Here is a 144179-nt window from a genome sequence, read left to right as displayed (position 1 = left end):
AGATGCCATGATCTTAGTTTCCTGAATGTTGAGCTTTAAGCCAACTTTTTCACTCTCCTTTTTCACTTTCATCAAGAGGCTCTTTAGTTCTTCTTCACTTTCTGCCGTAAGGGTGGTGTCATCTGCATATTTGAAGTTATTGATATTTCTCCCAGCAATCTTGATTCCAGCTTGTGCTTGTTCCAGCTCAGCATTTCTCATTATATACTCTGCATATAAGTTAAATAAGCAGGGTGACAATATACAGCCTTAATGTACTCCTTTCCCAATTTGGAACCAGTCTGTTGTTCCACATTAGTTCTAACTGTTGCTTCCTGACCTGCATACAGGTTTCTCAGGAGGTAAGTCTGGTGGTCTGGTATTCCCATCTCTTTCAGAATTTTCACAGTTTGTTGTGATCCACAGAGTCAAAGGCTTTGGCATAGTCAATAAAGCAGAAGTGGGTGCTTTTCTGGAGCTCTCTTGCTTTTCAATGATGCAGCGGGTGCTGCCAGTCTGATCTCTGGCTCCTCCGCCTTTTCTAAAACCAGCTTGAACATGTATCAGGCCCAAGTTTGCACGTCCTTCAAGGCACCACCAATCCGCTTCAACAAGCTGGACACAATAGAAGGATTTAGAATCTATTTTCAGTCTTGTCTTCTGGAGTGAGGAATGTGCTAGGAGAGAGTATACTTAACTCAGTGAAGTGAAGAGATGCCATCTTGTCACACAAAGTAAAATATGTAATAGGTAAGACACAGACAAAAAGTAATGGACCTATACTAAAAGATAAAGCTAATGTCATGCCATCCAGAACCAGCTGGATCATCCAGAATGCAGTCACAAAATCAAGAGCCCCGTACAGAAACCTGAGATTGAGAAGCCAGGTTTCAACTCCTGGGTGAAATAAAAAGTAGATTAAAGCAATTATTATCCATATCCTAAGAGAATTGTCTTATCATTGCTTGGACTTCACTCTACAGAGTCTGGGCAAAAGCAGTAGTTTTGAAGTTGTAGTTACAAGGTTAATTGCAGGGCTGGTAGGTGTGGGGGCCCGGGTTAAGGCTAGATTTCTCATATCCCTCTATTTAAGGTCAGGATAAGTTTTAGAGACCAACAGAATTAAATTTGCATCAAGTGGTCCCATGGCTCCAGCTATGATGAGAAGACTTACTAAGCATAGATAAGAAGGAATTTTTAAAGAGAGATAAACAGCATAATCCTCATTGCCTGTGACTATCAAAGTTCCAGGCCAACTTCAAGCTACATATATTATAAATCTGCTCCCAGTCAGTTCTGAAAAGTCGTTGTTTACTCACTAAGTTATGTCTGACTCTTTTGCAACCCCATGGACTGTAGCCTGCCAGGTTCCTCTGTCCATGGGGTTTCCCAGGCAAAAGTACTGGGGTGGGTTGCTACTGCCTTCTCCAGGGGATCTTTCCAACCCAGGGAGCAAACCCATATCTCTTGCATTGGAAGGTGGATTCTCTACCACTGAGCTGCCAGAGAAATCCCTTTGAATAGTTACATGCTGCTGTTGCTAAGTCGCTTCAGTCGTGTTGGACTCTGTGTGATCCCGTGGACAGCAGCCTACCAGGCTCCCCCATCCCTGAGATTCTGCAGGCAAGAACACTGGAGTGAGTTGCCATCTCTTTCTCTAATGCATGAAAGTGAAAAGTGAAAGTGAAGCCCCTCAGTTGTGTCCAACTCTTAGCGACCCCATGGACTGCAGGCTACCAGGCTCCTCCGTCCCTGGGATTTTCCAGGCAAGAGTACTGGAGTGGGGTGCCATCACCTTCTCTGATAGTTGAAGTGAAGTGAAGTGAAGTCGCTCAGTTGTGTCTGACTCTTTGCAACCCCATGGACTGTAGCCTACCGGGCTCCTCTGTCCATGGGATTTTCCAGGCAAGAATACTGGAGTGGGGTGCCATTTCCTTCTCCAGGGTAACTTCCCAACCCAGGGCTCAAACCCAGGTCTCCCGCATTGTAGGCAGACGCTTTACTGTCTGAGCCACAAGTTGTGTGTGTTAGTTGCTCAGTCATGTCCCAGTCTTTGCGACCCCATGGACTGTAGCCCACCAGGCTCCTTTGTCCATGGGATTCTCCAGGCAAGAATACTGGAATGGGTTGCCATTTCCTTCTCCAAGTTACATGAAGCCACAAGTTACATGAAGTCAAATAAAACACAACAAAACAACCCCAAAAAGTCATTTTAGGTTAAACTGGATTTATAAATAAATGATTCAGCACTTTTTAAGAACAAAGGAACACTCTCTAAAGTTAGAGTCTATTTAGAAAACTCAAGAAGGATTCCAACTAGTTCCCACTGAGCAAAGCAGACAAAGAGTCTTACCAAAAGTAACTAACGGAAGGGCAATGTCATATGTGCAGAAAACTTTTTGATGAGCAGTTATATTAAAACCCAATTATCTCTGACCTGATGGGTCTGTGAGATGAGCATCTTGGACTCAAGGAGACAGCAACCAAGAAACTGCTCATCCTGGGACTGAACACAATCGTGTAACAGCATCAGACCAGTTTCACTGAGAACTTCTTGGTTCTGAGTCTCCCTGGAATCAGTCTTTTCTTAGTAAGAATGCACCCACTTTGCAACTCAAAGTATCAAAATAATATATTCAAATTAATTCACAGGGAGACAAAGGCGTGTGATAGTATAAGTAGTTAAAATGCTGGAGGCGATGGAAACAGGAGCACACTTCACTTCAACAAACATCTCTTAAACCACTAGAGTGTGCCAGGACTACCCAGAGCTCCAGCCTCTTGCCAAGTCCCAAATCCCTCTCAGTTTCTCTCATCATCTCCATTTCCACCACAGCTTTCTTAAGGTCATCGGCTTCTCACTGGAATAACTGCCACCCCAGTTGGTAGGCTCTCTACCACAAAGTTCAAGCTAAACAAATCCCTCCCCTGTGAGAAACCCTTCACACTTCCTCCTTGTTTGGGGCTAAGTTCTAAATCACCCTGCAACCTCTGTGAGGTGCCCCACCTGTCTCTCCTGCTTCACTCCCGCCACTCCCCTCCGGCCCCCTAGGCCCCAGCCATATAGGCTTTTTGCCAGCTCCCCGCAGGCCACACAGCCAACCTCAGTGCCTCTACACCTGCTGCCAGCAACATGCCCCGTGCTGCCTGTTTCCTTCAGGAGCCACACAGATATCTCCCTCATCCAAAACATGCCTTGGTCCCAGAGGTAATAGTCACACAGCATCATCTCTAAACCCAAGCTAGAAGGACCCTGGGCTGGGCCCTGCCCTTTGGAGGCCGATAGACATCATAAGAGCTTCCCTGGTGCCTCAGACTATAAAGAGACCAGGGTCTTCTGATTCCTGGGTCGGGAAGATCTCCTGGAGAAGGGCATGGCAACCCACTCCAGTATTCTTGCCTGGAGAATTTCATGGACAGAGGAGCCTGGTGGGCTACAGTCCATGGGGTTGCAAAGAGTCGGGCATGACTGAACGACTAACACACTTCAGACATCACAAATAAAAATAAATTTATGAAAGATCGTGTGGACACCTCTGTCCCCTGGGGTCTGCTGCTCAGCACTGACACAGCAATATCCACAGCCCTAGGTGTCTGCTCTCCTGGCTAACACGATTCAGGCCCCTAGGAGATCTCCACAGCTCTATCTCTGCTTCCTTGAAACAAAAGACAAGAGTGTCTGAATGTCCCTGAGGTTGTAGGCTCTCGCACTGCTGCAGTGTGGGAAGGATTTGAGCAGCAACCACCGTTAGACAAGAGAAGGGCCACATAATCGCTTTTTCCAGATAGTATCCGTCCCTGCAAAACAAACTGCTGTTCCCAGCAGAGCCAAGGACCCATTTTCTTGTTTGTCTGTGGCCTCAAATTTATGCCTCCAGAGCTACTCAAAAATTAGTGAGTATTCACAGCAGTTGCACATGGCAGCTGGGAAAATTTTCAATTCATATTACTCTTAAATTTGTATATAAATAAGTCTAGATGTAATATGTGTGACCCATCGATTCAATTAACAACTACATGACTGTTGATTGTTAGAATGGGGATTCCTTTGATTTTTATAGATAAAAATGTTTAATACAATTTCATTACATTTTCAAAAAGTGAATAAGAAATGTCAGCTGTAGTTAAAGAAAAACTTTAATGCTTTTATTTTCTATTTTATTTTTAATAGATAACTTTGAATACATGGAAAATAATTTTTTGAAAAAATATGAAAGGAAATAATTTAAATTTAAATTTTGTACACTTTTAAACATATAATTTGATGAAAATATGCTCAAATTTTTGACTCTTTGTGACCCCATGGACATACAGCCTGCTAGGCTCCTCTGTCCCTGGGGATTCTCCAGGCAAGAATACCAAAGTGGGTTGCCATGTCCCCCTCCAGGGGATCTTCCCAACCCAGGGATCAAATCTAAGTCTCCCACATTGTAGGCAAATTCTTTACCATCTAAGCCATCAGGAAAGCCCAATAATACTGGAGTGGGTTGCCTATCCCTTCTCCAGGGGATCTTCCTGATGGACCCTGGAATCGAACCAGGGTCTCCTGCATTGCAGGTGGATTTTTTACCAGCTGAGCTACCAGAGAAACCCTAAACATACAATTTGGTGAAAATATGTTCAAATTTTATGCAATTTAAAGACAGTGTATATTGAGACATTTAAGTCATCAACAGTATACAAAGTATGTGAAAATCTCAATCATCAAATTATTATTAGTTATTTTGCTAAAGTTAAGTCCAAAAATACATTCGTGGACTATATACTTTTTACTCCAGGAAAGGGAAGACTGGCATGTTGCAGTCCATTGGGTTGCAGAGTCAGACATGATTGAGCAACTGAACTGAACCAGTATGCATTTTATTTACTAATTGTGCTTATTTTTATTTTATTACTCATCCAAATATTGCCAGCTCTTCTGCAGAATACACAGACATGCCCACTAATATTTAATTCAGTTGATTTTGATATTGTGCCAGCTTCTAATAATAAAAAATGCATAGATTTAAACATTTTTCAATTTTTTTCATCACAAAAGCAGCATTGTGAAACTTGGTTTTCAATGTTTAAATATTTTGGCATAAGGAGTGTGTTTCTCCATTTGTCCTTGTTCCCAGCCCCTCAGATGTTCCAAGTGGGCCTGGGTTAAGCTTTTTTTCTGCTGTGCTTCTTTAAAGGCTGCCCATTTGTTTTTACGAATGTGCAGCGTTGTATTACAATTTTTTTCACAAACCTCTTTTTAGCTCTAACTGTGGTAGTCTCAGGGCAGAGACTTCATTTTTGTAACCCAGTTGTTGCGACCCAGGACATAGAAGTTAAATAAATAGGTTGAATTAATACATAAGCAAAACAAGGCAGCATGGTCTAAGAACACGAATTATTGAGCCTAACTGCCCAGGTTGCAACCCCAACTCTGATATTGTCTCTTAATCAAGAGTAGTAACCTCTTAACCCCTCAGCTCCTTGAGTTCCTCACCTGCAAAATAGAAATAACAAGAGTGCCTACTTCATAAGGTTGGAGTATTAAATGCAGTGATAAGTGAGTTCATATTTACAAAAACTAAAATTGTGCCTGCACATTAGGTAGTCAGTATTTGCAAAATCAATCCCTAAATAAAATCAAGTACATTTGTTTAGGTTTAACTAGACATAATATCTCATTTCATCACAGCAGTCCTACGAATTATGTACAGTTATTATCCTTATTTACAGATGAGGAAACTGAAGCTTAACAGGCTTTAGAGGCTTGTTAAAACCAAAACCTAGGAAAACTAGGATTGGAATTGCAATTTTGTGGCAGCAGAGCTTGAACCTTTAACTACCAAATGAATTTTCTTTCCAGATATGATCACTTAGAAATACATGTACATCAAACCAGTCAATTCTAAAGGGAACCAGTCCTGAATATTCATTGGAAGGACTGATGCTGGAGCTGAAGCTCCAATACTTTGGCCACCTGATTTGGACTGACTCATTGGAAAAGACCCTGATGCTGGGAAAGATTGAGGGCAGGAGGAGAAGGAGATGACAGAGGATGAGAAGGTTGGATGGCATCACTGACTCAATGGACATGAGTTTGAGTAAACTCCATGAGTTGGTGATGGACAGGGAAGCCTGGCATGCTGCAGTCCATGGGGTCGCAAAGAGTCAGACATGACTGAGCAACTGAACTGAACTGAATATATATATATACATACATATATAATGAAAATTCTTAAATTTTAAATTTTAAAACTGCTTTCTTGAAACCAAATTTTACTTAATTTTTTAATTGTCATAATGTTCTAAAAAGATTTCAAAGGGAAAGGTTTTTAAAATTCTAACAGCAAATCAATAAAAGTTTAGTAGGCAGCAAGTCAAAAAAGGTAATATATTTTATTGTTAAATGTGAATAAAAGAAATGAGCGTAAATATCTATGACATTAGTCCTTAGAAATGCAGTATGCTCCACCTAAAAGACCTTGGATATTGAAGGATTTTATTAGCGTTGTCATGCTTATCTTGTGGTACAGGAAGTATATAAGAATTATGGATAGTTTCCTGGTGAAAAAAAAAAAGTGAAAGGCAATGACTTCTGTCTGGTCATCTTTGGAGCTTAGACAATGAACTGAATTTGAATGAATAGCTTTGAATTATATATAATTGCTCTAACACCATAGGTCTGTATTACTAAGCGACTTCATGAGATTTGAGGGTGTTGTCACTGTGTTTTATGCTCTCAAGCTTATAAACATGATATGAGGTATTCTCTACTGTTAATGACTTCATAATGTAATAGGAAAGCAAAATAGCCAGGCAGAGGTTTTATTAAAAAGCAAACAAGCAGTACAAACACAAAATATACTGGTAACATGGCCAGAAATGGGGAAAATTTAAACTTATAAACATAGGGATGTTGGATTACTCTGTGTTTACCCTGGCAGGATGAACTAAACAACATTGTCAGAAAAACATACTAAGAAATAGGCCAAATGGCAACAAAGGAATCCTAATGAAGGAACAGGACAAGCCGCTTGCTCTATTGAAGCAAGAACAGTACAGGTGAAGGAGATGTGGTGAAGATGGTGATGCCATAGCAGGAACACCCAGTACCACCACTGTAGAAATAAAATGTACTCTTCCTGCCTTGGGCTGTTACTCTCCCATTCTCTGAGTCACTCTATAATGGTTATAAGCTCATTATATGTTCTTTAAGAAGTCATTTGCTGCACAAAGGAGTGTAGAACCTAGACCACAGATGCATAAGACGCAACATTAATTCTTAAGGGGAGCCATTAAAGGAGGAGAAAGAGAAAAGGCGATAGAGGGTCCCACATCGCCGTCCTTCCCAGCGCTCATCCCACACACGAGTACACACTGAGGTTTGACATTCCCGCGAGGTCAGGGCCCTTGTTTGTCATTTCACTGACACATTCCAACTGCCTGACACACAGTAGTTACTCCACAAATATTTGTTCATTGATGTAGACAATTTGTTTGCCAGTAGGTAAATTTGTTTTGTTTTTGTCCTGAATGAAATTGTATTGTTCTTGGAGGAGGAAAAAAAAAGCATATTTATGAAATTATACAGGAAAAGACTGCCAGAATTCTAATATGGTGATAGCAAGGCTTCCATAGAGAACATACTGGTTTTCTTTATTAACTTCCAAACTCTTCCATTTCCTAAATTTCACATATGGAACAAGTCCAGTTAAAGAATCATGACCAGCAAGAAAAGGATGGATTGGAGTTGGGCAAAACAGGCTTCCCTGGTGGCTCAGTGGTAAAGAATCCACCTGCCAATGCAGGAGACACAGGTTCAATTCTTGAGTCGCAAAAATTCCCTGGAGGAGGGAACAACAACCCACGTCAGTATTCTCACCTGGGAAATCCCATGGACAGAGGAGCCTCACTGGCTACAGTCCATGTGGCTGCAAGAGTTGGACACGAGTTAGTGACTAAAGCAACAACAAAGACAACAGGAAGGAAAACCATTTCATGGACTCTGCGCCTCATTCGCTCAACTGCAAACTGGTGATAATTTTTTGAGACTATTCTGAGACAACAGTGATTTTTAAAGAGTATACTAAAAGAATACATTATAGATTATAATTAGACCTGTGTGTATATATATATCCAGGTATAAAAGAAACGGATGCATAGTCCACATTCAATAAATCTCATTGAATCTAATGAGTACAAATATTGTCCTTTAGAAGAGATATTTCCAGGAGGAAGAGAGAAAGTTGTCTGAAGTTTAAATGAGAACTAGGATATAGAAAACTTCAAGATGACCTTTTTCAAGTGCTTGCTAAGAGGCTTCCCAGATCACTCTCCCTGAGGAAAGTTCTCCAGTCCTTTTCCAGTTTACTGGAATAAAGATGCTTCCTCACACACTCAATCTGCCTGAGTTAAGAACCTCGCTCTTATCTGTGTAGCGTCGTTTTCAAACATCTTTCTCAACCTGTGACCTGATGGTCTGAGATTTGTCATGGTTCCCTTCAGGAGCTTGTTAATAAATAAAAGTGTTAGTTGCTCAGTCATGTTCAACTCATTGCAACCCCATAGACTACAGCCCACCAGGATCCTCTGTCCATGGAATTCTCCAGGCAAGAATACTGGAGTGGGCAGCCATTCCCTTCTCCAGGGGATCTTCCAGACCCAGGGATCAAACCTTGGTCTCCTGCCTTGCAGGCAGATTCTTACCATCTGAGCCACCAGGGAAGCCCTTTTAATGGGAACCTCTGGAAAAACAGGTTTTGAGACTAAATACTGGCTCAATGCAGCCTCTTTCAAGGGGCATTTCACCAGTGATTTCAAAATTAATTTTTAAAACTCTATGCATTCCAGTCTGTGGTGTAACATTTTAAAAATTGAGTTGTGATATTTTATTTAGATCTTAAAAATAAGTATCAGGTGAACTAAGGGATATTGAGCTAATTTCTACTGCTGCTCTTTACTGGTAGCGTAAACGGTAGTTAGGTCAGTAGGTCCTGTGTGTCTCCTTGACACCCACAGACTTTGAGAGCTGAGTATGTAATGTGTCAGTGTGGAAAAGACAATCTGAACCTTTTAGTAGCAAAGCAACTGAAAGATTATACTATGCTGAAATTGACCCTGAACAAATGCCTTTGAGGTGCGTTAAAGTCACCATAATACTGTTTGCTTACTTCCTGAACAAACATTGTGCTTAAGAACAGAGTCTGTTGGCAAGAGTTAGGTCCTTAACTAGCAAAGTTTTTAAAAGCTGATAGTAATCACAGTGAGCTCTGAATTTGGGTGGGCATGCCGTGTTGAATGCTCTGGCGTGGGAACCTTACTTTGATAATCCTTGAGCTAAAAACACCATGCAGAACACAAAAGGAATCCTGACTACGGGGACTGGCAATGCTCCCCTTCTCTGTAACCAAGCCAGTATGATTCGTAATTGCTGAACCATCTTCACTTCTGCTCTCCCCATCAGCATTTGCTGCCTTGTATCATTGTAGCTTGCTGGTCTTCTCTAAGAAGAACTTAGAACTCTTTTAAAGGAGACCCAGAATATCATGCTAGTCTTCTGAATATATGGAAACTAGGAAATGTGATGCTATATACATGCAGGAGGAGCATTCTCTTTCTTCAACAGAACTGTGAAGTTGCCACCCTCTGTCATTTTCCAGGATGTGCAGAAAGTAGGATCGTAATACAGGTTCACTTTGTAAAATGCAAATCATCCTAATGAAGGAATAAAACTTATCCATAATCTTCGAACTGGTTCAAAATTGAAAAAGGAGTATGTTAAGTCTGTGTATTATCACTCTGCTTATTTAATTTATATGCAGAGTACATCATGCAAAATGCCAGGCTGGATGAATCACAAGCTGGAATCAAGAGTGCCAGGAGAAATATCAATAACCTTAGATATGCAGATGATACCACTTTAATGGCAGAAGGTGAAGAGGAACTAAAGAGCCTGTTGTTGAAGGTGAAAAAGGAGAGTAAAAAAGCTGGCTTAAAACTCAACATTCAAAAAACTAAGGTCATGGCATCTGGTCCCATCACTTCATGGTAAACAGATAGGGAAAATGTGGAAACAGTGTCATGTTTCATTTTCTTGGGCTTCAAAATCACTGCAGATGGTGATTGCAGCCACAAAATTAAAAGACACTTGCTCCTTGGAAGAATAGCCATGACCCAGCTAGACAGCATATTAAAAACCAGCAGCATCACTTTGCCAGCAATGGTCCATAGAGTCAAAGCTATGGTTTTTCCAGTAGTCATGTATGGATGTGAGAGCTGGATCATAAAGAAAGCTAAGCACCAAAGAATAGATGCTTTGGAAATGTAGTGCTGGAGAAGACTCTTGGACAGCAAGGAGGTCAAACCAGTCCATCCTAAAGGAAATCAATCCTGACATTCATCGGTGCTCAAGCTGAAGCTTTAATACTTTGGCCACCTGCTGCAAAGAGCTGACCCATTGGAAAAGACCCTAATGCTGGGAAAGATTGAAGGCAGGAGGAGAAGGGGACAACAGAGGATGAGATGGTTGGATGGCATCACCGACTCAATGGACATGAGTTTGAGCAAGCTCCAGGAGATAGTGAAGGACAGGGAAGCCTGGCGTGCTGCAGTCCATGGGGCTGCAAAGAGTCAGATGTGACTTAGAGACTGAACAACCACAGTAATCTTACTACCCAAAGACAACTACTCAGATTTTGGTACACAATCTCTAGATATGCAAAGTCAACTGGAGAGAGAGAGAAAAAGGAGAGAGAAGGAAGAAAAGAAGGAAGGGGGAGAAGGAGGACAAGTTAAGACTTATTCTTCTATGATTGGCTTGCTTCATTTGTCAATAATCTTTGAATGTTCTTCCATATCAATTAATACATTTCCTCCAGGTAATCTGTAATCACAAACCAGTGCTCTAGTGTGCTGGTGAGCCATGGTTCATTTCTCAAATCCTTTAGAGTTAGACATTTGGATTGTTGTCAGTTTCGTTTTGACAGGCCACTATGTGGTGATCATATTGCAAAACATGTACATAAATATTTACACACTTAGCTTCTTTTTCGTTGGTGTAAAGTTACAAAAGCTGGAAGAAGAGGCCCATTTCAAGCTTTTGGTGCATCGTTTCCTCTGAGAGGCACACCTGGTGTCCTAGGACCAGAGTTGCCATTGCTCAGGGACAATCTACCAAATATGGTGAAAGGGGAATCTTCTTAGGAAAAAATGATCAGGTTGTTGTCCTCATGTGAAGGAAATCTGAGCTTCCCTAAACCTTGCAGACTAGCCTTGGCACCCTCAGCATAGCCAGTGGGCCAGGTTTGACCACCTGTGACAGTTGAAGGTAGCTTGGAGAAATGAGAAATTCCTATCTTTAACAAGGTGTCAGGAACTACCTGCCTGCCCTAGGGGAGAAAAAGGGAACTTTGTCATTCTTCATTAAGTGGATTTAGGAAATCCATATCCATCTTCTCTTTACAATAGAGCCTCAGACCACAGCCCTGCCAGCTTTGAAGCATGTTCTTCCAGCTGTGACATTTTCACAGAGGGCACCTGCTTTGTGCTTAGCATTTTCTCTATCACACTTCCAAGAATCCACCCATGCTTTCACTCTTATGTAATTTTTATAATCCTTTATAAACTATAAACCTTTTTATGGGCACTCCCTTCTCACCCTCTTTTATTTACCACGTTCACTTCCCTATTGCACAAAATTCCTACATCTATATTTAATCCCTGTTCCTGAGTCTCCTTCCAGAGGACCCGAGTCTTTCCGACAAAGGGCAGGAACTGATCACTAATGGTCTGGGGGTAACCTGGGGAGTAGTAGCAAACACCATGGAAAGAGACATAAACACGTTCTGCTGATTGTGCTCAAAATTTTCAGCAGTTGCTTTGAGCCAAAAGTTAATTTACACAAAGCCACAAAGAGATACCACATTATGTCTCCCAGGATGGTCTTGATGAGGGTACAGAGAAATTGGAATGCTTGTGCATGGCTGGTGGTATATAGAATGGTAAAGCAGCATTGAAAAACAGTTTGTGCCTCACAGAGCGAAACACGTTCTACAATGTGATCCAGCAATTCCAGAACCAGGTATATACCCAAAGAATTGAGAGCAGGACCTCAGACAGATATTTATGCCAATGTTCACTGCAGCATTATTCACAACTGTCAAAACATAGAAACAATGAAGTGTCCATCAACAGATGAACGGACAAACAGATCCATGCATCACGTATGCAATGAAATATTCAGTTCAGTTCAGTCGCTCAGTCGTGTCCGACTCTTTGCGACCCCATGAATCGCAGCACGCCAGGCCTCCCTGTCCATCACCAACTCCTGGAGTTCACCCAGACTCATGTCCATTGAGTCAGTGATACCATCCAGCCATCTCATCCTCTGTCGTCCCCTTCTCCTCCTGCCCCCAATCCCTCCCAGCATCAGAGTCTTTTCCAATGAGTCAACTCTTCCCATGAGGTGGCCAAAGTACTGGTGTTTCAGCTTTAGCATCATTCCTTCCAAAGAAATCCCAGGGCTGATCTCCTTCAGAATGGACTGGTTGGATCTCCTTGCAGTCCAAGGGACTCTCAAGAGTCTTCTCCAACACCACAGTTCAAAAGCATCAATTCTTTGGCGCTCAGCCTTCTTCACAGTCCAACTCTCACATCCATACATGACCACAGGAAAAACCATAGCCTTGACTAGACAAACCTTTGTTGGCAAAGTAATGTCTCTGCTTTTGAATATGCTATCTAGGTTGGTCATAACTTTCCTTCCAAGGAGTAAGCGTATTTTAATTTCATGGCTGCAGTCACCATCTGCAGTGATTTTGGAGCCCCAAAAAATAAAGTGTGACACTGTTTCCACTGTTTCCCCATCTATTTCCCATGAAGTGATGGGACCGGATGCCATGATCTTCGTTTTCTGAATGTTGAGCTTTAAGCCAACTTTTTCACTCTCCACTTTCACTTTCATCAAGAGGCTCTTTAGTTCCTCCTCACTTTCTGCCATAAGGGTGGTGTCATCTGCATATCTGAGGTTATTGATGTTTCTCCTGGCAATCTTGATTCCAGCTTGTGCTCTTTCTAGTCCAGTGTTTCTCATGATGTACTCTGCATATAAGTTAAATATTATTCAGTCATAAAAGAAGTGAAGTTCTAATACATGCTGTAACATGGATAAATCTTCAAAATGTTGTGCTGAGTAAACAAATTAGACACAAAAGAACTCCACTACCATGGACTATCTAAAATAGACAAATTTGTAAAAACAGAAAGCTCTAGAGGCGCCAGGGTCTGAGAGGAGGGAGGGATAGGGAGTTATTGCTTCATGGTTACAGAGTTTCTATTTGTGGTCATGAAAATGCTTTGGAAATAAACAGTGGTGATGGTTGCACAATACTGTGAATGTAATTAATGCCATTGAATCCAACAATTGAAATGACAAATTAAGTGCATGCTAAGTGATTCAATCGTGTCCAAATCTTTGCAACTCTATGGACTATAACCCGCCAGGCTCCTCTGTCCATGGAATTTTCCAGGCCAGAATACTGGAGTGGGTTGCCATTCCCTTCTCCAGGGGACCTCTCAACCCAGGGATAGAACCCAGGTCTCCTGCCTTGGCAGGCGGGATTCTTTACCACTAGTGCCACCTGGATACTATGGTAGTTCTGTATATTTTATTGCTATGAAAGAAGTCGAAATGTAATACACCAAAAAACATTGAATTTTACACCTGAAGTGGGTGAATTGTAATGGTATGTGGACTATATCTGAATAGTGTTATTTTTTCAGTTCTCATAAAAATTCTCCCTCTTTGCATCTGAATTACTTTCATTAAGAAGAAAGCACAGGCAAATTTGAACATATTTTTAAAATTAGGTTTCAGTGGCTTATTTTTCTTTTCCTACCTACAGTTCCTGGTAGTACAGGAAAATGCCTTCCCTGCACTGTGCTACGCGTGCATTCATGCTCAGTCACTTCAGCCATGTCCAACTCTTTGAGATCCCACGGACTGTAACCTGTCAGGCTCCTCTGTCCATGGGACTCTCCAGGAAAGAATACTGGAGTGAGGAGTCATTCCTTTCTCCAGGGGATCTTCTCAACCTCAGGATTGAACTGGAGCCTCCTGCATTGCAGGCAGATTCTTTACTACCTGAGCCACCAGGAAAGCCCTGAATAAAGCAGTATCTGATACGGATGGTTTTCATCAGAGCTCAGCTTCGTGCTGGAGAATTCCAAGGACAGGGGAGCCTGGCAGGCTACAGTCAATGGGGTCACAAGAGTCAGACATGACTGAGTGACTAAGCACATAGGCTTTGTGTTGTGAAAAGGGTGAAAACCACTCTCAGTGATGGAAGCAAAAATCAGCTAACCTAAGGCTGAGGAGGTAACTCCAACTTTTTAATTCTTAAAATATTTTCAAAAACTAGTTTGTGGAAAATAATATATACCCATTTTTGCACCAGACATAGAAAACAAAACACAGCTTTTGAAGGAAATCTTTATTATGTTTCAATACTCAAGGATATGTAATAAGATTAAGAAAAAGACTGACCCAAACGTATGGGAAAAACATCTGTATTGAGGATGACGGACAATCTGCAGGGCATTGTGATGGGCTTTGGATCCTTTTTCCCCTACTTTTTGGATGGACCATCTAACATTTTTCAGTTTTGCTTAACTTCTTATACACAGTCTTCCTTATATGAAATAGAATAATACAAATTAGGGTAGTCATGAAGACCAAATGAAATATTTTATGAAGTGATCAACAGCATGTTAATTCTCAGCAGTGAATAAGAACACCATGTAAGAACCAGCTCATGAAAATTTGATCATTTTTAGATGTCTCAAGCAGTGGCTAAAGATTTTATTTTCTCCTTTTTCCCGCAGAACTGTTTTTAACATTAGTCATTATCGAAGTACAGTTGATTTACAATGTTGTCTTGGCTTCAGGTGTACAGCAAAATGAATTAGTTATACATATGCAGATATCCACTCATCTTTAGATTCTTTCCCCATGTAGGTCATCGGTTCAGTTCAGTCGCTCAGTCGTGTAACAGAGTGTTAAGTATTGGAGTTTCAGCTTCAGGATCAGTCCTTCCAATGGATATTCAGCACCAATTTCCTTTAGGATGGACTGGTTGGATCTCCTTGCAGTCCAAGGGACTCTCAAGAGTCTTCTTCAATACCATAGTTCAAAAGCATCAAAAGTGCTTTTTCTTTATAGTCTGACTCTCACATCCATACATGACTACTGGAAAAACCATAGCCTTGACTAGATGGACCTTTGTTGGCAAAGTAATGTCTCTGCTTTTTAATGTCTAGGTTGGTCATAGCTTTTCTTCAAATGAGCAGGCATCTTTGAATTTCATGGGTGAAGTCACCATCTGCAGTGATTTTGGAGCCCAAGAAAATAAAATCTGTCACTGTTTCCATTGTTTCCCCATCTATTTGTCATGAAGTTATGGGACAAGATGTCATGATCTTAGTTTTCTGAATGTTGAGTTATAAGCCAGCTTTTCATTCTCTTCTTTCACTTTCATCAAGAGGCTCTTTAGTTCCTCCTCACTTTCTGCCATAAGGGTGGTGTCATCTGCATATCTCAGGTTACTGGTATTTCTCCTGGCAATCTTGATTCCAGCTTGTGCTTCATCCAGCCCAGCATTTCTCATGATGTACTCTGCATATAAGTTAAATAAGCAGGGTGACAATGTATAACCTTAAGGTACTCCTTTCCCAATTTGGGACCAGTCTGTTGTTCCATGTCTTGTTCTAACTATTGTCTCTGGACCTGCATACAGATTTCTCAGGAGGCAGATCAGGTGGTCTGGTATTCCCATCTCTTTAAGAATTTTCCAGTTTGTTGTGATCCACACAATCAAAGGCTTTGGCTTAATCAATAAAGCAGAAGTAGATGTTTTTCTGGAACTCTCTTGCTGTATCTATGATCCAGCCAATATTGGCAATTTGATTTCTGGTTCCTCTGCCTTTTCTAAATCCAGCTTGAACATCTGGAAGTTCACAGTTCCACATACTGTTGAAGCCTGGCTTGGAGAATTTTGAGCATTACTTTGCTAGTAATGCTAGTGTGAAATGAGTGCAATTGTGCAGTAGTTTGAACATTCTTTGGCATTGCCCTTCTTTGGGATTGGAATGAAAACTGATCTTTTCCAGTTCCATGACCACTGCTGAGTTTTCCAAATTTGCTGGCATATTGAGTGCAGCACTTTCACAGCATCATCTTTTAGGATTTGAAATAGCTCAACTGAAATTCCATCACCTCAACTAGCTTTGTTTGTAGTGATGCTTCCTAGGGCCTACTTGACCTCTCATTCCAGGATGTCAGGCTCTAGCTGAGCAATCACACCATCGTGGCTATCTGTGTTATGAAGATCTTGTCTGTTTTCTTATTAGAGAAATGCAAATCACAGCTACAGTGAGGTATCACCTCACACCAGTCAGAATGGCCATTATCCAAAAATCTACAAACAATAAACGCTGGAGAGGGTGTGGAGAAAAAGGAGCCCTCCTACACTGCCAGTGGAAATGTAAATTAATATAGCCACTGTAGACAATATTATGAAGGTTCCTTAAAAAAACTAAAAACAGAGCTATCATATGGTCCAGCAATCCCACTCCTGGGCATATATACTAAGAAATCCGTAATCTGAAAATAATATGTGCACCCCAATGTTCATTGCAGCACTGTTTACAATAACCAGGACAGGTAAGCAATGTAAATGTCTATAAACAGAGGAATAGATGAGGAGGGTGCTGTGCATATATACAATTGAATATTAATCATCATAAAAAAGAATGAAATAATGCCATTTGCAGTACCATGGATTGATCTAAAGATTGTCATACTAAGTGGAATAAGTCAGACACAAAAAGACAAATATCATATATCGCTTATATGTGAAACCTAATAAAAGGTACAAATGAACTTATCTACAAAACAGGAATAGAGTCACACATGTAGAAACAAATTTATGGACACATAGGATAAGTGGGGAGAGGCAAGTTGGGAGATTGGGATTAGCATATACACACTCAGTTCAGTTCAGTTCAGTCGCTCAGCCGTGTCCAACTCTTTGCGACCCCATGGACTGCAGCACGCCAGGCCTCCCTGTCCATTACCAACTCCCGGAGTTCACCCAAACCCACGTGCATCGAGTCGGTGATGCCATCCTGCCATCTCATCCTCTGTCGTCCCCTTCTCCTCCTGCCCCCAATCCCTCCCAGCATCAGAGTCTTTTCCAATGAGTCAACTCTTTGCATGAGGTGGCCAAAGTACTGGAGTTTCAGCCTTAGCATCATTCCTTCCAAAGAACACCCAGGACTGATCTCCTTTAGAATGGACTGGTTGGATCTCCTTGCAGTCCAAGGGACTCTCAATATATGTAAAATGGATAATTAATAAGGGTTTCCTGCACACCATAGGGAATTCTACTCAATACTTTGTAATGACCTATATGGGAAAAGAATCTTTACAAAAGATATGTGTCACTGATCATTTTGCTGCACACCTGAAATTAACACAACATTGCAAATCAACAGTATTCCAATAAAAATATTTTGAAAAAATGTAAAGCTCATAGGAGCCAAGAGTTCAATGGTGGCTTCCGGGGGCTGAAGGAGTGAGGGAGTGGGCAAATGTTTGTCAAAGAGTGAAAGCTTTTCATTGCAGAAATGGATGAAGAAGCTTTGGAGCTCTAATGTACAGCATGGTTAATAATAATGTAATTAATAATATTTCATTGTATACCTGAAATTTGCTAAAATAGTAAGTTTTTAGAGTTCTTACCATCAAAAAAAGATAACGATGTAACGTGATGGATATGCTAATTAACTTGAGTGTGATAATCATTTTACAATGCATATATATATAATATATATATTAAGTCATTACACTATGCATCTTTAAAAACTGAAAGATACTTTATTTTTATTTGTCAGTAATACTTCAATAAAGCTGGGGAAGGGAATTATTTTAAAATTTTAATTAATATAAATCACAAAAAGTGGCACCTCTTCTTCAGTCACATCTCTGTCTCTAACCGCATGTAGATACGGTTCTCCGTTTTTAAGAATTTGTGTGATTAGATTTATTCCACCTGAATTATCTGGGATACCGTCCCATCTCAGTGTCTGCTCCTTTATTAACATCTGTGAAGTCCCTGTCGCCATGTGAGCTAATCTATTGACAGCTTCTGAGCATTCGGATATGAGCATCTTTCAGGGCCATTTTGTAACAGTGAGGACAGACACCGCCACGCAACGCCTGCTCTGAGCATGCGTCTCCATACATCCAATAGGGTGCTCTGATCTCAAACCCAGAACCTAGTCCAAATGAGCGCTGGTTTAAGTTACAGTCTTCTACGACCAAACCAAAACCTACTTTATTGTCGTCGCTGCTGCTGCTGCTGCTGCTAAGTCGCTTCAGTCGTGTGCGACGCTATGCGACCCCATAGACGGCAGCCCACCAGGCTCCCCCGTCCCTGGGATTCTCCAGGCAAGAACACTGGAGTGGGGTGCCATTTCCTTCTCCAATATATGAAAGTGAAAAGTGAAAGCGAAGTCACTCAGTCGTGTCCGACTCTTTGCAACCCCATGGACTGCAGTCTACCAGGCTCCTCCGTCCGTGGGAATTTTTTTCCAGGCAAGAGTACTGGAGTGGGGTGCCCAGGTCAATTTTTTACAGACTCCTACATCACAGATTGACGGACTTAATTTCCAATATGCCTTTTACTCTTTTCTGGAAAATGATAGTAAGAGGCATAAGACTTTGTTAGAAGCTGTATTAAACTCTGGGAAAGCTGACAAGGGAGAGAAGAAAGACAATACATTAAAATAGTTGAAAATAACACCACAGAACTGGTAATTAGTAAGTATTATTACCTAACGCTATAAAGAGCTTATTATGCCTATGCACAATAAGATTGAAGGCAGGAGGAGAAGGGGATGACAGAGCATGAGATGGTTGGATGGCATCACTGACTCAATGGACATGAGTTTGAGTAAACTCTGATAGTTGGTGATGGACAAGGAAGCCTGGTGTGCTGCAGTCCATGGGATTGCAAAGAGTCGGACATGACTGAGCAACTGAACTGAACTGTGCCTATGCAAAAAGAAAAAAATGTTTATAATAGACTCTCCTGATGGTCCAGTAACTCTGAGTCTATAGTTTTACATTTTCACACCTGGAGCCAATACTTACCCCCACACCTCCAAGGAGACAAGCAGCTCACTTCCTCCTACAGTGGAGGTGACATTTGTTTCTACAGAATCTTCAAGAGCATGCATCTCACTGTTGCACTGTATCATGTCCTGATATAATAGATGCAGCTTTGCATTATCTTTCCTAACTAAAAAAACCTCACTCAAGAAAACTGATAATACTGGTAAGAAAATTGTAAAATGTCTTCAGAGTTCCATGCTATTCTAGAACACCAGCTCATATACCACGCACGTGATAACTAAGCCATTTGCTCAAAAAACATTTGACTTCCAAAAATAAGATCTGGTTTATAGAGTTCATTCTCTTTACTCATGGTTTTTTTTGAATGATTGCATGCCCTCCTTTTTAGAACCAGGGGCTGAACTGTCTTTCTTTCTGGTATCCCTCGTAGTCTTAGGATCTTGTGCATCTGGATTGTACTCCCTGTATAGTGGGCAAAAAACTGTTGCCTCTGCGCAAGTCCTTGTTTTTATCTTTTTAATGTTATTATTTAGGCAATTTTTAGAAGTTATCATTTACAGTTATTACAAAATATTGGCTATTCTCCCCACATTGTTCAACATACCCTTGAGCCTACCTTACACCCAGTGACGGGCCTCCCAGTCCCAGACCCGGTATGGCCCCTCCCCCCTCCCCCCTGATAACCATAATTTATTCTCCATATCTGTGAGTCAGCTTCTCTCCTATTATGTTGACTAGTTTGCTGAAACATCAAAATTCCATGTGTTAAGTGATATCGTACAGTATTGGTCTTTCTCGGTCTGACTTACTTCACTTAACATAATGCCCTTCAAGTGCATTTGTGTTGCTGCAAATGGCAAACATTTGTTCTTTGTTATGGCTGAGTAGTATTCCGTGATATAAATATACCACATCTTCTTTATCCACTCATCTATTATTATTATTATTTTTTGGCTACACTGAGCAGCATGTGGGATCCTAGTTCCCCAACCAGGGATCAAAGCTCCCTGCATTAGAAGGCGGACTCTCAACCACGGGACTGTGGAGAAGTCCCCTCTACTCGTTTGTTGATGGATTCTTTAGTTGCTTCTGTATCTTGCCAGATATAAATAATGCTGCTGTGAACACTGAGGATGAAACATGCCCCTGTGTCCTTGTCTTCTGAAGGACAATGCTGACTCAAGAATTAGTGATTGGGAATTGTGAAGATGTTGAAACAAAGAAGGGCTGTTGGGCTAAGGAAATGGTAACAATTTAGAGGATAATTCAGCCACACAGCAGAAACACCAGAATCCAGGTTCCCTGAAAGAATAGATAAGGGCTGGACACACATTCCGAAGCTGTTTTTACAGGCAGCAGACCCTCTTCCAGATGGAAACTTCTGACCACAAGAGCAAACCCTGGCTGACACCAGAAGGTTAGTGATGCTTGGAATGTCACCTTGCTGCCAACCCACGCAAGGACTGCCCCCCGGCTGATCATGCTCTGCCCCTGTGATGCTATGAAACCCCTCACTGCCCGACACAGCCTGGAGGGCGTTAGCCCACTGCGGCCTCCTTGGCCTGGCAAAGCAATAAAAGCAACTCTTTTCCACTTTACCCAAGACTCTGCCTTGGGTTTCTACTCAGCACCGGTGAACAGAGGCTGAGTATCTGCAACAAGGAGCCTGTATTTTTTCAAATTAGTGCCTTTTTTTTTTTTCCCAGATATATACCCAGGAGTGGGATTGCTATGTCATAGTTCCTTTTATAGTAACCTCTGACCTTTCCTAAATACCAGCTGAGTCTCTCGGGCTGTCCTTTCATATGTCATGGGTCATTAATAACTAGGACTCCCCATGTGGCTTGACCAACGAAAGGAAGCCTCTCGCAAGCCCTCCCAGCTAGCCTGTGAGGCTGGCTTCCACTGAAAGCAAAGCCTGATTTAAGACTCTTTTACACTTATCTTGTTAAGTTCTCACTTTACCAGAAGCCAGGGATGTTTGGGGAGATACAGTTGCTTGCTGCTAGTGTTTCTGGAGCAGTAGAGAATCTCAACAGGGCTCTGCAGCGAAGAACAGAAACTTTCTCTCTCTCTTTTTCTCTCTTTCTGTATTTCTAGCACGACTACTCTTCTCCCTGGCAGTACAAATACCCAGCACTGTGTTCTTGCTGATAAAAGAAAGAGGAATTACTCATAAATATATCTTTTTCTGAGTAGTACAGCCAAGAAATTAGATGTAGTTTATATGTTTTTGCTACTTACACTCTTAAAATGCCATTACTGACTCTAAATTCACGGTGAAAAAAAATTCAAGTTTAAGAACATTTTTCTATTTTACAAAACAAATAAATGAATAGACTCCACACTTAGACGGCCACCTCTCTCACAAGGCTGTGAACCCTTTCAGGTCAGGAGCCATGTCTTAGCTTCCCGTACCAGTGCTCATCACAATGCCTGGTATATAGTAGGGACTCAGAAAGAATGGTTGTGTGCTAAGTTGCTTCATTCGTGTCCGACTCTTTGCAACCCTATGGACTGTAGGTTGCCAGGCTCTTCTGTCCATGGGATACTCCCGGCCAGAAAGTGACTTGCCCTTCCCTTCTCCAGGAGATCTTCCCAACCCAGGGAGCAAACCTGTGTCTCTTATGTCTCCTGCATCAGCAAGTGGATTCTTCACCACTAGCACATCACAACGACTGACACATAGTCGGGACCAGGAGAGAATGGTTGAATAAACACCGATTCTTGGAAGGTGTTCATTGGAAGGACTGATGCTGAAGCTGAAACAGCAATCCTTTGGCCACCTGATGTGAAGAGCTGACTCATTTGAAAAGACCCTGATGCTGGGAAAGATTGAGGGCAGGAGGAGAAGGGGACGACAGAGGATGAGATGGCTGGACGGCATCGCTGACTCAAGGGACATGGGTTTGGGTGAACACCTGGAGTCGGTGATGGACAGGGAGGCCTGGTGTGCTGCAGTTCATGGGGTCGCAAAGAGTTGGACAGAACTGAGTGACTGAACTGAACCTTTACTTTTTACTAATTCACCAGTAACTATAACCTATTTATAAATAAATGAGTTTGTTCAAAAGCATTCAGCAAGCACTATGTGTCTGATACCATGTTAAAACTGGGGATAAAATCATGAAACAGACACAGCCCCTGCCCCAGAGGAGAGGCAGTATGCCAGCAGTGGGAGAGGCAAATACAAAGAGTTGTGTTATAAGGTGGACCCGGGCCACAAATGAAACAGACTGAAGCGGAGATGAAAAAGCTCTTAGTTCTGCCCAGCAGACAGAGATACTCACAGAAGGATTCTGAGAGGAGGTTGCTTGTGCTGGTCCTTAAAGGACAAAGGAATGGAGAAAAGGAATCTAGTGGCAAAGAAAAAAAGCATGAGCCCGAACAAAAGGAGCAAAGAACAGGGCTTGCTTAGAACTCGGCAAGTTGTCTGGAAAGTCCAGACGCTGGGAGTGGGGGACAGGTGCTTGCCACTGAGTGGCAGGAAATGAGGCTGGAAAGGGGGTTGGAGGCAGAAAGTGCAGCCTTTGAAGGCGAAAACCCTTGATGCTAAGACTTCACTCTGTCAGCTGTGTCGCCCCATCAGAGGTGTGCAGCTGGGGAAGAACCAGCAGGTCTGCGTGGCAGAGAAGCGATCAGTACAGAGGGGAAGCTCTTGGGCCGAGGGCAAGAGAAGGGGCGGTGAGGACCATCAAGTGCTGACCTGAAGCACACACGTGTCCCAGCCTGCGGCTCTGGGTGAAGTTGTGAATGGCAGGCACTCAACAGCCCCACTGCTCCACTCCCCACTGCATCCCACAGAGCCAAACTTAAAACGGAGTTCTCTGTGCAAAACGGCAAACGCATGACTTTCGCCAAAGTCCTGGTGACTCTTTGTACACCTATGTAACAAAAAAGGCATGTTCTTTCCTTGTTTGCTCCACCCTTAATCCTGCCTCTGTGTGACACCATAGACTGCATATCTCTGCTTTATGAGAAGAGAGATTAGCACCACAGGGCACTGTGCAACATGCTTCAACCATTTGCCACTATCCTGCCATGGATGATGTCATGTGGAGGTGAGGAAATAGAACAATTTTTCCTCCCGTCCTCTCTGCTGAGCTAGCAGGCAGAGATGCCAGCTGGAGGGTTTCTGTTTCACTGAGGAAAGTAAACCAGAGCTTTTGGATTTAAAAAAAAAAATAGCCTTTATCCTTCACATTATAAAATACATTGTAAGTTTCTGCAAATCTGGAACTTACAAGCATGGAGTCACAATCAATTTATCTGATCCCTTCAATTTTCCACTGCATTATCCGATCTATAAAAAGTAAAACAAACTATCAAAACTTGATAAAAGCAAGATGCACTAGAGGGTCATTGTCTCAATACTAAAAAAGGCAAAATGGTCAGAGTGTTATTGGTATGGAAGTAAGAAAATTAGTGATTTTTTTCTCTTTTTTTCCCCTTGTCTTCGATAAATGATATTTTAAAGCCACTGTCTGCATGTGTTAAATGCGTTAACATTTTCCCAGTAGAGCCTATGAATGGGCTGCACCAATTAAATCCTGCTGGTCTAAACTTCAGAGGCAAGATATCTTCTGGAAAAGCCCAGTTCTCCAATTCGCACTCCCCTCTAGGATGGCCCCTCACAGTTCCAGGAGGCCAGGGTCTCTCACCTTTTCTGCGGTCCTTGAATAGCCCTTTGTGAGTGGCTCCTGACCGTCTTCTACTTCAATAGACCCTTTATTCAGGGTCAGGCTGCTTTCCCACTGACTCTCTGGCCACCTCCCACGGCTTCTCAGCAAGCTAAAATTCTTTTCGGCCAACCCAACTGAGCCAGAGTCAGCCTCCCGTTTGAGGCACAGCTTGCCTTTTCAATTAGGTTAGTTTGAATACACTAACTCACATTGCCGATTTTTGGTTTGCCTGTTTGGGGTTTTGCTTGCTTTTGCCTGTTGCTGTTGTGTTGGTTTTAAAGCTGTTGCCTTTGGGTGGCGAGGTGGCTGGCTTTGTGCTCACATGGTGGTTGGCAGGGTAAATTGTAAATTGCCTCAGACAGAAGTTTGCTGCCTAAAATGCTTGTACACAGGAAAAGAATTGAAGGCAAAATAGATGCCCTTAGGAGTATTATTTATAACAATAAAAAATGGAGCTAAACTAAATGCTCACTAGAGGAATTATAAATTATGTATTTTAAAAGAAAAAATTAAAACAAAAGGGAAAAATGAAATAGAAAAAGAAGATGTTCTTAGGAGTATCGTTTATAACAATAAAAAAACAGCTAATCTGAATGCTCACTAGAGGAATTATAAGCTATGATATAGTTAGTTTAAACTTGGTTGGATATCTTCATTGAAACATTATACGTAAGCTAAATAGGCAAGTTGATGGAAGATATTTTTGAATACCAACTGCTGTGAGTGAAGCAGGAGGAAGGGGAGAACCCAAGGCCTTCCTGCTGGTGCCCCCACCCACCCTCCACTCTGCACAGGGCCCCAGACCACCTCTGAGGCAGCCACAGAGCACCGTGGAGCTGGGGCAAAACCACCACTGCACCGTACCTGTTGTCACTAAAATAAGTGTACAGCCACACAAGCAAAACATGTCTGAGATAATGCTACAAAGTAATGATAAATGAGTAGAGAGGAGCTCAGCCACATGATGCACACGCAGATACATGCAGCTGCATAAAATGCATGCAATTAAGACGATTGGAAAGATGGTAGGTGGGGAACATAACTGGTCTTATCTTGTGCTTAGTCACTCAGTCGTGTCCTACTCTTTGCGACCGCATGGACTGTAGCCCCCAGGCTCCTCTGTCCATGGGATTCTCCAGGCAAGAATACTGGAGTGGTTGCCATTCCCTTCTCCGGGTCTACTCTTACACGGTTGTTTTAGACTTAATGGAAATGTATTTTATCAATGTCTCTGAGGAGCCCTAACGCTTTAGGCAATTAACGTGGTTTCCCTCAGCATTCTCATCTGTACAATGACAATCATGGGGTTACTGTGAGCCTCAGATGGGTTGATTTGTGTACAGAGCATAAAGCAATGGCTTGATAGATATTAACCACCATTAGTGATATCCTCAGTCCCTTACATGCAAGGGGTGTAAGGGACTGATGGCTCAGCTGGTAAAGAATTCGCCTGCCATGCGGGAGCCCTGGGTTCGACCCCTGGGTGGGGAAGATCCCCTGGAGCAAGGCATGGCAACCCACTCCAGTACTCTGGCCGGGAGAGTCAAGCACAGCACACTCCAGTGGGGCCTTGAAGAGCTGGACATGACTTGGCGACTGAACAACATTCAGGTGTAAAACTTTTGAGGTAAAGTGATAGCAAAAGAGAAGCGTTCAGATTTAGCCAGCTGCCCATCTCCCTTCTCTTTCGCTAAATGCAGTAAATGTCAGCCACACTCTGTATGGAAGGCCACCGCTGATCTAAGACTCTCCACCACTGCAGAGGCTTCTAGATTTCCAAGCACCTCTCTTTTTAATACTCAATTAAAATTGTATTTCCCTCTCAAACCTCTAATGCAATTAACAAAATCAGCACAACATGAAACTTCTTTCTTCTTGGGTGTATACTGAATTGTGGAATTTTTGCTTTAGATTATTTTCATTTAATCTGATGTTCTACACACATACAGACCAGAGAAGGTACTCGAAACAAGGCTTCGATATTTAAGTACATTGACTACATTTTTAGTGGGAAGAGGAAGATCTATATTTATATGACATCCGTTATATAAATACAATCAGTAGGATGTTTTATGTCTTGTTGTTTTTCTAACTTCTGTTTTTCATCTGTTTGCTAACATTCCCCCTCCGTCGTCTCATCCAAGCCTCTAATTTCTGAGGCTGATTCCCTTGCTTTAAGCTTACATCAGAAGCAGTGGCATCTTAAGTATAGTATCAGTATTTATTCTTGTACCAACTTGAATTGGTTAATCAGCAAACCATAAGTGGCTTACTTGATGTCTAAATACGTTGATTAAAGTCATGATTTTTTTAAAGCTGACTCACTTTTATTATGGTATTTAAATAAATGCTTCCGGGCTCACGTTCTTAAGAAAGCAATCCCCGCCCCCATCCCTCTTTTTCCTTTAGACCGTTTTTTTTTTTAACCTCCACTTGGAAAGTAGCAAACATCAGCAGTGACATCTAGTGTCTGAGTCTAAAAGGAATCTGGAACTCCTAGGTTGCTTTTGCATCTCCTTGGCTGACAGACTGGGTTTATTCTTGAGTGTCCCTGTGATGACTCCTTTAAGTGCCTCTTCTTGTCTACATTGCATAACCAACTCATTGGGTCGAATCCCTTTTTCTCCCTTTTTTGTGGGTTAGCAAAATGAGACCTGAAGAAGTTGAGACACTTGCTGGTGCTCACAAGCCATTAAACTCCCCCTCCCTTCTGATGAGGAGCCGTGCCCCTGGGCAGCCGCAGTCTTAACCTCAGATCACTTAAGCTCAGATTAACCCCAGGTGATACAGTGTGGGAAGGTAGGGCCAGAAACCCTGAAGGCTTTTCAAAAGCATTTATCTTTTTGGTAAAAAAAATTTTTTTTGAAAAACACTTTTCTCTTATATGAGAAAGTAGTGATCTGATATCTCTAGAATTTTATGACTAGAAAAATCCTACTTATGCTCCCTTTTTGTAGACATTTTTTGTGAATTTTTTGTTGTTGTTTTTTAATTCCCCTGATTGTAAGAATTGGTGCTTTTGAACTGTAGTGTTGGAGAAGATTCTTGAGGAAAGTTAGGACCAACCTAGACAGCATATTGAAAAGCAGAGACATTACTTTGTCAACAAAGGTCCATCTAGTCAAGGCTATGGTTTTTCCAGTGGTCATGTATGGATGTGAGAGTTGGACCATAAAGAAAGCTGAGCGCAGAAGAATTGATGCTTTTGAACTGTGGTGTTGGAGAAGACTCTTGAGAGTCCCTTGGACTGCAAGGAGATCCAACCAGTCCATTCTGAAGGAGATCAGCCCTGGGATTTCTTTGGAAGGAATGATGCTAACGCTGAAACTCCAGTACTTTGGCCACCTCATGCGAAGAGTTGACTCATTGGAAAAGACCCTGATGCTGGGAGGGATTGGGGGCAGGAGGAGAAGGGGACGACAGAGGATGAGATGGTTGGATGGCATCACCGACTCAATAGACATGGGCTTGGGTGAACTCCGGGAGTTGGTGATGGACAGGGAGGCCTGGTGTGCTGCGGTTCATGGAGTCACAAAGAGTTGGACATGACTGAGCCACTGAACTGAACTGATTCATTAGAAGCACTGATTCTGAAGCTGAAAATCCAATACTTTGGCCACCTAATGCGAAGAGTTGACTCATTGGGAAAGACCCTGATGCTGGGAAAGATTGAAAGCAGGAGGAGCAGGGGATGACAGAGGATGAGATGGTTGGATGGCATCACTGACTCAATGGACATGAGTTTGAGTAAACTCTGGGAGTTGGTGATGGACAGGGAGGCCTGGCATGCTGCAGTCCATGGGGTCGCAAAGAGTTGGACACGACTGAATGACTGAACTGAATTGAACTGAATTATAAGAATTGCTGGGAGGAGAGGAGGTGTGTGTGCTGTGGATGGATATATGGGAATCTGCGGGAGGAAAGCCAGGCTGAGCAAGGTGGTAGACTGCCTTGAAAGATCTCTGAGCCTTGAAGGCAGGGATGATGCTTTGATACAGAAGAGAATGCGGACTGAAGAAAGAATACCAGCTGGTCTCCTAACTCCTAACTCGCCTAACTCCAAGAATCTCAACAAGACTGTGAAGTGAAAGTGAAAGTTGCTCAGTGGTGTCTGACTTTTTGCGACCCCTTGGACTATACAGTCCTTGGAGTTCTCCAGGCCAGAATCCTGGAGTGGAAAGCCGTTTCCTTCTCCAGGGGATCTTCCCGACCTAGGAATACAATGGGTGTCTCCTGCATTGCAGGAGGATTCTCTACTGACTGAGCTATCTGAGGTGGTGCAAAGAGAAGGACAACATGGTAAAAATGAGACAAATGCCTTCATAAGTGGGCGTCTGATAAGAACACTTTTAATAAGTAAATTTCTGATATCTGCTGATGCGTCCTGAACACTGCTTACAGATCCCTGACCTAGTCCGTCCATTTTGCACAGGAAGAGAACAGCACTCACGGTGCTGTTCTTATGCCATTCATTTAAAAAAAAAAAAAAAAAAAAAAACAGGAATAAAGGATGACATATTTACAGAAGTGAAGAGCTGCGGCTCAGCATTAGAGCAGGCCTGACTCCAGGAAAATGTCATGCACACTGAGGCCGCTTCCCTGGTTTTGGGCTGGTAAAGGCAGACTGCAGAGGGCGGGGACATCCAGTGTTTACTGTTAACGTGCTTCCTCAGCTTTCTCTCCCTTGGCAGGGGCAGAGAGGCAGCGCAGTGGAATCTGTACGGTGCTCAGAGGATTAAGAGACACCCAGAGCAGCTGGCAGGGCTGCACCCAGAGGGCACGGTAGCCTGGAGATGTACCTGTGGGAGAAGGGAGAAGAGGAGGTAAGAACAAAAGAGAGGGAATTAAGGACACCAAGTATGAGCTGACTTAAACACGAGTACAAAAGGAGACACTCAGTCTCATACTAAAAACTAAAGGAGGGGGCGCCTGTGGCAGGGACTGGAATCCTGCACCAGGAGGTGGAAGGGGGCCCAGGATGGGTGGTATGGGATGGGAAGGAGGCCCAGGATGGGCGGTCCCCCTGCAGCCTCTCCACTCCCAGGGGATCCTATCGCTCTCCTTCTCCAACAGCACCATCTGGGGGCTAAAAAAGGAACAGGTCTGGTGCCTTCCTCCTTTTTTAGGGAGATTCTCCTCACACAAATTTTTCCTCCAGAAGATTTTTTTTTTTTAATTCCTGATAAAATACTCTTTTTCTTTCACCAAATGTTCTCCCTTTCAGATATGGACGGTTTACTGCAAGAACATGTTTCCCTGCTCCGCATCCTCTTCCGTGTCCTTTCTCTCCTTTCTCTCAGTGTGCCTCTCACTCAAGCAGTGTTATTCCGGAAGGTCGTCTCTCAGTGTGTCTCTCACACTAGCCACATTGTTCTGGAAGGTCTGGTGTCCAGGGTAAAGTGACCACCTGAGTTGGAAATACATCATCCATTCAACTATAATGGAGGATCCTGGAGGGAATCAGGGACTTGACAGTAAGATTTATACACTCATACATTGCATGAAAACTTGCAAAAGCCATTCAAAGTACTAAAAGCACTATTGCAAATAGTGTGTGTACATATATGTATATGCATTACTGTATTAACTCACACCTTCAGATCAGATCAGTTGCTCAGTCGTGTCCGACTCTTTGTGACCCCATGGATCGCAGCACGCCAGGCCTCCCTGTCCATCACCAACTCCCGGAGTTCACTCAGACTCACGTCCATTGAGTCAGTGATGCCATCCAGCCATCTCATCCTCTGTCGTCCCCTTCTCCTCCTGCCCCCAATCCCTCCCAGCATCAGAGTCTTTTCCAATGAGTCAACTCTTCGCATGAGGTGGCCAAAGTACTGGAGTTTCAGCTTTAGCATCATTCCTTCCAAAGAAATCCCAGGGCTGATCTCCTTCAGAATGGACTGGTTGGATCTCCTTGCAGTCCAAGGGACTCTCAAGAGTCTTCTCCAGCACCACAGTTCAAAAGCATCAATTCTTCGGCGCTCAGCCTTCTTCACAGTCCAACTCTCACATCCATACACGACCACTGGAAAAACCATAGCCCTGACTAGACGAACCTTTGTTGGCAAAGTAATGTCTCTGCTTTTGAATATGCTATCTAGGTTGGTCATAACTTTCCTTCCAAGGAGTAAGCATCTTTTAATTTCATGGCTGCAGTCACCATCAGTAGTGATTTTGGAGCCCAGAAAAATAAAGTCTGACACTGTTTCCACTGTTTCCCCATCTATTTCCCATGAAGTGATGGGACCGGATGCCATGATCTTCGTTTTCTGAATGTTGAGCTTTAAGCCAACTTTTTCACTCTCCACTTTCACTTTCATTAAGAGGCTTTTGAGTTCCTCTTCACTTTCTGCCATAAGGGTGGTGTCATCTGCATATCTGAGGTTATTGATATTTCTCCCGGCAATCTTGGTTCCAGTTTGTGTTTCTTCCAGTCCAGCATTTCTCATGATGTAAGACTGCTAAATCTTGAGAAATGTGTTTTAAAGAATACTGCACACTGTATATGAATCCCAAGCTGACATATAGTTGTAAGTCTACACTCAGTCTTCTACAGAAGCACGAAACTGCTCCAGAAAATTAAAGATTATATTGTGAATCATGGTGTTATTTTACTTGTTTTTATTGAGATATAGTTAACATACAACACTGTATAATTTTAAGATGTGCAATGTGTTGATTTGATATACTCATATATTGCATTAGCTAACACCTCTCTCACGCCATGTAACCATCACTTCTTGTATATGGTAAGAGCATTTAAGGTCTAGTCCCTCAGCAACTTTGAAACGTATCATATGTAGCACAGTGCTGTGCGTCAGATCGTCAGAATTTTCTTTTTCGAGTTGCACGTTGGTACCCTTTGACTATGTTTATTTTAAATCTGGGTGAAAAAATATTCATTTGGTCATCAAATACATATTTATTATGTCTATCACGTACCAACGACTATTTCAGGGCTCAAAACACTAGTTAACAAAGTAAAACTCCTGTCCCTAAGAAGGTTAACCTTCTTGTAGGAGAAGATGACATTAGAATTGAACAATATTTTGTTATATTAAGTGCTATGAGAAAATAGTCAGGCAGAGTAAGGCGAAAGAGACTGATGGGCGCTACGTCAGTGTGATCAGGGAAAGCCTCTCTGAGGGGGTGACCTGTGGATGAATGAAGGGGTGATCCGTGAGAAGATCCAGAGGAGGGCCTTAAAGGTGAAGAGACCGTGAGATGTCAGGACTTGAAAGGCCTGTTGCAGGAAGCACAGGGGCGTGCGGGCAGCAGGGACGGTAGGTAGCAGGAAGGGGCAGTGGAGAGAGAGGCAGCCAGCACCCGGTGCCACGGGGCCCCCAGCCCTGCGAGGACTCGGGCTTTTGTTCCGAGTGACAGGGAGTCCCTGCAGCGTGGAGCTCGATGGAACGAAGCACTTTGACCTGTTGGTTTCTGTTTTAAGGTTTCCTCTGGTGCTTTGTGGAGCAGGGAGGAGGTGGCAGCAGTGCAGCAGGGAGCCAGTTAGGAGTGTTAACTGGAGAGTCCACAGGGCTTCTGAGAGACCGACATGGTCTGAGAGAGAGGGTTGAGAGACGACTGTGGGTTTGCGGCAGCTGGTGGTGCTCCTCCCTGGGACAAAGGTCCCGGGAGAGCACAAGGTGCAGGGAAGCGCAGGGGTCTGTCTGGGCGTGTCAGTTGTGGGTGTCCAGCAGAAACCCCGTGAAGCTGCCCTACAGGCAGTTGATATATGAACTAGAAGTGCAGAGGAAAGGTTGGGGCAGGCAGTTGATATATGAATTAGAAGTGCAGAGAAAGGTTGGGGCTGGAATACACATATGTGTATCATTCAGTTCAGTTCAGTTCAGTCGCTCAGTTCGTGTCCGACTCTTCGCGACCCCATGAATCGCAGCACGCCAGGCCTGTGTATCATTAGTATATTTAAATATTGCTTAAAGTCATGGAACAAGAAAACAACTCACCCACAGAGGGAGTGAAGTAGAGAGAAGACCAGATGAGAAAGATACAGCTGGAAAGGACAGAGGAAACCAGGAGGTGTGTCGCAAAAAAGTGAAGAGATGCCTGCACAAGTGTGTGTGTGTGTGTGTGTATGTGTGTACACGTGTATAGGGGTCCGTGTAGGGCTTCCCTGGTGGCTCAGGAACTAAAGAATCTGCCTGCAGTTCAGGAGACCCAGTTCAATCCCTGGGTAGGGAAGATCCCCTGGAGCATGGAATGGCAAGCTACTCCAGTATGCTTGCCTGGAGAATTCCAAGGACAGAGGAGCCCAGCAGTCAACACTCCATGGGGTCACATGGAGTCTGACACAACTGAGCAACCCACACTTTCACTTTCAGGACTGTGTGTGTGTGTATGGATGTGTGTATATATAGATGTATATGTATGTGCCTGTGTATGTATATACACGTATGTGTGTATGTATATCCATGTCTAGTTTTTAATTAGTTATTAATTAGTAAATAATTAATTTCATAATTAGGCACATAGTGTTTCTCTGATTCTATCCCAAGACTACAGGAGATTAAAGGAAGGTTGGGGAGAAGGAGCACAGACAATTTGGGGCTTTGATTTATGACTTCATTGCAGAACATTCACATCTAAGCCCACATATCAGAAATTATTACACAACAATAGAAGGTGACTAAGTTTTACCAAGTCATTTGTAGCATACTGTCTGACCTGGTGATTAATTGACACATCTACACATCATCAGTTACGGGGACTAATTCAAGAATGAACTGTTATTGAACATTAGCAGTTTGGAGATGTATATGAAATAATTCTTTTTTTAAAAAGAATATGTCTCATAACCTTGTCAATCTTCCTAATTTTTTAAAAGGAATCATCTTCATTAAATGCGACAGAGATTTTTTTGCTTGGATAGAAATGTAGTGTATCTTCATAATGAAGACAGTAAGTAGAGCTCCCTGCTTCTTCCTTTCTTTAGTATTGGTTGCAAAGTCAGATTTGGATTTTCTTTTTCTATAATGTCAAAGAATACTTGGGGCTCAAATCTCAAACTCTAGTGATAAGTGAGTATACTCAGCCAAAAAGTATGCTTCTGGGTAGCTCCAAAGCACGACAGAACCTTCCATTGTTTGAGGAAGGAGCACTTCAAGCTTGCATTTGTCCAGGTTCCCATTTCTAAAAGAAAAACACAGAAAGTATATTGACCACACAGCAAATAAAAGTAGCTTTAGGAATTACTGTTTCCGTGCTCTGTTTCAGGATTGAGTGGCAGCTGGAAAACCCCACACCCCACAGCAGAGTTCCTATGACAAGAGGAAAAGGCACAGTGAGGTAAATGTTATTTGAGAGACCCCTTGGGATCAGGGCTGCAGGAGTCTCCTGGATCCCAAAGATGTTTATTGTATCAGCTCAGTTCAGTTCATTTCAGTTGCCCAGTCACGTCTGACGTTTTGCGATCCCATGAATCACAGCACGCCAGGCCTCCCTATCCATCACCATTCCCGGAGCTTACTCAAACTCTTGTTCATCGAGTCGGTGATGCCATCCAGCCATCACATCCTCTGTCATCCCTTTCTCCTCTTGCCCCTAATCCCTCCCAGCATAAGGGTCTTTTCCAATGAGTCAACTCTTCCCATGAGGTGGCCAAAGTATTGGAGTTTCATTCAGCTTTAGCATCAATCCTTCCAAAGAATACTCAGGACTGATCTCCTTTAGAATGGACTGGTTGGATCTCCTTGCAGTCCAAGGGACTCTCAAGAGTCTTCTCCAACACCACAGTTCAAAAGCATCAATTCTTCAGTGCTCAGCCTTCTTCACAGTCCAACTCTCACATCCATACATGACCACTGGAAAAACCATAGGCTTGACTAGATGGACCTTTGTTGGCAAAGTAATGTCTCTGCTTTTGAATATGCTATCTAGGTTGGTCATAACTTTCCTTCCAAGGAGTAAGCATCTTTTAATTTCATGGCTGCAGTCACCATCAGTAGTGATTTTGGAGCCCAGAAAAATAAAGTCTGACACTGTTTCCACTGTTTCCCCATCTATTTTCCATGAAGTGATGGGACCAGATGCCGTGATCTTAGTTTTCTGAATGTTGAGCTTTAAGCCAACTGTTTCACTCTCCTCTTTCATTTTCATCAAGAGGCTTTTGAGTTCCTCTTCACTTTCTGCCATAAGGGTGGTGTCATCTGCATATCTGAGGTTATTGATATTTCTCCCTGCAATCTTAATTCCAGCCTGTGCTTCTTCCAGCCCAGCATTTCTCATGATGCACTCTGCATATAAGTTAAATAAGCAGGGTGACAATATACAGCCTTGATGTTCTCCTTTTCCTATTTGGAACCAGTCTGTTGTTCCATGTCCTGTTCTAACTGTTCCTTCCTGACTTGCATATAGGTTTCTCAAGAGGCAGGTCAGGTGGTCTGGTATTCCCATCTCTTGAAGAATTTGCCACAGTTTATTGTGATCCACACAGTCAAAGGCTTTGGCATAGTCAATAAAGCAGAACTAGATGTTTTTCTGAAACTCTCTTCCTTTTTCCATGATCCAACGGATGTTGGCAATTTGATCTCTGGTTCCTCTGCCTTTTTAAAACCAGTGTGAACATCTGGAAGTTCACGGTTCACATATTGCTGAAGCCTGGCTTGGAGAATTGTGAGCATTACTTTACTAGCGTGTGAGATGAGTGTGATTGTGCGGTAGTTTGAGCGTTCTTTGGCATTGGCTTTCTTTGGGATTGGAATGAAAACTGACCTTTTCCAGTCCTGTGGCCACTGCTGAGTTTTCCCAATTTGCTGGCATATTGAGTGCAGCACTTTCACAGCATCATCTTTCAGGATTTGGAATAGCTCAGCTGGAATTCCATCACCTCCACTAGCTTTGTTCATAGTGATGCTTTCTAAGACCCACTTGACTTCACACTTCAGGATGTCTAGCTCTAGGTGAGTGATCACACCATCGTGATTATCTGGGTCATGAAGATCTTTTTTGTACAGTTCTTCTGTGTATTCTTGCCATCTCTTCTTAATATCTTCTGCTTCTGTTAGGTCCATATCATTTCTGTCCTTTATCGAGCCCATCTTTGCATGAAATGTTCCCTTGGTATCTCTGATTTTCTTGAAGAGATCTCTAGTCTTTCCCATTCTGTCGTTTTCCTCTATTTCTTTGCATTGATCACTGAGGAAGGCTTTCTTATCTCTCCTTGCTATTCTTTGGAAATCTGCATTCAGATGCTTCTATCTTTCCTTTTCTCCTTTGCTTTTCCCTTCTCTTCTTTTCACAGCTATTTGTAAGGCCTCCCCAGACAGCCATTTTGCTTTTTTGCATTTCTTTTCCATGGGGATGGTCTTGATCCCTGTCTCCTGAACAATGTCACGAACCTCCGTCCATAGTTTATCAAGCACTCTATCTATCAGATCTAGTCCCTTAAATCTATTTCTCACTTCCACTGTATAATCATAAGGGATTTGATTTAGGTCATACCTGAATGGTCTAGTGGTTTTCCCTACTTTCTTCAATTTAAGTCTGAATTTGGCAATAAGGAGTTCATGATCTGAGCCACAGTCAGCTCCCGGTCTTGTTTTTGCTGACTGTATAGAGCTTCTCCATCTTTGGCTGCAAAGAATATAATCAATCTGATTTCAATGTTGGCCATCTGGTGACGTCCATGTGTAGAGTCTTCTCTTGTGTTGTTGGAAGAGGGTGTTTTCTATGACCAGTGTGTTCTCTTTGCAAAACTCTATTAGTCTTCGCCCTGCTTCATTCCGTATTCCAGGGCCAAATTTGCCTGTTACCCCAGGTGTTTCTTGACTTGACTTTCTATACTTTATTGTATAACATACCTGAAAATTGTCTTTAAAAGTCTTTATACACGTGAAATCTTTAGTCACAGAATTGTGAATAGTCTGATTTGTATTTACCACAGTCGATTCCTCCCATCTATATCCCTGATTTCACCCTTTGGTTTCTCATCTTGGCCGACTGAGTAAACAGTGCATCTGTCTGTATCACATATTAAGTTTGCCCAACTTAAATGTCCATCCATAGGTGAATGCCAAAAGATGTGGTACATGTATACACAACGGAATCCTACTCAGCCATTAAAAATAATGGAACAATGCCACTTGCAGCAACATGGATGGAACTAGGGATTAGCGTACTAAGTGACTTAAGTCAGAAAGACAAATACCATATGGTACCGCTTTTATGTGAGATCTAAAATATGACACAAATTAATTTATCTACAAAACAGAAGACTCCCAGACACAGAGAACAGAACTGCTTTTGCCAAGGTGGGGACAGAGGGGTGGATAGAGAATTTGGGATTAGGAGATGAAAGCAATGATATACAGAATGAATAACAGCAAAGCCCTGTGATAAACCATCATGGGAAAGAATATGAAAAAGAATATACACATATCATTTCAATGTACAGTAGAAATTAACACAACATTGCAAATTAACTACACTTCAAGAAAATAATTTGCCAACAAAGGTCCATCTAGTCAAAGCTATGGTTTTTCCAGTAGTCATGTATGGGTGTGAGAGCTGGACTATCAAGAAAGCTGAGCACCGAAGAATTGATGCTTTTGAACTGTGGTGTTGGAGAAGACTTTTGAGAGTCCCTTGGACTGCAAGGAGATCCAACCAGTCCATTCTGAAGGAGATCAGCCCTGGGATTTCTTTGGAAGGAATAATGCTAATGCTGAAACTCCAGTACTCCGGCCACCTCATGCAAAGAGTTGACTCATTGGAAAAGACTCTGATGCTGGGAGGGATTGGGGGCAGGAGGATAAGGTGACGACAGAGGATGAGGTGGCTGGATGGCATCACTGACTCGATGGACGTGAGTCTGAATGAACTCCGGGAGTTGGTGATGGACAGGGAGGCCTGGCGTGCTGCAATTCATGGCGTTGCAAAGAGTTGGACACGACTGAGCGACTGAAATGAACTGAAATAAAATGCTGTTTCCCTAGGAGAAAATCACCATAAAAATAAAACAGAATAAAATGAAGAAACAGGATATATTGAATTCTTTTTAGTATGCTGCCTCATTTTTTTTCTTTTATATCTATTCAGTAAATAGATTTAAATAATACCATTGTTAGTCTTGAAAGATTTACTGAGACTTTCCAAGGGAAAAGAAAAATCCTTGAGAATAAGAAAAATAAGTTTAAAAGTTTACGTATCAGCTAAATAGCTCTACGAGTTTGGTTTTATAATCTATATATTATGAATAAGAGCAGACATTTGAAAACTCTCCTTAAAGGCAGAGTGGCCTTCAGATTTTAAACTCTAACTTGAGTGAATGTGACTTGTCCAGAAAAAAATGTGCCAACTGGGGAAAAGGTTGATTAGTCAGAAAAGAACAGAAAAAAGGAAAACTGCGGAGGCGCATATTAATAAAGTTTATCCAAGCATGACCCAATGTAGAGAAAATATTAGCCAACAGACTAAAGTCCTTCTGCCAAAACTATCCGTATTTTAGAGGCAGTGCTGTGTAGACACAACCAACAAAATTCTATCATTATGATCTCATTTTTAAAAGCACCCTTTTAGGGACTTGGATGTTTCATGCCTTTCCAGGTCTAGTCATATGAAACACTTACTGCTTCTACTTACTCTTTGTTCTGAGTTCCATACTCACCAAGCAAACGTTTGATTCAGTTTTCTGTGTATGGTAGCCTTCCTAGTGGAACTCAGTAAACGTCCCTTGAATGAATGACCCAGCTAAGGACCGTACTCAAGGTCCAGCTTGAATATCCCAAGCTAAGGTAAGGCTCGTGTCACTCTTCCTAAATTAATAACTTGAGTTTTGTTTATATGAGAGCCTTGCAAACTCACTTATTGTGGGTGTGCACTTGAAAAAAGCATTCATTGCTGTGAAGAACTGGGTTTCAGACCTTGCAGAGCTGAGCCCTGTGACTAGACCTGGAGAGTTCCGTCAAGGCAGATAAGCTCCGGAGACTTCTTAGGAAAGTATTGTGATGGCCAACACCTGGTCGCACATCACCCTCTTGTATTGCTGCTGCCGCTGCTAAGTCGCTTCAGTCGTGTTCGACTCTGTTCGACCCCATAGATGGCAGCCCACCAGGCTCCCCCATCCCTGGGATTCTCCAGGCAAGAACACTGGAGTGGGTTGCCATTTCCTTCTCCAATGCATGAAAGTGAAAAGTGAAAGTGAAGTCGCTAAGTCCTGTCCAACTCTTAGCGACCCCATGGACTGCAGCCCACCAGGCTCCTCCGTCCATGGGATTTTCCAGCCAGGAGTACTGGAGTGGGTTGCCATTGCCTTCTCCCTTGTATTGCTATGACCCAGCAAGAAAGTAGAATCGTAACTAACCTGCCAAGGCAGCTACTCTTTTCCAAGAGGAGAAGCAAGAACTGGAAGATAGAAGCCCTGGAGAGATAATTCCCTAAGGGTGGAAGTGAAGGAGATATGGAAAGGGGATTGTTAAATGTAAAAGACGGGGTTAGGAAAGGATGTGGCAAGGAAACTTGAAGGTCATGGTCAAAAGCATTCAGAAACATCCGATCAGAAAAAGAGAAAGGGCTGGAAAGAATTTTTCCAAGCCGAGTACTTAGAACAGAAGGAAGAGAAGTTTACTAGGAGGAAAAAGTCTTAGGAAAATTTCTTTGAGCAGAACCCAGGGAACTACTATATAACTTGAGTGACTACAGTAGGTAGTGTGGGCTTGACTTCAAGGAGTTAACCTAAATTTAGAAAAAATTATATTGTTCCTTCAGCACCTAAACAGAAATTGATGCAAATTTCTTGACCTTGAACTTGATGTTAGGAAGAATAAATCTAGAAGTACCTGAAATTAAGTGATTAATCCTATGTCAAACGTGAGACTATGTGACTACCATTTACCTTTTCTATGTGAGTAATGCATATATACGTGCATACATGCGCTTCCCAGGCAGTGCTAGTGGTAAAGAACCCGCCCGCCAATGCAGGAGACAAGAGCCGTGGGTTCGATCCCCAGGTCAAGAAGATCCTCTGGAGGAGGGCATGGCACCCTACTCCAGTATTTTTGCCTAGAGAATCCCATGGACAGAGGAGCCTGGTGGGCCACACACAGTCCATCGGACATAACTGAAGCGACTTAGCACCCACGCATGCACGTGTATGACTACTAATACTATTTACATACTATTTACAGTCACAACCCTGATGCTAAGAAACCAGCAGTTTTAAATGTCATTGCTTTTGCATTAGCGTTGCAAGTGTCCAGAAGTGAAAAAAGCAGATAGCTTCCTGGGACAATTAGGCAATAGTTTTCTTTTTTGGGGGGGTTTTGTTGTTGTTGTTCATTTGTTTGTTTGTTGTTTATTGAATTTGTTACAATATTGCTTCCTTTTTTTTTTTCTTTAATGCTTTGGTTTTTTGGCTGTGAAGCATGTGGGATCTTAGTTCCCTGGCCAGGGATCAAACCCTCTGCCTTGGAAGGTGACGTCTTAACCACTGGTCTCCAGGGAAGTCCTTGTTTTGTTTGGTTTATTTGGCTGTGCTAGGATCTTCCATATTTTTGGTGGTACATGGGATCTTCCGTTGTGGCATATGGGATTTAGTCCCCTGACCAAGGACTGAAGCCAGGATCCTGATGTGGGGAGCCTAGAGTCCTAGTCACTGGGCCACCAGGGAAATCCAGAAAATAGTTTTGACTTCATTGACCCCTTGAAACTGTCTCAGAACCCTCAGGGGTCTTCAGACCAGACTGAGTGCCGTTGGTCTGCAGCATGTGCTATGGAAGGCAATTCTCTAGTTGTCCAGCTGAGGACAGTAGAAGGTTTTACTTGGAGGAGAGGTATGAGAACCTTGGCTTTGGCGAGAACCTTGGCTTTGGCAAGAACCTGTCTGGAGACCGTCCTGGGGACGCTGGTGGCTCAGATGGTAAAGAATCCGCCTGCGGTGTGAAAGACCTGGATACAAAGAGTTGGACACGACTGAGCGACAAGGCACAGCACATCCTGGGGAGAGGGTGTCCCGTTTAGTTACAACACAACGATATAACCTATAGCCCCTACACATTTATCTTGGCTTAATTTCACAACTGGTGAAGTAACATTCCCTTTACAGAACAAATTGCTTGGATTTTTAGCTTCCCTGGTGGTTCAGACAGTAAAGAATCTTCCTGCAATAGGGGAGACCCGGGTTCTATCCCTGGGTCAGGAAGATCCCCTGGAGGAGGGCATGGCAACCCCCTCCAGTATCCTTGCCTGGAGGATTCCACAGACAGAGGAGCCTGGCGGGCTACAGTCCATGAGGTCACAAAGGGTTGGACATGACTGAGCAACTCACACACAGAGTACAGATCAGTAACTTACGGGCACTTGCCAGTTTATTGAGGAAGGACACACTTCAGGATGTGCGAAGTTTACACAGAGTCAGAGCAGTTATTCATTCGTGTGTTGACTGGTTAATTCTTTCAACAAATGCTTCTTGAGCCATCCATAAATACATGGCCCTGTGACCAGTAGGCGTCATCACTCCACACTGGTTGATGGACAAATCCGAAGGAGGCTGAAAGAGGTGAGGACAAGATCTAACCGAGACACCTTGCTTCCCGGGAACCTGAGAGCTCAACAGGAGACAGAGCACAGTGGTCAGAAGCCGATGTCTACACACGGAAGACCCGCTGATCCAGTGGACAAGCGTCTCTGTCCTGCACAGGCCAGGTTTCCCAGCTCCACTTTGGGTACCACATCTGCCGACCTCTGTTCTTCCTTCTCCCTGGGGGAAAGGACCCATTTATCACTTCATGAGAGTTGGACTATAAAGAAAGCTGACTGCAGAAGAATTGATGTTTTTGAACTGTGGTGTTGGAGAAGACTCTTGAGAGTCCTTTGGACTGCAAGGAGATCCAACCAGTCCATTCTAAAGGAAATCAGTCCTGAGTGTTCATTGGAAGGACTGATGTTGAAGCTGAAACTGCAATCCTTTGGCCACCTGATGTGAAGAGCTGACTCATTGGAAAAGACCCTGATGCTGGGAAAGATTGAAGGTGGGAGGATAAGGGGACTGCAGAGGATGAGATGGTTGGATGGCATCACCAACTCCATGGACATGAGTTTGGGTGAACTCCGGGAGTTGGTGATGGACAGGGAGGCCTGGTGTGCTGCAGTCCATGGGGTCGCAAAGAGTCAGACATGACTGAGTGACTGAACTGAACTGAAATGATTGAGTTACTTTCAAATGGCATAGGCAGTGATAAAAAAGCAAGGTTAACCTCATGGAACTGACTCATTGGAAAAGACTCTAATGGTAGGAAAGATTGAAGGCAGGAGGAGAAGGGGACAACAGAGGATGAGATGGTTGGATGGTTGGATGGCATTACCAACTCAATGGACACGAGTTTGAGCAAGCTCCAGGAGTTAGCAATGGACAGGGAAACCTGGTATGATACAGTCCATGAGGTTGCACAGAGCCGGACACAACTGAGCAACTGAACTGAACTGAATCTCATAGCTATTTTAGCCATACTATGGTTCACGACCCAGATAATCATGATGGTGTGATCACTGACCTAGAGCCAGACATCCTGGAATGTAAAGTTAAGTGGGCCTTAGAAAGCATCACTACGAACAAAGCAAGTGGAGGTGATGGAATGCCAGTTGAGCTATTTCAAATCCTGGAAGATGATGCTGTGAAAGTGCTGCACTCAATATGCCAGCAAATTTGGAAAACTCAGCAGTGGCCCCAGGACTGGAAAAGGTCAGTTTTCATTCCAATCCCAAAGAAAGGCAATGCCAAAGAATGCTCAAATTACCACACAATTGCACTCATCTCACACGCTAGTCAAGTAATGCTCAAAATTCTCCAAGCCAGGCTTCAGCAATATGTGAACCGTGAACTTCCTGATGTTCAAGCTGGTTTTAGAAAAGGCAGAGGAACCAGAGATCACATTGCCAACATCCGCTGGATCATGGAAAAAGCAAGAGAGTTCCAGAAAAACATCTATTTCTGCTTTATTGACTATGCCAAAGCCTTTGACTGTGTGGATCACAATAAACTCTGGAAAATTCTTAGAGAGATGGGAACACCAGACCACCTGACCTGCCTCTTGAGAAATCTGTATGCAGGTCAGGAAGCAACAGTTTTAACTGGACATGGAACAACAGACTGGTTCCAAATAGGAAAAGGAGTACGTCAAGGCTGTATATTGTCACCCTGTTTATTTAACTTCTATGCAGAGTACATCATGAGAAACGCTGGACTGGAAGAAACACAAGCTGGAATCAAGATTGCCAGGACAAATATCAATAACCTCAGATATGCATTTGACACCACCCTTATGGCAGAAAGTGAAGAGGAACTCAAAAGCCTCTTGATGAAAGTGAAAGTGGAGAGTGAAAAAGTTGGCTTAAAGCTCAACATTCAGAAAACGAAGATCGTGGCATCCAGTCCCATCACTTCATGGGAAATAGATGGGGAAACAGTGGAAACAGTGTCAGACTTTATTTTTTGGGGCTCCAAAATCACTGCAGATGGTGACTGCAGCCATGAAATTAAAAGATGCTTACTCCTTGGAAGGAAAGTTATGACCAACCTAGATAGCATATTGAAAAGCAGAGACATTACTTTGCCAACAAAGGTCCGTCTAGTCAAGGCTATGGCTTTTCCTGTGGTCATGTATGGATGTGAGAGTTGGACTGTGAAGAAGGCTGAGCACTGAAGAATTGATGCTTTTGAACTGTGGTGTTGGAGAAGACTCTTGAGAGTCCCTTGGACTGCAAGGAGATCCAACCAGTCCATTCTGAAGGAGATCAGCCCTGGGATTTCTTTGGAAGGAATGATGCTGAAGCTGAAACTCCAGTACTTTGGCCACCTCATGCGAAGAGTTGACTCATTGGAAAAGACTCTGATGCTGGGAGGGATTGGGGGCAAGAACAGAAGGGGACGCCAGAGGATGAGATGGCTGGATGGCATCACTGACTCGATGGATGTGAGTCTGAGTGAACTCCGGGAGTTGGTGATGGACAGGGAGGCCTGTCGTGCTGCGATTCATGGGGTCGCAAAGAGTCGGACACGACTGAACTGACTGAACTGAACTGATGGTTGTGTAGGGTTTCCCAGGTGGTGCAATGCTAAGATTCTGCTTGCCAATACAGGAGACATAAGACACACAGGTTTCATCCCTGGGTTGGGAAGATTCCCTGGAGGAGGGCATGGCAACCCACTCCAGTATTCTTGCCTGGAGAATCCCATGGACAGAGGAACCTGGCAGGCTATATTCCATAGGATTGCAAAGAGCTGGGCATGACTGAGTGACTGAGCACACACACGCACACACACACACACACACACACACACACACACACACACACAGTTCTGTAGGATAATGTCCTAACTTGTGAAAATATACACTACAGTTTCTGAGATGATACAGTAACCTGTTGGTAAGTTTCCTCTCAAATCCAGAGGGAAAAACAAAGGTGTTTACAATTTTTCTGTGGATTTGAAATTGCCTTCTAAATACAGAGTGTAAAAGTGTAATTTCATTCTGTATCTTGCATAAACAAGTTCAAAGTTTGTCTCATTATCTTTATTACGATTGAATCCAATTTAAGTTAAAATACAAAATGCTTAACAAATATAAATCCAATCTAGGTGGGAAACAAAATATTAGTATTTACAACTCTTTAATCTTTCCACAAGATAACAATTTTGGATAACACTTAGACCTTTTGCCTCTGAGAGATAAATTATCAGACAATCTTCAAGGAAATCAGTGCTGTGCAGACTTTTTCAGTCTACTAAAGTCCAATTTGTAGCATAGAACTGGTGGAATACTGTGGCAGGAACCGTGACTTACAAAGTGGTAACGCTCATACACAGTAATTAGAATCCCTGTCTTGCATGCTAGTTACTTTCTCTGAGAAAATAGACTTCTTTGACTCACTAGAGTACTAGTGAGGGAGACAACATGTCTTTCCAAACTAAAGAAATTCATTCAACACCGGTCTTTCTAAAGCCATTAGAACTTCTGGATACACAGGTAGATTTAATAAGTATTCCTTTAAGAAGAAAATAATTTTCAAGAGATAAATTGCACTTTACTTGTTACATGAATTAACAGTGCATTTGGTTGCAAGCAGCAAGATAATTACCAAACATACAAAATAAAAGTTTTTTAATATTCAATTAATTATGTATTTATTATATGTCAATCTCCTACAAGGCCTCAAGCTAGAAAATGTAAAGTGAAAAAGAAAATCAATGGAGCTTTCATCTTAGGAACTCATCTTAATGCAAATATATATGTCTTTATTACACAATTTACTGGATACTTTCAATTATGAAAATCTATATCCAGAGGAAGACGGGTGTCTGAAACAAATCATCACAATTAAGGAAACTCAATTAACTCCTTTCAGAAGGTGGCAGAGTGGAGTATGTGTTCATTTTAAATTTGATTATTAAGTTAATGCTGAGAGTCACTCTGTTTGAACCAGAAAGAGCAGAAGGACCTCTCCGTTTCTTCTTCACCAAAACCAGGCAAAGATATGTGAGATAACAGGTTAAGGTGAATGTCAAGAGCCAGCTTACAAAACTGCTTAAGAGATGGAGGGACACGTGTGTCAGGGGAGACAGGTGTTGCTATGGAAATGGGTTGATGGGACTGTGGACTGAGCAAATATTTGAGACTCAAGTAATTTTCCCCATTAGTTGATAAAACAATGATCTTCACAGGACTGCTGTCTGCTCTGCTGCCAAAACACAGGTCAAAATTAGGCAGTCTGTCCCTCGAGCCCATGGGCAGCTCTGCCTGCCCTCATCAGTGGCACCTCATCAGTTTCAAACCACACCATAAACACCGCTTATGCCATATTCTGACAATCACTGTGTCTGATCAATTATTAGCCAGTTTATTATTAGCATCACCAAGTGAATGAGATAGGTGGTGTAAGTCATTAAAGTTTAAAAGCTACTTATATCCCGGGGAAGTCCTCTCCAAAATTGGATGGGCTCTTCTTGAGCTGTGGAATAGATGCTTTAATTCACTATATCCCATGTCTCCATAGCTCTCATTCTGTTTGTTTTATTAGAAGTACTCTGCAATGAAAACCAGCAACATAATCCAAATGAAAATTCACTTGAAAAGGAAATAGTATCTACTTTTACGAATTGGAATGATATCAAGATATCCAGCAGAATCACTTGTTTAGAAAAAGGTACCACAATCCTATTATTCTGGGAATGAATTTAGGTATATCACCAACACCACTGAGAGATGTGACTGATCAGCCTCTAGGGCAAGAGACGATTCCTAACACATTCTGAGGTTTACGATGCCCGCCATGCGGTCACACAGGTGGAAACAGATGTATTCCACAGGCTTTAATACACATCAAACAGTGTCTGCTGCTTATAAACCTAAGAGTGCGAATCTGAGACAGGTGACTTAAGTCAGTTTGATTCAAAAGATCTGATTTTCTTTGGGCACAAGCTGATAGCAAAACGGCTATGTCACCCCATAAACGTCACCCCATAAATTACAATTCTAGGAAAGTTGGGAGTTTTGTGTTTGTTTTCTTTTCTCTCCACAGGCGTGTCTGGGGTGGTCTCTTGGCCACGACTTTTAACGGAAAGAGGCTCTCACTTTTCGGCCCTTCAAAGGCTGTGGTGGACGGTGATTGCTCAACAGAAAAGCCGCCGTTTCACCCTCCCTGCTGCACAGGAGGGTGCGGAATGCGGCCAGCTGTTGAAGAAAAGAGGAGAATTATTAGCAGAGAAAGTCACACCAGCGTTAATGAACTGCCCTGACTGGAAAGTTAAGAAGCTTATAAGCTTTCTTCTACTACGAATTAAATGTATTTCAATGAAAATTTTCTAAGTTATGGCTCATATATCATAAAGCAACTCTTCTGCTAGAGTCTTCAGTTCAGTTCAGTTCAGTCGCTCAGTCATGTCTGACTCTTTGTGACCCCATGAATTGCAGCACGCCAGGCCTCCCTGTCCATCACCAACTCCAGGAGTTCACCCAAACATGTCCATCATACAAATTCCTATGGCTTCAAAAATAAGTACAGAAGCATTCTTCATTTGAAGATCAAATAAGGGAGAAAAAACAGTCAGGATGTGGTTTAAAGACAACATATGTAGAAATCAGAAAATGTGACCTCCAGTGGCAGAATGAGAGTGGGAAGAGTTTTCCAGGAGGGGTCCCACTCCCAGTTCTGCCACGAGCGCGAGCTGTGTGACCTCGGAAATTCACTTACTGTCTTTAGTCTTCAGTTTCCTCAGCTATAAAGTGAAGCATTGGATTAGATTACCTCAACAGGGGCCATCGGTTCTTAGAATTTACACTCAACATTTAAAACACTCCAATATAATGGGAACCACGTGCTGTTCATCCTACAGAATGTTCACCTTTTATGGACTTTATAAAAGTGATCTATCCCTCACCATAACTGCGCCTTATAAGCAACTAACTAGGGGAAAAGCCCAGTCCTTCAACTGCTGACAATATTTCAATACAATTTAAGTGATACAGGCATATTTCTCAACACAAAGGTTTACTTTTTCTTATCACACACGCAACAAAATGCTTACTTACCTTATAAATTTCATATAGTACACAAGTGTCAAGAAGAAAATAGAAATTACTAGTAATCATGTCACAAAATTTAACCACTGTTCACATTATGGAGTATACCCTTCCAGAAGTTTCTCTGTGTATAAACACTATGCATTGGTGTTCGCATTTGAAAGTTTTCATGCAAAATAAGCCCAATATATTTACTCGTCTGAAACCTTAGTTTTTCACTTAATATATATCCTTTGCATGTCAATAGATATTATTCTATGTCACTTTTTTTAATTGTTGAAAAGTTTATGTTATAAGCATGTTTATGAGTTATTCAGCAATTCCTTGGTGATTTAACATTACTAAGATTAAGGACAGGTTTATAGTAGTAAAATGAAAGTTGGGTAAAGTATCTGAATAATTCTGCTGTCTCAAAAACATTCACTAAAAACATATTGCCACATGAGCAAGATTTTGCTGTTTTGCTGTTTGTGTGTGCACAGCTTTATTAAACTGTTGAAAACAGCTTCTATTCTCTAAGCTTTGATAGTCATCTAATCAAAGAGTCACAGAAATTCAGACCAGGACACGTCACTTAGGTTTCCATCCTTACCATTTATCTAAAGCCTAAAATAGTTCTCTTACAATAGTAGCCAGGACAGGAGACAGAGGTGATAGCTGTCCTTCATAATAAATAGGCAACAGTTTATAACCATGCTCTATGGAGATAAGTTCAAGTATCATATACAAGCAGTCATGTGTTTCCACAGTGATATTTTGAGGTGTCTTTTCAAAGAGTAGAGAGATGAGGAGTATTTACAACTTGGCATTACTCATGTTTCATTAGACCACATCACTATGGCAAAAGCAAGATGAGACATAAGTAATTATCTGGTAAAGTCAAGCTGGAATCAAGATTGCTGGGAGAAATATCAATAACCCCAGATATGCAGATGACACCACCCTTATGGCAGAAAGTGAAGAGGAACTAAAGAGCCTCTTGATGAAAGTGAAAGAGGAGAGTTGAAAAAGTTGGCTTAAAGCTCAATACTTAGAAAACTAAGATCATGGCATTTGGTCCCATCACTTCATGGCAAATAGATGGGGAAACAGTGACAGACTTTATTTTGGGGGGGGGGGGCTCCAAAATCACTGCAGATGATGACTGCAGTGAAATTAAAAGATGCTTACTCCTTGGATGGAAAGTTATGACCAACCTAGAGAGCATATTAAAAAGCAGAGGCTATGGTTTTTCCAGTAGTCATGTATGGATGTGAGAGTTGGACCATAAAGAAAGCTGAGCGCACAAGAATTGATGCTTTTGAACTATGGTGTTGGAGAAGACTCTTGAGAGTCCCCACTGCAAGGAGATCCAACCAGTCCATCCTAAAGGAAGTCAGTCCTGGGTGTTCATTGGAAGGACTAATGCTGAAGCTGAAACTCCAATACTTTGGCCACCTGATGTGAAGAGCTGACTCATTTGAAAAGACCCTGATGCTTCAAAACATTGAAGGCGGGAGTAGAAGGGGACCACAGAGGATGAGCTGGTTGGATGGCATCACCAACTCAGTGGATATGAGTTGGGTGGACTCCAGGAGTTGGTGATGGACAGGGAGGCCTGGCGTGCTACGGTTCATGGGGTCGCAAAGAGTCAGACATGACTGAGCGAATGAACTGAAGTGAACTGAAAGTCAAGTTGTTGTTGAGTTGCTATATTGTATCTAAATCTTTGCAACCCCATGGACGGTAGCCCACCAGGCTCCTCTGCCCATGGGATTTCCCAGGCAAGAATACTGGAGTGGGTTGCATTTCCTTTTCCAGGGGATCTTCCCGACCCCGGGATCAAACGCTCATCTCCTGTATTGCAGGAGGATTCTTTACTTCTGAGCCGCCAGGGAAGCCCAATATATACCCTTAGCCCTCTTCAATGCCTCTGCACACTGATAGTGGCTCCCTACCTCTGCAGCGTTTTAGCCTCATCAGTTTAGAACTGGAACTTAACTCTGGATCTTTCTCTGACCAGTTGCTCATTTTGCTGAAAGTCTCTGAGCCCATCCTGATGTCTCATCAAGCTCCTTCCCTTTCTGGCTCTGGCTCGCCCTCCCAGTCACTTAGTCCAGCTCGGTAGACCCTGCATCTCCCAGGCCCTGTTTACACTGGTTTCTCTTGGCTGTGGGGTTCTCCACCGCCGCACTGGCTGCAAAATGCAGCCCCTTGACTGGCCGCTACCGGCCCCCTGCCCTCCCCAGGCCTCTGGCTTCATTCCAGCAGAAAAGCTGTCCCTCTGTTCCTAAGGCTGACACAGCGTCTTCACAGCTCCTGCAAGAACCTCCACAGCTCAGTCGGAAGGCTGAGGAAGGTCTGACCAGTCTTACTGTTTTCTTGGGCTCTAATACCGAAAGCTTACATTTCTTCTGTAGTAACCCCAGTAACCAGAAACAGCTTTTCTAATGCTTTGGAAACAGTTTTGATTAGTCACTCTCGGGCTCAAATGTTTTTAATAGCTGTCCATTGCCTGCCAAAGTTGAGTAATAATAAAAATAAGCTCTCTTATAAAATATGATGGGCCAGGTACTATGCTAAGTGTTTCACATTACAGATTGCATTTAATCCCCTGAACAACCCTATCAATAATATACTATTATCCTATTCTAAAGGTGAGGAACTTACAAATGAACCATCTGGTAAATAAGACATGCGCTAAGCACAGCACTACTCTGCATCTCTAAGTGCCTTTCTTGTTTTTTTGTGTTTTTTCACCATTTTATTCTGATCTCTTCTTGTTTACTTTTTATTATGGAAACTTTCGGACATACGCAAAGGTGGACAGGGCAACATAATAAACCATCACCCAGCTTTAGCAGTCATCAACACATGGCCGATTCTGCTTCATCCAGACTCTCACCCACTCTCTCTCTCCATCTCTGAATCCTGCCCACATTGTATTATTTTGAAGCCAATTTCAACTATCATTTCAGGTAGAAACATTTCAAAATATATCTCTAACATATATGACATTTTGAACTTTATTCAGGCCCCAAAACAAACTTGTGAGCACGGCTGCTAAGCCTCTTGGCCACCTGGTTCCAAATCATCTTTCTAAATCGTCTCCTGTTATTCCACACACAGGTCCCAGTCTAAGGCAGTCTTGTGAAGAGGGTGGGGAGGGGGACCCAGAGAATCCGAATGAAAAGACTTTGGGGTTATTCTTAAAACTTTAGATTCCCGGACCTCATCTCAGACCACTAAATCAGTTTTCTAATAAGGCTCAAGGACCCACATGGCTTTCTCAGGTGACTCTTTACATATATAAATAACTTTATTTATGTATCTGGTTTTGGCTGCGCTGGGTCTTCGTTGCTGTGAGCCTTTCTCTATTGCAGTGGCCAGCGGGCTGCTCTCCACTTACGGTGCACGGGCCTCTCATTGCGCAGCCTCTCTCATGGCAGGGCAGGGCTCTGGGGCGCGCGGGCTCCACAGTTGCAGCTCGCAGGCCCTAGAGCGCAGGCTCCGCAGTTGCAGCTCACAGGCCCTAGAGCGCAGGCTCAGTAGTCGCGGTAAACGGACTTAGTTGCTCCGAGGCATGTGGGATCTTCCCAGATCAGGGCTGAGCCCGTGTCTCCTGCGCTGGTGGGCGGATTCTTCACTGAGCCACCAGGGAAGCCCTGTCAGGTGATTCTTGCATACCCCAAACTTTGAGAACCACAGGTGCAAAGATACCCACATGGTTTTTGCATTCCTTCTTGGCTGATGGAATTCTAGTTGAGCAATTCCAAATCCTGAAAGATGATGCTGTGAAAGTGCTGCACTCAATATGCCAGCAAATATGGAAAACTCAGCAGTGGCCCCAGGACTGGAAAAGGTCAGTTTTCATTTCAATCCCAAAGAAAGGTAATGCCAAAGAATGCTCAAACTACCACACAATTGCACTCATCTCACATGCTAGTCAAGTAATGCTCAAAATTCTCCAAGCCAGGCTTCAGCAGTATGTGAACTGTGAACTTCCTGATGTTCAAGCTGGTTTTAGAAAAGGCAGAGGAACCAGAGACCAAATTGCCAACATCTGCTGGATCATGGAAAAAGCAAGAGAGTTCCTGAAAAGCATCTATTTCTGCTTTATTGACTATGCCAAAGCCTTTGACTGTGTGGATCACAATAAACTGTGGCAAATTCTTCAAGAGATGGGAACACCAGACCACCTGATCTGCCTCTTGAGAAATCTGTATGCAGGTCAGGAAGCAACAGTTAGAACTGGACATGGAACAACAGACTGGTTCCAAATAGGAAAAGGAGTTCATCAAGGCTGTATATTGTCACCCTGTTTATTTAACTTCTATGCAGAGTACATCATGAGAAACGCTGGACTGGAAGAAACACAAGCTGGAATCAAGATTGCCAGGACAAATATCAATAACCTCAGATATGCAGATGACACCACCCTTATGGCAGAAAGTGAAGAGGAACTCAAAAGCCTCTTGATGAAAGTGAAAAAGGAGAGTGAAAAAGTTGGCTTAAAGCTCAACATTCAGAAAACGAAGATCATGTCATCCAGTCCCATCACTTCAGGGCAAATAGATGGGGAAACAGTGGAAACAGTGTCAGACTTTATTTTTCTGGGCTCCAAAATCACTGCACATGGTGACTGCAGCCATGAAATTAAAAGACGCTTACTCCTTGGAAGGAAAGTTATGACCAACCTAGATAGCATATTCAAAAGCAGAGACATTACTTTGCCAACAAAGGTCCATCTAGTCAAGGCTATGGTTTTTCCTGTGGTCATGTATGGAATGTGAGAGTTGGACTGTGAAGAAGTCTGAGTGCCAAAGAATTGATGCTTTTGAACTGTGGTGTTGGAGAAGACTCTTGAGAGTCCCTTGGACTGCAAGGAGATCCAACCAGTCCATTCTGAAGGAGATCAGCCCTGAGATTTCTTTGGAAGGAATTATGCTAAAGCTGAAACACCAGGACTTTGGCCACCTCATGTGAAGAGTTGACTCATTGGAAAAGACTCTGATGCTGGGAGGGATTGGGGGCAAGAACAGAAGGGGACGACAGAGGATGAGATGGCTGGATGGCATCACTGACTCGATGGACATGAGTCTGAGTGAACTCTGGGATTTGGTGATGGACAGGGAGGCCTGGCGTGCTGTGATTCATGGGGTCGCAAAGAGTCGGACACGACTGAGTGACTGAACTGAACTGAATCCAAAGGAAACAGTAGTCATCAGAGAAAAACAACAGATCCAGAATCTCCACAACTTAATGTTCATAACATCTAGGTTGCAATACAAAGTTACTCAACATACAAAGAATCAAGAAAATGTAAACATGATCAAAGAAAGAAAAATCAGTGAAGTCAGACTCAGTTCAGTTCAGTTCAGTTCAGTGGCTCAGTCGTGTCCGACTCTTTTCGACCCCATGAATTGCAGCATGCCAGGCCTCCCTGTCCATCACCAACTCCCGGAGTTCACTCAGACTCACGTCCATGAAGTTGGTGATGCCATCCATCCATCTCATCCTGTGTCCTCCCCTTCTCCTCCTGCCTTCAATCTTTCCCAGCATCAGGGTCTTTTCTAGTGAGTCAGTTGTTCGCATCAGGTGGCCAAAGTATTGGAGTTTCAGCTTCAACATCAGTCCTTCTAATGAATATTCAGGACTGATTTCCTTTAGGATGGACTGGTTGGATCTCCTTGCAGTCCAAGGGATTCTCAAGAGTCTTCTCCAACACCACAGTTCAAAAGCATCAATTCTTCTGTACTCAGCTTTCTTTATGGTCCAGCTCTCACATCCATACATGACTACTGGAAAAACCATAGCTTTGACTAGACAGATCTTTGTTGGCAAAGTAATGTCTCTGCTTTTGAATATGCTGTCTAGGTTGGTCATAACTTTCCTTCCAAGGAGTAAGCGTTTTTTAATTTCATGGCTGCAGTCACCATCTGCAGTGATTTTGGAGCCTAAGAAAATAAAGTCTCTCACTGTTTCCACTGTTTCCCCATCTATTTCCTATGAAGTGATGGGACCAGATGCCATGATCTTAGTTTTCTGAATGTTGAGCTTTAAGCCAACTTTTTCACTCTCCTCTTTCAGTTTCATCAGAGGTTCTTTAGTTCCTCTTCACTTTTTGCCATAAGGGTGGTGTCATCTGAATATCTGAGGTTATTAATATTTCTCCCGGCAATCTTGATTCCAGCTTGTGCTTCAACCAGACCGGCATCCATTGTGAAGAGCAGAAATTAAAAAAAAAAATGAAACTAATAGAGTCTTGGAGGATCTGTTTTGAACAGGTCAAATGTATGCATAATTAGAATATCACATATGGAAGCAATCTATAAGTCCATCAAGAGATGAATGGATAAAGGTGTGGGGTATATTATATATGGTACATATATACATATGGTGTGTGTGTGTGTGTGTGTATACACACACATACACAATAGTATATTACTTGGTCATTAAAAATGAAAATGCCATTTACAGCAATAGGAATAGACCTGGAGAGTATCATGTTTAGAAAAATAAGTCAGAGAAAGACATATTGTATGTTTACATTCATATTTGTATCTACAAAATAAATGAATGAATATAAGAAAACAGAAACAAATTTACAGATACAGAGAAAAAACTAGTGGTTATGGAAAGTAGAAGGGTGGGGGAGAGGCGATACTGGTGAAGGTGATTAGATGTACAAACCATCAGGTAGCACAGAATAAAGAAGTTACAAGGGTATAAGGTACAGCGCGGGGAATATAGCCAACACTTCACAGCAACTTCACACAGAACACAAACAAATATTAAATAATTACACTGTACACCTGGAACTGATACAATATTGTAAGCAAACTATACTTCAATGTAAAAAAGAATATCAGAAGGAGAGGAAAGAGAATGGAGCATAGCATACACAAAAATTGACTCATAAATAATACAAGACTTAAAGGTAAGAGCTAAAACTATTACTTAAAGTAGGAAAAATATTTTGTGGCATATAGCTCGGCAAAGATTTCTTAAATAGGACACCAAAGCACACACTATAAAAGGTATTTTGATAAAATGAACTTCATCAAGATTAAGAGGTTTTCTTTAACTTTGGCTCTTCAAAAGACACGGTGGGGGCAAAAAAGACAAGTTTTGTAAAGCATATGTTGAAAACAGGGCTTTTATCCAGATTGTATTAAAAAAAAAAACCCTTGCAACTCCATAATGAGAAGACAAACAGTCCAATTTTAAAGTGGACAAATTATCTGAACAAATATTTCACAAAAGAAGATATAAGCATAATCAATAATTATATGAAAAAGTGCTCACCATCATTAGTCATCAGATAAATACAAATCAAAAATCACACACGTGATACATACCCACTAGAATGGCTAAAAGTTAAAATTACTTACAGAACCAAGTGTAACAAGGATGTAGAAAAACTAGAAATCTTTTGCATTGCTGGTGCAAATGGAAGACGGAAGAGTCACGTTGGAAAACAGCAAGGCAGTCCCTTATAAAAGTAGACGTGACCCAGTAACCCAGTGCTAGAAATCGCCACAGGAAGTGAAAATATGGGTCCACATGGAAGTGTATATGCCAATTATTCCTAACAGCTAAACATGGGTAGTTGCTATTTATAATGGTCCCAAACTGGAAGCAACCCAATGGCTAATTAGTTAGTGAACAGATTAAAAAAGAATGCTGTATCCATACCATAAATACTGCATGCATGCGTGCTAAGTTGCTTCAGTCCTATCTGACTCTTTGTGACCCCATGGACTGCGGTCCATCAGGCTCCTCTGTCCATGGGGTTCTCCAGGAAAGAATACTGGAGTGGGCTGCCATGCCCTCCTCCAGGGGATCTTCCCAACCCAGGGATCAAATCCGCATCTCTTTATTATCTAACCTGCTTTGGCAGGCTGGTTCTTTACCACGATCGCCACCTGGAAGGCCCATAAATATTACTCAATAACAAAGAGGAAAGCAATATATCTTAAAAATATTATGTGAAGTCGCTCAGTCATGTCCAACTCTTTGCGACCCCGTGGACTGTAGCCTGCCAGGCTCCTCTGTCCATCCCCAGGCAAGAGCACTGGAGTGGGGTGCCATCTGTGAAATGAAGTCCAACACAAAAGTCCGTGTACTGTGTGTGTGTGAGCACGCTCAGCCTCTGTCACGCCTCTCTTTGAGACCCCACGGACTGTAGCCCACCAGGCTCCTCTGTCCATGGGATGTTCCAGGCAAGAATACTGGAGTGGGCTGTCCTTTCCTTCTCCAGAGGATCTTCCTGACGTAGGGATGGAATCCGCATCTCCTGCACTGGCACGTGGATTCTTTACCTCTGTGTACTATATGATTCCATTTTAATAAAATTCTAAAAAAGACAAAATTCTTGTGACATCTCAGCCATTGCCTGGGGCATGCGTGAGGAAGACGGTGGAATATAAAGGAGCACAAGCAAACTTTTTCAGCCAAGGGATCTATTCCATACTTGGATGGCAGTTGTAGTTGTTGCAATAATCAAAATCCCCACCTGCATACTAAAATGTATGAATCTTACTGGATGCAAATATCATAATAAACAACAAAGATCATTTTTTTTTCAAAAAAAGGAGCTCAGAACTAAATTCTGCACATCAAATTTCAGCAGATGAGGAAGCCAATTTAGATAATCTGGGATAAACCACAGAGATGTGGCAAGAGAGGTCAGCCTTCCAAAGGATGACAGATCTGTTATCAGAAGTATCAAAAACAGTGTATCTTTCTACTGGCCTGGCAGTTAAATCAAGCATTTCAGTAAATGACTCTAGGGAGAAAAATGGACTTGAATCAAGAAAAAGGAAATGGAAACCATCTGATTTGCCCTTTAGGTCAAACAGTGACTTGGCAAGAAATAGAATCAGGAAAAAAACGTTGAAAAAATCGGCACCAACTTACTAAACAGAGGATTTAATCTTCACAACTAGTGACATTACATGGTGGAATTGGAAATGAAATAAAAACAATATTTTCCAGATTCTTCTAAAATAAGGACCGCTAAAATTGATATTAAAAATTACCTTTAGTAAAGTAACTTTCAAGTCAGTGGTGTACACAAAAAGGACCTTCATTTTACTTTATACAAAAGAGCTGAGCAACTAAATAATCTTATCAACCCTCTCATGTGTTGGAATATTTTAAAATCTGCTTTTTTATTTTAGAACCGATTTAGATTTACCAAATTACTTCAAAGATAGAATAATTCTTGTACATCCCACAATTCAGTTTCCCGTTTGTTTTTTTCTCCCTTCTTTCACTCTTAAAGGATTCACACAGAAGTGCCCCCTGTCATTGACATTCTGCATTACTATGGTACATTTTTAACAATTAGTGAACCAGTACAAATATTATTAACTGAAATCCACCCTTTATTTCAATTTCTTCTGTTTTTACCTAATATCATTTTCTGTTCCAGGATCCTATCAGGAAATACATTCATACTTGTTGTCTTGTCTGCTTGAGTATTTCATGATTATGACAGTCTTTTGTGTTTTTCACAACCTTGTCAGTTTTGAGGATTATTGATCAGATATTTTGAGAACTGGGCACTGCCTGATGCTTTTCTCATGGTTAACATGGTACTGAACTTTTAAAATATCTTTTACTTCATTCTTTAAATCTTAAAATCACCATAATAATTTGGATTACTAAGCTATTATAGTCATCATAATAATTGTGATTACTACTCAAATAATCATTTCAATCTGACTGAAAATGTCTGTCAGTGTTCCTGCCACAGCAGATTTCAGTGAATGCCTCAGAATAAGTTATCACTCACACTAAACCTCTAAAGTGCAGCTATTAGTTTATAAACTCTAACGGCATAAAAACCACATTAATAATTAATCTTAACAAATGGAACCTCAAAATGAATTGTTGCTCACACTAAAGTTCTAACATACAGCTATTATTTTATAAACTGCATAAGAACTACATTAATAATTAATGTTAATGATTAAAGTGAGATACAATAGTGAATTCACATCTAGGCAGTCATTCCTACATTTGCAGGGTGTTATTTTTGATTAGGTAGGGACGGGGGAGCCTGGTGGGCTGCAGTCACTGGGGTCGCACAGAGTCGGACACGACTGAAGTGACTTAGCATAGCATAGCATGTATTGTATATGACTAAATAATATTTTGATATTTTCTTTTCCAAATCACAGGTGGGTTAAAAATATATATTTTCCAAATGGTTTTAATGGATAAATTAATTCTTAAAATGTGAGAAAAAACACGATTCCTTTATTATTACTACCTTGTTAACTCTTACTATTAACCTGTTCAAATTTAATAAAGAAAAGTAAAAGCAAACCACTTAGTGCATGAAGGGGAGAAAAGTGAGCTGCATTAACAAGGCCGCTGAGTCCATGAAGGCCACTTTTCTCATGGTGCAACTCACGTTATAATTTATGATGGAAAAAACCCACAGGAATTTCCATGTCAGTCAAGCTCTGGCTATCTACCCAGATTTTTATAAAATATTTTAATAAGTATGAGCCAGATTATTATCTGGCTTTCATCCTAAACACGAGGTCAACAGAAGTTGGATGATTCAACACCACAAGGAGAAATGTTACCTGATGCAACCTTCGTAAAGGTGAACCAACTCTAGTCTTTGCTTAGGGGAAAGACGAATCAGTTAGGTGTGTGCGCCAGCCCAGAACGGGAGTACATCATTAGCTGCAAAAATTACCAGGCTGTGTTCTTGCCAAGATTTCGCAGCATATAATTCGAAAAAGAAAACAATAACAAAACCAAAACCAAATCCATTAGGCAAACAGCATCACCCAGCAGATTGGTCAGTCCCATGGTGGGCTTCCCCGGAAGATGCAGATTTGACCCTTGGGTCGGGAAGATCCTCAGAGTTGTGTCCGACTCTGTGCTCCTCTGGAGGAGGGCATGGCAATCGACTCCAGTATTCTTGCCTGGAGGACCCCAGGGACAGAGGAGACCCGTAGGCTACAGTCCATGGGGTCTCGAAGAGTGGTTCATGACTGAGTGACTAAACCACCACGATGGGGGATCACAGCTCTATCTGGAGTCTTTAAGCATCAAAGACACACTGAACCTGCAGACTGTTGGGCCCACCGACCCCGGGAGCCTGATCAGAGGAAATGTGTTCCCATGAAGAGCACAGGCGGCCACCCACAGCTTCTAGGCAAATGCTTTAAAGCCCCTCAGCCAGCTTCACAATAGCTTTGTCAACAAAAGCCAAAAGATCAGACGGATTTCCTCAATCTAGCAAGGGCAGAGTGCTGGGCCCAGGCTGTTCTCACTGTTCCCTTTCTGAACGTGAAATCTGCAGGAGGAGCAGGTCCAGACACCGAGGTCAAAAAGGAGAATGTCGCCCTTTGAAGGAAGACTCGCTCCTGATTTTCCCTTTTGCATCGCAGACCTTTAATACCTCGGACCACACAAGAGAAGAAAGAGCAGAGTCCGTAAGGGGGCATGTCACGTCCATCCATGCCTGTCTGCACATTACATTTCTAGGAAATGGGAAAGAAATAATCTAATCATAGAAGGTCAAATAAGAAAAGAAGAGATGGGTTCAACCGCTCATCTGACTAATGAAGGGAAAACACAGGCTTCATAACAGCAGAAATGAAGGGTAGGGTTTGAAACACACACACACACACATGCACACACACACGATTCAGCCCCTCTAGAGAATCAGGGTCAGCGTGGAGGAAGCGATGTACCTGTTGAGAGCTGATGTTTATGGGCTGCTTTAAAATGATCCAAGTGACGCTCTCCAGAAGAGGTGGGACCGTAAGAGAGCCAGGATATGTCCAATAATCCCGGCATGGAGGAAGTAGACATACCGGGTCAAAATTCGTAAACCGAGTTTGTTTACCCTGAGGAAGAAAAGAGAATTCTCATAAATGACAGTGGGAAAGCTTTACACAGACCTCAAAAAAATAAATACCCGTGAAATGCTATTTCACTGGAATTCTGTAATTCATGGAACGATTTAGTATCTGCTGTTAGGTCTTTAAAAAACTATCTGCCTTACTCTAAAAATTGAAGATGAAGTAGCACCTCACTTAGATTTATTTAAGCAGCGCTGGATTTCTTTTTAATGTAAGTGGCCTGACATTATTTGTTTTAGATAATTTTAGAAATTTTAGATAATTTACATAAAATTTAATGTAAATTTTAATAATTTACATTATTGTTTTAGATAATTTAAGATCCCGTCATAATTTTCAAGAGATAAGTGGCAATGTTACTTCCGCTCTATTGGTCAAGGATGTTTCAAACCCGCTTCCAAGCCAGCAGCATATGCTACGTCAAAGTCTAACAGAAGATAAGAGAATTCAGGAGAAAACAGGGAACATATTAGTCACTGGTAAACAGTAATTAACTTTACCTTTTCTTTAATGGAATCCAAAATGTCAGTAATCTTTTGCAGTTGGGGATTATGTTCACCAATCTGAAAACATGAAATTGCAAAAGAAATGGTTACTGTCTGACTCACTCCATTTCAGTCCCTATTTTTTGTTTTTTTTTAAACCCTAAGTCAGCTGAGAACAAGCAGTGATTGTTCTATAATGAGGCTCTCTTTCACCTGCCAGCCGTATCACACCAGAAAAATCTAAACTACAAGATAATATTACAGGGCTCCTTGGCTGAACCATACCTTTGATTCCAGAGCTGGAAGTAATGGCTTCATATTCTTCCAGCTTTATGAACATTTAGGGTACAGGTTCTCTCGAGAGAAACTTTGCTTAGGAAACTCCTCCATAATACCTGCACTGTTTAACTAGATGTGACTTTCAGACCCTGATTCTTGGTGACATCAAACAGTAGAGGAAAACATCTCCCACTTTCCTTTTAAGATGACTTGAGGTTCTGAATCAACAGACTATGTCATCATGAGGAGAAGCCTTCAGAAAATATATACGTACTTATTTTCCTTTGTTTGGGGTGTCCTGAATTACCTGAAGGTTTTAGGTCATTCAGGGTTCAAGTATAATGCCTTTCCCCACTTGGCCTTCACAGCCACCACCAGACCTGGGGACCCAAAGAAGGAGCTGCTGCTGTGCACGCTGGTCTCCTCTCTGCCCCCGGCTTCCCCCAGCCCCCGTGCAACGAGTTATACCACACACAGAGCTGCTGGCATCACGAAAGGGCACACCCTAAAGAATCTGGCACAGTGGGGGTTGAGCCGCCCAGCCCTTGCACAGGTATCAGGACACTGGCACTTATCTAACCTCATATGAATACCAGACAAAGGAAAACACAAAGAAATCTTTAAAATCGATCAGTGCGTTTGGGATAATAAACCATAATAAACTAGTGGTCAAACTAGTGCTTCAAGAATCAGGAACTTGAACTTTACCCTAAGCTGTATCTCCGAATATTGAGCAATCAGGAAGAGCCTATCATAAAGATTGCCTTCTCAAGGTATCAGTGTAACACTTCTGCTATTAGGTAATACTTCTGATATTATTGTTATTGCAGCTACATAAAACTGATCCGTGGACAATAAGATGAATCATAAGACAACCCTCCTAGGGTAGTTCTGGGCCCTTAGATGGACCATAAACTAACATAAAATGTGAATATTCACTTCAAAAGGAAAACAGTAAGCCTAGAACAAGTTTACTATTATTGAATAAAAAGTGGTAGACTATCTACTCCACAATGAAACTCTTTATCCAACACGACTGACTAGTTATTCAAAACTAGAAATCAATGGATTTTTTTCACCTGTAAAAATATTCCCAAGACAGCTAGTCCATCTGGCTCATGAGCTGCCTCAACAAAGCTGGGGTATTTGTCTGAATTCCAGTGAACAACGTGGAGCTGAAAGGGAGGAACAGGACATAATTCAAACATTATTTTTTAGACACCTTTAAAAACATAAAAGCAAATAAAACATTTATATATATCTTCCTGTCCTATGCACGAGAACCTTGGACAGAATCCTCCTATTTACTTTGGTCTGAAAACTACACAAGGGAAGGACCCTGTCGCTTAGCTGGTCTGTGGTGTCCTGTGCTGAGGTCTACATCATAGAAGGTTCTGGAGCATCCTGCCAAGCCTCTCTAGCCCCCAAAATCTCCAACCATTGCTTCCAAAAGACTTGGGGCTCCCCCACGTCCACAGCTCTGTCCAGTCACTCAGTCATGTCCGACTCTTTGCGACCCCATGAATTGCAGCACACCAGGCCTCCCTGTCCATCACCAACTCCCGGAGTTCACCCAAACCCATGTCCGTCGAGTCGATGAGGCCATCCGACCATCTCATCCTCTGTCATCCCCTTCTCCTCCTTCCCTCAATCTTTCCCAGCATCAGGGTCTTTTCCAAAGAGTCAGTTCTTCACATCAGGTGGCCAAAGTATTGGAGTTTCAGCTTCAGCATCAGTCCCTCCAATGAACACCCAGGGCTGATCTCCTTTAGGATGGACTGGTTGGATCTCCTTGCAGTCCAAGGGACTCTCAAGAGTCTTCTCCAACACCACAGTTCAAAACACCCACGTCCACAGATGGAACTACAATTGCGCAGCCTTCCGTCAGACCCCCGCTGGCGGCTGAGTCCAGCACACAAGCTCACACTCACAGATGGGTGGGGAAGTCAACCCTGTAAAGAAGGTGATCGGGCACAATCCTGCTACTAAGGGCAGTGCTCAGTTGTCCATGAAAAGTTTTAAGTCTTAAAAGTTTAAGACTATTTATGGCTTGAAAATGCAAATTCACCTTAATAATTGTTTTCAGCAATAGTTACATATATTCTACTTTCTATGAATGTTCAAATTCTTTGCTGAGAGGAAGTTTTAACAGGAAAAAGAGGCCTCAGGGTGTTCCAAACAGAGGCATCTCAGGAAGAAAATGAGAGGCAGCTGCTGTCACTGACAAGGGGAAAAGGAAAATCGGGGAGACAAGCAGGTGGAGGGCCTGGCACTCTAGAAGACAGGCTTCACCCACTTCCAGCTCCACCGCAGCAGCGGCTGACTGCAAACTCCAGAGGTGTGCTCCATGTCCCACCGTGGGGCGCAGTGCAGAATCCCCAACTCACAAACAAGTGTGAAGGGTTGTAGAGTGACAGCAAGGTGGAAAACCCTTCCTGGAGGATCTTCATTCCTGGCTAAGCGAAGGACAAACTGAGGCAGAAGCCAGAGGGCCGCGAGGCACCCACCTGACTCGGCCACGGTCACAGCTCGGCCCTGCTCAGCAGGGACCCTCCCTGAAGCATGGCTTCAGGTAAGACCTCCGTCAAAGGAGCCCTTCTGGCGCTCAGGGAGCAAACGCCTGTGAAGGGTTTCTTGCACAGATCACTCTTCTAGCTGTTACAGAGAGGATTTAGTACCCTCAAGGGAATGGTTTTATCCATTCTTTTAACCATAACTTCCCATCTTACAGGCAACTAATACGGGAGTATTGTAAGATAAATAAGAATTCTCCTAAACTGTGAACTATAGCAACTTAAAATAGTGCACCGCCCAGAAACAATCAAGGCAGACTGGAATATCCAGACAGAAAACACAAGCGCGGATTCTCGCGGTGCCGTGCTCCTCGCTGACTTGAGGTAGTCGGGGGAAGCGCAAAGCGCCTCAAAGCATCGGATGATGAAGCAAAGTCCATCGGCATCGGATGATGAAGCAAAGTCCATCGGCTCACAGGCGACCAGCGCTGTGCCACACTGAGGGAGCGGCAGGCAGGCACGCTGGAGCTGTTTGAGCCGGCGCCAAGGCAGCACAGCAGTTCACTTGGTAAGAGATGAGAGCAGAGGCAGACAGATGTGAAAAGCCCTCTTGAGGTTCACAACCCCAGAGGACTAGAAAAGGAATATGCCGCTGAGGAGATGTGAATCCATCTATCATCTTTCCACTGGTTAAAAAGCAACAAGTGTTTGAAGTGCTATGGGAAACTAAAGCAAGAGAAATCTTTTGTTCTTTCAAACGAGTCCTTCTCGCTCCCACACACCTTGCTTAACTGCAAGTGTCACCTAAGGGGAACTGACACAACTTTTACTAGCATTCATAGATGAACTGAACCTCAAACAAATAACAAACGCACATTTCCGAACAGCGACAGCCACAGTGATTTGAACTGAATGACAAAAAGTCATTGCAGCCGATGTATAAATGGGAATAAGATTCTCCCCTAATGAAAAGCAGTTTCTAAATAACAGCATTATTCAACTTTAGTGTTTTTAAATTGCATACTGATACATAAAATGAGCTCATGATGATTAAAGTCCCCATTAATGTTGAAATCATAATTTTACTATCAACTACATAATCTGCTTATCATATATTTGGTATAAATTATAATCAGATAAAGTTCTAAATATGCAATGGACTATTAGCCTACTTTTTTTTATTAATAGATATGCAACTCGAGATAAAGTCTTCCATGATTTAGATTATTTTAATCTCTGTAATGTCACAAATCATTAGATTAGGCTCCAAATTAAACTTTTTATATAGGTTACAGCCTTAAAGGGCTTCCCTTGTGACTCAGCTGGCAAAGAATCCACCTGGGTTCGATCCCTGGGTTGGGAAGATCCCCTGGAGAAGGGAAAGTCTACCCACTCCAGTATTCTGGCCTGGAGAATCCCATGGACTGTATAGTTCATGGGGTCGCAAAGAGTAGGACCCAACTGAGCGACTTTCCCTCACAGCTTTAAATGGTTTTCCCTTTCATTTGTTTCTTCATATTTTTATTTCTTAAGAGGATACAACTTGATGATAATCCTGAAGTTAGGTACAAAAGTAGCTGGAGAAACTAAGGAAATTCTTTGGAATCACTTCTATAGCCAAGCACAAAGGGATACTTCTGAACTGAAATCAAATGCAAAGGGCTCCCAAATGCCTCCGTGGGCAGCTCTGACCTCCTCTTTAGACTCAGGTTTGTATCCAGCACCCTACTTGAACGCAAGCCTGGAATATCTATGTTGTCGCTGTTTAGCTGCTAAGTCACGTCCGACTCTTTGTGACCCCATGAACTGTAGCCTGCCAGGCTCCTCTATCCACGGGATTCTCCAGGCAAGAATACTGGAGTGGCTTGCTATTGCCTTCTCCAAGGGAACTTCCCCACCCAGGGATCAAACCTCAGTCTCCTACGTCTCCTGCACTGGCAGGCGGATTCTTTACCACTGAGCCACCTGGGAAGCCAAGCCTGAGGCATCTCCAAATTAACACATCCCAGCAGTTAATTCCTGTCTCAGCCTGCTCCTCCCTGAGCTTTCCCGTCTCAGCAAAAAGCACAACCATCCTCACAGCTGCTCAAGCCATAGTCTTTTGGCTTGAGTTCTCTTTTCTTTCCTTCAGTCTGGACGCCCTTCTTCTGGACAGGTAGCAGGGATTTTACCTCCCAAACATATCCCGCACCTGTTTAACTCTCTTCACCTCCACTACCCCATGGCACAAGTCACCATCACTGCGCATGTGAACACGTTCACAGCCTTCTAGTCTGCCTCCCTGCTTCCTCCACGTTTGCCCAACCTCTTTGCCACAGAGCAGCTAGTTATAGTTTATAAAGTATAGACCAGAATATGCCATTGCCCTACTTGAAACCCTCCACTGATTGGTCCTGCTACACAGAGATAAACTGCAAACTCCCTGCTAAGCCCCCAAGCCCGATGCGGTGTGGTCCCTGTGGCCTCTCTGGGACATGACTTACAACTTCTCTCATTCGCTCCAATCCTGGAAGCCAAGGTCTCTCTTCTTGAACATGCCAACCTCGTCGTTTGCCTGAGAGCCTTTGTACCGGCTGTTCCTAGTCACTAGAAAGATCTCCCTGGATCTCCTCCAGGTGGCTTCTTCCAGCCATTCAGTCTCAAAGATGATCACATGTCATCCCAAAGAGGCCCTCTGTAAGCACCCAGTCACTCCACCAGATCATGTGGTGTTCCTGTTAAAGACCTTACCGCATACGACTTATCTACTTGTTTACTGTCAGCCCTGAACACCCCCGACCCCGAGGTCTGACCCAGACCGCCCCTCCCTCCAGTAGCCTTCCTGTCTCTCGACAGAAACACTGAGTCCTCCCCCGCCTCCCTCTCGCCTCTGATCAATCACCAAACCCCAAGGAAGCAGCACTTCCGCCGGCCAACGCTCCAAGGGCACCCTCTTCTATTACCTGGAACTGCCCCCAGAACCTCCTCACTGACTCCCTTGACCCACCTCTGCTTCAACCCAATCCGTTTTCAAACTGTAGCTCAAACTGGTATTTTTAAAGCACAAAGATGACCACTTCTTGATTCAAAGACAGTCAGCGGCTTCCCGCTGCACTGAAAGTGTTTGCGATCCGTACACGATTCATCTGCGAACGATCAGGCCCCTCCGGCCTCCCTGATTTCACCCCTGACAACCCCGCTTTGTTCTTCATGCTCCAACCACACCGGCCATTCTGTTCCTCAAATGTGTGATAATCGGTGATACTGTTCCCCGCCCCGAGTGCTCACGCACGATTCTCTACAGCTCCCTCTCCGCGTTGCCTGGCCCACTCCTGCTCCTCCTTCAGGCCTGCGGTTAGAAACCTCTACCGTGAGGAAGTGCTCCCTGACCACCCCTCCTCATTCCCAGTACTCCCTTCATGATGAGCGCGGGTAAGTGGGCCCTGACTGGGGACACGCTAGGATCTCAAAAGAATGAATGAATGAGCGCATGCGTGAGCAGATGAACTAAACAGCCTGAAATACACACTAAGAACAGCATGAAATTCCAGTCAAAGCTTTAGCCACGTCAAGAAGGAAAACCTAACAAGATGGTCCTTGCTCTACAAGTCAGGACTCTGAGCCGCTGGCGAACTGCAGGATCTGAGAGCCCTTTTCAGGAGGCCACTTGCCAGCTCACAGTCGGCCTATCTCAGAGTGTGCTTTCAAGTGTAGGAGGCTAGAAGGCTTAACCATAAAGCAATGCGACCAACTTGCCTGACTTAGGAAAACTACGACAGTGATGCAAAGCCAGCTCTCAATCCCCACAAAGCTTCTGAGATTTAGAAGAAGATGTCAAATTTAGAACACAAAACTCTAGGAAGCAAACACAAAAACTATTCAGTAGGTGATATAAACTGAGACGCCATACAGATTCAGGAGTCCCACTTTCCACATTCCAGGCTTTTTTTTTTGTCCATTTTAAACGTAGATTTTATTCCTCCAGCCCAGGGACAGGGCAGGTCACATACCCTAAGCACTCAGCCTCAAACAAAAGTGCTTTAGTAGGCAAAAAGGAAGCTTCGATTGATGGTCTCAGAGAGCAGCTGTGCACGCCAGTGGGAAAAGAAAACTGGAAAGAAGTCTGAATCTGAATCTCTGTCATCAGCAGGGCTATGAAAGCATACCTCAACTCCACAACTCAGTAATTAAGAGAAAAAATGAAGAAAAATTGAACATGGCTGGTAACATTGCTCTGTCTTGCTGAGACTACTTACAAGACGCATTATCAGATCAGATCAGATCAGATCAGTCGCTCAGTCGTGTCCGACTCTTTGCGACCCCATGAATCGCAGCACGCCAGGCCTCCCTGTCCATCACCAACTCCCAGAGTTCACTCAGACTCACGTCCATCGAGTCAGTGATGCCATCCAGCCATCTCATCCTCTGTCGTCCCCTTCTCCTCTTGCCCCCAATCCCTCTCAGCATCAGAGTCTTTTCCAATGAGTCAACTCTTCACATGAGGTGGCCAAAGTACTGGAGTTTCAGCTTTAGCATCATTCCCTCCAAAGAAAGGGCTGATCTCCTTCAGAATGGACTGGTTGGATCTCCTTGCAGTCCAAGGGACTCTCAAGAGTCTTCTCCAACACCACAGTTCAAAAGCATCAATTCTTCAGCGCTCAGCCTTCTTCACAGTCCAACTCTCACATCCATACATGACCACAGGAAAAACCATAGCCTTGACTACACGAACCTTTGTTGGCAAAGTAATGTCTCTGCTTTTGAATATGCTATCTAGATTGGTCATAACTTTCCTTGATGCATTATATATTTTCACTTAAGTAGCTTTGGTTGAATCATACAATGATTCACTTTCATCTCATGGTAAAACTAGGTGTTAGCAATATTTAACTATAAACTTGAAGAATATTTAATTAAAACTTAAAGAATATTATGCTTTATCCTTTAACCAGAGGATTAGAAAAAGCAGAATATAATTAATGAATATCAGGTATAAGGAAAGGAAGTAACTCCCCAATGGAAAAAAACAAGTCAATGAACACTTCATACCAAGGACTTGAAGAATTAACAGAGACTGCATTTTAATACTTGAGGTTGTAGAGGTAAGGTAGAGTTCAGGAGAGTTTGTGACTTTACTTTTTGTCCCAAAGGAATTTTGCCATTTACAGTTAACTCTATAATATGGACTTTGCATGTGTGTACACAGTTGGGCCTGAAACAAATGTTTCTTTCCCTTCCTTCCACTTAATCTGTCTGCAGTTTATTCATTTCTAAAACGGGCAAAATAACCCTAAGCTTTAAGGCTCAGAAGGGGCAAATTTGTGGCTCTCATGTTGATAAACTCTCATGCTGACACAATAAAGCAATTTCAGCCACTGAGATAAACGAATCTGGTGTAAGGAGAGCTGTCTCGTGCGTCCCTTAAATCCCATCACATAGACAAGCTCCGTGAATATGTATAACTGAACCACCCGAAACTAACAGCATCCTGGAACAACTGTACTCCCGTACTCCAATCAAATTTTTAAATGATAAGGACCTACTGTACAGCACAAGGAACTCTACTCAATGCTGTGCAATAACCTACTTGGGAAAAGAATCTGGGAAAGAACAGATATATGCTCGTGCATCACTGAATCACTTTGCTGTATGCCTGAAAGTTGCATGACATTGTGAATTAACTATATTCCAATAGGAAATAAAAATCAAACTAAAACAGAAGGGAACAACTCTGGGCCACGAATACAGGGCTGCTGACTCACCTCTGCAGCGTACCTCACGCCGTCCACCACGTGTTCAGAGCCGTGATCATCAGTGGACCCCCAGTGAAAGTGAAACTGCCGTAACCTGTAGCTTCCAGTGAGGGGGCCCCCACGCAGAACTACACATCAATACAGTTCAAATTGTTAGCAGGAAAGAAAAACATGTGAATGTCCACAAGCCACAGCATCGTCCTGGATCATTCAACATCTCCATGTCCTCCAAGGGATTTTTTTATAAATGTGTCATTCAGTTTGCTGACAAGAATACAACTTTTAGGTATGCAAGGAATAAAACCAAGTGTTTTAAAAGGTTAGAGAATCCACAATAGATTTTTACAGAATATCTGGGAAATCAGATGCCTGGGAGACAGAATATCTGGGAAACAGACATGCTGGTTAGAAAGTAGAAAAACTGGGAGTTCATCGAGGTAAAGAATTGCTCTGTGAAATGGAGGCTGTCAGCCTCTTTAAATAAGAATGTGAAGTGTAAAGAGGCCCACCTTGAACTCGGTAGACCAGCCCAGCATTCCAGTCTGAGAACAGGCCTCAGTGTTAGAAGACCTGGGCTCACACTCTATTTACTGGGTCGTCTTGCACACATCCTCTAGTTTTGAAACCTCAGCTTTTATGTCTATAACTTCAAGAAGAGTATACCTCCTCCTAATGCTGCTGTGAAAACAGAACAAAAACTGGAGGCAAAGCACTTATCACTGCCTGGCAGAGAGGCAGCAAGCCAGACACGTTAGCTGTGGCTGCTTTTTCACTGTGGTTACAATCACTACAGAAATTGGCAGAGTAAACACATCTTCTATACTCGAATCCCATCCTCTTGGAGAAACATGAAATACAAAACAAAATTAACTCTTTTAAATTAATCCGTCACATCTTTGTCACTTTGGCAGAGTATATTTTAGTCCTTTGCCTCAACACATATGATCTCTAAAACCATGCCAACAGAATCATATCTTAAGTATAAGCTTCTTAGTAGAAAACAGTCCTAAACTGTCTCCTCCCAATTAATCTTTATTGGGCAAATCTTCAAAGGATATGTGAGGATAAGAAAGCAGGGTAGGCTGATTACATCAAAAGCACAACTAGTCTTTCATCAACACCAATAGGCTTGAGTGTGGATCCGTGAGGTGCAGCCTTAAACGGTAGCTAATTTAAATGACCCTCCTCTTCAGAAGAAATATATATACATATATATCTCAAAACTCATCAAGAATGAGCCACCTCATATAAGCAGCAAAAGATGTTAAGCAGCATCATGAAGTTTTCTACAAACAACAATAAATAAAAGACAAAACAATTATACAGAGTGAAGTGAGTCAGAAAGAGAAAGACAAATACTGTATATTAACACATACATCGGAGACGGCGATGGCACCCCACTCCAGTACTCTTGCCTGGAAAATCCCATGGATGGAGGAGCCTGGTGGGCTGCAGTCCATGGGGTCGCAAGAGTCGGATACAACTGAGAGACTTCACTTTCACTTTTCACTTTCATGCATTGGAGAAGGAAATGGCACCCCACTCCAGTGTTCTTGCCTGGAGAATCCCAGGGACGGGGGAGCCTGGTGGGCTGCTGTCTATGGGGTCGCACAGAGTCGGACACGACTGAAGCGACTTAGCAGCAGCAGCAGCAACTAAACTGTGCCATCTTTCAAAACTCACTTAAGCGTGCGTCTATGGGCTTCAGCTCTTGTCTATGTTTGTAATTGTTTGACTATTTTTAATTAGGAGATTGGACTGAATGTTCTTTAACTTCTACGATCCCCAAAACTGCCTAAGGAAAAACAAATTGGGGGCATATGTAATAAAATCTGTTGTAAGACTGAATGGTTGGGACTTCCTTTAGATTCATTTATGTCCAGATTTCTTTAAGATAGATAAAGATCGTTGTGTTTCGAGCCATCTGAAAAACAGAAGGGAAGAGAGAACCACTTACACCACACTCTAGAGCTCACTCTTCTGTTACTCTGACACAAAGAGCAAATTGTAGTTTCACCTCCCACTGGACAGGAGGACAGAGGCTGTCTGCTGGGGTCCCTGCCACACCCTCACCCAGCGGGGTAACCATCACAGGGGAGATGAGTGGTAAATATTTGACAAAGGAATGAATAAAATATTTTATTTGTATGTAGACAAACAGTTTCAAGGATGATTCACAGATAAATTAGTTTAAAAGGCACATTTCCCTAAGTGACTCCATACAGCATGGATGTAGCGGCATTTCAAACAAAAAGAAATCAACACTCCTATTGTCTCTTTTTCCCTTGCTGTTGCATAAGACCTGAGCCGAACCATGAAGTCTTTCCTTCACATATAAAAAGCGGATGAGAGAGCCTGAGGGATCAACGCAGAATTAACTTTGGAAGAAGATGCAAACAAGCTGGCTCAGGAAACGACAGTGATATAAAAATCACACACACGCTATCAGGGAATGTCCAAGAACACTGGGTGATCTCTTGAAAGCTTGCTCTGAATCCAGGGTCTAAAAGCCAGATTAGCACAACTCTGCTTAGTTACGCAATGGAGACCGCCTTACTCTATATGTATCTGGACTTTGTTTCGATTAAAATGTCCAACCTGGGACTATGGTCAGCAAATGTCTAATCACAAAGACCATTCTCGAGGAGCAGTGCTCTACCGAAGAAACACAGAGTGGGAAAAAATGAGTCCAAATACCAAGGCTCATCACAAGTGTTGAGATGGTTTATAAGAAAACAGCTAAACAATGCTATAAGATAAATAATGGTGACAAAAATTATTTTTAATGAGGCTGATTTAGTGTTTGCAGAAGTCAAATTATTCATCTTACTTTTCAACCTAGATGAATAAATATAGTATTGTTGCCATCTTAAATTTTAAAATTAGCAATTATTTCACCCAAATCATATATATATGATCTCCAGGGGATCTTCCAGACCCAGGGATCAAACCCAGGTCTCCCACATTACAGATTCTTTACCATCTGTGCTACCAGGGAAGACTTATACATGTATATATGCCTCCAATAAGATTTTAAAAAACTATTTCAAGTAAAACTCATATAAGAGGTCTATACTGATTAAGAAAGCCGGGTTAATTTTAAAGTTTGGGAAATTGTAATAACTTAGTAGATAGAAATCAGTCATTTGCTATATGCTGCAAAGACCAACGAGAAACGTACACATTATTCAGTTGAACTTAACTTTTTTAAATTGTTAGCACACAGTAGTCAGTTGCCCAAAATGACAAGCAAGGCTGGCAAAACAAAATTAAAAAAAAAATTTTTTTTAATCAAAACACTTATCTGTTAATGCATTTACCGTCTATCTCGCTAGAATACAACTCCCCTGAGGGCAGCACTGACCTCCTTCTCCTGGATAACCAGTGTGGATGACAGTGCCCGGGTCAGTGAACCTTATAAAGTAAGAAAGAGAAGCACTCCTTCACAACCTTCAGTCCGTAAGGACGCTACTGAATCAGCCGGGGCACCGCTAAAGAGCAAAGTCTTAGGACCCGGAGAATCTAATGAACGTCGTGGCCTGGTTGTGGTGGGGCGAACAGCTCCCTGAAGTAAAAGTAAATGAACAGCACGCTTATGTTTTGGTTGGAATCTAGGAAAAGAGGAAACAGAGAGCACAAATCCACCAGGATTATAGCGAGAGAGAGAGAGAGAGAGAGGAGACAGGAATGGTCCCAGCTGCTGGGGCTTGAATTCTTTCTGGATCCAGGAAGTCTTCACAAGTCTGGCTTCCTCTGCTCTGAGCACATGCACGTCAACTTACTCTCCGCTCACTCATTCATACAGCAACCCTTAAGAGCTTACAGTGGGCCAGCAACTGTGTTTGGGGTAGGAACACATGAGCAGCGCCATCTCTGTATCTTGGATGGGAAGGGGTGGGAGAGCATGACTAAGGTGTGCTCACACGCCCCATAACTGCTCCTGCTTCTTCTTCCTTTTTAATGTGTAATTTGAGATCCTGTACACTTGGTTGACTTTGGGCAGTTACCTAGAACTAGATAACAGGATTATAACTGAGACACTGACAATTCTTAGAGTTGAAAAATCAAACTACAACCACTGAATCCACCAAGTGACTGGTGTTCCTTTGTTGTTCAGTCGCTCAGTCGTGTCCGACTCTTTGCGACCCCATGAATCACAGCACACCAGGCCTCCCTGTCCATCACCAACTCCCGGAGCATACTCAAACTCATGTCCATTGAGTTGGTGATGCCATCCAACCATCTCATCCTCTGTCATCCCTTTCTCCTCCTGCCTTCAATCTTTCCCAGCATCAGGGTCTTTTCCAATGAGTCAGTTCTTCGCATCAGGTGGCCAAAGTACTGGAGCTTCAGCTTCAGCATCAGTCCCTCCAATGAGTATTCAGGACTGACCTCCTTTAGGATGGACTGGTTGGATCTCCTTGCAGTCCAAGGGACTCTCAAGAGTCTTCTCCAACACCACAGTTCAAAAACATCAACTCTTCGGCACTCAGCTTTCTTTATAGTCCAACTCTCACATCCATACATGACCACTGGAAAACCATAGCTTTGCCTAGATGGACTTATGTCAGGAAGTAATGTCTCTGCTTTTTAATATACTGTTTAGGTTGGTCATAGCTTTCCTTCCAAGGAACGACTGTCTCTTAATTTCATGGTTGCAGTCACTGACTGCAGTGATTTTGGAGTCCAAGAAAACAAAATCTGTCACTGCTTCCACTTTTCCCCCTTCTATTTTCCATGAGGTGATGGGACTGGATGCCATGATCTTAGTTTTTTGAGTTTCAAGTCTCCTTTTTCACTTTCCTCTTTCACCTTCATCAAGAGGCTCTTTAGTTCCTCTTCCCTTTCTGCTATTAGAGTGGTGTCATCTGAGTTTCTGAGGTTGTTGATATTTCTCACGTCAGTCATCAATCGTAATACCAGCTGTGATTCATCCAGCCCAGCGTTTTGCAGGATGTGCTTTACCTATAGGGCTTCCCAGGTGGTGCTAGTGGTAAAGAACCCACCTGCCAGCACAGGAGATGTGGGTTCGATCCCTGGTTCAGGAAGATCCCCAGGAGGAGGGCATGGCAACCCTCTGTCCATGGGCAGAAGAGCTTCACAGGCTACAGTCCATACTGTAGCAAAGAGTTGGACATGACTGAAGCGACTTAGCACAGCACTGAGTCACTTTGCATATAAGTTAAATAAGCAGAGCAACAATATACAGCCTTGACGTACTCCTTTCCCAGTTTGGAACCAGTCTGTTGTTCCATGTCTGGTTCTAACCGCTGCTTCTTGACCTGCACACAGGTTTCTGAGGAGATAAGCAAGATGGTCTGGTGTTCCCATCTCTTTAAGAATTTTCCACAGTTTGTTGTGATCCACACAGTCAAAGTCTTTAGCATAGTTAATGAAGCAGAAGTAGCTGTTTTTCTGGAACTCCCTTGCTTTTTCGATGGTCCAATGAATGCTGACAATTTGATCTCTGGTTCCTCTGCCTTTTCTAAATCCTTTTGTACATCTGGAAATTCACAGTTCACATACTGCTGAAGCCTAACTTGAAAGATTTTGAGCATAACTTTGCTAATATGTGAAGTAAGTGCAACTGTATGGTAGTTTGAACATTCTTTGGCATTGCCTTTCTTTCGGACTGGAATGAAAACTGACCTTTTCCAGTCCTGTGGCCACTGCTGAGTTTTCCAAATTTGCTGACATATTGAGTGCAGCACTTTCACAGCATCATCTTTAGGATTTGAAATAGCTCAGTTGGAATTCCATCACCTCCACTAGCTTTGTTCATAGCAATGCTTCCTAAGGCCCACTTGACTTCACACTTCAGGATGTCCTGCTCTAGGTGAGTGACCACACCATCACGGTTATCCGGGTCATTAAGACTTTTTTGTATAGTTCTTCTGTGTATTCTTGCCACCTCTTTTTAATCTCTTCTGTTTACCATTTCTATTCTTTATCGTGCCCATCTTTGCACAAAATGTTCCCTTGATGTTTCCAGGTATTTTTAAGAGATCACTAATTTTTCCCATTGTATCGTTTTCCTCTATTTGTTTGCGTTGTTCATTTAAGAAAGCCTTCGTATCTCTCTTTCTATTCTCAGGAGCTCTGCCTTCAGTTGGGTCGGTCTTTTCCTTTCCCCCTTGCTTTTTGTTTCTCTTCTTTCCTCAGCTTTTTGTAAAGCCCCCTCAGACAACCTCTTGGCCTTCTTGTATTTCTCTTCCTTTGGGATGGTTTTGGTCGCTGCCTCCTGTACAATGTTACAAACCTCTGTCCATAGTTCTTCAGGCACTCTAACAGATCTAATCCCTTGAATCTATCCATCACCTCTGTTGTATAATCATCAGGGACTTGATATAGGTCATACCTGAATGACCTAGTCGTTTTCCTTACTTTCTTCGACTTAAGTCGTATTTGGCAATAAGGAGCTCATGACCTCAGCCACTGTCAGCTCAAGGTCTCTTTTTCTTGCTGACTGTATAGAGCTTCTCCATCTTTGGCTGCAAAGAATATAATCAACCTAAGTTTGGTGTTGACCATCTGGTGATATCCATGTGTAGAGTCATCTCATGTGTTGTTGGAAAAGGGCATTTGGCATGTGCTTTGACCGGCATGTTCTCTTGACAAAACTGTTAGCCTTTGCTCTGCTTCAAGGCCAAACTTGCCTGTTATGCTGGGTATCTCTTGACTTCCTACTTTTGCATTCCAGTCCCCTATGATGAAGACATCTTTTTTGGTGTTAGATCTAGAAGGTTTTGTAAGTCTACATAAAACTGGTCAACTTCAGTTTCTTCAGCATCAGTGACTGGGGCATAGACTTGGATACTGCGATTCTGAATGGTTTGCCTTGGAAGTTAACCGAGATCATTCTGTTGTTTTTGAGACTGCACCCAAGTACTGCTTTTCAGATTCATCTGTTGACTATGATGGCTACTCCATTTCTTCTAAGGGATTCTTGCCCACAGCAGTAGATATAATGGCCATCTGAATTAAGTTTTCCATTTCCCATTCATTTCAGTTCACTGATTCCTAACATATCTATGTTCACTCTTGCCATCTCCTACCTGACCACTTCCAGTTTACCCTGATTCACAGATCTAACATTCCAGGTTCCAGTGCAGTACTGTTCTTTACAGCATCAGACTTTACTTTCACCCCCAGACACATCCACGACTGAGCATCATTTCCCCTTGGGCCAGCCGCCTCATTCTTTCTGGAGCTGTTAGTAATTGCCCTCCACTCTTCCCAGTAGCATATTGAACACTTCCCAACCTGGGCGGCTCATCTTCGGTGTCCTATCTTTTTGCCTTTTCAGACTGTCCATAAGGTTCTTGTGGCAAGAATGCCAGAATGAGCTGCCCTTCCCTTCTCCAGTGGACCACGTTTTGTCAGAACTCTTCACTACAAGCCATCTGTCTTGGGTGGCCCTGCACGGCACGGCTCACAGCTTCACTGAGTTACATGAGCCCCTTTGTCATGACAGGGCTGTTATTTACTATATTCTAAGAGCTATTTCACCTTTTAAAATTTCAAAATTAGTATCACAGCCTATAAAAAATTCAATGTTTGAACAATGAATAATCCACCAATGTTTAAGCTATTTATGTATCAAATGGTAAATATTAATTGATTGCTGGTGGTTTATAATTTTATTGAGATTTTGCCTATATAGGGCTTCCCTGGCAGCTCAGACAGTAAAGAATCCGCCTGCAATGAAGAAGACCTGGGTTCAACCCCTGGGTTGGGAAGTTCCCCTGGAGAAGAAAAAGGCAACCCACTCCAGTTTTCTTGCCTGGAGAATCCCCATGGACAGCGGAGCTGGCGGGTCACAGTCCACGGGGTCACAAAGAGTCGGACACAACTGAGCAACTAAGCCCACCACCTTCGCCTACATATAGCATAATGCCGTATCACGGTATTTTCCATATCCTCCAAAAAAATCATCCCCCAAAAATATGCATTTAACTGAAACTTCCCTGGTGGCTCAGATGGTTAAGCATCTGCCTACAATGCGGGAGACCTGGGTTAGATCCCCTGGGTTGGGAAGATCCCCTGGAGAAGGAAATGGCAACCACTCCGGTACTCTTGCCTGGAAAATCCCATGGACAGAGGAGCCAGGTAGGCTATAGTCCATGGAGTCGCAAAGAGTCAGACATGACTGAGCGACTTCACTTTAACTGAAACATACATTTATTGGTTACTTTCTGTGTGCTAGGTGCCATGCTAGGTAGATGAGTAAGACACAGCTGTTGCTCATTTTAGCTGAGTGGAAAGAAACAGCTGGCAGTCACAATGCAGTGTGGGAAGTTCTGTAGGAAGGAGGTCTGGGATGCTCCAGGACCTGACTGGAGGAGCCAGCCAGGTGAGATTCCCAGAGAGACGGGATCCTGTCTGGTTTCAGAAAAACCAGACGCTCCGGTGAGAGCACTCTTGTCTTTCCTCATCTGATTACTATTTCCCTTACTATGGCCGATAGGAGTTCTTCCTCTGAAATTCCTTCCTGGGTGAATTTCGTGTCCACCTGTCCCCCTTTTATAGGACCATTAAAATTCTGAAAGGCAGCTCCCCCAGGTTAACCTTGGTTGTGCAGCAGCCCAACCAAAGAAGCCCCGCCAGGACTGTGCAGAAAGCTTTCTGCCTGTGGTTCTGTGACTGGTGGGATTCAGAGTTAGCTTGGGGAAGAACTGCTTCTTTACAAAATGGAAACTGCTTTATTCAAATTAAAGTGACCTGCTACAGAAGTATCTGTGTTTTTTATCACTTGTATTAGCTATGGTGGTCTCCACCTTTTAAATAATTTAACCCCTCAAATCACCATGAAACATCCCCCTCATTTATCGTGAGAAAAAAAGAATGAGAATCATGACCTATATTTATGCAGCTTCTGGATCAGAGGAATACAAAGGCCCTTATGGTGATTTCCAATTAACCCTGGTAATCTCATTAGATAGCAGTGAGACCCTCGCTTATGGGTGAAGGCACACGCTACCCATCACAGACCCAGTGTCAAAGGTGGAAACAGACAAACTGATTCCACTGATTAACCCAAGGTAGAGGGAAAATGAGAGAGGAAGAGAGAGGGGAAGAGAGGGAGTGAGAAGACCCAGATCATCACTGCACAAATTAGAGGAAGAATTTTTCATAACTAAGGTTTTTATGATGAAGTACAAGCTAATCAGTTCTTACTCTAAAAGTCGGAATGGATAGCCTCAGTTTTTTGCTTGAGATATCATAAACAGTATCAAACTACTATAGGGGGTATAAACTTTGTACTTAGAAACCTTGGACTACTATAGTGTACCTACCACATCAATCATGTCTGTTAATATGGGTTCATAAAGTTGAGGGCTTGAAATACAATTTAATAAATGTAAAAAGTGACGTTGCTTCTCCCCTCCCTTACACATTTACTAAAATGTTCTGATGAAAATGAATCACTTTTATGAAGTTAAGAAAGATGAGGAAGAAATGGAATGGGCGTTTCATTTTTGCTAACAACGTAACATTATATAAACACATGAAGACCTTATTACTTATCTAAATCTAAGCTTAATGACTAAATGGGGGATTCCCCGGTAGTCCAGTAGTTAGGACTCCAGGCTTCCACTGAAGAGGGCCTGGGTGTGATCCCTGGTTGGGGAACTAAGATTCCTCAAGTCAAGTGGCAAGGCCAAAATAACGAATGCATGAAGACTTCTAAATAAGGATTTTTATAATCTAACTGTATTTTTCATTAATAAATACAGCATCATCCTAACGTTAGACTAAAAATAAAATTAAAAAATTATCAGAAACCTTTAAAGGTATTTCAAAATATGATTCTCTCTAATTTTCTCTTTCATCTATTTTTAAACTTGGTATCATCTATTCTTTGGGCAAGAAGTATACTTGAAGGAGGATTAAATGTTCGTTTTCAGGAAATGCTCTTTTGTACTTCATTCAGTTAACAAATATACTAGTTTTTGTTTTTTTTTTCCGGTTGGCCCATTATTTATTCACAGTGTGAATAAATAAGACCTTATCCTGTGAACTAATCAAACACAACTTTATTACAAGTTCTAGCAGAACACTAACAAGGAACACACAAGTGTTTCAAATGTGGAAGATAAGAATGAGCCATCCACTGATTCATGCTGATGTTTGGCAAAAACCAACACAATCCTGTAAAGCAATTATCCTTCAATTAAAAATAAAGAAATTTTTTAAAAGAGAAGAAGAACGCACCATCCAATCATTCAAACTCCTCACCCCCAAGCAAGAAAAAAGAAAAGGTAACGCCAACCTGATTTGTCGTCCGTGTCGTCAAAGTCAACGTTGAAGGAGTGGCCACTGTTACTGATGATTTTAGCTGAGCTGGCGTCGTACTTGATACCAAGAGGTCGGAGGGAAGAATCATATCTCACTTCTTTGGTTTTAATCTCAATCGGAGATTGTTGATCCCCATCAGCAATAGGGAAAAATTCATTCCAATGAACAGGACCTTCAATACACAGGACCAAGCAAAAAGGAAGAAGTAAGTTATTTCGTTCAACCAAAGGCTTGTTGAGTACCACATGCTGTACTTGACTTTGACGAAAACACACAGATGAGTAAAAAACGACCTTTACCTTCAGGACTTTAACATCTAACTGTTTTGCTTCATTTTACAAGATCAAGTATTTGGTCTTGCATACTTTATTGCATACTTTATTATAAGTATGCAAACCTCTTGGTTTGCCTGAATTCATCTTCAGAGTTAAACTCACCCTTGTTGACAAAAGAGTATGTAAGTTTCATGAAGTACTTTGCAAATGCCTTCTATCAAACTAAAAACAACAGCACAGTTCATCACTGAAAACAGCCAGACTCAGTCTCAGCTCCAGGAACGAACTGTGACCATGCCACAGGCCAGGCTCATGAGCTAAAAGAACTAACGTCGCGGAGAAAGCGGTCTAGTGAAGAAAGGGTGTCGTTCTTTCAAATGTTCTTCCCACTTCTCTTCATTCACTGTATCCCTGGGTATCACCAAGGCCTCAATTTAATTTCCTGTAAATAATGTGCAACAGACAAACTAAGGAAATATATAAATTTTTCACATAGTATAATCCATATAAAATGACTCCACCATATCAGGAAATATAATATGGTTGGTTTTCTGCAATAGAGTCAAGTAACAATTTATTTCTCTTTCTATATTCCAGAAGGTCCTTCCACGGTTGTTTTGCCAATACTACATTTGAGTTCCCACCCAAGGAACAACTGTCATCCCAGTTCTGCATTTATAGTCAAAATTGCATTAAGTTCCCAAATTAAGCATGTTTGGTAAATTGAGGTGAACCAAAATCAACAGCAAGACGCAACTTCAAATAAGCTCCAAGCTAGCCTCCAGACTTTACAGGTTAGAGGTTCTTCTCACCTTCTCTCCTCTGCCTGCAATTCGCACAACCTCTACCAGGCCAGTAGAAAAGGCTGCTGACTAAGCTTTTCCCTGCTCACTAAGCAACTTACTTGATTTTTCTAAAACTCAAGTACTTACTAAAATGACACAGCATGACAATGAATTAAGCATTTGCTACTGACAACACGAAATATTTTTTTAAAGATAAGATTTAGAATGAAATTTCAAGAAGTGCAAATATATCAGAGTTATCAACCGCTTCAGTCTAAATCAAATGTTCCTTCTTATTCATCTTCTTTGCAAAGGAGATAGTATAAATTCTTTACTTCATACATGCATCAGGTATAAAAAGTCAGAACACGAATACAGAACCACACACATAACTTAGACGTTGTTCTCTTATGAATCATACACTTTGGACTTGGAAGCAACTTGAAAACCAACATTCTTTGGTTACATCTTATTACAGGAAGGTGCTGCTGCTGCTGCTAAGTCACTTCAATCGTGTCCAACTCTGTGTGACCCCATAGACGGCGGCCCACCAGGCTCCTCTGTCCCTGGGATTCTCCAGGCAAGAACACTGGAGTGGGTTGCCATTTCCTTCTCCAATGCATGAAAGTAAAAAGTGAAAGTGAAGTCTCCCAGTCGTGTCCCACTCTTAGCGACCCCATGGACTGCAGCCTACCAGGCTCCTCCGTCCATGGATTTTCCAGGCAAGAGTGCTGGAGTGGGGTGCCATCGCCTTTTCTGAGGAAAGGTACTACATTTCCTTATTTACTAGGTACTGTCATTCACCTTTCTAGCACTCTTTTTATAAACAAGCCAGTCCTTTTCTAATGTGAAAAAAAAAAAAATGTTCTATTTCACTGCCCTCAAGTATGCATTAACCTATTGAGAATCAGACTTCAAATATACGTGTGTGTCATAGTATGTTGTTAACTATTTTTCTAATTAGGAAAGAGTTTCTTTCTACTCTTAGTCCCTTTATGCTTCTATTTTCAGTTCTTTACAGCCAGAACTACTTTTTAAAACAGAGGCAAACCAAAATAAAACAAAAATAATATCATTTTGCATCAGTCAATATCATCTATTAAACACGATGGTATGTTCATTTCCCTGCCTCTTAAAAACACCCCTTCCTCTTTCATAAATTCTCCATAACATGCAACTTTGAAACTCATCTAAACACAGGTGTAGAGATACATGGTAGTTCTTTCATTGATTCAGGAACTTTTGAAGACCCTTGGAGATGTGTAATTTTCAACGACTGTCATGTTTCCTAAACCAAACTAATAAAATTGTCAAAGATTCCTGGAAGAAGTTCTCAGTCGTCTGTGAAGGTGGTGGCATCTTCCGATGCCTCCCCTTCTGATGTTCCATTTATCATTGCTACTATTCCCAGTTTGCTTCCTTTAACCTCCGCATTCACTGCTTTTGCCAGTCTAAACTGAAAACAAGCAACAGAACTTGCCCAGTCAGGAAACAACATATGAATGGGATTTTGCCAAAGTTGATCTACTTAAAGGCATGGTCCTCAGAAAGCTACTGAATTAAAATCAGGGAGTGTTAGTAGTATCCAGCTCTTTGCAAATCCAGGGACTGTGGCCCAACAGGTTTGTTTGTCCGTGGGATCTCCCAGGCAAGAATCCTGGAGTTTCATTTCCTTCTCCAGAGGATCTTACTGACCCAGGGATGGAACCTGGGTCTCCTGCATTGCAGGTGGATTCTTCACTGTCTTAGCCACTGGGAAGTCAAAAGCAGAGAACAGCCCTACAATTCTTAGCGGAAATATAAAATAATTCCTTGTTAATGGCTTTTCTACAAAGGATCTTTCTTTTATGCTTTCAATTTTTAATTTTTTCCTCCAGTTTTATTGAGATGCTATTGACATACAGCACTATGTAAGTTTAAGGTGTACAGCATAACAATTTGACTTACAATACATAACCCATGATATGATTACCACGAGTTTAGTGAACATCAATCACCTCATATGGATACAGAATTAAAGAGCAGACAAAATATGTCTTCATTGTGATGAGAACTAAGACTCACTCTCTTAACTTTTATACATAACATACAGCAATGTTAACTATATGTATCATGTTGTCCATTAAATCCTTAGTACTCAGTTATTTTATAACTGGAGTGATCACCTTCATCCAGTTCCCCCCTCCCACTCACTCTGGTAACAACCATAAATCTGGCCTCTTTCTCTATACGCCTGTTTGTTTCTGAAGCATAATTTATCTACAACACGACGTTAGTACCTAGTACACAACATAGCGATTTGATATTTTTATACACTTCAAAATGACCACCATAAGTCTAATTACCATCTCTCAGCACACAAAAACATGACATGATGTTTCACCACATTCCCCACTCTGTACATCTCATCCTCATGAGTCATTTATTTTGTAACTGGAACTCTGTACCTCTTAATCTCCCTCACACATTTCTAAGATGGATTTTTAAAACTTCAGATGCACTTCACTGGAACCAATATTTTCTAACCTATTAAAGAGTAATCAATATTCATTGATTGAAAATACCCTTCCCTTCCTAATCATAGTGAGGGCATTGTTAACACCTAGCAACTATTAAACAGGGAAGATACCCTGAAGTAGGAAATGGCAACCCACTCCAGTATTGTTGCCTGGAAAATCCCATGGACAGAGGAGCCTGGTGGGCTACAGTCCCTGGAGTTGCAAAGAGTTGGACAGGACTGAGCATGCAGCCACCCAACTATTAAATAACAAGAAAAATTATTCCAGCAGAGGGAAATTAAAAGAAATTTCAATTTTCCCAAACATAAATTGAAGATTAGCAAAATGTAAGACTATAATTGTAGTCTCACTCAAAGAGAAATCCACCTAAATATATTTTTCATTATTAAAACTCTCACTTGCTGCCATTTTTCAACTGGCAAGTTTATCATAGTCTCAAAAATGCTACAATTAGAAATGAAACTCTTCTGTTTCTTTGTGAAAGTAAGCTTTCTATAAAACTAAGTGTATACTACTGCTCAATAATATGCATGTTGATCCAAGGAAAGTATTATTACTATTATTATTCACAGATCTAATATTGAGAGTAAGACTTTCTTGGTGTCACTTTGCACATAATGGCCATTTGAAATAATCAGTTTAATATAAAAATAAGAAAAAATAGTTTACTTTTGATAACTTAGAATATACAAGAAGAAAAGTATACATATTATTAACTGTTGCTCCCACCAATAAACATGTTTTGACCAACGCTTTAAAATATCAATGATCCGTTGCTAACCGCCAGTCTCTGCAAGAATGAGTGGAAGGAGAAAGAAAAAGCGTGGAAAAGTAGTTTAAAATATAACTTCACTTCTCAAAAAGAACCTAAAATCTTGCTAAAATCAGCAGTTCCAGACAACTACCTGCAGGCTGCTGGGGGAACAGTTAATAGTAACAGCTATTAAGAAACCTGCGGGGCATTGGTGGCCAGGAAGACAACTTAAATCTCAGTGCTGCGATTCAAGTCATTAAAATTTCTTAAGTATATTGTCACATCTTGGCCATGATTTGCCTCCCCTAAATGAATAACGAGTTTAAAGGAGCAAAAAAGCAAGCTTGTCCTCAGCTCATAGAAGTCTGCCGTCAGATCTGTTGTGAACTGCGAGCCTTTGACGGGTCGCTGATTACTGCTGGGGGCAGCTCTCGGCTGGTCGAACGCCAGGGAGCGGACGCGTCTGAAGGTGGGGGGCCGGGGTGTGTGGACCGGGGTCACCCCCGGCGCTGTCCGCGTCTACACGGCGTCCAGACTCCCGCAGCGCCCGCCCCCCCCCCCGCGCGCTGTCCGCGTCTGCACCGCGCTCAGCCCCCTGCGGCCCCGCGCTCGGCTCCGCGGAGCGCCGCTGTCTCCAAGGAGGACCCCAGAAGCCCCCCGGCGCGCGGAACCCCGTCCACCCCCTCCGGGCTCACCGTCGCGCTCGCCGTAGCCCCAGCTGAACCCCGACATGGCCCCTTGCGGCGGAGCCAGCGGAGGGCGGCCCGGCTCCAGGCCCCGCGGCCCCGCCCGCCCTCCTCCGCCCGGCCCTGCTCCGCCCGCCCCGGGGCCGTGTCGGGGTTCAGCTGGGGGCGCCCTGGAGCCGCGGCCGGGCGCGGGGCGCGGGGCCCGTCCGGTCGGTTTGATCCAAGGGGAGAGACTATGCTCGGCGGGGAGGCGGGGGCAGCAGACGGAGAGACGGAGAGGGAGAAGGGGAAGGCTGCCCGGTGGGCTGCTTCTGAGCAGGGGTCCTGCTGGAAGGGAAGGGCTGCCCCAGGGCCGTCGGGGACCGGGGAACCCCCCGGGCTGTTTAATGCAGTTTCACTTAATGTTCAAATGCAGTGTAGTTTATGTACAGATTTATGCAAAGAGCTTCGTAATTGGCATGAACCCCAAGGCGATGGCACCCCACTCCAGTACTTATGCCCATGGACGGAGGAGCCTGCTAGGCTGCAGTTCATGGGGTTGCGAAGAGTGGGACACGACTGAGCGACTTCACTTTCACTTTCATCCATTGGAGAAGGAAATGGCAAGCCACTCCAGTGTTCTTGCCTTGAGAATCCCAGGGATGGGGGAGCCTGGTGAGCTGCCGTCTGTGGGGTTGCACAGAGTCAGACACGACTGAGGCGACTTAGCAGCAGTAGCAGTGAAGTTTCTCAGTCGTGTCCGACTCTTTGTGACCCCATGGTCTGTAGCCCGCCAGGCTCCTCCGTCCATGGAATTCTCCAGGCCAGAATACTGGAGTGGGTAGCCTTCCTTTCTCCAGGGGATCTTCCCGACCCAGGGATCGAACCCAGTCTCCCCAACTGCAAGCTGACGCTTTACCATCTGAGCCACCAAGGAAGCCCCTAATTGGCATGACCCTTGGATAAACCCTGATAGTTCAGTTGGTAAAGAATCTGCCTGCAACGCAGGAAACATTGGTTTGATTCCTGGGTCAGGAAGATCCACTGGAGAAGGGATAAGCTACCCACTCCAGTATTCTTGGAATTCCCTTGTGGCTCAGCTGGTTAAAGAATCCGCCTGCAATACGGGAGATCTGGGTTCCATCCCTGAGTTGGGATGATCCCCTGGAAAAAGGAAAGGCTACCCACGCCAGTATTCTGGCCTGAAGAATTCCATGGACTGTGTAGTCCATGGGGTCACAAAGAGGCGGACACGACTGAGCGACTTTCACTCACTCACTGCATAAAAGAATGTTTGAAAATCTTTCATTTTCTCTTGCCATCCACGTGGCTGCTGCATAAAGTGGTAATTGCAGGTCCCCGGAGGTCCAGCTTTAGGAAACCGCTCATTGTTCAGGGACCACTAACTAAGGATCAGTTTGAAGTGTTCTTTGGACTTGAGGTAGATGTTCTGTGGTCAGCCAGTGGCTCCTTCTGCTTGTACAGATCTTAATGAGGCTAGAATGCAGCAGCATAGAAGAGAATGCGATGAAATACAATAAACGATGCTTCTCTTGCACCTAGGAGAAGGCCAAGGCTTTCGTATTCCATATTCTGTGGCATAACTGGATTCATTTATGCCAATAATATAATAGGAACCAGACTTTCAAGAATAAGGTCTAATCGATATTCATTTTTCACCACAGAAGACAATATTCACACATATATGGGTACATACAGGGACTTCCCTGGTGGCTCAGACGGTAAAGCGTCTGCCTACAATGCGGGAGACCCAGGTTTAATCCCTGGGCCAGGAAGATCTCCTGGAGAAGGAAATGGCAACCCAGTCCAGTGTTCTTGCCTGGAGAATCCCATGGACGGAGGAGTCTGGTAGGTTACAGACCATGGGGTTTCAAGAATGAGACACGACTGAGCAACTTCACTTTCACTTTTCACTCCCCAGGTGGTGCTGGTGGTAAAGAACCTGCCTGCCAGTGCAGGAGATGCAAGAGATGTGCATTCAGTCCCTGGGCCAGGAAGATCCCCTGGAGGAGGGGATGACAACCCACTCCAGTCTTCTTGCCTGGAGAATCCCATGGACAGAGGAGCCTGGTGGGCTACAGTCCACAGGGTCGCACAGAGTCAGACCCAACTGAAGTGACTTAGGACGCATACATGGGTGTATATAAGATATAAAAGTATTTATAACATATACATGTGTAAGATACATATAAGTATCTTAAACCTATTTAAGAATGTTGTCTTGAAAAGTTAAGTCTGGGTTACTCAGCTAAGTGCCCTAAGTCTACTATAGATATAGTTGGGGATATTATGAATGTTGTGAAGAAGATTGTGAAAGCTCAAAACTCCATAAGCCACCTTCTCATGGTGTCCTTGTCTCAGATCAACTGTCTCGTATTTTACAAACTCAAGGATCCTCTCTGTAAGGAGCTTGGTGTCCCCTTTTCCAGCAACTCAGATGACTTGGCACTTCAAGGTTAATGATGGTCTATCTGGTCAGTTCCTAGTGCTCAAGAATAATCCTTGGATGAATGAATAAATGAATGAATGGACCAAAATTGTTAAAGAAGTTCCAATTAGTGGGCTTAAAATCCTTCCCAAATTGTTCATTTCACTGCTTAGGTTCACAGTGTCCTCTGGCTTGAATTTATTGTGTACTCTATCCAGTTTTCCAAAAGAGCAAGCTAACCATTGGAATCAGACTGCCGTTTACAGATACTGGTTAGATAATCCGTAGAACATCCGCACAATCAGCTACTGTCGATATTTGAAAAGAATGAAGAAGATCTCCATGAACAGAGACAGGGTGAGTCCTGGGACAGATCCAATGGGGGGAAAAAAAGAAGAGGAAAAATAAGCAAAGGTGCAAAAGAATGTATGTAGTATGCTACATTTTCTTATCTTTAAAAAAAGAAAAGAATTTCAGACTATCTGGGTTAGGTTGGGTAGTTACACTGAAAGGAAGTGATGGGAAAGAGTAGGTCACGGAGCACGTTGATCTTTCTGTCGACCATTCATAGGTCATGCGTGGGACTGGCCGTGTCTTGCCACGCCGTCAACCTTAGATTTGTGTGGGGTGACACCGCTGTTTATGGGCCGGTCTAAAAGCCCTATCAAGACCAGGAAAGTACTATCAGCAGAACTTCTGGGTGAGGACACGTTACGTGTAAATGACAGTTGACCTGCCTTTTGTCATTAAAAAATATCAGTGGTTGATTGCATCTTCAAGCCTCCTCTTTCATTCTGGATCACTATCAAGTGGAAAATAAGGGGCTTATCACACTCATAAGCTCATACCTTGGTTATCTGTAGCTTCAGTTCAGTTCAGATCAGTCACTCAGTCATGTCCGACTCTTTGCAACCCCATGGACTGCATGCAGCATGCCAGGCCTCCCTGTCCATCACCAACTCCCAGAGCTTACTCAAACTCGTGTCCATTGAGTCGGTGATGCTATCCAACCATTTCATCTGTAGCTTAGGGAATGGTATTCTCACAACCATCTGCTGGATGATAGAGGCTGACCTTCTAAAGATTTTGGCTTTAACTACTTTACCAACTGAGCTATCAGGGCTTCCATGGGTTGGGAAGATCCCCTGGAGAAGGGATAGGCTACCTACTCCAGTATTCTTGGGCTTCCCTGGTGGCTCAGCTGGTAAAGAATCTGCCTGCAGTGCAGGAGGCCAGGATTTGATTCCTGGGTTGGGAAGATCCTCTGGAGAAGGGAAAGGCTACCCACTCCAGTATTCTGGCCTGGAGAATTCCATGGACTATATAATCCATGGGGTCGCAAAGAGTTGGACATGACTGAGTGACTTTCACTTTAACACAAACATATATAAAACTATTGTATTTTCCTTCTTTAGTAAATGATACTAAAATAATCATGGGCTTCCCAGGTGGCTCAGTGTTATAGAATCCATCTGCCAGTGCAGGAGACTCAGGAGACATGGGTTCAATCCCTGGGTCAGGAAGATCCCCTGGAGAAGGAAATGGCAACTTGCTCCAGTATTCCTGCCTGGGAAATTCCAGGGACAGAGGAACCTGGTGAGCTACAGTCCATGGGGTTGCAAAGAGTCCTATAGGATGGACGGACTGAGCATGCACCCACACATACATATTTGCAAATTTTCTAAAAAAAAAAAAAAAAGTATAAACCACAAATTACCAAAAACAGTTCCCTATAGCGGATGGCTGAGGATGGGGTGTAGGTATAGAGATGAGAGTGAGATTTCTCAGTACATCTTTTTAACTTTCTAGTCATACATGTTTTATATTTTCAGAAAAATTAAAGATAAAAAGCAAAACCTAAAATTGAATTTTGGAAGAAACTAATGAACTTAACTGTATATTAATGTGATAATGTAATGACACAGAAAAAAAAGTATGTTTTGAATAGAGTACTCTGGTTGTATATCCTTAGTAGAATATATTACATACTAAGAAGAACAACAAAACAGTCTTGAACTTTACTGCCAGATTTAATTTTGATCATACTGTTAGTGTTGTAATTGAGAAATCATTTTTGTGTACACTTCTTATGTTAAGACCAATAAATAAATATATTGTTTTCCACATTGATTTTCATTCTGGCTAATACAAATATGAAATGCAAAAGCTAAGATGAACACTGTGGTACTGGATTTGAATATTCTGTTCACTGATGCCGAAAGCAATAATACCACAATGACAGGGAAGCTAAGAAAACAAACTTTATAGCTCATAGTTTATGGACCTCTTGTAAGGCTGAATGCCTGATTTTATATTTGCAACTTTGCATTCCTCTTTTTAAAAAAGACAGGTTCCAAAATTATTGGGTTGGCCAAAAGTTTCATTCACTTTTTTTGTAAGATGGCTGTAGTAGCACTTAGTTGTCTTTGACTTCATTTACAGCACTTCATACAGTACCATTTGGTTGTCTTTAACTTCATTTGAAACAATTTTGTAAGTTGAATTGTGTCAACATACATTTTAAAAATTATCAAAATTGGTGAGTGTTTGTGTAGCCATTAATATTGAAGATGGAAGAAAAAAGTAACATTTTCAGCATATTATGCTTCATTATTTCAAGAAAGATAAAAATGCAACCAAAATTTTTAAGAAAGATTTCTGCTGTGTATGGAGAAGGTGCTATGACTGATCAAACATGTCAAAAGTGGTTTGTGAAGTTTCATGCTGAAGATTTCTCACTGGCAGGTCAGATAGTCCTGTTGAAGTTGATAGCGATCAAAATCAGACATTAGTTGAGAACAATCAACATTGTGCTATGCAGGAGATAGCCAGCATACTCAAAATATCCAAATCAAGTGTTGAATATCATTTGCACCAGCTTGGTTATATTTATCACTGTGATGTTTGCATTCCACATAAATTAAGCGGAAAAGAACCTTCTTAACTCCTATTTCTCTATGTAAACATAAAGAAAACATTCCATTTTTATGGATTAAAGATCTAAATGTAGGACCGGAAACTATAAAACTCCTAGAGAAAAACACAGGCAGAACACTCTCTGACATAAATCACAGCAAGGTCTTCTATGACCCACCTCCCAGAGTAATGGAAACAAAAGCAAAAATAAACAAATGAGACCTAATTAAACTTAAAAGCTTTTGCACAATGAAGGAAACTATAAGCAAGGTGAAAAGGCAGCCTTCAGAATGGGAGAAAATGATAGCAAATGAAGCAACTGACAAAGAATTAATCTCCAAAATATACAAGCAGCTCATGCAGCTCAATTCCAGAAAAATAAATGACCCAATCAAAAAATGGGCCAAAGAACTAAACAGACATTTCTCCAAAGAAGACATAAAAATGGCTAACAAACACATGAAAAGATGCTCAACATCACTCATTATCAGTTCAGTTCAGTTCATTTCAGTCATTCAGTCGTGTCCAACTCTGTGGCCCCATGAACTGCAGCATGCCAGGCCTCCCTGTCCATCACCAACTCCCGGAGTTCACCCAAACTCGTGTCCCTTGAGTCAATGATGCCATCCAACCATCTCATCCTCTGTAGTCCCCTTCTCCTCCTGCCCTCAATCTTTCCCAGCATCAGGGTCTTTTCCAATGAGTCAGCTCTTCACATCAGAGAAGTGCAAATCAAAACCACAATGAGGTATCATCTCACACCGGTCAGAATGGCTGTCATCAAAAAGTCTACAAACAATAAATGCTGGAGAGGGTGTGGAGAAAGGGGAACGCTCTTGCACTGTTGGCAGGAATGCAAACTAGTACAGCCACTATGGAGAACTGCGGGGAGTGAGCTCCGCCCGTGGCAAAGGTCATGAGGAAGGAGGCTCGGCATACGCAAAGGCGGGATCAAGCCTCAGGAGTCTCCCTGGAAATTCTCGAGCATCTACCCCCAAACCAGAGTCTGCCTACTTTCTGCTTTGTGCTCTCACCTACACCTCTGACTTCACAGGGGGGCTGTCCCCCACTACCTCTCTCTGAAAAAAGAGCGACAGTGTTTCAACCTACAAACTCCTTTGGAAATCCTCTAGCCTGCGTGAATAGGTTTTTCCGGCCACATGTGATTGTTCAGAGCCTCCCAACTGTGAGAGGCAGGAGATGTTCTAAACTGTCTAAACACAGATTCTTTTGAGTAGTTAAAAGATTAATTAGAAATTGTATTGGTGAAGGCTTTTTCACTTATTGAGCCAATGTTTACTGCTAAGTCTCCATACTCCTTACCTACTGTGTCCTTGGCAGTGTATTGATTGATATAATGGGTGTATAGAAATGTAAGTAGTAGCCTCAATGTTTGTAACCTTGGACTCTTGAGTTAATTATTTTCTTGATTGAGCCCACCTCACCTTTGCCCTATAGGAATGCAGCTTTGTCCAATGCTATTTTGGAGGCTGGTGCCTGACTTTGGAATAATCACATTTAGAGAAAAATAAGTTTCTTAAAATGTTAACAGGCCTTCTGGCCAGAAGATGATGTAAATCACCTGAACTTTTGCATATGATAAGTTTGAAAGCCTGGCTTCGATTAGAACCAGGAACTGCTGTCCTTGCATGACTCCACCCCTTCCCCCATTATCGTCTATGCATAACTTAAGGTATAAAAACTACTTTGGAAAATAAAGTGCGGGCCTTGTTCACCGAAACTTGGTCTCCCCATGTCGTTCTTTCTCTTACCTTCTGGCTGAATTATTCAGCCTCTTTTCTCCACTGAATTTCCTCACTGAGCTATCCTCATTCTATTACTCTTTATATCTTTGATAAATATTTAAATAAATAGGTCGCCTATGCCATCTCTCCTTCGAATACCCTGGATCAGCCGGGGCTGGACCCCGGCAGAGAACAGTGTGGAGATCCCTTAAAAAACTGGTAACAGAACTGCCATACGACCCAGCAATCCCACTGCTGGGTATACACACTGAGGAAACCAGAATTGAAAGAGACACATGTACCCCAATGTTCATCACATCACTGTTTACAATAGCCAGGACATGGAAGCAACCTAGATGTCCATCGGCAGATGAATGGATAAAGAAGCTGTGGTACATATACACAATGGAGTATTACTCCGCTATAAAAAAGAGAATATTTGAGTCAGTTCTAATGAGGTGGGTGAAACTGGAGCCAATTATACAGAGGGAAGTAAGTCAGAAAGAAAAATACCAATACAGTATATTAACGCATATATATGGAATTTAGAAAGATGGTAACAATGACCCTATATGTAAGACAGCAAAAGAGACACAAATGTAAAGAACAGACTTTTGGACTCCGTGGGAGAAGGCGAGGGTGGGATGATTTGAGAGAATAGCATTGAAACATGTATATTACCATATGTGAAATAGATGACCAGTCCACGTCTGATGCATGAGACAGGGTGCTCGGGGCTGGTGCACTGGGATGACCCAGAGGGATGGGATGGGGAGGGAGGTGGGAGGGGGGTTCAGGATGGGGAACACATGTACACCCGTGGTGGATTCATGTCCATGTATGGCAAAACACCACCACAATATTGTAAAGTAATTAGACTCCAATTAAAATAAATTAATTTTAAAAATAAATAAAATAAAATTATATGACAAAAGAAAGAAAACATTCCATTTTTAAAACAAATTGTGATGGGTGATGAAAAGTGGATACTGTACAATAATGTGAAAAGGAAAAGATCTAAATGAACCACCACCAACCACACCAAAAGCCAGTTTTCATCCAAAGAAGGTAATGTTGTGTATATAGTGGGATTGGAAGGGGGTCTTCTATTATAAGCTCCTTCTGGAAAACCAAATGATTAATTCCAGCACGTACTGCTCCCATTTAGACCAATTGAAAGCTGCTCTCAATGAAAAGTGTCTGGAATTAGTTAACAGAGAAAGCACAATCCCCCATCCAGATAATAAAATACTCTGTGTTTCTTTGATGACCAGCTTGGCTGGGAAGTTCTGATTCATCTGCCATATCCACCAGACACTGTACTTTCAGATGTCTATTTATTTCAGTATTTGCAAAATTCTTTTAATGAAAAAATGTCAGTTCCCTGGAAGACTGCAGAAAGCACCGGAACAACTATTTGCTCAAAAAGATAAGTTTTGGGAAGATGGAATTATGAGGTTGCCTGAAGAATGGCAGAAGGTCATGGAACAAAATGATGAATACATTGTTCAATAAAGTTCTTGGTGAAAATGAAAAATGTGTCTTTCATTTTGGCTTTAAAAAACAAAGGCAGGAAACTTTCGGCCAACTCAGTATATTAGCTTCAGACTCCGCAAATCTGCACCTCCCTCTTGCTGTGGAGCACCGGGTACCCAGATTGCTCTTTACAAGGACTCAGAGTCCCTTGGAGAAGTGGCTGCTTTCAGAAACAGAACCAGGAAAGATTGAGGTGAGCCTAGAACCTATTATTATGCCAGAAACCTAGAAAGTGTTTAAAAACTGAGTCAAGAGAATGAGACAAGCCACAGAACTGGAGAAAAGGCTTTCAAAGGGCTGCTGTCCAAGACAGACACAATACTCTTAAAACTTAACAGGAAGAAAATCACTTGATTTTTCAAATGTGCTAAAGAGCTTAACAGGCACCTCACCAAAGAAGATATACAGATGGCATACTGGCTAAGCCACGTCTGACGTCTGACTCTTTATGAGCCTATGGACTCTAGCCCTGCAGGCTCCTCTGTCCACGGGATTGTCTAAGGTTCTTCACCACTAACACCATCTGGGAAGCCCTGTATGGATGGCAAATAGGCACATAAAAGAGGCTGCACATCAACACGTCATCAGGGAAATGCAGATGAAAACAAGATACCACCTATTAGAACTGGTGAAAACCCAGAACACTGACAAGACCAAACGCTGGCCACAATGTAGAGCAAAAGGAACTCTCATTCATTGTTGGTGGGGATGCAAAATGTACAGCCATTTCAGGACACAGTTTGGCAGTTTCTTACAAAACTAAGCATTCTCTTACTGTACAATCCAGCTACTACACTACTTGTTTGGGATTTACCTGAATGAGTGGAAACGTGTGTCTTCACAGAAGTCTACACATGGATGTTTATAGCGGCTTGATTGATAATTACCAGGACGTGGAAGCACCCAAGATGTCCTTTAGTAGGTGAGCAGATAATATTTAGGAGTAAGAAGAGATAAGCTGTCGTCATGAAAAGACAGAGAGGCACCTGAACTGCATACTGCTAAGTGGACGAGGCCAATCTGAAATGTCTACATACTGTATGATTCCAACTATATGACGTTCTGAAAATGAAAAAACTATGGAGACAGTAAAAAGGTTCCGAAGGGGCGCCAAGATGAACAGGCAGAGCACAGACCATTTTCAGGGCAGTGAAATCACCTGGAACAGTGCAATATCCATGCAGTATCACCACCAGTGAAACAGTGTGTGATACTGCTATGATGAACACATGTTATTACGAACTTGTTCAAATCCACAGAACATAACACCAAGAATGAGCCCTAACATAAGCGGTGGTCCTTAGGTGATGACGATGTGGCAAGGTAGGCTCATCAAAGATACCCTCTGGTGGGAGACTGTTGAAAATGGTTGAGGTTATGCACGTGTAGGGGTAAAAGGTGTTTGGAAACTCTCTGCACCTTCCTCTCAATTTTGCTGTGACCTAAAACTGCCACCCCAAAATAAATCATTATAAAATGGACCCATAAAAAACTAATAGGGTCATGTAAAACACATACGCCTCCCCCACCCCACCCCCACCATATGGTCTAGCTTGCAGGAGGTCCCACTGCCAAATTTGGGACAATTTGGCCATCAGAAAGAAAAATACTAATATATTAAACCTCTCCTTCACATGTCCAGGGGTCCATAGTGATACAGAACGAGAGAGACAGTGAGAGAGCACGAACTTCCTTATGAGAGAATAGCAACTCCTACAGATGAAATGATAGAATTTTAAGCAACCATTTTTGGAAGGCCAATGTTATGCCTATTTCTGGCAAGGATCAGTAGCGGGTGCTAAAACTTCTGGGTGGAAGATTTCATTACTGGTGAATAAGATATTCACACTATCTAGGATTAAGAGACAAAAGGTACATATCAACAAAACACAATGTGTAAATGCTTAAAAAACCCACAATGTGTGACCTCAGTTACATTGTAGACTCGGGGGAAAGCTGTCACAGATGCTTTGGGGACGAATGGAGAAATATAAGCACAGATGCTGTGTGATATTATTGAAATGACGTTAATTTTCATAGGTGAGATGGTGGTACTGGGAGCACTTTAGGAAATGAATGTTCATAAGGCTGAACCACCTGATGCTACCTCAGTTATTAACTGAGTCTCAGTCAATAACTGGGACATTCATTGAGAGATGTTTGGATGCTAATGATGCCATCCTTGCCATTTTTCTGTGGGTTTTAGCTTTCCAAAAGAATCTGTGGGGACAAAAACCTTCTACTTCCTCAAAGCAATGAACCTGTTAACTTGCTAAGTAATTGTATAACTCTGTGTGGACTTTCATTAACAAGAAGCCTCTGTCTGAGATCACAATCCTCAAGTAAAGTGAGGTTTGCACTCGCCAGAGAAGCCAGAAATCCTGACCAAGGACATGCTCATGCTCTCTACTTCACCCTTGAATGAGTTAATCCAATACACGCTTCCTTTGCAGAAAAGTACGCTCAACTCACCTCTCCTCATTGAATCAGATACTGTACGCATGTGAGGCACTCCTACCTAAGTTACCACCCTAGCTATGCAAATATTTGATTAAACATAGCAGCATATTAAAGAAATATCAAAGTATGAATTAAAATTCTTTTGTTAGGGGACATACACAGACTCTTTCTCTGAAATACACATTTTTCTTCAGGGATTCTTTTTAGAAAGTCTAAATGTCAACTGAAGTGGCTATTTCCATCTGACTTTTGGCAGCAGTTTAGTCACTAAGTCGTGTCCAACTCTTGTGACCCCAAGGACTGAAGCCCACCAGGCTCCTCTGTCCAGGGGATTCTCCAGGCAAGAATACTGGAGTGGGTTGCCATGCCCTCCTCCAGGGGATCTTCCCGACCCAGGGATTGAACCCAAGTCTCCTGCACTGCAGGCAGATTCTTTACCAGGTGAGCTAGGAGTTACTGATCAGGAAACCGACACAAGCAAGGTTCCCTATTCCTCGCTTACCTAGAGGGGCAAGCCCCACAGGCAGGAACACTGCCTCAGTCTGCAGAGTCCCAAGTCCAAGGTGCTCTCACTTTGCACCCATTTCCTTTAGTCACCAAGTCCTGTGATTTGCGCCACTGAGACTGATTAACCGAGAGACTGTCTTATCATTTGCTTTGTTTGATGTCTTGCATAAAGTGTTGATTTTATGGAGCTGATACGGTATGCCAGTTTCGCTGTCTTTAATTTTCTATTCCTAAGGTCATCCTGAGGTTAGAATTGCTTAAGGCAGGCTCTCCAGGAGATTACACTGAGGCCCAAAGGGGCTAAAGGTCTTGTTCAAGGGACTGAGATTTCACACCTGGATGAGAACTCTCAGACCAGAACTGGAAAGGTGTCTATCAAGAGTCAGCTCTTAAATCACTTCTCAGATTACAACTTTCAGAAGCTAAACTTTGTCCCTTAGGATCAGAGAAGAGCACATTGCTAAAACCCTGCCTTCTACATTTTTAGTCTTTTCTTTAATCTCACATTGCTTTGTAAAGAAGTAGAAATATGTATCCATACCCTATTTTATAGTATTTTGTGTCTTATTTGAACGTAGTATAAAAGCAGATAAAGTGTGACAAAGGAGAGCCAAGATTACTTAAAAGAAAAGGAAGTTGTGTAAACATCAGAATGGTGTTGAAAAGTCCAGATAATTGACGCCAAAATAATTCAAGTGCCAAAGAATTTAGTTATTCCCTGACTTGGAATGAGTAAGTCAATGTCACTCTATTCCTGCCAACATTTTGAAACATAATGCCAGAGATAAATTCAGGTGCTAACAGACGTTCTGTCATCAGCTCTTCTAAAGCTTATTTATCCTGTTCTGTCCTCTAGGAAAGGGCAGTCTATTCTATCAAGAACGGTACCCATATCTCTGTCTCAGTACCAAGCAAGGCTTGATGCAGCCTCACGTGGGTCCCACCATTCCACTACTGAAGGTCTGATGCACCACCCTTGCACACCTAACAAAACCTCCCACTCCACATACCATTATATCCTTTATAACCGACGTTACCAACCCCCTGCCATCATTGCCATCAGCATACTAAGAATGTGTTCTAGAATTTTCTCTCTTAGGGGGAAGTTTCTCCCAGTACATTCCTACAGCTCCCATTGGCTACCCACCCATCGTCTCTGGTGTTTCTTGGGTTTTTCTCTCCATGTGTATTCAGTCACTCAGTCGTGTCTGACTCAGTCGTGTCTGACTCCCACCAGGCTCCTCCATCCTTGGAATTTTCCAGTCAAGAACACTAGAGTGGGTTGACATTTCCTTCTCCAGGGGATCTTCCTGATCCAGCGATCAAAACTGTATCTCTTGCATCTCCTGTATTGGCAGGCAGATTCTTTACTGCGGTACCACCTGGGAAGCCCTTTTCTCTCTCTATTCAACTATATTAGTAAGTTTTATCCAGAGATACAGGCGCACATAGTGTGGGCGTGTCTGTGTTGTAAAGACGTTTATTATAAGGAATTGGTTCACACAATTATGGAAGCTGACAAGTCCCCAGATCTGCAGGATGAACCAGCAAGCTGAGGACCCTGAAGAGTCAATGGTGCAGACCCAGTCTGAAGGCTGGCAGGCAGTGACCCAGGAAGAGCCAGTGTTTCAGTCCCAGTCCGAGGGAGGCGAAAAGCTTCTGTCCTGGTTCATAGGTGGTCAGGCAGGAGGAAGTTTGCCTTACTTGGGAAAGACTCAGTCTTTTTGTTTCATTCAGGCCTTCAGTTGAAGGGGAAGAGCCACACACATTAAGGAGGACAATTTGCTTCACTCCATCCACTGATTCCAATGCCAATTTCATGCAAAAACAGCCCAACAGAAACACCCAGGGTAGTGCTTGACCAAACATCCTGGCAACCCAGTCAGGTTGACAGAAGAAACTAACCATCACACAAACCTTTAAATTTGGAGGGACTGGGCCTCCCCCTAGATCTCTTCTCTCTCTGTATGCTCTTCTAAGTCCCTCTATCAATTTCTAGGATATAATTTCCAGAGATCAGATATCCACTTTTGCTGGATATCCACATTTTACATTCTCAACTGTTTGCATTTTTTTTAGAAAAGTGAAAATAAAAGTGATGTTTGTTTAAGTAATGTGTCTTATTTAACCTGATATATCCAAAACCTTATTGTTTCAACATGAATAGAAAAAATATAGAGCGTGCCAATTATCAGTTTATTATTAGATTGATTAATATTAGATTAAATGTCATTATGAAATTCAGCATTGAACTACCTGCTCTGTGATAACAGAGCTTTAAGAATCTCTTTGCAGCAAGCACAAGGATGTTTTCTCCGTGGAGGGACTCTGTAAGGGGGGAGGCTGTCTTCCTGGTTCTGGCATGCTGCGTTTTCTTCTGTTTTCTTCTTGCTCCTCTTGGGTCCCTGGTGTGAGTGCGCTTGCAGGGGCGCCTTGCCGCAGCCTCACACCAAGCGTGTGCAGTCACTCGGCAAGTTCACAGCCTCAGCCCCAGCCCAGCGATTGTCTCTCTGCCCCTCCTAGGGTGGACCCCACATGGCCCAGCTGCCATGCCACCCTGTTGGCACAGAAACACCCCCACTCGCTGTGCCCAGCTGCTCACCAGCCTCAGGCGGTCTGCCCCACGGACAGCATCCACCACAGTCCTCGTGACCAGGACCCGTACCGTACACTCTAGGCTGTGTATCGCCCTGCCCAGAGCTGATTTCCCATCCCTGAGTCCCTTTTGCAACCTGCACGCCAGATGTATTCCTTTGTACCCTGGAAGGGTGTTTCTGCTTGCCTGGCAACCATGGACCAGCTCCGATCTGGGCCACCCTTGAAACTTCTCTTCCATCCAATGGGCTGCAACCAGGCTTCTCCATTGATCTGAGTCCTAACTTCGGAAAGGAGGCCAACCGCCAAGCTTGTCCTTCCTTGGAAACTCTCCCTTAGCCAAAGGGTGTTCCTGAGTGTTCTCTGACTTTTAGAGTGTTCTTACTCCCTTTTAGAGTTAATAATTCTTTACAGTAAACATTTCCTGTTCAAGTTATTGTGTGATTTCTGTCTCCTGGTTGGATCTTAAGTGAAACAATATATCTTCTACATTCTCTTTTCTTAGGAAGTCTTCTAAATCAGTTTTGTATTTTACTCTTACGGACTGTCTGTTCACCCCGCCTTATTGTAAGTGACTGATGGCCGTAGGCGTCAGTGGCTACTATACTGGGCAGCACAGTTCTAGATCCCCTGGACTGTACTCAACTGCTGCAAGTTCAGGGGTCCAGAAAGGAGTGACTTCTCCCCCTCCTCCGCCCCATTCTCCTTCTCACAAATTTCTCTCTGTCATTAAGTGGCACTACCACACACTCAGCTGCACAAGTCAGAATCTTGCTACTCATATTTCCAACTTGGCTCTCTCCCCTCACCTCTAAATTTTATCAATTTTCACTCCTAAACAACCTGTTGATATGACAAAAACAGAAAAGAAAGAAAACTGCACTTTAAACATATAATGAAGTTCAAAAGACATATAATTCTATAAAGGTCTTTATGCTCTTTCTTCCTAACCAAAACTTCAGTTTCTTAAAAGGCATCAACATTCCATATTCATAAGGATGCAATGAAATAGGCATGTTCATACACTGTTGGTAGAAACATAAAATATATGTTTCTATTTCTGGAAACAATTTGGTAACTTAAGTATCTTAAGTATTTATAATCTTAGATCTTATTCCTTGTCATGCTCTCCAAGAAAGTTAGATTGCTCAAAGGTTTATGTAGAAGGGTGTTCATTACAACATATTCATAACAAGAAATCTAGAAACAATGGAAATGATAAAATGATTGAAATAATATCAAACATCAACAAGATGTAACTTTAGAAAGATACTAAGTATATTTTTAAATATGCTTAGTAAGTATGTATGTTTATATTTATCAATTATAAATTATCTAAAGAAAAATTCCAATTTTTGAGAAACAACATAGTTTATCTGTTTAGAAAAAAAGGCTGCAAAGAAATATATTTTTAGAAAGTTAAGTGGTGGAATTTATTCATTGTTCAAAAATATCTGTTGGGCTCCCTTTGCGTGCCAGGCACTGTTATAGGCACAGGGGATACAGCTGCTGCACTAACCAGCTTCCAAGATAGTCTTCAATGATCCTCACCTAGTGTTCAGCTCCTTTTGTAGTCTCCTCCACCTAATAGGGCCAGCAGGTGTAACTGTAAAAATTCAGTGGAAGCAAAGGTGTACAGCTTTTGAGTCTAGGGCATAAAAGATATTGCAGTTTCTCCTTTGCTTTCTTGGGTCATTCAGTCTGGGACCAGCCCGCTTCCACAGCAGAGGACACTCAAGTAGTCCAGCAGAGACGTTCAGGAGGGGATTTGGGGCAACCTGGCAATAGCTGGCATCAGCTTGCAGCCATGTGAGTTGCTTTGCAAGAAAACCCTCCAGTCTCAGCCAAGCCCTCAGATGCCTGCAGCCTCGGCCAATATCTAACAATCTCGTGAAAGACCCTGGGCCAGAACCATCAAGCCAAGCCTCTCACAAATTCCAAGCCCACTGAAATCATGAGAAAATAAATGAAGACTCTTATTTTGAGAAACTCAATTTTGGAGTGATTCATTATGCATTAGAGAACTAATATAGCAGCACACAAAACCAGATAAAATGCTTTGCCTTTATGGAGCTCACATTCTAGCAGGAGGAGACAGGTAATAGGCAAACTAAATAAATACATGGGATGCTATGTGGTGATAATAGATGGTGGAGAAGGAGGGCAGGGATGTGGGAGGCCTTGGGATTTTACAGAGGTAGTCGTGAAGCCCTCACTGAAAACAAGGGTGTATGAGAGAAGACAGGAAAGAGGTTCCCAGGTGGCACAGAGGCAAAAAATCCGCCTGCCAATCCAGGAGACACAGGATTTGGGTGGGAGTTGCGGCGGTGGGGTGGGGGGTGCGTGTTTCGCTCTCTGAGTCAGGAAGATCCCTTGGAGGAGGAAATAGGAACCAACTCCAGTATTCTTGCTTGGAAAATCCCATGCACAGAGGAGCTTGGTGGGCTACAGTCCCCGGGGTCACAAGGGGTTAGACACGACTGAGCGACTGAACACACACTCAAAGAGGAGAGGGAGGAGCTTTGCAGATATTTAGTGGGTGAGCGCTCCAGGCAGAAAAGTAAGAAAGCATTCAGGGTTCAGGGATGGGCTGAGAAGGTTGGGGGAGGAAGGTTGTCAAATAGGGCTTCACAGGCTATTGTAAGGACTTTGGCCTTTATCCCGAGTGATGTGGGAAATACTGGAACTTCTGAGCTGAGGAATGACATGATCTGATTAATATCTTAGTGGGATTCCTCCTGGGGTGGGTAGAGATTACAGCAGGGGAACCAGTTAGGAAGCTATTACAGTAATCGAAATGAGAGAAAGACTGTGGTGAGTTAAGCAGAATGCAGTAACTTCTGGCTGTTCACTTCCTTCTTTATGTTTTTCTGAATTTCCCTAATTTCTACAAGCACTCTTCATGACTTTTCTAATCCAAAAGGATAAAAAGATGTTCATGAAATCTTTATAGTCCTCAGTAATTTCTATCTTATTTAACAAAATATAGACAATTACGTAATTCTTAGTAGGATTTCAGAACAACATAGTTCTGAACAAACACCACACAAAAAGAGAGTCAGAAACTGTCAACTTTAGTCTAGATATAATCTTGGGTGGCCTGGGCCTGCAGCGCCTTGGAGCAGGGCTGGGGTTCCCAACCAGAGATGGAGGCTGGGTCACAACAGCAAAAGCACCAGATCCCAGCGACTAGACTGGCAGTTAGTGACAAGGGCCCTGGCCCTTTGGCGCTGCAGAAAAGAACTTCCACAAAGACAGGAGTGGTGAAGCAAGTACAGTATTTATTAGGAGGAAAAGTACAGTACATATGGATAGACACATGGGCAGACTCAGAGACAGAGGCCCCGAGTTGCGCCCTGGTGGCAGTTTAAATCACTTATGTGGGGCATTTCTTCCAGATTTCCTCTGGCTGCTCATTTTGACTTGCCTGGGCTCACAGTCCATATTCTGTATATCTCAGGATCTTCCCGTGTGTGCACGCATCTTAGCCAAGATGAATTCCACCGAAAAGGCATCTGGGTAGAACAGCAAAGGAGCCTCTTTTGTGCATATGCGGCCAGGGAGGGTCTCCTGACTTTGGGACGAGAAATATGTGGTCTGTGCAGGGTCCAATCTCGTCCCTTTGGTCGCTTTACCCTGGGGGGCCCATCTGCTTCCTGCCTCATATAGACGCTGAACAGAACAATATCAACAGAAAAAAAATCTCAAAATCATTGCTGAGCTTTAGACAACTTGAGTGTTCACATTATCAACTAAACATGGTAATTACAAATCACAGCAGCCTTTAATTTTGCTTTAAACACTGTTGAAATTTGGAGTGCCAAATGATAATAGCTCACTGCCTCCTTTGCAGTTACCAATTTTCTGTTTTAAACATGCATTTGCTAAGTATTTCCCAATTCCTATAAGTTTTAACCATTGCTTGCATTTTAACCTAGCATCACAAAAAATGTGAAAGGACTTCATGTACTCTTTGAATATCTTTATTGTCTTTGTGTTAGGGATTTCACTGTTCCTCACCTTCAGGTATTTCATACGCAAGCCATCCTTTGCGACTGTAATTAGTTCAGGTTCAGGATTTCCTGGTGGGCTGCGGTCGCACAGAGTCGGACATGACTGAAGCGACTTAGCAGTAGCAGCAGTAGCAGGATTTCTAGGCATTTGGCCAGGAGATTACTCTGAATAAAATCTGCTTAATTAAATTAAAAACATATTTGTCAAACACCTATCACTTCCAAGGAATAGTACTACAAGAAGCTAAAAAGAAGTGTTCTGGGTATTTTTCAGTCTTGCTAAAGTTGATAGAGCTTTAAAGTTATTTTCAGTGTGTTGGCTACAATCTCTTCTCTGCTTCTTATACTTAAGGAAATTTTATTTCATTTATGCCACACCTTCCATGCACTGGAAATATGGAATCTTGGATGGAAATATAAAGGTGAGTAGTGAACCTGGCCCCTGAAGAGTACATGGACTAGTTGAGAAACAAACATACATACCAGTAATATGATATTTAACTTATAGAAAATAAATAATAACAATATAAAGTCTGTGATCCACCTCCTACAGCTTTAGAATATCCTGAGAAAGTGTCGTTTTTCCTTCACTGCAGTGTTACTTATTCTTATTCTACAGATATTTCCAGGAATCTGACCTAGCCAAAAAGATGGAAGGTCCTGTCTGCCCTACTTTATTATACAGAATATGTTATAAATGTTTCTTCTTAGTCTGAAAATAAATTCTTCTGTCACTGAGGGGTTAAAGGAAGAAAAGACTCTGCACTCCTATAATAAATCATGAAACTTTTCACGATAATTGGCTCCTCACAAGAAACGCATATTTCATTGAAGGGTAGCTTTCAGTACTGGAGAGGGAAATACCCACTCCAGTGTTCCGGCCTGGAGAATCCCACGGACACGACGGGGCGGCTCTCACTTCATTCTTGCTGCGCGGCTTGTTTACTTTGCTGTGCGTCTGCCGCGCTGTCAGAAGTTCTCATCTGACTGCGGAAAGCACTTCAGCTCCGTCTCATTACAGTCCTCCCCTAGAAGTCCCAGCGCTAGCCCTGGATCCGCTCAGCCCCTAGGCGCTCTGCGCCGCCCAGCGAGCCTGGGGCGCCCCCAGCGGCGTGCGGCGCCGCGTCCCGGGAGCGCGTCCCGGCCAGCCCGCAGGACGCGGCCGAGGGGCGACCGCTGTGAGACGGCCCGCGCGGTGACCAAGACGCGCCACCTGGCTTCTGTAAGCGAGCCCGCGCGAGGAGCTCGAGGCGCTCCCGTCTTCGGCGTCTCCCCCAAGTAGAGCGCCTCAAGGTAGCACCGGGCCAGACGCGCTAACGTGCGGGACTCCGCGCTGCGAGCGGGGCTGCGCAGCGTTCAGGGGCGAGAGCTCCGCGGCGGAGACGGCCCTGTGGGCGGCCCTACGTCGAGTGGCTGGGAACCAGCGTGGGCGGAAAGGGCGGGGCTTATGGCCGTCTACCGACCGAGCTCTGGGACGGAACCACGCTCTGTGGGCGGGCCGTACCGCTGTCTACCCACCGAGCTCTGGGGCGGAACCACGCTCTGTGGGCGGGGCTTACCCCTGTTCCCGCCCCCAAGCTCTGGGACGGGACCACGCTCTGCGGGCGGGGCTTCGCTCGGGGGCGGAACCGCGGCCCTGAGGAGGCCCTTTGACAGGCCCTCTCATCCCGGAACTTCCGGGTCTCGCGCGTGCAGATGGCGTTACTTGGAACCTGAGAGGCTCTACGAGGGTGTCGGAGGCCTGGTGAGAGGTTAGTAAAGGACACTTCCCGGGCGCTAGCGCGAAGCTTCGCGGGGCGGGGGCGGGCCTTGCGGGCCGCTGCCGTCCGGAGGTCGGCTCGGTCGCTCGCTGCCTTGGGCGGCTGTCCTCGGCCGCCGGCCCGCGGGCTCAGGCCGGAAGGCCGAGTCCTGGGCCCTCAGCCCGGGGCGGGGGACCAGTGTACAGTCTTTGTTTGGTCATTCGTTTCCACGGGGTCGTCACGGGCGACCCCTGTCCCCGCCCTGTACCCCGCTAGCTGTCACCTTCTGCACGAGCCTTCCTCGAGTCCCCAGGCCCGTTGGATCTTTCCGTCTGCTCACTCCGCTTTATGCTGCCAGTCTCAGCCCCTGTCTATGTGTCTTGTGTTTGTATATGTTTCATATGATGCATATGAGTTCTGTACCGCACTTGGCACGTAGTAATTGGTTAATGAATGATCGGATTCTGGTTACTTATTGGAAGGACTTTAATTTGGGGTGACTTTCTATGTGTATTTTCTGCTTCTATAATACGTATTTTCTACTGTGTTCTTTTTTTTTTTTTTATTAGGAGTACTATTAGGATTCAGGAAGCTTTGCCGTTTCTGTTGTTTCCTAAAGTTTGACATTGAAAGAGATACGATGTGAGCAAAGGGAAGAAAGGAAGAATGTGCAGAGTCTTCAGAGATTAATTAGTATTCTAAGGTGGCTACAGAGATATAGCAGAAGATACCTTTGACACATTTATGCTAGAATGAGGTTTCCTGCAACATGTCAGGACAGAGAATATTGCTTTTTGTGGGCTGGAGAAGCCATTGAAGGATTTTAACATTGGGACTGTTCATTGTGTACCACCGTGCAGGATAGACTTGAATGCATATGGTTTAAGCCAGGGCTTGACAGTCTTTTCTTTAAAGGGCCAAAGAGTAAGGATTTTTGGCTTTGCAAGCCACAGTTGTAGCAGGAAAGCGGCCACAGACAATACATACATAATTAAGTGGACAGAGCTGCGTTCTAATAAAGTCATTTACAAAGGCAGGTGCCTGACCTGATTTGGTCTGTGAGTAAAGTTTGTCCAACCTAGAGTCTAACCAAATTGTCCCAGGGACTAAAGCAATAACCTAGTCCTGAACTAGGCAGTACTAAATCATGGTTTTGTGTTGCATTTTTATGTATATGTGAGGCCATATCACATAACGAGAGCTCAGGATCTAGTCTTCCTGGCTTTGAATCGTGGCATCCCCTGACTACTAACAGTGTGACAATGGGTAGATTAACTTATCTTTGCATCAGTTTTTTAATCCATAAAATGAGGATGAAATAGTACCTCCCACAAAGTATTTTTGTAAGAAGTAAAGCACATAAAATGTTAGCATAGTGCTTGTACATGTAGTCAAAGCTTAATAAATCTTAACTGTTAATATTTTTGAAATTGTTCCTCATGTGCATTGTTAAAGACAGGTTTGAGAGATGTTTCTCAACATCAAAAGTAGAATTTATAGGCTTAGTGTGTTTAGCTGTAGAACAAAGATAACATCTAAAGTTTTTAGGCAAGAACCATTCACACAGAAGTGATATGGAAGTCATGAAAGTAAGGCTGGGATTTGGATGTGCAAGATTAAGTACTGATTTTGAGGAGCTGGGGCTTCCCTGGTAATTCAGAGGTAAATAATCTTCCTGCAATGCAGGGGACCAGAGTTCAATTTCTGGGTTGGGAAGATCCCCTGGAGGAGGGCATGGCAACCAACTCCAGTATTCTTGCCTGGAGCATCCCATGGATAGAGGAGTCTGGAGGGCTGCAGTCCATGGGGTTGCAAAGACATGACTAGCGACTAACTTTGAGGAGGTGCACACAGGAGTGAAAATGGGGCAAGTAAAAAGGAATGAAAGAAGAAGAAAGGAGCCAGTCTTAGAGTATGAAAGGAACCCCAGTGGAATATCAATATGTAAACTAGCAGAAGGATGGGTTGTAATGGTTAGCATTGTCAGATGCCACAGAAAGTTGAAAAAAAACCATTGTTGTGTTGGTAATATTACTTAATGTATCTAACTGGCAGAAATTAATGTGGAACCTCTTACAGTCCAGGTGCCAGAGATGCAGAAAAGAATTAGATACTCTCTGCACTCAAACAGGAAAATCTGTAGGACCAAAAGACATGGAATTTAATACAAGTAGCAGTTTTAAAAATAATCAGGAGCAAGGTGGATCTTCTTAAATTTAATCGGTACCTTCCTAAATTTTAATTGATTTACAGTTCATAAGTGTGGGCAACTTAATTGAGCTCGCTCTTTTTTTCCTAGACAATGGCCAAGAACAAACTAAGAGGGCAGAAGTCCAGGAATGTATTCCACATAGCCAGCCAAAAAAGCTTTAAGGTTAAAAATAAAGCAAAACCAGTTACCACTAATCTTAAGAAGGTGAGTATCACTTAAGCACTCTGACTTTACTGTTTACAAGCAAAGCATAATTGTAAAGCTACTGAAAACCTGAATGTTAATATTTAAAACAGGTTCTTAGCCTTTCCTACAAAAAAGCAAGATGATTTTAAGTATTTGTTTTAAAAAGAAAAATGATGAAGAAAAATAACCTCCCTTTCTTGAATCCAAATGTGCAAAAGGAAAACATTTTAACTGCAAATGTATGAGGCTCCAAGTAACAGTTAATTCTCAGAGCCTGGAAATCATTAAAAAAAAAAAAAATGTTATGGAAAAGTTCTCTGTAAATTTATATATATTCAAGAAGCTCTTAACAGAGCCAAGACATGGAATGTCAGTCAGCACCCATTCTTTTTCTCCTCAGTTAATTCTTATTTCTCTGGAGATACCTAGAGCTCAAATAAAAACCTGAAAATAGGAGATAAAATATTTTGTTTCTTAAAATACAAAATGAAAAGAGTTGCTTTATCTTCTTTTCAAAATATTTGGGGAATGAGAAATTTCAAGTAGACACCTTAAGAAGATGATTCAAGGAAATGTTTTCAAGCTTAAGTACTAGATGGAGTCAGCTCTCAAGGACTTACTAATTATCATAATGGGCCATAGAAATGTAACATTTTATCTTTCAGTCTTCATGAACTAGCTGAATTAAACTTTTTGGTGGAGCAGTTTCTTGTCTTTGGAAATGCTAAAAGGGAAATAAAGCTGAATGATATGACTGGAGTTTGGGGTGACAACTGTAGATAGAATTGACTTCAAGGTTGATGCTGAAGCCAAGACCTGAGTGACAGGAGCTAGTGACGCCAAGAGCAGTGAAGCATTGGGAGCAGCAGCATGTTTTAGGCAGGGAGAATAGTGAGTGCAAAGGCCTCCAGTTGGGGAAGAGCTTGGTGTATTTGGGAAAGATTACTTTGTTTAGACAGAAGTCCCAGAAGCTTCGTGGATGCTACTGGAAAAGACCTGTGGGTAGGCAGCCTGGTTGGAGAAAGTATCAAATAATTTTCTCAGAAAGTAGCCTAACTTATTAGGGTAAGATTGCCAGGCAGCACATAAAAAAGGTAAATTGAAGTTGGTGGAAATGAACTTAAGTGAAGCCAGGCAGCCAGTTGTGACTTGCTACAGCTACCGTTTCAGGCTCAGAAAAGGCTGATGGTTGAGTTTAACCAAGTTGCCACACAAGTCTGATCAAGGGAAAGGCGGACAGTTAAGAGGGTGTAAGGAGTGACTGACAAGTGGTCATGGGATCTGTGTAGGCTAAAGAAGTGGAGGTGGAACATGTGAACAGTAGTGAACTTAGAAAAGGTTTCAGTGAGATTTAAGAATTACTAATAAACTAAGTGAACTAGAGGGACAGGAGGTGGTGCAGCCTAAGGTACCACATGGCAGTGATGGCAAGGTTAAGTCGTGGGAAAGATCCCTGGAGTCGAGGACCTGAAAAGATTAAGTGGCCATCGGGTAGGTTCTTGTTGAAGCCACTAAGCAGTGATGCCAGGCACGTGGGGGGTCAGTGAGCCAACGTTTGAGATCTTTCACAAAGGAGTAAGTAATCATGGTTTAGGTAGGTGACAGTAGTGAGAAGGATGTCAGAATGTCCTGGCGCGTAAGGTGCAGAGCAGCTGGGAGTTTGAAGGAGAAACGGTTGGGGCGCAGCAGTGAACAGAATGCCCCCCCCCAGCCTTGTAGACTCAAGCACGGAGGGCTGCACGGGCCACTGTTCTCAGGAGACGGCCAGGTGCTGCCGTCAAGGAGGATTCGGAGAGGTGCTGTTGGGACTCTCGAAGGGTTCTATCCAGGGTCCTCGTTTCACAGATAAGAGATGGTAGCGTCATAGCCTGGAAAGATTATAGGCACATGTTTTGGCCTGCTTATACCAGGAAAAGTCAAGGTAGAAGGTATAGCTACATAATTCTTTTTTTTTTTTTAAACAGAACCTTTATGTCTAAAGTGTCTCAATAAGACTAAAAATTTTAGTGTGAATTATCTGCACAAATTGGTAGGATGGACAAGAGTTTATAGATTTGGGGGTTTAATAAGATTAAAGTTGCCTATATTTTATCTGTAATGGATTTAAGATCATGAATTACTGCTCTTTTCTTTTTTTAAAAGATAAACATTGTGAATGATGAAAAAGTTAACAGAGTGAATAAAGCTTTTATAGATATACAGAAGGAACTGGCAAACTTCTCAAAAGGCCTTTCCCTTGAACCTCTGCAGAAACAACTGGTGAGTAGAAATCACTTGCTTTTGTTCTGGCTAATAAATTAAACTCCAAATTTTCAAAGCCCATATTGATTGTAATTTTTAGTACTTGGCTCTGTAGTATGTATAGCACATTCAGACTTTAAAACATTGAGTCTAAATATGGGAATTTACTGTTCTACTTCCAAAAGTACAACTGGAAGAAATTATATTGGAATATATGTCAGTAGACTGTCATTTTTGTTTACAGTTGTTATCTCAATTTTAAAATGTAATTTCTTCTCTCTAGATACCTCAGCAGTGTCATGAAAATGTACCAGTTAATGTTGATGAAGCTACCAGATTAATGGCTCAGTTGTAATATACCAATGATGCATCAAATTCCCCAAAAAGACCAATAAATTTAATCTTTTATACAATTTTATTTAAAAAATCTTGTTAATGTACAGGCATTGGCACATTTTAAAAACAAACTACATAAACAGATCTTTCCTATAACCTAGGAAAGTGGAATGTCAGAAGTCAACAAAATGTGATGAACTTAAAGTGCTAAAACAGAAGGCACTTCACAAACTCTGTTCACTGAAACAGTTAATATATCCTAGTTTACACCCTTCACGTTATAAGTGGCAGTGAATGTCTGGATTGGAGGACACAAAGGAACACGGACGGTCTTGTGGCAGTACAAGTGGAAGACAGAACAAGTGATGAGCCCTTGGCCAACTTTCTTGTTTCTCATGACCTGAAGTCTGCTTTAACTTTCTTCTCATATAAGGGGAAGAAAACAGAAGGGTTCAGAATGGGAAGAAAAGTTGAAATTTCAGAAAGTAATTACTTGAGGGTGTGGAGGGTTGGTGGATGTGAAATCATTTTTTCTCCTGAAACAGTCAGAATCCTTTGTTTTTATGGTTGAAGTTTTGTGAAGCAAAAATAAAGTATTAGGGAAGAACATTTCAGAATCAGTGAACTAAAAAGGTGTTACATTCATTATTTTAAATACTTAGGTTATTAAGAAGTCTAAAATGTTACACAGTTAAGAGGTAGATAACAGTCCCAAGTTTCCATGGAATCTAATAATTTAGTATCTGAACATCAAACAGATCACAAACGCCTTCATTATCATCTAAATTAAAGTTGTAGTCATCTGCTGGGGTCGGAGAAAGCCGTAAGAGCGGAAACACTGCAAGCAAAAACACAAATGCAGTGTTAAAGATGGTTTCTGCATACAGGTAATGATGTCTTAGATAAAACACTATCAAAAACATCAAACCAAATTATGCTTCCCATGTTATACAGGAAATTAAAAAAATACAATAGGAAATGTAATGATCAAATTAATAATTTGTGTTTTGTGTGTATCTTCAAAGATTCTTATTTAAAAACATTTTATGCACTGATTATAGGTTTAGCTTGGGAAACAGAAGTTAGAAATTTTATTGGTTGAATTCATCACTAAAATGATTCAGAAACAGAGTATTTTCTCTGATCTGCTAAATAAGCTACCACTTTGAAAACAGAGAAAGGAATCAGACATAAATTAATAAATATGCTGAAATTCTCTGCTTTTACAGAAATGTTTGATAAGTCTCTTAAGTGGTTACTAGGAAAGCTTGTTCAGAGAAGGCGATGGCACCCCACTCCAGTACTCTTGCCTGGAAAATCCCGTGGGCAGAGGAGCCTGGCAGGCTGCCGTCTACGGGGTTGCTAAGAGTCGGACACAACTGAGCGACTTCACTTTCACTTTTCACTTCATGCACTGGAGAAGGAAATGGCAACCCACTCCAGTGTTCTTGCCTGGAGAATCCCAGGGATGGGGGAGCCTGGTAGGCTGCCGTCTATGGGGTCGCACAGAGTCGGACACGACTGAAGCAACTTAGCAGCAGCAGCAGCAGAATGCTTGCTAATTTAACAGCTGCCGTGGGTATGTGTTAGGAATCCAAGAACTTACAGGAAGCAGAGGCCCAGAGAGTTACTGTTAAAAGTAACTACAATTTTAAAATTAGCTGATTTTTAGGAATTATTTCTGGTTAGATGATGTGGCTAACACAGAAATTGGCCATGATGGGCATATTTACAAAACTAAGTTTTCAGATTTCTTGTTGACTCAGATATATTGTTTTACTCTTCTTGGCCAGATTCTTCAGGTGTGAAAAGGGCTAGTATGCCAACAGTATAGAAGTTTATTCTGTAAATGTGATTAAGTATCCCCTTATGAGTTATTTTTCATAAAAATGCAGGCAAAGAAATGCTTCATGATGTCTATAACTTAACTATAACTTTCATGAACCATCACAGTACATTAAGCAGTTAAAAAATACAGGTTCTTCATGTCTTTTAAATCATAAGGCCACTCAAATTCTAGAAAAGCATTATTAATATGTAAGTTTAGTTATTTTTTTTAAACTACTTACCATCAGAAGACATTAACTCATCAATGATATCTCCACTAATAGATCCTGCTGGAAACAAATGTGATAAAAGTTTTTTTACGTTTCTTTTTATATATTTTGACAGCAAAAAGAACAAATATGGTTTAATTCCAAAATGGAATCCTAAGGAAAACTGTAAATACATATATATTTACACAGTCTATGAAACAAGTAGTAGTAATACAATTAAATGGAGAGGGAATGGGCAACCCACTCCAGTATTCTTGCCTGGAAAATCCCATGGACAGAGGAACTTGGCGGCTACAGTCCATGGGGTAGCAAGGAGTCTCGGACACGACTTAGCGACTAAACAACAGAATATAATTAAAGACAGGATCTGTTTTTAAATTTTCCTCATAATACATATTCCAGTGCTGGGCACATAGGAGACACAAAATTATGACTTGTTGATTAGGTTTACTATTTTGTCTCCTATACTAGACAAGAGAATAACATCACAACTGAGAGATTCAAAAATGCTCTCTAACTTGTCCAATGCAGTCTTCATATTTTCTTCTCTGCTTTTGAAAACAATGGCCGTGAACTCACCTGAAGACAAGTCTGTGGCTGGCGTGTGCTGGAGAGGCTGGCTTCGTTCAGAGACAGGTGGCTCAGGCAGGCTCTGGACGGCCGAGCTGGGCTTGTGTGGAGGCACTGGGGTAGGAGGCTGAGAGGGAGGCTGCGCGAGGTCGTCTGGGGGGGGCACTGGGAAAACCACGGGCTTAGATGAGCTGGACTCTTTATTTATAAGCAGCACGTGGATAGGTCCTGAATGACTCTTTAGATTGATCTGGTATTTCTTTTGTCCATTCTGACCCTTTGAAGTTATTGGGCATAAACAAATGAACAAAGGTTAACACCTCTAACCAACGTGAAACATTAAAAATGAGATAGGCAACTACATATCCTTCTACTTCTCTGTGTATGCATTCTAGAGAGTTTCATGTTGAAATTCCAACTAAAAATCTTTATCTACTTAAAAAAATAACTAATGGAACATCCATACATGAGGGAACTCTCTGTAACCTTGTTCTGTTTTTTCCAAGTCTACTGTAAATGTGTTACCATATTTTCATTTAAAGAAAGGCAAAGCTATAGGGACTAACTAAATACAACAAAAGTAAGTCATTAAATCAAAATAGTGTAGCGACCAGGAGTAGAATGGGATATTGAGGATTACAAAGCTCTTGACCCTAGAAAGTAAGCTTTTCTCAAATACTGGTCATCAAAAACTCCCAGCTGTAGAATGCTGGAAGGCACCTATTTTTGCTGTAATGATCCACTCTGTGCTGAGCAGTGCTCAGAGCGTTTCCCTCAGCTGTGGAATGCTCTCTCTTTGGCGGCGGCAGCCATGCTTACGGTGGTCATCTCAACATGTGGTCTTAAACAGCAAGTTTCACAAGGCAAAACTTTTTTCCATTCAGCAAAGCACAAAGACAACTGATTTTTCCTACAGAGATATAAATGTAAATCCCTCCATTTCAAAAAGGTGATTTGTATCCTGAGGCTTCAGGAGCTATAAATGCCTAAATAGGAACTTCTAGGATGGCTGGGAGAAGCAAAGGAGGTAATAGGAAGTAACAGTAATTTTTTTCCACCTTTTTAAATTGTTAGTTTTCAAATCTGTTTTAGGAAATTTGAAAATGAAAATCGTGAAATTTATATTAGCATAGAGTCAACAGATATCTTTGACTCAATAAGCCAGAAAATGTTTTTTAAAAGACCTAATTTAAAGCAGTATATTATTGTTGATATTTAAAGTGAACTTTTTCCTCAGGATTGTTATATTGGCTGTAGATTGGTCAAACTGATTTTTTAAGGTTATTGACTGTATCATCACTCATTCCTTGATGTCTTCTAGCTCAAATAAGATTTTTCAAAAACTAATATGTTAAATGATCAGTCACATCCATAATTTTGCAAAAGTACTGAAGACATCTAACTTCAGATATGAATACTTACAGACAACTTAAAAGCAGTAACTTGAAAGTGTTTACAATTAGCTCATGTTCAGCTCCAGAAAATGTTTGTCCCTCGTGAAACAGCAGATCCATTTTAACAAAAGCTATCCTACGTACGTACCATTTCTGGAATAGGTACCTCCAGTTGTGTACCAGAAGGTGCTTGAATGGCCAAAAGTGTATCACCTGGTCAAAAAAAATTAAGAAATAAAGATTTTTACATTTTAGGAACACTACTGATCTTGCAATACAGCGGCCAAGAGAGTGGGCTGTGGAGTCAGAATGCTGGGACTTGGTGACCTTGGGCTCTGGTTCTTATTCTGTAAAATGGAGGTGACATAACTTACCGCACAGGGTTTTTGAGGATTAAATGAGGTAATATATCTATCAGTTTTATATACAGAGATACAGATACCGCACAGGGTTTTTGAGGATTAAATGAGGTAATATATCTATCAGTTTTATATACAGAGATACAGATATATATAACATCATTTAATCCTCAAGGGCTTTCCTGGTGGCTTAGATGGTCAAGAATCTGCCTGCAATGCAGGAGACCTGGTTTCACTCCTGGGTCAAGAAGACCCCTTAAAGAAGGGAATGGCAACCCACTCCAGTATTCTTGCCTGGAGAATTACATGCACAGAGGAGCCTGGTGGACTACAGTCCATAGGGCCACAGAGAGTCAGATGCGAGTGAGCAACTAAACACGTGTGTTAGTAGATCTTACAACAGGGTAAATGTATTCACTCTATTCTCATTAACAAATTCTGCTCAAGTTAATTTTGCTTTCATTCAGGCTCATATCATGTCTGAGACTCTCAGAACTTCCTTTCAGCCTTACTTAAATAACACTGTTTAGTTAAGTATTTATATTGCTTAAATAGGTATGATACAGTGAAATCTTAAGCTTACATGAACTTTTGAAGCCAGCATCTACAGTAATATCTGCTGGGCTGAACATTAAGAATATTTCCCCAAACTTTAAGCAGTAAGGCCACATATAAAACCAGCATAGTCTTAAGAGTCAGATTCTACTTGGCAAAGCGTTTGGCAAACTTTTTTTTTTTGGTATGTGCATGATACAAGACTGTCCTTTTAATAGCCCATGCATATTTTACTTGTGTTATATATATTATGGGAATTCAGCCCCCACCTCCATTTTAGTTATTCATAGTGGCAAAGATCCTGCCTGCCGACGCAAGAGATGCAGGTTCGATGCCTGGGTCAGAAGATCCTCTGCAGTAGGAAGTGGCAACCCACTCCAGTATTCTTGCCTGAAAATTTCCATGGACAGAGGAGCCTGGCGGGCTACAGTCCACGGGCTGCAAAGAGCTGGACACGACTGAGCAACTGAGCATATCATCTTAAAGGGAAAACATGGAAGCCAGGGATGGAATAAGGTGAGGAATAATTTTCCAGATTTAACAGCACATCTGCTGCTGCTAAGTCGCTTCAGTCGTGTCTAACTCTGTGTGACCCATGACCCTGGTGACGGCAGCCCATCAGGCTCCCCCGTCCCTGGGATTCTCCAGGCAAGAACACTGGAGTGGGTTGCCATTTCCTTCTCCAATGCGTGAAAGTGAAGACACTCAATCGTGTCTGACTGTAGCAACGCCATGAACTGCAGCCTACTAGGCTCCTCCGTCCATGGGATTTTCCAGGCAAGAGTACTGGAGTGGGGTGCCATTGCCTTCTCCGGCACATCAATGATAACCATGTTCTAGCTCAAGTTTAGTCATTGACTCTGTGATTCTCTGACTCTGAGACTGTTATTTAATTCCTCTCTGTCTTCGCTGCCTCTCCCACACAGAATTTATACCTACCAGGGCAGGAAATGAAGTGAAACCTGGGAAAAGCAGTTATTGTCATGAGAACAGAAATGAAAGCAGCCTATCAACACATAGCACTATAGAGGGAGACCAAAAAATGTCCACAAATACAGAAAATAATGACTTGAGGTGACTGCATGGGGAATTTTAAATCACATTACACTAAATACGTTGATCAAAGGAAGAACATAAGAAAAAATTTACTAACAGTACTTACCATTAAAACAATTACAGATGTCTTCATGAGTTACATAGGAAAATGTACTGTCAGAGAGTTAAGGAACAACATTTATATCAAGGCCTGGATATATAAATTAAGATAATAAATCTGAAGGCCAAAGTGACCAAATGCATGAAGGGACTGTCACACATGGTCAGATCAAAAAGAACACAAGTCTTGTCTGAAAAGGCAATCAAAGGTCCGTGAGAGAAGTATCCATCCTTCGCTCTAAGAAGGAGCCACTCTGTGTTTCTGTGTCATCTGAGGACTCTAGGGAGAGGGAAGGAAGTGCATTCCATGCAGACAGGAGCTTCTGGGCAAGGACACTGATGGGGGAAGGATGCTGTCGGTGGGAGTGAAGAGTCAACTACAGAAGTCGCTGCATCGAGACTCTTCTTGGGTCATGGTTTGGGGAACTAGGCGTGCCCGCGATCTTGGCAAGCAGTGCAGCAAAGTGCGTGATCAACTAGTTCAATGCTTTTTGGAATCTCGGGGCTCCACAAGGCACAGCTGAAGACCCCCATTATTATCAAACTGTTAAGGAGTTCTGATTCTAGAAAGAAAATAACAAATGACATCATGGACTTGTTCACAAAAGACAAGAGAGTGAAAAATTATATACACACTCAGAAGTTCATGAGAGGTGGTACAAGATAAATGTAGTTCAAATGTTCCATATGAGTATGGGTAAGTCACAAATCAACAGTCACATATCTGAAAGAACACAGTGGTCATAAGGAACACATGGAGTATATCACTAATGCTTTTCCCCAAATATGGTAGATATCCCAACCAGCCTTGGAACCCTACCCTCTACTAAAGTACTATCTTTGGGTTAATATTAGGCAGAATGTATCCTGGACTGATTGCAGGCCTGTGATAGTTCATTTTCAAACCAAAATTACTTTTTTAAAAAACTCTGAAACACTGAATGATTTAGGTTCAGAACAATGGTTTAACAACGACTTCCACATTTGCAGACTCCCTGTAAGCACACGTTAGCTAGTGTAGTGTATCCTGTCAATGGGTAGACCACATATAGGGGAATCTGCAACAGACGCATCTGTTTGCTAATAGATGTACTATACGACTTGAAAAAGTAACCATTTAAAAATATTCATATAAATTATTAGAAGAATGTTATAATCACTTGCAAAACTGAAGTCTCTAAAAACACTAGAATAAAGTAACTGATGTTCAGACTGAAAGAATATATAAATACATATTATATCTATGTATTTAAAGATTTAAAAGGATTTCTATTCAAAAGGATATCTATTATTAATGGAGTCGTCCATCACATTTTTGATGCTTTGCTGTAGCCACAACTTCTGCTGATCAAGTTCTCTTTCCTTCAGTTCTAGATCTTCAATTTCAGCTTTGAGATATTTTAATCTATCTATGACTTCTTTAGTATTACAGCCAGCACCTACACCTCTTAAAAACATATGAAAATTAATATCCCCAGTATTAGACCCAGGTTAACATCACTTAATTTTTATAGTAAAAATTGTTAAAACTCACCAAATATATTTAAAACAAAAATCTTTACACTCTTCTAAAATCATTAACCATTAAAATCTTGAGAAAACGTAAACACCATACCATTGTCTAAACAAACACCCAAATTACAAAATTCTCAGTCTGTCCTAGTGTGCTCTTTGTCTCTAGAAGGTCGACTGGTAACTGAGGCACCAAAGGATGCCGGAGTCGAATGGTCACACTGGTAGTCTCATTATGTGGACTCGGATGCGGGTAAAACAGATTACCATCTTTTAGTCTTTTGTTGGGATTTTTGGCTAAAATAAACTGAAAAGCGAAGGATAAGGGGGGCAAATTTGTGGAAAAGAACATGTTTGTCACAGTCAAACATACAACAGTTAACAAATGACAACATGCATTTCAACTAATCATTATTTACAAAGTACATATTCTTGTATGTATGAGACTTAGTTCCTGTTTTCAAGGAGTTTATATTAGGTGAGTACATAGAACACCCGGGCAAAGAAGGATTAATGATACAGAGCAGGATGCAGTGTGCACCAAGTGAGCAGCTGGAGGGAGAAGACTTGAACTGTGAGAGTGTAACTTAAACAGCGGAGTGAGCCAGGGGCCATCCCGTGTCACATAGGAGGGACACAGAAGCCCAGAGGTGTGGCAGGGACATGCGAGGGGCTGTGTGACCAGTGTAGATGGCTGGGACAGAGGACTCAGGAGACATACATAGCAGAAAGGTCAGCGTTCACAGAGCATTGAGAAGAAAACGGTAGACTAGAGCGGTTTGTAACTTACTTCCATTGTATACTGTTTTTTGACTTTTTTTCAATTAAGTCAATTCCTTCCAAGACATTGGTGATATCATAAATTCTTCTTTTTTGCCTCACAGCCAAAGTATCTGCAGCCTGTTTAAAAAGGGGGGGAGGTGAACAAAGAAATAAATTACAATTCATATTTTAAGGCCAAAAAGGCTTTGGTTATTAAGGTCACAGCATGAGAGCCCAGTCTTAAATTTGACCTGGTCAGTTGCTTGGGAACAATAGCAGGGTATGTGCAAAGCAACCATCAAACACTGAAAATACCAAAGAAATGATTTCATTTAAAAGCCAGCAGATGTTGGAATGGAGGAAAAAAAATGAAAAGGTCATGACACAAAGCCCACAAAAATAAAAGAACACAATGAGAATATTTCATATCACCTTATGGGCTAATCCTTAAGAGGCGCTGCTAATTGTCTGCCCTTGTCACTTCCTATCTTATTTCTCTGTTCAAGAACAGTCTTGTTTAAAGACAGCCTTAGTTACTTTTTTTTTTAATTGTATCTCAGCGATTTTTAAACAATGAAGTCAAGATACTGAGTAGAAAATTCTAAATTATACACACATTGTATAATACCTTGAAATGCACAATCTGCATTTTCTAAATTCAATGAAAATAGAGGAATGAATCATGCCATCCCAAAACAAAGCATAAAATTGACAAGAAATAAAAACCTATTGCACAAGGTTGTGGTACTAGCAAATACAGAAGTTTGGTAGTTTCACTTACATTAGGTAAGACCAACAAAAATACTTCATGCTACCATGTCATGAATGAATTGAGGAATGCTGTTATAGTTCCTCTAATTGGTTCTCACTCACATTTCTGACATTTGTTCCTCACCAGTATAAACAGAACCTCAGAGGTTACCTGAAAGCTCTTTTTTCAGAGTAGATTAGTCAAGACTATTTTGAACGTGGAGTCACATTTAAGATTCATGGTAGTAACAAAAAAATACATGTATGTCCTTACTGACAATGTTCAGTACATTATCTACAGAATTTAGTCTCAGATGATTAGTTACTGGCTACCCCAGGGTGTCACTAACTGCTTCATTCTATATATATAAAGTTCCTCCTACAAAAACCAGGGAAGCATTTTTGTTTCCTTCCACGGGGAGCAAGTGTGACCAACAACGGCTCACTCCGCAGGCCTCTGGAACCTCTAAGTGAGATCTGGTGGTTGTATCACCAGAAACACCAAGTGCCTGCTGCCAACCGCTGAGGTCTTCAGCAGGGGTTTCGTGCCTCAGACAGTGGACCAGGAGGGTGACTGGGTGTGGCAGAGAGAAAGAAGGAAGAAGCAGGGCCTGAGGCTGTTTGAATCCCCAGCTCTGACTACTTGGCTCATCTCTTCTGGAAGACAAGAAAACGAAGAGGACTCGCCACAGTTTCGCCCATACCCTCTTCACTGTACTAGGCGGTTCCCTCCCTGTCTCATCTACCAGCAGAGTTTCTGTTCTGAGGTGTGAGGCTGTCTTTCTCAAGAGTAATCGTCTGCCGCAAAGCTAACTGTAAGAATCTTAAGTTGTGAATTCATGTCTCATTTCCCTCTTGAGAAGTAGCCAGAGCACTCTCAGCTCTGCGTCATCCGTAGCTACGGACTCACACACCAAAGCAACAGCTCACCAGGTATGAACCAGGTCACAGAGCTACTCTCGGTCACTAGGCAAAGAGCCATGAGATCTCAAGTTTAGTTCAAAATTTGTGAAAAGTATCTCATTTACAGTTTATTTGTTGTTGTTCAGGCACTAAGTCATGTCCAACTCTTTGTGACCCCGTGGATTGTACCCTGCCAGGCTCCTCTGTCCATGGGATTTCCCAGGCAAGAAGACTGGAGTAGGTTGCCATTTCCTTCTCCATTATTATTTATCACTGCTTAACAATTACAACTCCAGGAGTTGGTAATGGACAAGGAAGCCTGGCGTGCTGCAGTCCATGGGGTTGCAAGGAGTCGGACACGACTGACTGAACAATTACAAAATTGAATCCCTGATTCCCAAAACGAAGTATCATTTCTTAAAAATCTATTAAAGCATATAAACATACAAATGACCAAACTTAAAGAGGATCTCCAGGAGGCTTTTATTTTAGCAGCTGCATCAGCTGAAGTCTGGTTCTGGAGCTGGGCACACCAGCTCCAGATGCAACCCAGCCCTGCCACTTCCTATCTTCAACTGGCTTCAGGCTTTTTAAACCTCATTTCCTTTTCATAAAATGGGATAACATATGCTGAATTGTGGGGGCTATGCAGGATAATCTTAGCACACTGTCCTCTAGGTAATTTATACTTAAATGTTGGTAACAGCCTCATCATCAAATACAGGTTGAAACAAGGGATCAAGGGTAAGAGTTGGCATGGATATGGACCTATCATATTTTTTATGCAGGGTTTTAAAAAGTTGCATTAAATTCTTAATTTTATTAAGTAATCCAAGACCTTTGTATTCATAAACCCATACCACGAATCATCACCAACTGCATTCACTTCTTCAGCTCCCACGGGGTGCCAGGCTTGTTCTGGCTCTTGAGGATACAGTGGTGAGAGAACAACAGCCCTGCCCTCAAAAGAGGGAGGCGGTGAACATGTATTAATGTAAGTATTCTCGTAGGAAGAACGCGTGTAGGCCGGTACTGCATTTGACAGACTTTTCAGAGAAGGGCTCCCTGATAAAGTAGTCTGGACTGAAGACAGTGACCCCAGGAACACCTGGAAGAGGTGCGGGGGAGGACAGGTGGAATAGTAGCGGGGGGGGGGGGGGGGGAGGTGGGGCAGGGAGAGAGGAGGAGGGAGGGGAGAGACAGGGAGAGGGAGACAGAGATGACAAGGAAGAAAAGGCGGCAGGGGCCATGTCACCGGGCCTTCGTGCAGCCACTGTGAAGACCGGCTTTCCCCCCCACTGAAACAGAAAGCCACTGGAAAGCTCTGAGCACACGGGAACTTGACTCAATGTTTTAAAAGGTTCTCTGGTGGAAGCAAGGAAACCAGTGAGAAGGCAGCGGTGACAATCCATTCAAGAGATGGCCGTGGAGACTGAGAAATGGTGACATCCGGGATCTGTTTTGAAGGTACGGTAAGCAGGTGATACTGAGAAAGCAATTGACAGCGACTCTTCCCTTTTTGACGCAGGCAGCTGGAGACAGGAAGGCTGCAGGAGGGGCAGGTTTGGGGCGCTGGAAATCAGGAACTCTGCTCTGGCCATTTTGACACCCCAGGGGAGAAATCAAGACCACTGGATATGAGAAGTGTGTGGGTTAAGGGAGAAGTCCCAGTGGAGGTACAGTATCAGGAGTCATCAGTAAGTAAGACATTTTAGGACACAGCCTGGCACCCACTGGATTCGCCTAGGAGGTGAGCATAGACACGGAAGACGTCTGAGGGCCAACCCTTGGGTTTGGCAGTGTTAAAGATCCAGGGAATGAGGAGCAGGCTGCCACTGAAGTAAGAAAAGCAGGGAGAGTGGGGTCTTGAAAGCCAAGAGCCAAGAAACAGTGAGTGTGTTAAGGGCTGCTGGCAGGGGGAGCCAGTTCACCGAGCCTGCATTCCTGGATTTGACTATGGAGACATCGTGGTGACCTTGCAGCCAGTTTTGACAGCAGCAGAGTCAAAAGCCTTCTTGGAGAGATTAAGACAAGAGTAAAGGAAAGTTGGAGTGGACAGCTCTTCTGAGGACATTTATTGGGAAGAGGAACAGAAGGGGGCAGCGGCTGCAGGAAACTATGGGGCCTCCCCAGGAAGTTTCCACTTTCCTTCATCTCTCTTTCCTTTTAAAAAGGGAACAATTTCCACACGTGAGGATGCTGAGAGGAATGACCTGGTCAAGGGGGGAGAGGGATAATTTGTGATGCAGGAGAGAGAAGGGACAGCCACCAAAGAGACAGTGGAAGGTGGACAGCGGGGGACGTGACCAGATGAGCGGAGGCAATCAGCCTTAGACAGTAAGAGGGCACACTACCAACCGGAGCTCTGCAGGAGCGCGCGTGTGCAGGACGGTAGATGTGGTGAGAGGTTACAGGGAGGCAGACGCGGTGAAAGGTTACATGACAGTAAATGAGGTGAGAGATTACACGACGGTAGATACGGTGAGAGGTTACACGACAGAAGATAGGGTGAGAGGTCACACGGCGGTAGACACGGTGAGAGGTCACACGATAGTACATACAGTGAGAAATTATGACAGTGACATGTTGAGAGGTTACACTACAGTAGATACGGTGAGCCATTACACGACGGTAGATATGGTGAGCGGTTATATGGCAACAGATACGGTTATATGATAGTAGATATGATGAGAGGTTGTACAACGGAAGATAAGGTGAGAGGTTAGGCACCTCCTTCTGGGTGCTTTTCCTCCAGCAGAGAGAGGAGAGAAGTGGCTGAGAGGAGAAAGTGTGATCCTTGTCTAGGAGAGCCCAAGGTAGGCAAGCCTTGGAGCAGCAATGCTGGGCCCCACTAAGGCCCCGTTGGGCTCAGCCACTGGCATTTCTGGGCATGTCCCTGAGGCCCTGCAGAATGCCAGGATGTTGACAGGGGCAGGCAGAGAACAAAACAGGGGCGGCTTCATCCCATGCTGCCCTGTAGCACTGAATAAACACCCATGTGTCAAACGCATTAAATTTACTTTGAAAGTTTACATTTACTATTGTAACACCTGACCCGTAAGGGGAGCATAAGCCATAAAGGAAGCATCTACTAGATGCTTGAGTTTACAGAACAGACAGATAGACAGAACCCTTTGACACAGATTTCCCCTCCAAATATGAGATCTTTTTCTAAAAATCTCACCACCAGTGAACAAAGTGATATCCATAGTTTGAACAAAATAAGAGCTTGTGATGCTTTTAAGAGGTGGACAAGTCAAACAACCCGGAGAGCTGACAGAGATCACGAGTAAGTGCTAACAGGGCTTCACGGACGTTCTGGCCCCGCCCCCTCACTTTAGCAGATGACTCCAGTAAGACCCCTGCTAACTCGGGTCGGAGAGATGGGGGCTAGCTTTATTTGGGTTAGGATTAGTTGCAGCTCATTTGCTCAAGGATGTTATCCCCATGGAGCCTGACGCTGCGTTCAGAAGGGCTGACATAAACACGGTAACTACGGAAACGTCCTGTCTCTCAGGTTCTCCATCTGCAAAGCAGGAACTTCACTCTCCAGGACCACAATTGTTACCACGCGTGCACTCAGCGTCTTGGCTGCTGTGCTTCCGAGACTAGCATTACAGCGAGGAGGTCCAGATCCAGAAACCAAAACCGTGCAGCAGGAACACTACAAAACATCAATTAGCTACATACACGCACACAAACATGCACAAGTGATGGGATCCTGAAAATAAGGTAGGAGGACCTCAAGTGATGCGTCAAGACGGCTTATAAAATATTTTAATGAGAATTTTTTAAAAACCTGAGCAAATTCATTTTCAACTGTATTCGATAGTTATTTTGCTTTATCTCATGATAAGATTACTCATTTCAAACACTGTTAAAGATAATTGAGATGTAAAATGTTTGATTTCAACCCACAGTTAAGAACCATTTATAAGCCAGTAATGGGGTAATTGTGTAATAGGATCGTTCACAGATATTATCTAATTTAATGCTGACAACTGCTTTGTAAAGTAGGTATCATTCTCCCTGTTTTTTTAGGAAGCAGATTCAGAAGGCTAATGAACAGTCAGATGAAATTTGGCATTAATTATACATTTATGAAACAAATTCGTGGCAAAATATTTTCAAATGGGCTATCATTTTAAAAGACTTTAAATACATGTGGTGGACAGTCAAAAGTTCCCAAGCTATACAGATGCACTGAATAGCAATTCAAGTACCACTGATGGTTTCACTGAGAGTATAAAAATGGTCTGAAAAAGCCAAAAGATCTTCATTTCCATGTATTTATTTATTTATTTATTTAAAAATGATGACCAGAAAAAAAATTGTAAACATATTCAAGACTTCGAGACCGTGGCTACCACCTTCTAGAATGAGGCTGAAAAAATGAAACAGTTCTGGAAAGTGAAGTGTTATAAGAGACTGAAAAAAGAGAGATTACTGAAGGTGGGGGCAAAAAGGACAGAGTTCCTGGAGGAGGCTGCTTTTCTGCTTTCAAGGCATCTGTAGCTGTTAAATCAATAAGGAAATTAAACACCACAAAATAACTTACTTACTTTAAGGATACAAACCGCTCCCTCCAGAACCAGCACTAAGCATCCAAGTGTTTTCAATCAGTGACCTTTTCCTGAAGGAATCTCTCCTTAAAAGTCTGCGGTGCTTTTGCTACCCCAAACTAACTGCTACTGTATATGATATTTTCAAGTGCACAAGCTTTAACTTTGTTCTAATTCTTAAAATGTTTGAACAGACTCTGCATAAGCTTTTCAAAAGAAGCTTAATTGTACTGTCTTACGCAAGTCACCAAAGAGTTCTCAAAAGGAAAAAGAAGACAGTTGATAAAATATCTATTTAAGTAGGAAAAGCCTGCTAGGACTCAGTTCTAGAGACTGCTCGCCCGAGTCCCCAGCTGCATGCTTTGAAATTCTCATGTATGTTACGTTGTTATACCAGGAACCAAACTAGGCAGCATCTGCTATTCTACCACCCGGCTCTCCGTCTGCACATTTTTTATAACCCTGATGGTTAGTCATGTATGGATGTGACAGCTGGACTATAAAGTAAGATGAGCGCCAAAGAATTGATGCTTTTGAACTGTGGTGTTGGAGAAGACTCTTGAGAGTCCCTTGGACTGCAAGGAGATCCAACCAGTCCATCCTAAAGGAGATCAGTCCTGAGTGTTCATTGGAAGGACTGATGCTGAAGCTGAAACTCCAGTACCCTGGCCACCTGACGTGAAGAGCTGACTCATCTGAAAAGATCCTGATGCTGGGAAAGATTGAAGGCGGGAGGAGAGGGGAGGACAGAGGATGAGATGGTTGGATGGCATCACCAACTTGATGGACATGAGTTTGAGTAAGCTCCGGGAGTCGGTGATGGACAGGGAGGTCTGGCGTGCTGCAGTCCATGGGGCTGCAGAGTCGGACATGACTGACTGACTGAACTAATGGTTAGAAGTTAGGAACCGTAGAAGTGGCAAAGAAGTCAGGGCCATGGGCTAGGCTGTGAGATAGCAGTTAAGATGTTGAGATTAAATGAGTATATCCAAAACACTGAGCAGAGTGCCTTGCACAAGTATTACATCGTGTTAGTCATTATGACTATTATTGATTCAGTTTCTCACTTATAGTAAGAAAACACCCACCTTTGAAAAATGTATTATGGAATGTAAGGACCATCTTTATTTATCTGCAACTTTAATACTTCAGAACACAGTCAAGCACAATGAAGTAGAAGAAAGGGCTTGTGGAGAAGCAAAAATAGATGCAAAAAACTATATTTTACTACTCAAAAAGAGTTCGCTCATTTGGATCCTATTTATTCCTTTTCTATGATTCCTAATGGTGGGGCTATTTAATGTCAATGTGCACAAGAAAACTGGAAGTACCATCTAGGACACTGGTGAGGAACCGCAACAACCATCAAAGGATGTGGCAGAGATTATAGGAAGGATAAAAACTCACAAAGCAGACGACACTGAGGCCACTGGACACAGCAATAATCCACCACACTTAGAAAAGCTTTGGGGTTATCACCTCAAAACCTAAGGTGATAATCCTTAGGTTATCACCTAAAGGATACAAAGAATAATGTTCATCATGACTAATCTGAGTTACACCAAAACCAAGTGCAGTCTTTTCAGCTTTAAACTGCAGACACGTAATGGATTTTGGAAATTTTTCAAACCAAAATGGTTTAAATGTTCTTCTGTAAGAAATGTTATTAATAGACATAAACCCTTAGCTAATCAGAAAACTCCTGCTATGGACAAAAATCTTATTATCTAAAGGATAAACAATGGTTTCAGAATACCTGGACTTGTCACATTCAAGGATACATTAGTCAGATTTTAAAATGAACCTAAAAATCTCAAAGGGATTACAGTGCATGTGCCCGATGGCTGAGTTACACCCCATTTCCATGTCAGTTTCCTTCGTAACTGTGACCGGCAGCCTATTCCGAAGACTGATTAACCCCCACCCCCAAATAACTGCGATCTGTCTCGCACACACACATGTATATGCATCAAAATATCAAAAATTTCCTTCACCAAAAACTTCTAAATGTCAAATCTACAGAAGAAATTAAAATGAAAAGATAAAGATTTGAGTATTTCAATAATTAAAACTCACATATAAGAAAGCATTAAAACCACAAATTAAAACAGACAAAAGACACATTTCACACCCCAAAATTCACAGCCTTAAAAAAGTTTTCAAACTTTTAAAGAGTCAACAAAAGAATAAAGAAATGCAAATTGAAACAATGAAAATACACCTCTATACAAAGACTTATACCTGAATAAAAGCCCAAATTTGGGAGCAGCAGGTGAATGGGTAAGCAAAGTGAAGTACAGCCACAAAACGAAATACCAATCAGGGACAGAAAGAAATGAACTACTAATATAGGTAACAAAAGGCGTGAGTCTCCAAAATGTCCTGCTGAGGGAAAGCAGCTCAAGCTGGAGTGCATTCTGTATGAGCACACTCCCGTGAAGCTCTGAGTTTTAATCCATGGAAAAGAAAACAGAGCGATGGTCCTCAGCGGGGTGTGGAGGTCGGGGGGTGGCTGGGAGAAGGCAAAAGGGAGCTGTTTGGGGTGATGGACATGCTCTACACTTGGCTGTGGTGGTGGTTACAGGTACAAGCCTTTGTCAGACTCACTGTATCGTACACTTAGAATGGGAGCTAAGAGTCAGACACGACGGAGTGACTGAACTGAACAAATCACACCTTTATAAAGCTGACTAAAAAAAAAAAGAGATATTATTATTCATCACCTTTCAAATCTCCAGAATATGAAAACATCAGAATACCCAGTTATCTACTTGGAAACAGCACTTACAATGTGCCGGGCACTTTCAGTGTTTTAAACGTAGAACTCCCTTTAGCCATTTGTATAATAACAACCATTGTCACCAATTTTGTAAAAGCAGAAAGTAAACTCAGTAACTTGCCCAAGGCCACTTAACATGGTAAATAGAGTCAGGACGTAGGCTCCCTGGTGGCTCAGACGGTAAAGAATGTGCCTGCAGTGCAGGAGACCTGTGTTCGATCCCTGGAGGAGGCATGGCAACCCACTGCAGTATTCTTGCCTGGAGAATCCCCATGGACAGAGGAGCCTGGTGGGCTGACCTTTTAGCCACTAGGCTGGTCCTGATGTGGTGAGGGTTCCTGGTCATGATTATATGCTTCTAGTAGACTATAAGCATCATTTTTTTTGTAAAGCAGTTTGGCAACAGCCATCAAAGTTTTTTGCATTTTTAATATCCTTTGATCTAGTCATTGTTTAGATTATCAGAAGCAGAAATCATTCAAAATGTCTAAATGCCAAAAATGTTTCCTGGACATCTGTTGCTAAATCCAACGGATACTACAAAGTCTTGTATCCTCCGAAGCACTTGACTCTGGTTCCCTCTTTCCTCAAACACTGTTCCCTGGCCTTGCTGCCACCAGTTCACAGGTTTATTTCCTACTCGGTCTCGGGCTGTTTCCAAGTCTCCTTTTTCTTTGCTGCTCCTGGGCTGTGTTTTGCAGAATTCCACTTAGTCCTCTGTCCACTCTAAACCTCATAAACCGATCATTTCCAAATCAAACTGGTAACCCTGGTCTCTTCTTGGGCTCCAGATTCATAAATCCCACAGGTTGCTAAATATTCACTCAAGGATGGCCTGCAGGCATCTCACACATATCTAGAACTGAACTTCCCTTTGCTTCAAATTCCTTTTCTCTTTTTGTAACATCTAAGTGAAAATGACCACCATCCACTCAGATGACCACGCCATTACTCGGCAATCCTTTGCCTAGACTCAGTATCCAAGTTCTGTCCCTTCTACAACTAAATATTTCTTCACTTCTTTATATTTCCACTGCCTCTAGAGCTGACTCATTTGAAAAGACCCTGATGTTGGGAAAGACTGAAGGCAGGGGGAAAAGGGGATAACAGAGGATGAGATGGTTGGATGGCATCACCGACTCAATGGACATGAGTTTGGACAAATTCCAGGAATTGGTGATGGACAGGGAGGCCTGGCGTGCTGAGGTTCAGGGGGTCGCAAAGAGTCGGACATGACTGAGCAACTGAATTTAACTGAACTACCTTAGTTCAGGCCTATAATCATATCTAAATGACAACCACATTCTCTAAATTCAATAGTCATTTGATTTATAGCTTCTTAAATGTACCATCTCTTTCTCTAGCCTCTGGCACTTGCTACCCTGCTGGGAATGCCTTTTCATCTAAGTCAAATTTGATCACATCCATTCTATTTGTTAGAAGCTGATGACAATGCCAAAGAATGCTCAAACTACCGCACAATTGTACTCATCTCACACGCTAGTAAAGCAATGCTCAAAATTCTCCAAGCCAGGCTTCAGCAATACGTGAACTGTGAACTTCCAGATGTTCAAGCTGGTTTTAGAAAAGGCAGAGGAAGCAGAGATCACATTGCCAACATCCGCTGGATCATGGAAAAAGCAAGAGAGTTCCAGAAAAACATCTATTTCTGCTTTATTGACTATGCCAAAGCCTTTGACTGTGTGGATCACAATAAACTGTGGAAAATTCTGAAAGAGATGGGAATACCAGACCACCTGATCTGTCTCTTGAGAAATCTGTATGCAGGTCAGGAAGCAACAGTTAGAACTGGACATGGAACAACAGACTGGTTCCAAATAGCAAAAGGAGTAACATCAAGGCTGTATACTATCACCCTGTTTAACTTCTATGCAGAGTACATCATGAGAAACGCTGGACTGGAAGAAACACAAGCTGGAATCAAGATTGCCGGGAGAAATATCAATAACCTCAGATATGCAGATGACACCACCCTTATGGCAGAAAGTGAAGAGGAACTCAAAAGCCTCTTGATGAAAGTGAAAGTGGAGAGTGGAAAAGTTGGCTTAAAGCTCAACATTCAGAAAACAAAGATCATGGCATCCAGTCCCATCACTTCATGGGAAATAGACGGGGAAACAGTGGAAACAGTGTCAGACTTTCTTTTTTTGGGCTCCAAAATCACTGCAGATGGTGACTGCAGCCATGAAATTAAAAGACGCTTACTCCTTGGAAGGAAAGTTATGACCAACCTAGATAGCATATTCAAAAGCAGAGACATTACTTTGCCAACAAAGGTCCATATAGTCAAGGCTATGGTTTTTCTAGTGGTCATGTATGGATGTGAGAGTTGGACTGTGAAGAAGGCTGAGCGCCGAAGAATTGATGCCTTTGAACCATGGTGTTGGAGAAGACTCTTGAGAGTCCCTTGGACTGCAAGGAGATCCAACCAGTCCATGCTGAAGGAGATCAGCCCTGGGATTTCTTTGGAAGGAATGATGCTGAAGCTGAAACTCCAGTACTTTGGCCACCTCATGCGAAGAGTTGACTCATTGGAAAAGACTCTGATGCTGGGAGGGATTGGGGGCAGGAGGAGAAGGGGACGGCAGAGGATGAGATGGCTGGATGGCATCACTGACTCGATGGACGTGAGTCTGAGTGAACTCCGGGAGTTGGTGATGGACAGGGAGGCCTGGCGTGCTGCAATTCACGGGGTCACAGAGAGTCGGACACGACTGAGTGACTGAACTGAACTGAAATGATGACAGACTGGCTGAATCAGTCCATGTACTGTGTGTACACAGACCCTCACCTCACAGAGCACTTGGTCTGGAGGGGAACCACAGGCAAACAAATAAAGGAAGAATCAACCCCGTTTGTGATAAAGGGTATTAAGAAAAGAACAGGTAATTGAGAAAGAGAATAAATGGGAACCAACTTCAGCCACTTCAGATTAAGGGAGAAGAGTCAGAAAGTGCATCTGAGCCAGTCTCCTATTGCTGCTATCCCAAATTACCACTAATGTCAGACTTAATTTTTTGGGGCTCCAAAATCACTACAGATGGTGATTGCAGCCATGAAATTAAAAGACACTTACTCCTTGGAAGGAAAGTTATGACCAACCTAGATAGCATATTCAAAAGCAGAGACATTACTTTGCCAACAAAGGTCCGTCTAGCCAAGGCTATGGTTTTTCCAGTGGTCATGTATGGATGTGAGAGTTGGGACTGTGAAGAAACCTGAATGCTGATGCTTTTGAACTGTGGTGTTGGAGAAGACTCTTGAGAGTTCCTTGGACTGCAAGGAGATTCAACCAGTCCATCCTAAAGGAGATCAGTCCTGGGTATTCATTGGAAGGACTGATGCTGAGGCTGAAACTCCAATACTTTGGCCACTTCATGCGAAGAGTTGACTCATTGGAAAAGACCCTGACACTGGGACGGATTGGGGGCAGGAGGAGAAGGGGACAAAGGATGAGATGGCTGGATGGTATCACTGACTTGATGGATATGAGTGTGGGTAAAGTCCAAGAGTTGGTGATGGACAAGGAGGCCTGGCGTGCCACGATTCAAGGGGTCGCAAAGAGTCGGACACGACTGAACTGAACTAAACCCAACACAGATGGATTATCGTACAGTTCTATAAATAGAAGTCCAAACATGACCCCCTGAGTTCGAGTCACGGCGAGGCTGTGCTTCTTCGGGGTGCTCTAGCGCAGACCCTGCCTCGGCTTCCAGTCTGCGGCACTCCTTGGCCAGTGGCTTCTCTCCTCCAGGGCTTCCCTGGGGACTCAGATGGTAAAGAGTCTGCCTGCAGTGCAGGAGAATCGGGTTCAATCCCTGGGTCTGGAAGATCCCCTGGAAAAAGAAACGGCAACCCACTCCATATTCTTGCCTGGAGAATCCCATGGACAGAGGAACCTGGTGGCTATAGTCCACGGGGTCAAACAGTCAGACACAACTGAAGCGGGTAAGTACATAACACAGTCACAGGTCCCAGGCATTAGGCCATGGGTATCTTTCAGGAGTCATATTCTATCTATCACAGCATCTAAGAAAACATTTACACTGAGACCACAGGGTTTAGAGAACTGGCCAAGGTGGGGCGGGGTGGGGGTGGGGTGCGGTGTGTATTTGTGTATGTGTGTCAAAATGCGCTCCAGGCAGAAGGGAAGTGGGGGGCAGTGTGTGTGTGTAAACATTTGCTCCAGGCAGAAGGGAAGGTCTGCTCCGGCATCCCTAAGGCAGAAGTAGAGGTGGAGGCCCCAGAAGGACTACGGCTGGAGGGCTGGGTGCTGGAAGAGGAGGGGGAAGGACACACGGAGGGTCCTGGGTCCTTGAGGCGCTGGGTGCTGCTCTAAGAAGAGAACCATCTGTTAGATGCTTATGTTGACTATAATAACATTCTTTCATGTCTGTGATTTCAGGCCAGTGATGGTAGACAGAAGTGAAGAAGTGAAGTCACTCAGTCGTGTCTGACTCTTTGCGACCCCATGGACTGTAGCCTGCCAGGCTCCTCCATCCATGGGATTTTCCAGGCAAGAATACTGGAGTGGGTTGCCATTTCCTTCTCCAGTGGATCTTCCCAACCCAGGGATCGAACCCAGGTCTCCCGCATTGTAGGCAGATGCTTTTACCGTCTAAGCCACCAGGGAAGTCCCTAAGGAGAACCACCTGACCTTAAATGCTCACACTTCATATGTGACAACAGCACCGGAGTCTCTGAGGCCCGTGGAGCCGGCTCGCCCCTCACTGCCCCCTGGAGCTCTGGGGCTCTCCCGTCTGTGGGTCCCGGGCTGAGCAGGGAGGCCACACCCCTCTGAGCCCTGAGAAGGGTCCCGTCTCCCTCCCTCTGCCCCACAGCTGTAAGCTCCAAGCTACTAAGGAAAGGGCCAGGGTGCACACTGGTTAACTCATATTTACTGAATGAAATGGAAAAAAGCTAGAATCAACTTATATACCTATCTATAAGAATGGTGAGTTCTTGATGATAACTCTAAATTGAGGCTCTCAAAATTTATGTTTACAATTTGAGAAAATAAAAGTTACCACCTCAGCTATAAAAAGGTGTGACAAATTGGGGAAAACATTGAAAATTGAAAATAGTGGCTCTTGGGGTAGTGGTGTACTGGGTAGTTTTTATTCCAGACTATATTCATTTTCCCCAAGTTTTCTACTATTTGAATGCTATTTCAACAGATATACTCTAACTTTAAAAAGGTAAACCTCCCTTGTACAAACATATTAAGTTTAAGACAGAAAGGGAGATCCATGAACTAATAATTATGGAAATTCAGTCTTAAATGGCAAAATCTAAAAGAAATGTATTTATAAGACATATTTATCATAATAATAATGTAGAACACACGTCCAGACAAATGCACGTGTGATCCATGTTGCTATGCACTATTTAAACAGTGACTTTTACGATTCACCTTTGAATTATGATCTCCATCAGTTTATGCCATTGGGTGCACCTGATATTAAGGTAGACTTTCTCTGGAAATCAGTACTTTCACTCCTGATTTCTCTTTGCCTGGTATACCACAATTAAAAACTTTTGATTCCTTTCCTTTGTTGGTGCTTTTCTTGTAAACAACAGATGCCTGAATTTTTAACTACCTTACTAAGGAGAAAGCAACTGGATACATTCACATCCTGGAGAAACTAGTAGGTTTCAACTATTACTCATTTGATGTTTTCTGTGTATTATGCTTTCATGTATTTTATCTTTTGATCCGTTTAACAGATTTGTTAGGCTTTCTCTGTTATTTTTTTCCCTGTGAGCTAGTAATTCAAAGTGTGTTTCTAGCCTGTTAAGTTACCTTTTGAAGAAGGAAATGGCAACCCACTCCAGTATTCTTGGCCTGGAAAAATCCTATGGACAGAGAAGCCTGGCAGGCTACAGTCTATGGGGCCACAAAAGAGTTGGACACAACTGAGCAACTGAACAACAGTAATTCTACCTTTAAAAATTTAACAAGATATTTCTAAAAAGAAAATGATGCATAAAATTAGCAAAAGCTCTATACTTGGGCACTCTGCTAATGAAATCTCTGTTAACTGTGGGTCTCAACTAAATCCTCCTTACTCTTCCCTAGATGAGAATATACCTATCATGTCTCCAGTTGTGCCTACATAGTTTCCAGTCAAGGAGAGAATCTTCCCCAGTGATGGAGGGCCTTGCATCATGTGAGCATCATTTCGCTCACTGCTCAGTCCCCTGGAATACAAATGATGATCAGCTACAGTAATGCCAATCTTGTTCTTTTTAACAATATGAAACTTTAAATCTTGTAATTTTCCTATTCCCCTGTAAGTAAAACATAAAGAAATTTTACTGTAAAAGTACATTTTTAATTTATTCCATTATAGAAATAACTTTCAAATTAGTAATGTAAGATTTAAATGCCATGTGTGTGTGCCTGATCAGCCGCTTCAGTTGACTTTGTGACCCCATGGACTGTAACCCACCAGGCTCCTCTGTCCATAGGATTCTCCAGGCAAGAATACTGGAGTGGGATGCCCTCCCTCTCCAGGGGATCGATGCTATGCCCTCCTCCAGGGCATAGCAAACCAACCCAGGGATCAAACCTGGCTACAATATGCTGCTACTCAGACATAAGCAACTATTCCAGAGCATATAAAAGAGGAATTTCTTCCATCTGTAGCCTCCAACATTTCCGCAAGGGTAGCTCTCATCAGTCTTGCTGCTGTTGCTGCTAAGTCGCTTCAGTCGTGTCCGACTCTGTGCAACCCCATAGACAGCAGCCCACTAGGCTCCTCTGTACCTGGGATTCTCCAGGCAAGAACACTGGAGTGGGTTGCCATTTCTGTCTCCAATGCATGAAAGTGAAAAGTGAAAGTGAAGTCACTCAGTCGTGTCCGACTCTTAGCAACCCCATGGACTGGAGCCTACCAGGCTCCTCCGTCCATGTGATTTTCCAGGCAAGAGTACTACAGTGGGGTGCCATTGCCTTCTCCGCTCATCATCAGTCTTAGTGAGCTCCTAAATGGTCAATTCTGTTCCAACATTTAATTCCTTCTACTACCAGAACAGTGCTTTTTGATTCATGAATAAGGCAGAAAAGAGGCGGCAGGAGAGTTCATTCCATGGTTCTCAGATGTCAGTATATATCAAAACCACCTGGGAGTATCTATTTAAAAATACCAATTCCTAGGCTCCTTCCCTAGCCCTACAGAACCGATTTCCCAGGTCCGATGTTAGAATCTCTTCTTTTTTCTTTAAAGATCCAGGAGATGCGGATGCATTTTACCTTTGGTCTACACACTGAGAAAGTTGGTATAATCCCTTTCAAGGCCTCCAGCTTTCTTGAAGCGTTGGGGTGTAGAGCCTATAGTTCTGCACAAAAATAAATCTGCCAAAGCTCTGTCTAGTCAAAGCTATGGTTTTTCCAGTAGTCACGTATGGATGTGAGAGTTGGTCTGTAAAGAAAGCTGAGTGCCGAAGAACTGATGCTTTTGAACTGTGGTGTTGGAGAAGACTCTTGAGAGTCCCTTGGACTGCAAGGAGATCCAACCAGTCCATTCTAAAGGACTCCTGAATGTTCACTGGAAGGACTGATGTTGAAGCTGAAACTTCAATACTTTGGCCACCTGATATGAAGACAGCTCACTGGAAAAGACCCTGATGCTGGGAGGGATTGGGGGCAGGAGCAGAAGGGGACGACACAGGATGAGATGGCTGGATGGCATCACTGACTCGATGGACATGAGTTTGGGTGAACTCTGGGAGTTGGTGATGGACAGGGAGGCCTGGCGTGCTGCAATTCATGGGGTCGAAAAGAGTCGCACAGGACTGAGCAACTGAACTGAACTGAACTGAACCATGTGTATTAATGCTGTAGAGTTTTAGTCTCCTAAGGACTCCCTTCTCCCATTTGGTCATGCATCTTGTATTCAACAGATGCTTAATAATTAGACCCTCAAATAGACGTATCCAGAGAAGTTTTACATATGCATTTTAATATTTTTTTAGAGTAGTTTGAGGTTCACGGCAAAACGTAAAAAATACAGAGGTCTCCCCTATACGCCCTACCCACACACATGCAGAGCTGCCCCCACGATCCACATCCTCACCAGAATGGTACGTCCCAACTGGTGAACCTACACTGACCCACCACAGGGACCCAAAGTCCACAGCTCACATTAGGGTCCCTGTTGGTGTGGTGCCTTCTCTGGGTACAGGACACCAGAGTCTCACTGCCCCAAAAGTCCTCTGTGTTCCACCTATTCATCTCACTCCCTGAACCCCGGGTTTTTCCTGTCTCCATAGTTTTGTCTTTTCCAGACCCTTACATGGTAGGAGTTTTATAGGGCAGCCCTTTCAGATTGGCTTCTCTCACTTCGTAATACGCACTTAGGATTCCTCCATGTCTTTTCATGGTCACAACTCACTGTTTTCTAGCACTGAATACTATTCTGTTGTCTGGATGTACCACAGTTTATTCATTAGTTTGCATACACAAGGACATCTTGAATGCTTCCGAGTTTTAGCAATTATGAATGAAGCTGTTATAAACATCCATGTGCAGATTTCTTTGTGAACAGAAGTTTTCCACTCCTTTGCGTAAATACCAAGTAGTGGATTGCATGGTAAAAGTATGTTCAGTTTGGTAAGAAACTTCTGTAACATTCTGCATTTCCTCTGACAGGAAATGAAAGTTCCTATTGCTCCATGTTCTTGCCAGCATTTGGTGGTGTTAGTGTTTTGGATTTCTGCCATTCCATTAGGTATACAGTGGTACTGCATTATTGTATTATTGTTTTACTTTTTTTTAACTGCAGTAAAATATAACACAAGAGAAGACTCTACACATGGACATCACCAGATGGTCAACACCGAAATCAGATTGATTATATTCTTTCCAGCCGAAGATGGAGCTCTATACAGTCAGCAAAAACAAGACTGGGAGCCGACTGTGGCTCAGATCATGAACTCTTTATTGCCAAATTCAGACTTAAATTGAAGAAAGTAGGGAAAACCACTAGGCCATTCAGGTATGACCTACATCAAATCCCTTATGATTATACAGTGGAAGTGAGAAATAGATTTAAGGGCCTAGATCTGATAGATAGAGTGCCTGATGAACTACGGAATGAGGTTCGTGACACTGTACAGGAGACAGGGATCAAGACCATCCCCATAGAAAAGAAATGCAAAAAAGCAAAATGGCTGTCTGGGGAGGCCTTACAAATAGCTGTGAAAAGAAGAGAAGTGAAAAGCAAAGGAGACAATGAAAGATACAAGCATTTGAATGTAGAGTTCCAAAGAATAGCAAGGAGAGATAAGAAAGCCTTCCGCAGCGATCAACGCAAAGAAATAGAGCAAAACAACAGAATGAAAAACACTAGAAATCTCTTCAAGAAAATTAGAGATATCAAGGGAACATTTCATGCAAAGATGGGCTCGATAAAGGACAGAAATGATATGGACCTAACAGAAGCAGAAAATATTAAGAAGAGGTGGAAAGAATACACAGAACAACTGTACAAAAAAGATCTTCACGACCCAGATAATCATGATGGTGTGATCACTCACCTAGAGCCAGACATCCTGGAATGTGAAGTCAAGTGGGCCTTAGAAAGCATCACTATGAACAAAGCTAGTGGAGGTGATGGAATTCCAGCTGAGCTATTTCAAATCCTGAAAGATGATGCTGTGAAAGTGCTGCACTCAGTATGCCAGCAAATTTGGAAAACTCAGCAGTGGCCACAGGACTGGAAAAAGTCAGTTTTCATTCCAATCCCAAAGAAAGGCAATGCCAAAGAATGCTCAAACTACCGCACAATCGCACTCATCTCACATACTAGTAAAGTAATGCTCAAAATTCTCCAAGCCAGGCTTCAGCAATACGTGAACTGTGAACTTCCAGATGTTCAAGCTGGTTTTAGAAAAGGCAGAGGAACCAGAGATCAAATTGCCAACATCCGCTGGATCATGGAAAAAGCAAGAGAGTTCCAGAAAAACATCTATTTCTGCTTTACTGACTATGCCAAAGCCTTTGACTGTGTGGATCACAATAAACTGGAAAATTCTGAAAGAGATGGGAATACCAGACAACCTGACCTGCCTCTTGAGAAACCTATATGCAGGTCAAGAAGCAACAGTTAGAACCAGACATGGAACAACAGACTGTTTCCAAATAGGAAAAGGAGTACGTCAAGGCTGTATATTGTCACCCTGCTTATTTAACTTATATGCAGAGTACATCATGAGAAATGCTAGGCTGGAAGAAGCACAAGCTGGAATCAAGATTGCTGGGAGAAATAGGAATAACCTCTGAAATGCAGATGACACCACCCTTATGGCAGAAAGTGAAGAATTAAAGAGCCTCTTGATGAAAGTGAAAGAGGAGAGTGAAAAAGTTGGCTTCAGGCTCAACATTCAGAAAACTAAGATTATGGCATCTGGTCCCATTACTTCATGGGAAATAGATGGGGAAACAGTGTCAGACTTTCTTTTTTTGGGCTCCAAAATCATTGCAGATGGTGACTGCAGCCATGAAATTAAAAGATGCTTGCTCCTTGGAAGGACAGTTATGATCAACCTAGACAGCATATTCAAAAGTAGAGACATTACTTTGCCAACAAAGGTCCATCTAGTCAAGGCTATGGTTTTTCCAGTGGTCATGTATGGATGTGAGAGTTGGACTGTGAAGAAAGCTGAGTGCCAAAGAACTGATGCTTTTGAACTGTGGTGTTGGAGAAGACTCTTGAGAGTGCCTTGGACTGCACGGAGGTCCAACCAGTCCATCCTAAAGGAGATCAGTCCTGGGTGTTCATTGGAAGGACTGATGCTAAAGCTGAAATGAAACTCCAGTACTTTGGCCACCTCATGCGAAGAGTTGACTCATTGGAAAAGACTCTGATGCTGGGAGGGATTCAGGGCAGGAAGAGAAGGGGACGACAGAGGATGAAATGGCTGGATGGCATCACCAACTTGACGGACATGAGTTTGAGTAAACTCCGGGAGTTGGTGATGGACAGGGAGGCCTGGAGTGCTGCGATTCATGGGGTCACAGAGTTGGATACGACTGAGCAACTGAACTGAACTGAAAATTAGCATCTTATCCCTTTTTCAAGTGTACAGTTTAGTAGTTTTAAGTACCTTCACACTGCTGTGCAACCAGTTCTCCAGAGTTCTTCTCACGTTACACAACTGAAACTCTACACCCACAGTACTAGTTTGCTAGGGCTGCATAATAAAAATACCACAGAATTTTGTCACAGTCCCGGAGGCTTGAAGTCCAAGATCAAGGTGTGGGCAGGCTTGATTTCTTCTGACGTCTCTCTCCTTGGCTTGCAGATGTTGTACCTCGCCGTGTCCTCACCCATGCTTCCCTGTGTCCGGGCATCCCTGGTGCCCGTGGGTCCAGACTGCTTCTCACAGGGACACCAGTCAGATTGGCTTCACTCACTCTAATGGCCTCATTTTAACGGAATCATCTCTTTGAAGGCCCTGTCTCCAAATACAATCACATTCTAATGTACCTGGGGTGAAGACTTTTACATAGAGATTTTGAGGGAGCACAACTGAGCCCTAAAACACCCACGAAGCAACAACTTCCCATTCTCCCCTCCCCTAGCAACAACAACTCTTTCTGTCTCTATGAACTTGACTACTCTGATCACTTCATATAAATGGAATCATACAGCATTTGTCTTTTTGTGACTATCTAAGGTATTAAAAGAAAGTTATGACCAATCTAGATAGCATATTTTTTAAAAAGCAGAGACATTACTTTGCCAACAAAGGTCTGTCTAGTCAAGGTTTTTCCAGTGGTCATGTATGGATGTGAGAGTTGAACGGTGAAGAAAGCTGAGTGCCGAAGAATTGATGCTTTTGAACTGTGGTGTTGGAGAATACTCTTGCTAGGCCACTGGACTACAAGGAGATCCAACCAGTCCATCCTAAAGGAGATCAGTCCTGTGTGTTCTGTGGAAGGACTGATGCTGAAGCTTAAACTTCAGTATTTTGGCCACCTCATGCGAAGAGTTGACCCATTGGAAAAGACTCTGATGCTGGGAGGGACTGGGGGCTGGAGGAGAAGAGGATGACAAAGGATGAAATGGCTGGATGGCATCACTGCCTCAATGGACATGAGTTTGCGTGAACTCCCGAAGTTGGTGATGGACAGGGAGGCCTGGCGTGCTGTGATTCATGGGGTCACAAAGAGTCAGCACGACTGAGCAACTGAATTGAACTGAAAGTATTAAAGGTTCATCTATGCGTGTGTCAGAAATTCCTTCCTTTTTAAGGTCGCATAACCTTCTATTATACATATATAATACCACATTTTGCTTATCTAATTCATTTGTGGATGGGTTGTGTCCACGTTTCCGCTATTGTGAATTATGCTGTATGAACATAGTATACAGGTATATGTTCAAGACACTGTTTTCAATTATTTTAGGTATACACTCACAAGTGAAATTGTCCTGTGAAGATTTAAGCACATACTAAAGTTCTGGCTGTTCCACCTAAATCTCTCTCCCTAGGATAATCCTTGCTTTATTCTGTAACATCACATCTTTGCTCGATGTCACAAACTAAGGCCTTAGATTAAATTATGTATTTCTTGCAGGATGTGTATTAATCAGCTAATCATAAATGGGTGTGAGTCAAGGACCTGTGAGATAAGAAATACCATAAATATTTTATCATATGAATCCAGGTATCATTCAGGCAATTGATAACTTGAACAATTATAATAAAAAAGATAAGCAATCGAGCATACTTTAAAAAGTCGAATATAGCATCAAAATAGCAAATATGAAAACCTAGTTATAATAGGAATTTTTACAACAACATATAACTAACAACAGTCATAACTACTCTAACTTACTTAAATTCTTAGTTCTAGAAAAACAGGACTAGTTTAATTTATGAAGTATCATGGAATATGCCATCAATATTTTCATTTTCAATGCAGGAGATTAATACTTTCTCTGCTATCATGAGTAGAAGTATAGTAAAATAATGCTCAAAATTCTCCAGTCAGGCTTCAGCAATATGTGAACCGTGAACTTCCTGATGTTCAAGCTGGTTTTAGAAAAGGCAGAGGAACCAGAGATCAAATTGCCAACATCCGCTGGATCACGGAAAAAGCAAGAGAGTTCCAGAAAAACATCTATTTCTGCTTTATTGACTGTGCCAAAGCCTTTGACTGTGTGGATCACAATAAACTGTGGAAAATTCTGAAAGAGATGGGAATACCAGACCACCTGATCTGTCTCTTGAGAAATCTGTATGCAGGTCAGGAAGCAACAGTTAGAACTGAACATGGAACAACAGACTGGTTCCAAATAGCAAAAGGAGTAACATCAAGGCTGTATACTGTCACCCTGTTTAACTTATATGCAGAGTTCATCATGAGAAATGCTGGACTGGAAGAAACACAAGCTGGAATCAAGACTGCTGGGAGAAATATCAATAACCTCAGATATGCAGATGACACCACCCTTATGGCAGAAAGTGAAGAGGAACTCAAAAGCCTCTAGATGAAAGTGAAAGTGGAGAGTGGAAAAGTTGGCTTAAAGCTCAACATTCAGAAAACGAAGATCATGGCATCCGGTCCCATCACTTCATGGGAAATAGATGGGGAAACAGTGGAAACAGTGTCAGACTTTCTTTTTTTTGGGCTCCAAAATCACGGCAGATGGTGACTGCAGCCATGAAATTAAAAGACGCTTACTCCTTGGAAGGAAAGCTATGACCAAACTAGATAGCATATTCAAAAGCAGAGACATTACTTTGCCAACAAAGGTTCGTCTAGTCAAGGCTATGGTTTTTCCTGTGGTCATGTATGGATGTGAGAGTTGGACTGTGAAGAAGGCTGAGCACAGAAGAATTGATGCTTTTGAACTGTGGTGTTGGAGAAGACTCTTGAGAGTCCCTTGGACTGCAAGGAGATCCAACCAGTCCATTCTGAAGGAGATCAGCCCTGGGATTTCTTTGGAAGGAATGATGCTGAAGCTGAAACTCCAGTACTCTGGCCACCTCATGTGAAGAGTTGACTCATCGGAAAAGACTCTGATGCTGGGAGGGATTGGGGGCAGGAGGAGAAGGGGACGACAGAGGATGAGATGGCTGGATGGCATCACTGACTCGATGGACGTGAGTCTGAGTGAACTCCGGGAGTTGGTGATGGAGAAGGAGGCCTGCCGTGCTGCGATTCATGGGGCTGCAAAGAGTTGGTCAGGACTGACCAACTGATCTGATCTTTCTTTCAAGAAAGATTCCATGCCCTTACAGAGATGAAAACCTTAAATAAGAAATTAACTTTTTTAAGAGTGCTGAAAGGCAGTATAGCCCAGAAAATAAGAAAAAATTGTCTAGTTTCAAGTCACAGCTGTCACTTTCTACTGTGTGACATTAGGCAAGTTACTTAACATACCAGTTTTCTCATCTGTGAATTGGGGATGATTAGCCCAAATTTCTCGGAGAAGGCAATGGCAACCTACTCCAGTACTCTTGCCTAGAAAATCCCTTGGACGGAGGAGCCTGGCAGGCTGCAGTCCATGGGGTTGCTAGGAGTCGGACACAACTGATCGACTTCACTTTCACTTTTCAGTTTCATGCACTGGAGAAGGAAATGGCAACACACTCCAGTGTTCTTGCCTGGAGAATCCCAGGGACAGCGGAGCCTGGTGGGCTGCCATCTATGGGGCTGCACAGAGTCGGACACGACTGAAGCGACTTAGCAGCAGCAGCAGCCAAATTTCTAAAGTTAGGAACATAACATTAGTTAGCATATGTAAAATGCCTGGCATGTACTAAGCTTCCAATAAATGCCAACTACTAACAGCATAAATTGACAAACCACATAAATGGAGAGGACCATGACATAACTTGTCATCTCACTGGAATAAACAGTAACTACCCCACTCCCACTGTTGTAAATGAGGCTATATGGTGGGGGTGTGGGAGGAACATATTGAATAAAAACATCTTAAACTACTTCAAAAGTGTTTCCATTCCTTCCTTATGGTTAAATTATACTAGAATAGCTTTATTAGAATGTGTTTGCTTTGTTAAGCTATGTCCTCAATTAGTTAAATTACTAAGAAGAAAGTTATCTCTAAGATACAGCATTATGTTATTCTTCAGTAGTATATGTCCTAAGTTAGGGGAAAAATAGCATCTACGTGGTGTTGATATTTTATGGATATCTAAGGCTATGGTTTTTCCTGTGGTCCTGTATGGATGTGAGAGTTGGACTGTGAAGAAAGCTGAGTGCTGAAGAATTGATGCCTTTGAACTGTGGTGTTGGAGAAGACTCTTGAGAGTCCCTTGGACTGCAAGGAGATCCAACCAGTCCATTCTGAAGGAGATCAGCCCTAGGATTTCTTTGGAAGGAATGATGCTGAAGCTGAAACTCCAGTACTTTGGCCACCTCATGCGAAGAGTTGACTGATTGGAAAAGACTCTGATGCTGGGAGGGATTGGGGGCAGGAGGAGAAGGGGACGACAGAGGATGAGATGGCTGGATGGCATCACTGACTCGATGGACGTGAGTCTGAGTGAACTCCGGGAGTTGGTGATGGACAGGGAGGCCTGGCGTGCTGTGATTCATGGGGTCGCAAAGAGTCAGACACAACTGAGTGACTGAACTGAACTGAAGATACTTGGATGTGATGGTTAAATACACATCCAAGTAAAAATAATATTTTTTATATTCATGATATTCACAGAAATCTTTCATTAATTGCTCTTAAAAAATATCAAGTGTATAAGGTTGAAATAAACCACCCCCAATTAAGAATGTAAGAAATACACTACTCCCAAGTAAGAATATAAGAGAAAATGATTTTATAATTAATTTCAAATTAGAGAAACTTATCAGAGTTAATCCATCTTCAACATGTATCATCAAAAGTCATTATGATCTTTTACAATGGTGCACAGTAAGAAACATCATTGGAAAGATTTCAGTATAAGATTTTTATAATATAAGATTTTACACATATATGAGCAAATGCAAATAAATGAAATTTACATTCATATATATGTAAAAAAAGAATACTGTTTTTTCAAAGTGCTCTCTACAAGTAAAAAGTCATTAATATAATGAGACCTACTGTTACTGCAGAAACCTTTGAACTTTTAGGAAAGTTTCAGGATGAATGAAACAAAGTTGTTATGAAATATTAAAACTCCACTTCCCGCTCACTGCCTTTTTCACTTCTGGACAGCAACATCTGACCACAGACGAAACAGGAAGAACACAAAAGAACTGAGGGAAAAGCAAGGGCAAACCTCCATCCTACTCCAGGCAAGTTGTAGAAGCCCTCAGTCAGCCCTTAGAGCTCAGTGTCATCTGGAAAACCCCAAATTTTCCTGATTCTGTACTGAAGTCACAGGATACAACTGAATTTCTAGATTCTGAATCGCAGTTTGCAAGCTGTGTTGTGTAACATCCCTGGCTTTCACCGATGACCTCATAACTTACTGTGACATTCTTTACACAGAATCCAATTTAGTTCATAACTATTATATATGCTATAAACCACTTTTAGGGAGGGAGAGAGGTATGGAGGAAAGAGCTGGGGGCAGGGGACAGGGAAAAAAAGGACTAGAATTTCCAAAAGGTGTAGGAATATTCTAGGAATAACATTTCCAGAAAAAAAGACTAGAAATCATTTTCAAAAATGCAAAATTTGTGCATCACGCCTTCTTTGTATAAAAGTAGAACAATTCAGATAACTCAACAATCACTTACTGAACACCTATTATATCCAAGAGATGGAGAGGACATTCCAAGACACACCTCACCTCCTGGGGTAACCTGAGAGGAGGGCTCCTAGCAGGGGCCATCAAGTTGGCCTCTTTTTTTGAGTTTCAGGTAAGGGAAAACTAGAAGACCCTCTCTGCTCAGACGCTGCAGCCTACTTTCAGTACAGCCTTGATAACTGCAGCCTTCAAGGGAGGTAGGGTTGTCCCAGCACTCCCTTAGGGGCTAGGACCAATCCCCCGTGTCAGACCAGATTCAGGGGTAATGCCTAGGAAAGGCCTGCAATGCTTACTGACTCATTAAATTTTCATTTGTTCTTAAAGCTTTAGTTCTTAAACTGGGTGTGCTGGCTGAATTTTAATACAAGTGATCACATTCTCTTGCTCCTCGGCGCTGTGGAATCCTTCCAAATCTGGCCTGGAACGGTTAAGTCACTTTGTTTAACAGAACAGCTTTTGATGCATGTTGTTGTTTGAAAATTCTGAAACTGTAGTAACAGACCAAGCACAAGGTCTCAGGAAACCGGAGAGTTTACGCGGCACTTCCATCTCTTTTGGTGGAAGTTATAAAACGTCCCCTCGTCGTGTGATGGCAAGTCTCACTTTTATACATGTGTATCAGATACCAAATTAAGTCGCAAATCAAACGTGCCTTAGTCATCAGGGTTATGAAAAGAAGTGTAAGAGCGAGAGGTGTTTTAATTTACTATTATTAAGAGGAGGACTGAAGAGTTCAAACTTCGTTTTTGTTTCATCCAGAAGAGGTGGCAAACTCGGGTTCTGTTTGCTTGCTTCAGATACCAAATTAATTCACAAATCAAACATCCCTCTTAGTCATCAGGATTGTGAAAAGTGTAAAAGAGGAGTTTTTATTTACTATTATTATTTTAAGAGGACTGAAGAGTTGACTTTTTTGTTTCATCCAGAAGAGGTGGCAAACACCGGTTTTGCTTGCTTGCTTCAGATCCCAAATTAACTCACAAATCAAACATCCCTCTTCGTCACCAGGATTGTGACAAGAAGTGTAAGAGGGAGAGGTGCTTTTATTTACTGTTCTTATTTTAAGAGGAGGACTGAAGAGTTCACGTTTTGTTTGTTTCATTCAGAAGAGGTAGCAAACTCGGGTTTTGCCTGCTTGCGTTTTCAACAACCGACGGACGCCCTCACAGGAATCGCCTACAATAGCCGCCAGTCCGCACCAGCGGAGACCCCCAGGGCGCCCGGCCCAGGCCCCGCGCGCTGAGGTGAACGCCACGCGGGCGCCGCGGCTCTTTGTCGGCGGCGCGGCCCCTGCTCACGCCCCGCGCCCCTCACCCCGCGGCCCGCCCTTCCTCCTCCTGAGACCGCGGCCCGCGCTCACCGCCTTGAGGTCCAGAACGCCGTCCTTGGCCTCCTGCAGCAGCGACACGAACTTGGCGGTGAGCAGCCCCAGGCTCTTCTCGTGCCGGCTACTGCCGGCCCCGGGCGGCGCGCAGCTCGCGGGCTCGGCCGCCGCCATCGCGTCCCCGCGCTCCGCCACCTGCCGGGCCGGACCCCGGGCGGCCGCGGCCGTCGCCGCCCGCCAAGGGCGGGACGAGGGGTCGCCGGCTCCCGGCAGCTACAGGTGCGCGGCGCCCACCCACCTGAGGCCTCCGCCCCTCCCCTCCCCTCTCCTCCCCAAGCCCGGGGCCGTGATGAGGGGGCCGCGACCGGGGGCGGGGTGCGAGCGCGAGCCGGCGCGCCGGGGGCGGGGCCCGCCTTTAAATGGCCGGAAGTGACGCACGGCCCGCTGCGCTTCGCTGAAGGCGGGGCGAGACGATGGGGGGCGGGGCGATAGGGGACGAGGCGGGAGGCTGGGCGGGGCGAGACGGGTGGGCGGGGCAAGAAGGGGCGGGACGGGAGGTGGATTCTGCGACTGGGCAAAGGGGCTTCAGTTCAGTACAGTTCAGTTCAGTGGCTCAGTCGTGTCCGACTCTTTGCGACCCCATGGACTGCAGCACGCCAGGCCTCCTTGTCCATCACAAACTCCCGCAGTTTACTCAAACTCATGTCCATTGAGTCGGTGATGCCATCCAACCATCTCATCCTCTGTCGTCCCCTTCTCCTCCTGCCCTCAATCTTTCCCAGCATCAGGGTCTTATTTGCATCAAGTGGCCAAAGTACTGGAGTTTCAGCTTCAGCATCAGTCCTTCCAATGAACACCCAGGACTGATCTCATTTAGGATGGACTGGTTGGATCTCCTTGCAGTCATCAGGACTCTCAAGAGTCTTCTCCAGCACCACAGTTCAAAAGCGTCAATTCTTCCACGCTCAGCTTTCTTTATAGTCCAACTTTCTGTTTAGCATCAGTGATTTCCAATACCCTGTCTTCCAGGTTGCTGATCCATTCCTCTGTATTATTTAGTCTACTGTTGATTTCTTCTAGTGTATTTTTCATTTCAGTTATTATATTCATCTTTGGTTGTTATCTGTATTTTCTAACTCTGCTGTTAAATACTTCTAGTTCTGCACTAAAGAATTCCATTCTTTACCAAGTTCTTTGATCATCTTTAAAACTTATTCATCCTGAATTCTTTCCAGGTAGATTGCCTATCTCCACTTCTTTTTCT

At 42.8% G+C, this 144179-nt stretch overlaps 3 protein-coding genes and 1 long non-coding RNA gene across 13 annotated transcripts; 1 reads left to right on the top strand and 3 right to left on the bottom strand.

Annotated features, from left to right (window-relative positions):
• Positions 1–28159: 28159 nt before the first annotated feature.
• Positions 28160–82725, bottom strand: CA13 (carbonic anhydrase 13). 7 transcript variants are annotated; one of them, XM_086335814.1, is made up of 8 exons: positions 82574–82725; positions 77520–77717; positions 67256–67374; positions 60081–60176; positions 58738–58800; positions 58067–58222; positions 32924–32979; positions 28160–28631 (listed from the first exon to the last, which is right to left on the bottom strand). In XM_086335814.1, the coding sequence occupies exons 1-7, from the start codon at positions 82608–82610 to the stop codon at positions 32950–32952; spliced, it is 699 nt and encodes a 232-aa protein (XP_086191940.1). In that variant the 5' UTR covers positions 82611–82725; the 3' UTR covers positions 28160–28631; positions 32924–32949. The 7 variants fall into 7 exon arrangements, with proteins under 7 accessions (XP_086191940.1, XP_086191939.1, XP_086191938.1 ...); XM_086335813.1 differs by having other exon boundaries at positions 28160–32979; XM_086335812.1 differs by lacking the exons at positions 28160–28631; positions 32924–32979 and adding an exon at positions 43341–45512.
• A 17287-nt stretch (positions 82726–100012) lies between these two features.
• On the bottom strand, positions 100013–102058 carry LOC147358974 (uncharacterized). 3 transcript variants are annotated; one of them, XR_015140450.1, is made up of 3 exons: positions 101576–102058; positions 100772–100940; positions 100013–100423 (listed from the first exon to the last, which is right to left on the bottom strand). It is a non-coding gene; the product is annotated as an uncharacterized LOC147358974 (long non-coding RNA). The 3 variants fall into 3 exon arrangements; XR_015140448.1 differs by having other exon boundaries at positions 101633–102058; XR_015140449.1 differs by having other exon boundaries at positions 100772–100943; positions 101633–101859.
• A 384-nt stretch (positions 102059–102442) lies between these two features.
• RBIS (ribosomal biogenesis factor) lies at positions 102443–107555 on the top strand. Its single transcript, XM_086335807.1, has 4 exons — positions 102443–102515; positions 104803–104919; positions 107044–107160; positions 107426–107555. Exons 2-4 carry the CDS (start codon positions 104806–104808, stop codon positions 107495–107497), a joined length of 303 nt encoding a protein of 100 aa, XP_086191933.1. The 5' UTR covers positions 102443–102515; positions 104803–104805; the 3' UTR covers positions 107498–107555.
• Positions 107544–143232, bottom strand: E2F5 (E2F transcription factor 5). Of its 2 annotated transcripts, none has more exons than XM_086335810.1 (8): positions 142952–143232; positions 115871–115980; positions 114854–115015; positions 113576–113619; positions 111648–111712; positions 110115–110382; positions 109548–109592; positions 107544–108316 (listed from the first exon to the last, which is right to left on the bottom strand). In XM_086335810.1, exons 1-8 carry the CDS (start codon positions 143087–143089, stop codon positions 108207–108209), a joined length of 942 nt encoding a protein of 313 aa, XP_086191936.1. In that variant the 5' UTR covers positions 143090–143232; the 3' UTR covers positions 107544–108206. The 2 variants fall into 2 exon arrangements, with proteins under 2 accessions (XP_086191936.1, XP_086191935.1); XM_086335809.1 differs by having other exon boundaries at positions 109548–109595; positions 142952–143182.
• Between the last annotated feature and the right edge of the window lie 947 nt (positions 143233–144179).

The sequence above is a fragment of the Bos grunniens genome, chromosome 14 (genome assembly GCF_055505025.1).
Source record: "Bos grunniens cultivar Pamir isolate PY7600 chromosome 14, Bosgru_T2T1.0, whole genome shotgun sequence".
Taxonomy (NCBI): Eukaryota; Metazoa; Chordata; class Mammalia; order Artiodactyla; family Bovidae; genus Bos; species Bos grunniens.
Note: the sequence above shows the minus strand (reverse complement) of the source record. Positions and strands in the feature narration are given on the sequence as shown.

Coding starts and splice junctions, on each gene's coding strand:
- CA13 (XM_086335811.1), bottom strand. CDS start 82,610: ATGTCGGGGTTCAGCTGGGGCTACGGCGAGCGCGACG. Junction 77,718..82,573: donor GGGCTACGGCGAGCGCGACG/GTGAGCCCGGAG, acceptor TGTGTATTGAAG/GTCCTGTTCATTGGAATGAA. Junction 58,801..60,080: donor TCTTGGGAATATTTTTACAG/GTGAAAAAAATC, acceptor TCATGTTTTCAG/ATTGGTGAACATAATCCCCA.
- RBIS (XM_086335807.1), top strand. CDS start 104,806: ATGGCCAAGAACAAACTAAGAGGGCAGAAGTCCAGGAATGTATTCCAC. Junction 104,920..107,043: donor TTACCACTAATCTTAAGAAG/GTGAGTATCACT, acceptor TTTTTTTAAAAG/ATAAACATTGTGAATGATGA. Junction 107,161..107,425: donor AACCTCTGCAGAAACAACTG/GTGAGTAGAAAT, acceptor TCTTCTCTCTAG/ATACCTCAGCAGTGTCATGA.
- E2F5 (XM_086335809.1), bottom strand. CDS start 143,089: ATGGCGGCGGCCGAGCCCGCGAGCTGCGCGCCGCCCGGGGCCGGCAGT. Junction 111,713..113,575: donor CATCTGTAATTGTTTTAATG/GTAAGTACTGTT, acceptor TTTTTTGACCAG/GTGATACACTTTTGGCCATT. Junction 108,317..109,547: donor TGAGTTAATGTCTTCTGATG/GTAAGTAGTTTA, acceptor TTTTGCTTGCAG/TGTTTCCGCTCTTACGGCTT.